We start from the raw sequence: 141,083 nt of genomic DNA on the forward strand, positions 1-141,083 counted from the left end.
AGGAAATGATCCTGGGACCTTCCAGAGTGGGAGAGCTGCTCTGTCTCTTGTGCCACCTCAGCTCCCTTGTCTGTTGCATCTCTTTCTGTTGTGTTATCTGGCCGACTTTAGAGTGCTGTAGTCCTCCAGACCCATTCATATCGAGACGCCTGATTTACAACAGGTGTCAGAGCAGGGGGGTGAGGATGGGGGGCGACTGGACACCCATAAGGGAAAAAAAGAAATTGGACTCCTCCCTCACACTATCTGCAGAAATCAATTCCAGGTAGGTTAAAGATCTATTTGTGAAAGAAATGTTTTATAACAGAATATTGGAGAAAATTAACCATAAGAGAAAAATTGATACATTTGATTACATTAAAATTAAGAACTTCTGTTTCTCAAAAACACCATAAGAAGAGTGAAAAGACATGCCACAGACTGGAAGAAGGGGTGTACAACACATACAACGACAAAAAACTATTTTCTGTATTATATAAGAACTCCTTAAAATCAATAAGAGGCAGACGATCTAATTTGTCTAATAAAATTGAAGATACACATACCAAGTGTATTAGTCAGCCAAAAGGGGGCTGATGCAAAGTACCGACATCTGTAGGCTGTTATAAAGGGCATTTACATAGGGTAAAAGCTTGCAGATACAAGGCCCTAGAGAGCCCCCCTCGAGGCTGCTTTCTCACCAGTCTGCTGCCACGTGTTGAAGCGAGATGGCGGAGAGCTCTGCCGGGCCTCTCCCTCCTTCTTCCTCTCGAGGCTCCGGGGCCCAGCTTCTTACGGTCGCAGCTGTAGGTGGCTCAGGGCCACCTCTCAGGGCCTCCTAAGTCAGTCTGGCATGGGGCTTGTTTCTTTCCAGGCCTTCTCAGCTGCAAACCATCAAGCAAATGGCTCAGCTCTCCCTGGGGCTCCAGGATCAAAACCGTGAAGCTCTCTCTTCTGTGTCCTTTTATATCAGCCCTCCCAGGGGGCGGGGACTCAGCCCTGAGCCACGCCCACCAAAGTGGGCGAATCGAAACCCTAAATTGATTTCATTAAGTAAACATAAAACCTTTGAATTTAATACAATCAAAGGGTATCACGCCCAGAGGAACTGACCAGTTTGTAAATATAATCTCTCTTTTTAGGAGTTCAGAAATGATATTAAACTGCTACACCAAGTGACCAGGAAATTCCAATCCAAGATACAAACATTCGAGGTGCATGTTCTGTGTCCACCAGGATACAGGTGTTGCAATGTTCTCAGCAGCAAGATGCCCATCACAAGTAAAATTAATGAATAAACAGTGATAATATCTGTATCAAACTGCAATGAAACAAGGGAACTACAGATGTATGCTTGATATGGATGGCTTTTATGAATAATGTTGAGTTTAAAAAGCAAATCAGCTTTTATATACAACATAATTCCATGTATATGAAGTTAAGATAAAAAACCAGCAAAACTAAATACAGGTGGTAAAACTCTAAAGAAAAGCAAGGAAACGGTTCCTCCAAGTCTGGGGGCAGATGGGCCTTGTGTCTGGAAGGGGGTAAATGGGGCTTCTGGGTGACGGCGACGCTCACTAACTAGCGGCCGTGGAAGGCGCGCCCTCTTCTCAGCCACTGGGCACCTCTGTACGTGGCACGTGGCAACAGAACTGCAGAGCAGGGCTGACTCGCCCCTCAGCTGCCTTCGCTACGTCTGCGAGCTTCAGAGAGGTGTTCAGCCTCTGAGCCTTGTCCTCATTCACAAGCTGGGGTGACGCCGACCTCGTGGGGTGGTTGTCAGAAAAGATTAACAGAGCGTTTAGCATTGCCTGGCGAGTAGAGCCGACAAGTGCAAGAACCAGGGTGTCTAAAGCGTCTCTTCCACCTGCTTAGTCACTCGTCCGCCCGCTCACCTCACATCTGCTGACCGTAGGTGCCGGGGCTGAGCCGAGCGGCTGAGGTTGCAGGAGCTAGACCAGCTCACGTCCTCTCAGCGTGCCCGAGACGGAAGGCCCTCTGCTGGAGCCATGGAGAATTCCCTTCCCAGGCTCAATTAAAGATGCTGAATAAAAACCAACTTCAAAATAATTCTTAGTACAAAAGAATGAGACAAATGGAAATCTGGGCATCTGAGTATGAGGATATCAAGGAATTACCGCTAGCTTCTGTGCAGGTGAGGTAATGGCAGGGTGTATGGTTGTGTTTTACTTTGTGTTTAAAGAATCCTTATTGTTCAGATACTTGCTGAACTATTTCCAGATGAAAGGATATGTCCAGTGTATCAGTGTGGGCTCAGCCACAGAAGCAGCAGAAGGCAGACAGTACGACATTTATCGCAAGGAATTGGCCTACCCGATTGTGTAGTGCCGGCGGCAGGAAGGGCAGATTGGAGCTCGCTGGCAGGAGCTGATGCTGCAGTTTGCGGTGGAATTTCTTCTTCAGCAAAGCCTCAGCTCTGCCTAAAGGCCTGCGACTGATTGAGTCAGGCCCGCCCAGGCCACCCAGATAATCTCCCTTAATGAAAATCAGCTCGAGGCGTGGGTGTGGCTCAAGTGTTCAGCAACTCCTTCCCACAGGGGAGGTTCTGGCTTCATATCCTGGCGCCTCCGAAAACAAAATGAACAATAAGCAAAACAAATGAAGAAACAACTCAGGGGAGCTGATGTGGCTCAGTGGTTGAGCGCCAGCTTCCCACATACGAGTCCCGGGTTCAGTCCCCAGACCCTGGTAACTCATAAAATAAGGCAACTAATTTTGGGCTTTAATCACATCTACAAGATACTTCCACAGCAACACCTGAACTAGTGTTGGATTGAGTAACTGGGACTGATTCAAAGCGATATGGAAGAAGGGATGGGGATGGAAGTTGGCTGTGAGTTTGATGGTCCCTGAGGCTGGGGTGATGGGTAATTAGGGGTTCATTATACTACCCCATCTGCTCTGTATATGTTCACAATTTTCTGCAATAAAAAGTTTTAGCTTTGGACTTCCGAGAGGAGGAAGGATTATAGCGGTCATTGAGGACGCAGAAGAGTGTGAAGTTATTTCCGACCTGGGAAAATGGAGGGGGCTGCCAGAGAAAGCTGGAGAAAGGTCCCTGAGAAAGCTTGAATTACGAGGGAAGCGGATGTGGCTGAAGGCATAGGGCTTCCGCCTACTATATGAGAGGACCTGGGTTCAATCCCTGGGGCCTCCTGGTGAAAAAGAAGAAAGTGTGCCTGCACAGTGAGCTAGTGCCTGTGTGGTGAGCTGAGAGCCCACGCGGTGAGCCAGTGCCTGCGCAAGTGAGCCACGCAGCAAGATGATGACCCAACAAAAGAGAGATGAAGGGGAGAGTCAACATGAAGTGCAGGAGAGACCAGGAACTGAGGTGGTGCAATTGACAGGGAGCCTCTCCACATCAGAGGTCCCCAGGATCCAATCCCAGTGAATCCTAGAGAAGAAAGATGAGAAAAGAAGACAAAAAGAGAAACAGATACAGAAGATCACACAGCAAATGGACACAGACAGCAAAAACAGCAGGGAGGGAGAGGGGGAGGGGGAGGGTAAGGGAAGGGAAGGGGAAGGGGAGAATAAATAAATAAATCTTTTTTTAAAAAAGTCTGAATTACGAGGCTCTTGGCCTCCAGGCAGGAACCTCTATCACACTGATGTGGTCCCTGTTGCAGCACACACACACCAACCAGGCACTGACCTGAGAGGGCTGCCAAAGAGCACCATCTGCTGGTGGACCAAGGAAGTGGATCTGAGGAAATTAAAAGTAAATGAGTGACAATGGTACTGCAGGGACAGATGCTGGACATTGTGTCCTGCCACGGCCCACTGGGTGGACTGGGGGAGAGTGTAAACTACAGTGTAGACCACTGTCCATGTGGTGCAGCAGTGCTCCAAGATGTATTCACCAGGTGCAGTGAATGTGCCACGAGGATGGAAGAGGTGGTTGATGTGGGAGGAGTGGGGTGAGGGGGTGGGGGGTATATGGGGACCTCTAATTTTTTTAAATGTTACAATAAATAAATAATAAAAGAGAGAGGGGAAAAAAAAAAAGAAAATGAGTGAGAGAGGCATTTCCGGCCTTTCCAGCCGCCCTCCCCAAGGCCCTGGGAGGAGGGTCTGCAGCCCACTCCTGGGCCCATGGACCAGAGTTAGGCCGGGGCAATCCAAAGACCTAGAGCAGGCTGAACCCAGGATCAAAGAATGGCAGTAACACACAGCATCCTGCACCAAATCCCTACAAAAGAGAGAGAAATCAAGCCTCTGAGTAAACCCACCATCCTAATCAGATGCCTAGACATCAGCAAAAAATTACATGGCATACTAAGAAAATAGAAGATAATGGCCAAGCAAAGGAATATATCAAAGCCTCAGATGAGGCACAGGATTTGAGAGAACTAAATCAAATCAATGAATTGAAAGACAATAAGGCTAAAGAGAAAGAGGACATTGAGAGGACACTAGGCAAGCACAAAGAATTTGAAAATGTGAATAGAAAAATAACAAATCTTATGGGAATGAAAGACACAACAGGTGAGATTTAAAAAAAAAAACACGCATTAGAAGGGGAGCAGATGTGGCTCAAGCAGTTGAGCACCTGCCTCCCACATGGGAGGTCCCGGGTTCCGTTCCTGGTGCCTCCTAAAGGAAAAATAAAAACTTCAGCAAGCAAATGAAAAAAAAAAAGAACAATGAGCAGACAATGAGCAAAAACAACAAGCAAAAACAATGAAAAGACAATGAATGCAAACAATGAGTAAAAACAATGAGCAAACAGACGAGGGAGCCATCTCTTGGGGGTGGAACACATTAGAGGCATACTAAACTCGAAATGAGAGCAGAATAAGTGATACAGAAGATGGAATAGCTGAAGCTGAAGAGAGAAAAGAATGGAAACATTGACAGAGCTGAATGATAACATGAAGCACAAAAATATGTGTGTCATGGGAGTTACAGAAGGAGAAGAGAAGGGAAAGGGAGGGCAAAAAGAGTATTTGAGGAAATAATGGCTGAAAATTTTCCAAATCTCATGAAAGAAATGAATTTACATGTCCAAGAATCATAGTGTACCCCAATCAGAATAATCCAAATAGACCTACTCCAAGAGACATACTACTCAGAATGATAAACACCAAAGATAAGGAGAAAATTCTGAGAGCAGCAACAGAGAAGGACACCATCACATACAAGGCATGCCCAGTAAGACTCAGTGCAGATTTCTCAGTAGAATCCATGGCGGCAAGAAGACAGTGGCATGGTATAAGAAGGAACTGAAAGATAAAAAATGCAGCCGAGAATTCTTTACCCAGAAAAAGTGTCCTTCAAATATGAAGGTGAGCTTAAAATACACACACACACACACACACACATACACACATACAAAACCAGAAACTAAGAGAATTCATAACATAAAATCCAAGGAAGCAGATGTGGCTCAGGCAGTTGGGTTCCCGCCTCCTACATGGGAGGTCCCAGGTTCAGTCAGCACCTCCTAAAGAAGTCAAACAAACAACGGGCAGACATCGAGGAGAAACAATGAGGGAGTCATCTTGGGGGGGGGGCAGAGGAAGGAAACTTTTTTTTAAAAAAAAGAATGTGGATTTGCAGGAAGCATCAAAGGGAGCCTTACAGCCTAAAGGAAAAGGAGAGACAGCTTGGAGGAGAGTGTAGACAGAGGGACTATCAGAAAGGATACCAAAAGAGTAAAAAGACAGATGACATTTGAAAGCTAAAGAACAAAATGGTGGGAGTAAATAATGCATTTACAGGAATATCATTGACTATGAATGGGTTAAACTCCCCAAGCAAAGATACAGACTGACAGAATGGATAAAAAACCGTGATTCATCCATATGCTGCCTGCAAGAGACTCACCTTCCACCCAGGGATACAAATGGGCTGAAAGTGAAAAGTTGGAAAAAGATATTCCATGCAAACAGTAACCAAAATAAAGCAGAAGTAGAAAAAGATGAATGAAGGGAAAAAAGAAAGAGGGAAGCAGATGTGGCTCAACTGATAGGGCTTCTGTCTACCATATGGGAGGACCTGGGTTCAATCCCTGGGGCCTCCTGGTAAAAAAGAAAAAGAGAAAGTGTGCCTGCATGGTGAGCTGAATGCCTGCGTGGCAAGCCGAGTGCCCTCAAGAGTGCCCACGTGGTGAGCCAAGTGCCTGTGCGGTGAGCCAAGTGCCCACGCAGCAAGCTGAGTGCCCACACAAGTGAGTCACACAGCAAGATGATGACACAACAAGAGAGAGACAAAGGGGAGAGTCAAGGTGAAGCACAGCAGAGACCAGGAACTGAGGTGGTGCAGGTAACAGGGAACCTCTCTCCACATCAGAGGTTCCCAGGATCAAATCCTGGTGAATCCTAGAGGAGAAAGACAAGAAGAGAAGACAAAAAGAGAATTAGGTACAGAAGATCACACAGTGAACGGACACAGAGAGCAAACACAGCAGGGTTGGGGGGAGATGGAGGGGGTGGGGGGAAAGAAAGAAAAACAAAATAGAGCAGAGCTTACTAACATTGGACAAAGCAGACTTCAAATGCAAAAAAAAATTGGTAAGAGATGCGAAAGGCCATTTATATTAATAAAAGGGCCAATTCACCAAGAAGAAGTAACAGTCATAAATATCTATGCACCTAACCAGGGAACCCCAAAATAAACAAGGCAAACTCTGGTAAGACTGAAGGGAAAAATAGACATCTCTGCAATAATTGTTGGACTTCAACACACCACTCACATCATTCAATAGAACAACTAGACAATCGATCAACAAGGAAACAGAGAACTTGAAGAATATGATAAATGAACTAAATATAACAGACATATACAGAACATTACATTTCAAATCAGCAGACTACACATTCTTCTCAAGTACTCATGGGTATTTCTCCAGAATAGACCACACAATGCATCACAAAGCATGTCTCCATAAATATAAAAAGATTAAAATTATATAAAACACCTTCTCAGATCATAACAGAATAAAGCTGGAAATCAATAATAGACAGGAAAGAGGGAAATCCACAAATGAGTGGAGGCTGAACAACACACTCCTTAACAATCAGTGGGTCAAAGAAGAAATTGTAAGAGAAATTAGTAAATATTTTGAGATGAATGAAAATGAGAATATAACTTATCAAAACTTATAGAATACAGCAAAGGCAGTGCCGAGAGGGAAATTTATAGCTCTAAACACCTATATAAAAAAAAAGAAGAGCAAAAATTAAAGACCTAACTGAACACCTGGAGGAACTAGAAAAAGAACAGCAAGCCAAGCCCAAAGCAAGCAAAAGGAAAGAAATGACAAAGATTATAGAAGAAATAAATGAAATTCAGTTAAAAAAGAGAGAGAGGGAGACAGAAAGAGAAAATCAAGCAAAGCAAAAGCTGGTTCTTCGAGATCAATAAAATTGACAAACTTCTAGATAGATAAAGAAAGAAAAGATGCAAATAAAATCAGAAATGAAAGGGGAGGTGTGTTATGACTGAACTCACATAAATAAAAAGGATCATAAGAGGATATTATGAAAAATTGTATGCCCACAAATTAGACAACGTAGATGAAATGGACAAATTCCTAGAAAGCACAAACAACCTACATTGATGCTACAAGAAATACAATAACTAAACAAACCAACCACATTTAAAGAGATTGAATCTGTCATCAAAAATCACCCAAGAAAGAAAAGTCTAGGACCAGATGGCTTTACAGGTGAATTCTACCGAGACTTTTGGGAAGAATTAACACCAAAACTGTTTAAACTCTTTAAAAAAAAATTGAAGAGGAGGAAAAATTACCTATTATCAGTCAGCCAAACAGGTGCTGATGCAAAATACCAGAAATTGCTTGGTTTTTATAAAGGATATTTATTTGGGGTAAGAGCTTACAGAAACCAGGCCATAAGGCACAAGTTACCTCCCCACCAAAGTCTATTTTCACATGTTGGTGCAAGATGGCAGCCAACACTTGTGAGGGTTCAGGCTTCCTGGGTTCCTCTGGGCTCAGCTCCTCTGTTTTCTCCACAAAGTCAGCTGTAGACTATGAGGCAAACAGCTCTGTCTCTCTCTTTGGGGCTCCAGCTTAAGACTTCAGCATCAAACTCTAACATCAAAACTCCAACATTAAAAGCTCTCACCTCTGTGCTTTGCCATGCCTTTTATCATCCTAATGAAGAGGCCCAATCAAAGCCCTAATCGTAACTTTTTAAAAAAGATTTATTTATTTATCTCCCCTTCCCCTCCATTGTCTGCTCTCTGTGTCCATTTGCTGTGTGTTCTTTTATGGCCGCATGCATTCTTATCATGCAGCACCAGGAAACTTTGTCGCTTCTTTTGTTTTGTCATCTTGCTGCATCACTCTCCATATGTGTGGCACCACTCCCGGGTAGGCTGCACTTTTTTCACGCAGGGTGGCTCTCCTTGTGGGGTACACTCCTTGCACATGGGGCACCCCTACAAGGGGGACATCCCTGCCTGGCACGGAACTCCTTGTGCACAGCAGCACTGCCCTTGGGTCAGCTCACCACATGGGTCAGAAGGCCCTGGGTACCGAACCCTGGACCTGCCATGTGGTAGGTGGATGCTCTATCAGATGAGTCACAACCACTTCCCCCTAACCATAACTTAATTGTGCTCAGGTACAGACCAGATTACAAACAATCTAATATCTATTTTTGGAATTCATAACCATATCAAACTGCTACACTCCACCCTCTGAATTCCAAAAAGACATTACAATATTCAAAAAAACCTTAAATCAAGAACAACTTAAAGAGATACAGTTTGTCTTGGAGCAAAGTCCTGTCTGCTATAGACCTTTGAAATTTACAGAACAATTTATCTGTTTCCAGTACACCAATGGAAAGACAAAGGATAAACATTTTCATTACAATAAGGAGAAATTTGGAGGGGAACATGAGTCCCAGGTCCTCTACAGTTCAGTAAACCTGCAGGGCATCCTCCATTGATTTCAGTCTGAGAGTCATTGTTAAGAGGATGGTTTCTTCTTCTTGGTGCCTCATGGGAACCCACCCTTTCCACAGGCTTACCCAAAGGCCATTTTCTTGGTTCCAGCCTCATCAAGCATCTGGGTGTTGACCAAGCTCCAGACCTCTCCCTCCAAGAGTGTTGGGGTGATTGTCACACCTTATCCAATCTTTGGGCTAGAGTCTTAACCCCCCTCGTACAGTGACGTGAAGACAACATTCCCCCTAACCTTTGGCCTACAGGCTCAACCTCTCAGAGCAACGAATTGACCACCTGGCCTTCCCTAATCTTTGAGGGACAAGTCCACCCCTCTCAGACATATGGGGTGCTGACCTTAACCGCCCTAATCCTTGGGGAATGTGCTCCACCCTCTCTGTACCCTGGGGCAGCAAAACTCTCCTGGAACATCAGGCAGGAACATCCACCCTCTTCAACTGCTGGGGCAAACGCACCCTCTGTGTACACATGGGTGGGGTTCCTCTCTTGGCCCAAGGTGATGTCCTAATTCCAGATCTCAGTTTCCGTGGTTTTCCTCTTACAGCTGTTTCTCCTTCAATCTCTCCTTTCCATGTCCTTTTCAGTCCAGGCTGACAGTGGTTTTGTTCATATAGCTCTCTCAAAAACCTTGTTGGTGCAGCATGCAAGAAAAGGGGTCCAAGTGTCCAAGTCATCAGACAGTAAGACTTCCCCAAAGTCTTTCCAAAATAACTGCATCTTTGATCCTGATTTATAAGTTCCAAGTTTAGTTAAGTCCTCCAGGGGGGCACTTTCATCTGGGAGCTTGATTTCCAGAGGCTTGGAATTTCCAGAATCAGTTTCTGTTTTCTTTGTGCCCAACAGTTCAGTCCTCGGAATATCTCTCTCATCTAGTATTTTGCTATAAGCTGAAAGCAGAAGCCAAGCCACATTCTCCAGGTTTACTTTGGAAATTTCTTCTGCTAAATGCCCAGACTCACCATTTTCAAATTCTGCCTTCCATCAAACACCTGGAATTAATCTTGCTAAGTTTTCTGCAACTTGAAAACATGGATAGCCTTTCCTCCAGTTTCCAATAATAGTTTCATCATTTACTTCTAAGGCATCATAAAAAGTCTCTTTAGCATCCATATTGCTATCAAGAGTCTCTTCAAAGCAATCTAGGCCTTTTCCATCAAACATCTCAGAATTCCTCCAGAAAATACCCCTTACCCTTTTATAAAACTGTTCTAGCATTTTGGTAATTGCAAAAGCACTTCCCCACTCCTCAATACCAAATTCTATATTAGTCAGCCAAAGGGGTTCTGATACAAAATACTAGAACTTGGTTGGTTTTTATAAAGGGTATTTATTTGGGGTTGGAGCTTACAGAAACCAGGCCATAAGGCATAAGTTACTTCCCTCACCAAAGTCTATTTTCATGTGTTGGAGCAAGATGGCTGCCGAAGTCTGTGAGGGGTCAGGCTTCCGGGGTTCCTCTGGGCTCAGCTCCTCTGTTTCCTCCACAACGTCAGCTGTAGACTATCAGGCGAACAACTCTGTCTCTCTCCCCGGGATCCAGCTTAAGGCTTCAGCATCAAACTCCAACATCAAAATTCCAACATTAAAAGCCCTCAACTCTGTCCTTTGCTGTGCCTTTTATCTGTGAGTTCCCACCAAGGGGTGGGGACTCAACACCCTAATGATGTGGCCCAGTCAAAGCCCTAATCATAACTCAATCATGCCCAGGTACAAACCAGATTACAAACATAATCTAATATCTATTTTTGGAATTCATAACCATATCAAACTGCTACATTACCCAATACATTTTATGAAGTCAACATTACCCTAATACCAAAGCCAGATAAAGATACTATAAGAAAATTATAGACCAATTTCTCTAATAAACATAGAGGCAAAATTTCTCAACAAAATACTTGCAAATAGAATCCAACAGCATAATAAAAGAGTTATACACCACGACCAAGTGGGATTTATTCCTGATATGCAAGGGTAGGTCAATGCAAGAAAGTCAATTAACATAATATACCACATTAACAAACTGAAGGTTAAAACGACATGACCATCTCAATCGATGCAGGAAAGGCATCTGACAAAATCCAGCAACACTTCAAAAGACAGAAATGGAAGAAAAGTTCCTCCATATGATAAAGGGCCTGTATGGAAATCCCACACTAACATCATGCTCAAAGGGGGAATCGCTGAGAGCTTCCCTCTAAGATCAGGAACAGGACAAGGATGCCCACGGCCACCACTCTTATTCAACATTGTGCTAGAATAAAGAAGGCATCCAGATAGGGAAAGAGGAAGTAAAACTCTCACTATTTGCAGACAACATGATTCAATATTTAGAAAATTCTGAAATGTCTAGACAAATCTACCTGAGCTAAGAAGCTCAGCAAAGTGGCAGGATACAAGATCAACATGAAGAAATCAGGAATGTTTCTGTACACTAGTACTGAACAATCTGAGGGAAAAATCCATTTACGATAGCAACAAAAAACCTCAAATACCTAGGACTCAATTTAACCAAAGATGTACAGGCTCTATATTAAAAAAACTACAAAACACTGCTAAAAGAAATCAAAGAAGGCCAAATGGAAAGACATTCTGTATTCATGGATTGGAAGACTAAATATTGTGACGATGTTAATCCTACCCAAACTGATTTATAGATTCAATGCAATATTCCAACAGCTTACTTTACTGAAATAGAGAAGCCAATTACCAAATTTATTTGGAAGGCAGCATGCCCAAATAGCCAAAAGCATTCTAAAAAAGAAGAGCAATGTGGGAGGACTTTCACTGCCTGAACTTGAAACATGTTACAAACCTACAGTGGTCAAAACAGCATGGTATTGGGAGTGAGTGTAGCTCAGTGGTTGAGTGCCTGCTTCCCATGTATGAGGTCCCAGGTTCAATCCCCTCTACCTCCTAAAAAAACAAAAACCAAACCAAACAACAACAACAACAAAAACCAGCATAGTATTGGCATAAAGATAAACACATTAGTCAGTGGAATAAAATTGAGAGTCCAGAAATAAACCCTCATCTCTCCAGCCATCTGGTTTTTGACAGATGTACTGGGACAAAACAGTCTCTTCAACAAATGGTGCTGGGAGAACTGGATATCAATAACCAAAAGAATGAAAGAGGACCCTATCTCACACCTTAGACAAAAATCAACTGAAAATGGATCAAAGACCTAAATATAAAAGCCAGGACCACAAAACTCCTATAATAGAATGTAGTGAAACATCTTCAAGATCTTTTGATAGGTGTAGCAGTTTGATATTGTTCATGAATTCCAAAAATAGATATTGAACTGTTTGTAAACTGGTCTGTTCCTCTGGGCATATTAGGTTATACTGGATTCAGAGGTTTCACTTTTAGTTAAGTAATGATTAAGGCTTTGCTCTACCACGTCAGTAGGATGTTGAGTTCCTGCCCCCTGGGTGGGCGGGGGCTCAAGGAGAAAAGGCACAGCAGAGAAGGGAGTTTAGAGTTTTGATGCTGAAACCATGGGAAGTAAACACACAGAAGAAGAACACAGAGGAATAGACACAGCAGAGGCCCCAGGAAGAGAGACAGCCTGAGAGTCTACAGCTGACCTTGTGGAGAGAACAGAGCAGCTGAGCCCAGAGAGAAACAAGTCCTTGAAGAGATGTGACTTATGCCAGCTTACAGCTGATATTGGAAGAAACTGGGACCATGGGGCCTTAAGAGGAAGAGGGAGGCAGCCATCTTGCCCTAACACATGACAACAGACTTTAGTGAGGGAAGTAACTTACACTTTTTGACTTTGTGACTGTAAGTTTCTACCTCAAACACTCTCTATAAAAGCCAACAGATTTCTGGTTCTTTGCATCAGCAGCCCTTTGGCTAATACAGTAGGTGGTGGTTTGTTGGACCTCACACCCAAAGCACAAGCAACCGAAGAAAAAATGGATAAATGGGACCTCCTCAAAATTAAACATTTTTGCACCTCAAAAGGACTTTGTCAAAATGGTGAAAAGGGAGCCAACTCAATGGAAGAAAATATTTGGAAATCACATGTCCAATAAGGGTTTAATATCCAAGATATATAGAGATGCCACAACTCAACAATAAGAAGGCAAATGACTTGAGTTAAAAGTGGGCAAAATACTTGCATTAAACATTTGTCCAATGAAGAAATAAAAATGGCGCAAAAACACATGAAGGGAAGCGGATGTGGCTCAAGCAATTGGGCTCCCATCTACCATATGGGAGGTCCAGGGTTCGATGCCCAGGGCCTCCTGGTGAAGGCACGCTGGCCTGTGTGGTGAGCTGACCCATGCAGAGTGCTGGCCTGCGCAGAGTACCGCCTCGCACAGGAGTGCTGCTCCGCACAGGAGTGCTGGCCCGTGCAGAGAGCTGGTGCAGCAAGACGATGAAACAAAAAAAGACACAGAGGAGAGAGAATAAGAGACACAGCACGTCAAGGAGCTGAGGTGGCACAAGAGAATGATTGCCTCTCTCCCACTCCGGAATGTCCCAGGATCAGTTCCCGGAGCCGCCTAATGAGAATATAAGCAGACACAGAAGAACACACAGTGAATGGACGCAGAGAGGAGACAATGGAGGGAGGGGGAATCATCAATCAATCAATCAATCTTAAAAAAAACATTAAAAAATGTTCAGCATCACTAGTGATTAGTGAAATGAAAAGCGAAGCTACAGTGAGATATAATTTCACACCCCATTAGAATGGCCACTATTAAAAAGTCAGAAAACTGCAAGTGTTGGAGAGGAGGTGGAGAGAGAGGGATGTAGAATGGTACAGCAACTGTGGAGGACTGTTCGGCAGTTCCTAAGGAAGTTGAACATAGATTTGCCTATTTCCTGCTATCTGCCGCTACACGCCCTGGCCCCCATCTCCTATCTGCCCCTCAGTCACTCCATTCCAGGCTCACTGCTCTCGTTGGTTTTCCCCACGCATGCTGACCCCTCTGTCTGGGACACACCCACATGGCTTGTTCCCTCACCTCCTGAAGGTATCAGAGAAGCTTTCCCTCGCCCTCCCGTTCAAAACAGCAACCCCTCCACCCTACAGCATCCCCACCCCCACCGCCCAGCTTTCCCCACCCTCCCATCTGCTTTGTCTTGCTCACACTTACATATTTGTTTATTGTCTGTATCCACCCAGTAGAATGAAAGCTCCATGAGGGCAGAAACTTTTGCCTGTTTGGTCTGTTGTGTCCTCAGTGCCTGGAGTAGTTTCTGGAACATAGGCGGCTCTCAAAGTTGCTGAACAAACTAATACATGAGTACTGCCAGGAGACCAGTCAGAGGGGAGTCTGCAGATGACAGCATTTTGTTTAGTACACCAAAGTTCCGCTGAAGCAAGGAAGCCGGATCACTTGCGAAAACAGAAGCAGCTTCGGGGTTCTAGGAATGGCGCATGATTTTTACAGACATGAAAAGGAAGTCAGCTTGACTCCTGCTGAGTGGACGAAGGCTTGTCCATCTTACAGGGGCGGGCGTAGGGCAGCTTTACTTTGTGTTGGGCCAAACATAATGAACTAAGAGCTTGGTTGGCTATCTGGATCGGCTGCCTTGATGAGAATTTCAAATTTCCAAAGGTATCAGGAGAAAACTCAGAAGGGAGTTTTCGTTTTTGTTTAGCTCTGACAGGGCCCAGGGCTTTCTCTCTATAATTTTAACAGCAGCACATCAGCACCTCTTCCCACCTGCAGGCCCTTCCGTCACTCATCCCCCATGCTTGTTTACCAGTAGGATTGCTGGGCTGCATCACCCAGCTCTGTCCTCATTGTAGTGCCGTTCTTCTGGGGAAGAGGTGTTTCCATGGTGACACAGGAGCTTTAACCCACTTAGCGGGCCCTCAGAAAGCTCTCTGCAGCAAGAGTCTATTTCCGGTGCCGCTAAGCTGCCAACACGTTGGGAACTTTCCATTCCTATCCTGAGTATTGTGTCAGTGTAGCTAGTTAGGTAGCCAAGTCCACTTGCCTGGTTCTTTTCAGCAGCTGTATAAGCTAGTTTATTAAAATAGTTCCCTTCTGATGGACATTTAGTCTGTTCTAAGTCCTTGGCCATTCATTCATCCATAAATACTTATTGGTAGCACAAGCTGCGCATATGATTAATGCCATGGTTTGGTGCTTGGGAATAGCTGAGATGGGAAATTTTATGGTATGTTACTGCAATCCTAAAAGAGAGGGAGAGACTACAGAGATGATGACGATTAAATGCAATGCATGACCCTGGCCTGGAATGACAGTGGAGGACAAAAGGCCTAAAAGGACATTATTTGGAACAACTGAAAAACTGGACTATGGACTGTTTTACACCAATGAAAACGTAGCTATACTTAAGGGGGTTACTTGAGTGTCCTTGTTCTCAGGAAATTTACCTGGAAATGCTGTTATAGGTACATTATGTATGCAACCTGCTCGCGATGCTTAGAAAACAGGTGAGGAGGGGGAGCAAATTGCTAATAGTTGGTAAATCTGGTATGTAGGCAAGGGTATGTTGGAGTTGTATGGACTGTTTTTGCATTACTTTGGAAAGTTTCTGTGAGTTTGAAATTATTTTAACATAAAATGTTAACAGAGTTACTGAGGCCTGTTCTATTCCAGGCCGTTTCGGCACCGGGCACAGAGCAGTAGTGCCACCCTGGCTCCAGATCCCCAGCCTGCGGTGGACGCTGGGAGGGGCATCACACCGCATGGCTGTGCTGACCTCTGGCTCCCAGCCTCACAGTCCAGTGATGCGAAACAGGTAGAGCTGTCCTGAGGGTTAAAAATGACAGCTTCCCGCCAAGCTGAGGTGGACACGTCAGACCAAAGACAGGCTTGGATGAGTCCAGCTTGGCCAGTAACAGGCCCAGGCGGGGCCCTCGTCCTCTGTGGCCAGAGGAGAGACAGTGTTTTCTGAGCTCACTGTCCCCACTTACCACCAGAGGAGGGGGGCCTTTTATGGGGTGAGTCCACAATCAGTGAGGGGGACACGCCTTCTAAGGAGTGCAGTGCGTCGCCAAAGGTGCGTGACCTGACAAGAAGTATCAAGGCACTCGGGGATTCTCATGTCTTTTACAGGAAACAGATCCCAAAGGAACAGACGTTTTAATGCATTAGTGAAAAGGCTTACTGATGTAGGTGAACAGGCAGTTTGGGGAAAACAGACACCATGGCAGGTTTCCGGAAAAACAAGTTTAGCACTCTAGTGCAAGATCTGCTGGTGAGTCGGGCTTGCAGTTTTAACTCTCAGCATGGCTGCTAGGGTTTGGAGTGAGGGGAAGAGCTGGGTCGGGGAGAAAATGCAAAGTCATATACCACAACAGCAAAAAACACGTTTTCTGTTTACTGGAAAAAAAAGCCAAGTGCTCAGGATCCCGGTTCAGTGACCGCCCTTGGCCTTGCAGGCCGTCCTCGGAAAGAGCCAGTCTGGCTGGTGTCCAGGGGACATGGCAGCCCTACCCAGCTGGGTTCTGCTCTGCAGTTATAGTGACACCTCCCACCAGAGGTGCACCTAGGCCCCCCGCACACACTCGCAAAGCCACGCCTACTCGCCACCCACCACCTCGGTCCTATCCCCCCAGACTCATGTCACAGACTGAACCCTCCTCTGCACTGCGCAGACACCCTGCCCCCTCCTCCACACACCCCCACCACACACACAGGCACTGCTACCCCTCAGCACCAGTGCTGCTCACACACGGACACAGCTTTCCAAACATTTACACCGCACCCCAAGGTGCAGCGGACACTCTTGCACTCTGCCTCAGTGACAGCAAGGACACCGCTGGGCAGTCCAGGAGAGCCATCCTATCAGTACAGCCTGTGCCTCAGGCTGGCGGAGATGGTGAGGGCCTCCAGACTCGAGGCCCAGTGAGAAGCTGTGGAAATCCACACAGCTCTGTGTTCAAGCCTCATGAGGGTTTTGGTGTGGTCTGTAGACCTTCTCTTGACCCAGATCCTGGACCGTGCTGGTTGAAGAGAAAATGCTGGGGAAGTGTACTGGAGTGAGTATGAACAGAGAGAAGAGCAGTCCTGGCACGGGGACGCCGTGTGCACTCAGGAAACAGGAGCGAGCTGGGCCTGTTCAGGAAGACCAGTGTGGCAGGAGGAAGGGGCAAAAGGGATGACGGCCGAAGGTGCGTGTGAAAATTGGAGTAAGAAGTCTAGATTTTATTCTAAATAGTGTGGAAAGCCACTGAAGGGAACGTCAACAGGGAAGTGATGTAATCTGGTTTACTTTTTTAGAAAGGTCTCTTTGGCTATCCGGCAGAGAATGGATTTAAAAAGGCAATGGATTCTTTGTAATCTATTAACTTTAATTTAAAAAATTAAAAAATAAAGTTTAAAAAAAAAAAAGGAAATGGAGGAAGCTGGGAAGACACTTATAATTTTAAGAACAGTCCAAGCAAGATATGCTCGCACAGACCAGGTAAGGCTTGAAATACATTTGGGAACTGTCAGCACCTTAATCAAATGAAAGAAAGGTAACATTATCATACTGACAAAGATACTGTATGATTTCTGACTTGATGTAGCAAGGACACAGAATTTCCACCAAAAAAAACCAACAACCCACAAAACCCAAAAAACGGCATAATTTGAATCTAACATGAGGAAAACCACAAATCCAAAATGAGGGGCATTCTACAAAACAACTGTTGTCTTTAAAAATGTATTATGAAAAACAACAAAGACTTAAAACTGTTAACAGACATTGAAGGACTACAAACGTGCTAACTAAATGCAACATGTACTAGATGATGGAACAGGAAAAAAGTTATTTCATTTGCTCTAATATTAATTAGCGAGACAACTAACATTAGATAAGATCTGCAGATTAAATAGTACTGCATCAGTATTTCTGGTTTTGATAAATGTACCATAATTATGATGTAAGAGGGCGTCCTTATTTTTAGGAAATACACCTTAAAGTGTGTAGAGGAAAAAGAACTTCACGTCAGCAAGTTATTCTCAAATGATCCAGAAGAATGATGGCATCATAAGGCAAACTTAGGGAAATCTAGAAGAATTTATAGAACTATGTGCACTTGTTTCGCAACTTTTCCGAAAGCCTGAATTGCTTTAAAATAAGGCATTACACAAAAGGGCTGAGGTCACTTAGGGAGAGAATGTGAGAAGAGGAAAAAACTAGTACGAGCCGTGAGGAAAAACAGTATTTAGACAAAAATCGCGGGACACAAAAAAGGAAAGAATGTTAAAGTGGAATGGGATGCGGGCGGAGTACACCACGGAAACCATTAGCTTCGCGCTCTTCATCTTAAAATCCTAAGGAAAGACCCTGAGAGAGCCGCCCCGGCGACCGCGGAACCCAACCTCCCTGCACCCGCCGGGGCAGACGCAGCCACGCCCCAGCAGCGCCGCCGTGTTTCCCCAGTGAGCATGCGCGCCTGGACGTGCTCGCGCCCCGGCCAATGGCTGCAGACGTCGGCGTCTCCGCCGAGGGGGCGGGGCCTGGCTTCTACACATGCGCAGCGCCGGGCGGGCCTCTTTCCTTCTCGCCGGACGCCGCCGCCATGGTGAGTCCTGCTGCTGCTCACTCCGCGCGGGACGCTCGCTCTCCCCACCCGCCTGGGGACTGAGGCGCGGGGCGGGTCCAGAGAGTCGGGCAGCGCGTGATGAGGTCTCCGCGCGGCGCTGCGCGCGGTCCGGGCCCGGCGCGCCGTGGGCGGTGCGCGCGCGTGGCCGGCCAGGGCCTGGTCGCGGCCTTTGGGTCAGTCCCGCCGTCTCGCCCCGTGTAGGTGTTCAGGCGCTTCGTGGAGGTGGGCCGGGTGGCCTACGTCTCCTTCGGGCCGCATGCCGGGAAGCTGGTCGCGATCGTGGATGTGATTGACCAGAACAGGGTAAGTCCGGGAGAAGCTCGACGCCCGCCAGTTGCTTGGCGGGGAGCCGCGATCCTCCCCAGCAGCCTCCTGGTCCACCCGCGAGCAGGCGGGCGGCGTGGGATCGGGGTTTCCAAACACAAGACCGCGGTCTGCCAGAAACTGCGTTTGAGGATCACCTCTGCCGCTTAAACTGGCCGGAGCTAAAACATTGGTGAGGTTGAGATGAGTTCTTGTTTGTAAAGCACGTTTGGAACACTTGTGCGTGTCAGAATTTGAGGGAGGTAACGGGGGGTTATGGTTAAAAAACCTTCGTGACGAATACAAAGGTTTTTTTTGTTGGCGATAAAAGGATTAAAGACTTAAAATTGCCAAGAAAATTATGTATCGTAATGGAGTATTATTAATTGTAACTTTAAAAGTTTTTTAAAAGGTGGTGTAATCCAGATTGAATTTAAAGACTGCTGTAAAATAGGACGGTCTTCATTTATCTGGACATTTACTTGTATAGTAGTTGTAGGGATTTGATGACCTGAAAAGACATTCAAATGTAGGATCGATGTGACCCTCCTGGTATGTTCTGTGGTGAGTTCCTTGGTCTGCTGTACTCTAGGCTCTGGTTGACGGGCCCTGCACTCAAGTAAGGAGACAGGCCATGCCTTTCAAATGCATGCAGCTCACCGACTTCATCCTCAAGTTCCCGCACAGGTAACTACCAACCCTCCCCAGCTTTGTTTTTACTTGTAAAACTTCGTTTAAATTCAGAAAATTTGTTCTGTTTGTTTTCTTTGAGAATATAGTAAATTCTGAAGATTGGATGATTCAGATTGGGCATTACATTGTACGAGTAGATCAGGCAGCATTTACTTTTAAAATGCCTTATCATCATTTCTTTTAAAGGGAACCAAAAATTGTATGGGTTACTGTAGCGATTCTGTTTTTGGTTTAAATGCAGGGAACTAAGGTGACATGTACAACATGTCTTTGGAGCAGGAGCTTATGGTATGGTGCTGTGCAGTTATTTTAGCCCTTTTGTGATAATCGTTTTCAAAGGAACATGTACTGAGCCATAGCCATCACAATGGATCTAAATTATTGGATTTTGAACAACTACATAGTGTTCCAGAAAATATTGGTACCATATAATTCCTTAATTGGGTTTTCCTCCCAACTAAAGCAATGGGACAAAACTGCTACAGGCTTAGCACTTGAGATTATGCCTGGCATGGGTATAATAGACATTGAACTACTGGTTTCTATGCTGCTACTTTTATTTCTTTGGATGAGAATGGGATTACCATTCTGAATAAAAAGAAAATGCTTTCTGCACATGGCACCATTCTGAGTAGTAGTTTTATATACATCGTCAAGTTAGTTTTGCAGCTTTGATTGAAATTTTGTGTTTAACTTTTGGGGAGTATAGATTGTACTTCTCTGAGCATGTAAAAGGTGTCCATTGTTCTGTGTGGCTTCAGAGCTGATTCCCTGACCCATGGTCTTGGTTCTCTCTAGTGCCCGCCAGAAGTATGTCCGACAGGCCTGGGAGAAAGCAGACATCAATACGAAATGGGCAGCCACAAGATGGGCCAAGAAGATTGAGGCCAGAGAGAGGGTAATGACTTGGGGCATTTGAGTAGTTCTGACCTTTTCTGTTTTGGAGGATAGGAAGTAATTAATTACTTTGTTTTTTTAACAGAAAGCCAAGATGACAGATTTTGACCGTTTTAAGGTCATGAAGGCAAAGAAAATGGTAATGTTTTTAAGTTCTTGATGAAAATAATACATTATAAATTAAGATTTGCATCTTCTCTTGTCTAACTTTGCTTCGGGATAACAGATCTCAGTAAGTCATTTTCTCCCATTTCAAGCTTCTGGCCTCTTAGCTGCTTTGTGTGGAAACGGAGAGTTTATCCATTTGTTATATTTCTGAACGTCCTTAAGAAATTGTATTACCTTTATTCAGGTTTGGATTTCTTTTTTTAAAATTTAGGTATAATTTTCTGGGAGTAGATTATTTAATCTTTTTCTAAAGTCTAACCTAAGCTTTACCAAATAAAAGCAATTCCATAATCTACGTCTTCAGTTCAGAGACAGGGAATTTTTAAAATATTATGGGATTGTTTGTATTCCACACTTAATCTTGGATGTCTGGTAACTGCTTGTCTGAGCTTCCTGGACCAAGGTTGGCCGCATAGGGGTCTTGGAAATAGGGCTGTCTTCTATATTGTGTACTTACGGTGGACAAAGTAAGAGTACTTGGTTCACATACACAATTAATGCTTTCTTTCCTGTTTTGAAATTTTTCAGAGGAACAGAATAATTAAGCATGAAGTTAAGAAGCTTCAAAAGGCAGCTCTCCTGAAAGCTTCTCCTAAAAAAGCAGCTGCTGCTAAGGGAACTGCCACTGCAGCTGCTGCTAAGGTTCCTGCAAAAAAGACGACCACTGTGGCCAAGAAGGCTTCAGCCCAGAAAGTTCCCGCCCAGAAAGCTGCAGGCCAGAAGGCAGGAGCTCCAAAAGCTCAGAAGGGCCAGAAAGCTCCAGCTCAGAAAGCTCCTGCTCCAAAGACATCTGGCAAGAAAGCATGAGAGGCTGTTATAAAAGTAATAAAGGTTCTTTTTGACCTTCTGGCAGTGCTTACATCTGTGGATTGAAGCCTCTTGCAGGAGGCAGTGTGATAGAATTGTTAACTCCATCCTTAAAAACAAAAACAGCACAGAATTCCTTGGTCCTTACTCTGCCTGGGCACAAATTCGAGGCCCTTACTGACATTTGTGAGTCTAGTAAATTTCCCTATAAAGATACACTAGGAAAACATAAGTATGCAAAGTACATGGTTGGTTGCTTGCAGTTTCCAGTTCCCTTTCTGCCAAGATAAGATTCTGAACATGTTCAAGTTGAATTTAAATGAGAAAATAGCCTTATCAAAATTTAAGGTCTACAAAGTTGGAATTTAGAGATGTGCTTAAAGTGAAAGTATAGTTTTCTGACCAAAAGTTGACTTCCGACCTAAACTGGGATAAAAGAAAATCATTGCTTTACTTGGTGTTAATAGAGAATTAATATATTAAGTGGTAAGACACAGCTTTGAGGTGCCTGCCTATTGCCTAAAGGAGGCTTAGGAAGAAAATGAAGCCATTTGCAAGTGCAGAGGATCGGCTAGCGACCAGGAAACGGAGGCAGTTAGGGGTCAGATCTGAGGGCAGTAGGAAGCCACTGAAGGTTTTCAATGGACTGAGTCTTCGGGGAGCGGTACTGGGAAGGGTGGTCTTTAGCTTGGTCATCACAGAGTCTGAACTAGGCCAGTGACAATGGTGATGCCATCTACTAGGTTTGGAATTGGGCAGCCTGTGCAATTGAGGCTTGTTCCTGATTAAAAGCCTGTTTCGCCTCAGGCTTCCGGGTGGTGTTTGTAGGCCCGTGACTGGCTCATTGGGGGACACAGGGCGGGATTGTCCAGGAGGCCATTGGACTGCCCAGGAGGTGGGGAGCAGAGGTTGGGAAGGAGTGGGCGGGTTCCATCTCCAGAACCTCCTGAAAAAAAGGCTGGATAAAAACTTTTGAGCTTGGGAGTGATTTACAGGAAGATCAGTCTGGCAGCACAGAGCCATGCACTTAACCAGTTACCCTCAATGGCAGAGGGGAAAAAGACGGATTTTAGAGCCAGGTCTGGGCTAACAGACTCAGCTTGAGCTCATTGTACTTCATCTGAGCTTCATGTAAAGTAATAAACTGATACCTACGTGCCTTGTACAAAATTGTAAGGTTCAAATACGTATATGAAAGTGAGGACAACGTCTGTGTCCTTAACACATGTTAACTTTTTTCACACATAGGCCCTCTTGAGTTTTAGCTGAAGAGTGCTTGCTAAACTGGCCTAACAGGCAAAAGTAGGAATTTGGACAGTGTTTTTCTGGAGGCCTCTCCCTTGGGCAGCCTCTGACCTCTAGGTAGTTGGCACTTCAGCTGTGGCACCCACTAAGGCTTGCCCTGTAGTCCACTCCATCCCCTCACCTTCAGTGAAATCCTGGTTACTTCCAGGAACCCTTGCTTGACCTTCCATGCTGAGTTTTCGGTTAGCTTTGTACATCTCCATTACAGATAGCCCTGGCCCACGGCTAGCTGGCTTTTATTTTTATCCAGAGAAAGTCATGAATACATTTCATCAGAAGAAATCGAAGACAGTTGAAACTAAAGGGCCTTCTGAATAGCAATCTGCACGCCCAATTCCAGTACACTCCAAAGAAAACCACTGAGTATATCCTTAAAATTTCCTATATATTTACAATATATGTACATAAAGGTGTATCATTCGCTTGTTTTAAACAAGTGTTTTACATATTCTGCAACTTGCTCTTTTCTCTTAATATCTTCTGGAGCACTTAACCTACTTAACACTAATTTACTTAGTTCTTTTTATGTCCTGCATAATAAATTGTAATATGGATGTTAGTTGAACATTTCTGTATTGATAGACATTAAGGATGGTACCAATTTATTTTTATTTTTTTGCTATTATAACAGTGCTTTAATGAGTATCCTTATATATGCCTCCTTTGCTACATGTCAGAGTTTGAGGCAAATTATTACCGATCAAATTGTTTGAAGGATGTCTGCATTTTTATCACCCCTGTATAGGCTCCACCAACCATCGGCCAGTGAACAAGGACATTGCTTGCCCTGCAATCTTGGACTGCTGATATTTGTCACACTTTTGCAAATTCAACCTCTGAAAAGTAGCATCTTACTTCAATTTGCATTTCCTGGCCCAATGCCTCACTGTTAATTACCCTCCTTTTTCCATTTAAATAACCAATAAGGCACATCCTCTCAGAGTTGTTTAAAACATTTTTTTCTTGAATACCAGTGAGGATTTGAAATCCTTGCTGTCTTCTTTAGGAGGCCCTGGGATACAAATCAGTGACCTCCCGTGTGGTAGGCGAGAGCCCAGTTGCCTGAGCTGCTGATCTAGATCTTGATCATTTCTTTTTAGGCTTCTTCCTGGTGATGTTGAGTACGATCAGCTAGTTGGGCATTAATGATACTAGAAAGCTGTGGATTTTTGTATGTTTGCCTTGCGTGTGTCCACATTGCTGAACTCTTAGTTCTAATGATCTTTGTTGATTGTTTTGGATCTTCTATGAAGATGATTATGAATATAGCTTCTCCATAATAAAATAATACTACACGTCAGTAGGTAAAGAAAATTAGTCTCAATAAAATGATAGATTATTAGTTTTACTGGAAAAACCACAACCTTTTTTTTTTTTTTAAGGTTTATTATTTTTTTGCTGTCTATGTTGTCTTCTCATTTTCTCTCTAGGATTCACCGGGATTTGATCCTGGAGACCTCTGGTGGGGAGTTTCCCTGTCAATTGCTCCACCTCATCTCCTGGCCTCTGCTGCACTTCACCTTGACTCTCCCCTTGTCTCTCTTTTGATGTGTCGTCATCTTTCTGCATGACTCACTTGCACAGGCACTGGCTTGCCACACAAGCACACTTTCTCTTTTTTTTTTCACCAGGAATCAAACCTGGGTCCTCCCATATGGTCGGCAGAAGCTCTATCACTTGAGCCACATCCGCTTCCCACAATTACTTTTTGTTGCTGGATTTTCTCTAGGTCCTTGCTAAGCTATAAGAAATGAATTTATTTCTCTTTTTTAAAAAGATTTATTTATTTCTCTCCCTGCCCCCCTTCCTCCCCCCTCCCCCCGTGTGGCATGGCACTCCTTGTGTGCAGCAGCATTGAGCTTGGGGCAGCTTACACACAGGTCAGGAGGCCCTGGGGATAGAACCTTGGACCTCCTCCATATGGTAGCGGACGCTTCCCGAGAAACGAATTTCAAAAGCAAGCCAGGTTTGGCCAGTACGTTATTAAGGAATGGAGGGAAGATTGTGGGTCCCAGGTAGAGATAAAAGGGGCTGATTTAGACTGCAATTCTCCATAACAGATTACAAATGCCCAGGTTTACTTGCGTCTTGTTCCATGCAGGGGAAGACATGACCAAGGGCCGGTTTGATTTCCTGCTTACTTTTTACACTTGATTTTAGCCAAAAGGCTGGGAAGCGATCCCCACTTGCTTTTCAAGCCATTAATTATTCTGCCCCTTTGCTAATAACAGGGGAGGAGTCCCAGCTGTTTGCTCTTTTGATCGCCCCACCCATCACTCCCCGGGAAGGCCTATGATAAGGCCCCTGGAGAGTATCGGGCTTCTCCCTGGCTTCCAGAGGAAATCTCATTCCCAATGGCAGATCTCATGAGGGTCTCCAGCAGCCGTCTTGGGGGTGTGCATGTCCACGTGGACTTCTTGCCACGTTCCAGATCCACCTGCCGATTCCCTATTTTCCTAGCCTGCCTCACTTTCAAATACATATCAACAAGTCTTTCAAATACCTGTTTTGGTGATTTCCCTCCCCAGTGAGTACCATTAGGTCTTACACCCCGTACCTGAGTGTCATGAGGACCTCGAGATCATCCTAGGGAAAGGCCCTCATTTTATACTTCTGTATAAAATAGATCCTGTAACTGTAGAGTGTGGAGGCCACCGAGCTACTGGCTGGTGCGAATTCCTCCTCCTCCCCTACTGCAGTGGACTTTTTATGACAAAGTTTTATAATTCTAACTCTGTGGTCTTTTCCATAATAATACCCATATGATCTACAAATAATGGTAATTCTGTTACCTATATTTGTAAATTTGTTTTTTTTTTTTTGAACCTGGGACCTTGTGTGTAGGAAGCTGGCACTCACCACTGAGCCACATCAGCTTCCCTGAGTTGTTTTTTGTTGTTGTTATTTTGCTTATTTTTTTTTTTCCAGGAGGCCCCAGGAAACAAACCTGGAACCTCCCATATGGGAGGCAGATGCTCAACTGCTTGAGCCACATGGGCTCCCTGTAGCATTTTAATTTTATTGTTTTGGCCAGCACCTCCAGGATGTATGAACTGTAATGGGGAGTGTGAGCATTCTTGAGGGCTGTGGTGACTTCCAGCTAACGATTCCCCATGAGGCTGAAGGTTTTCAGTGCTTCCCTTCTATTAAATTAAGAAAGTTTCTTTCTAGTCCTAATTTGCTAAGAGTTTTTACAGGAAAGGGAGAATTTTGTCAAGTACTTTTAAAAAATACATGTTGAGAAGATCATGTATTTTTTTCTTCTTTATGATGTCATAAATCAGTAAAAGATTTTCCAATATTGAACCATTCTTACATTCCTGGAATATATGCTATTGTTAGATTTAAGATTTTTGCATTAGTGTTCAAAGTGAAACTGACCTATATTTTTCCTTTCTTAGGCTGTCCTTATCCATTTTTGCTCTCCTTGCTCAGCCCTCATAAAATGATTTGTAAAAATATATTATGTTTTACATGCTTTTGGAAAGTATAGCATAGAACCTAAATTCTCTAAAAATATGGAGGACTAGCCTGTTAAAAATTGTCTGGACAATCTTTTCCTTCTCTTGCCTGGTCAGGTTTTTAATTCCTTTAGCCAATACTTTCTTACTTTTTTGAAAAATAATTTGGGTCTAAATTTTCAAATTTATCCCTATAAAATTAGATTACTTTTTACATCTCTACCTTTTCTTGTACCAGTTATTGTTTATGTGTGCCTTTTCTGTCTTCTTGAACCTTAAAAGATTAAACTTTTTTATTGGGCTTTCCTAAGAACCAGCCGTCTTAGTTTGCCCGCCTACTCTGTCAGGTTCTGTTCTGTCCCAGCAACTGTGCTCACACATCGTCTATTTTCCGCAGCATTCCTATTTTCAGGTGAGGAGGCAGGCTAATGGAGGTTAAATTAGTTAATTTGCTTTTTCCCTAAAGGCACTAAGTCTCCTAGGAGGAGTGAAAAGGCCATGCCAGGGAAGCACTGAACCTCTACCACATCGGGTCCTGGATTTGGTTCCTGATACCTCCTGGAGAAGACGAGCAGACAGCGAGCTGGTGCGCTGAGCTGATGCAACAAGATGGCACAACAAAGGAGACACAAAAGAGGAAAGACAATAAGACACAACAAAAAAGCAGGGAGCTGAGGTGGTACAAGCGACTGAGTGCCTCTCTCCCACATGGTAGGTCCCAGGTTCGACTCTTGGTGCCTCCTAGAGAGAAGACGAGCATATGCAGAAGACAGCAAGTGGACAGAGCGCAGACAGAGAGCACAATGGTGTGTGTGTGTGTAGAAATAAATCTAAAAAATGAAAAGCCATATCGCAGTGCAGTGACCCCAACACAGGTGCAAGCACAGGGAGTAGGGAAGACAATCAGAGGCATCAAAAAAGGCTTCTCTGCGGACTTTGGCCCAGTGGTTAGGGCGTCCGTCTACCACATGGGAGGTCCGCGGTTCAAACCCCGGGCCTCCTTGACCGTGTGGAGCTGGCCATGCGCAGCGCTGATGCGTGCAAGGAGTGCCGTGCCACGCAAGGGTGTCCCCAGCGTAGGGGAGCCCCACGGAGTGTGCCTGTAAGGAGAGCCGCCCAGCGTGAAAAGAAAGTGCAGCTTGCCCAGGAATGGCGCCGCCCACACTTCCCATGCCGCTGACGACAACAGAAGCGGACAAAGAAACAAGACGCAGCAAATAGACACCAAGAACAGACAACCGGGGGAGGGGGGGGAATTAAATAAATAAATAAATCTTTAAAAAAAAAAAAAAAAAAAGAAAAGGCTTCTCTGAGTGACAGCTGTTCCAGAATCTGAAGGATTTAGGGACTTCATCTGCAAAGACCAGGTACTTGCCTCGACCAGACTCCCATCTTAGCCGGCCTGGCTGCTGCGGGGGAAGGAATGACTGGAGCGGACGCGGGCAGAGCCCAGGACGTCGGGAGCCGCAGCAGCTCCTGCCCTGGGGGATGCGCAGGGACGAGCCAGCGAAGGCCCCGAGGCTTGTGGCAGGGAGAGCGGTGAGATCACCGAGGCGGGGGAGCCCTGGAGAGGACGGGAGGTGAGAGGACGACGAGGCTAGCTGGGGACCGTTAGCGCTTCAGGCGCTCGTAGGGCAGCGAGTAGAAACGCCCAGGCGCCCGGTCTGGAGCCCGAGGTCCCTGCGGCCGTTTAGCCCACGCGGCGGGACCCAGGGAAGAGGGGGTGCGCAGGGAGCGGGGCGACCCCAAGGAGCGGGGCGACGAGCTTGGTGGTGTCGGCAACAGCCGAGCCGGCACCGAGCACGCAGCCAAGGCGCTAGCAGTGCTGGGGGATCCACTCGAGTTATGAGGCGATGCCAGACTCCCCGCAGCGGGAAACCGAGGCACCGAGGGGTTAAGTGGTCACTAAACGGCGGGGCCAGAGGCTGCGGCTCCTGATCCCGCGTCCCGGTCCACGCAGACCCTCAACGGGAGGAGGGGCCGCCGTGGTTCCTGGGATTCATCCCAGCGGGTGAGCGGCAGCGCCGGAATTCAAAAAGAGCTTTTCACCACACCACGGAGGAAGCGGGAGGCCTCCATCCCTGAGCAACGTGGGGCTAGCTGCGGCCACTAGGAGGCGCGCGACAAGCCGCCTGGCGCAGGGCCGCCTCCGGCTTCCTAGAGAGGCGCGGAGTCGGGAACCATGGAGCAGGGCCGCCTCCGGCTTCCTAGAGAGGCGCAGAGTCGGGAACCATGGAGCAGGGCCGCCTCCGGCTTCCTAGAGAGGCGCGGAGTCGGGAACCATGGAGCAGGGCCGTCTCCCGCTTCCTAGAGAGGCGCGGAGTCGGGAACCATGGAGCAGGGCCGCCTCCTGCTTCCTAGAGAGGCGCGGAGTCGGGAATCATGGAGCAGGGCCGCCTCCCGCTTCCTAGAGAGGCGCGGAGTCGGGAATCATGGAGCAGGGCCGTCTCCCGCTTCCTAGAGAGGCGCGGAGTCGGGAACCATGGAGCAGGGCCGCCTCCTGCTTCCTAGAGAGGTGTGTGTGTGGGGGGGAGGCGGAGAGTTCCATGGAGCAGGCCGCCTCCGGCTTCCTAGAGAGGCGCGGGGGGAGGGGGTGGGGGGGCATACCATGGATCAGGGCCGCCTCTGGCTTCCTAGAGAGGCGCGCGTGGAGGGTTACCATGGAGCAAGGCCGCCTCTGGTTTCCTAGAGAGGTGCGGGGGGGGGGAGGGAGGGGCTTCCATGGAGCAGGGCCGCCTCCGGCTTCCTAGAGAGGCGCGCGGGAGGGAACCATGGATCAGGACCCCCTCTGGCTTCCTAGAGAGGCGCGCGTGGAGGGTTACCATGGAGCAAGGCCGCCTCTGGCTTCCTAGAGAGGCGCGGGAAGGGTTGCGCGCTCCACCGCGCTTCCGGCCCTGCTGTCCGCCCCGGGGTTGAGGGGAGTTGGCGGGTGAATTATCCTGTTACCCGCTCCCCGTGGGACGCAGCCCTTCCTCCCCCAGAACTGGGGTCCGGGCCTCGCGCACCCCGCCCGGCTGCCTGGAGCGCGGCCCAGCCCCTCGCGGGAAGGCGCTCCTTCCTGCCCAAGGAGCCGGTCTGATGCCGCCCCGGCTCGGTTCTCAAGGCGGGGGCTGGGAACGCCTGGGGTCGCCTGCCAGCCGCGTGGCTTTTTCAGATCCCGGTCGGGTCTCCGGGCAGCGTCTTGCCCTTCTCCCGGTGCTCAGCCTCCCTCTGCATTTTGACCTGCAGTCCGTGGTTGCTCCAGGGCCTCTTGCGCTTCTCCAGAGGCGTGCCGCGGGTCTTGCTGTGACGACTAGAAGCGTTTAGTTACACACCAGTGGGCAGGGCGCTTTCTTACAAGCCACAAATTACTGCAGTTCACAGACGTCCTAGGAATTTTCTGCTGAACCAGGCAAATAGAAGAATGTACCAAAGGAGCAGTCGCAGCACCCTGTGAAACAGGCGAGGGTGCGCTGAAACAACCAGAGTGTCTTCATGTCTATTTCCAGTGACAGCGGTAAGGAAACAGAAAGGAAAAGGCGGCAAGAGTGGGAAACGAGGCAGCTCCGCCTCATTTGTGGTTCTCCTTTTAGCTCTGCACGTTTTTGCTTTTCCAAACTTAGAGGGCAGTGCGTGAAGCGCGGGGTTGTCAGCCACGCTCAGGCAGTGTGGTCCCGGCTTCCCACGTTCAGAACAGGTGAGTGGTCAGCACAGGACCAGAGCCTGGCCTGGCCGGTCTCGTGCTTGATTTTGCACCCATCAGTAGTGTTGTAGAAATGAGTGTGTTACGGGAGTTGATGAGGGCAGTAGGTTAACTTGGGAGATTTAAGTGGGCTGGGGGAGGCGGACTTGGCCCAGTGGTTAGGGCGTCCGCCTACCACATGGGAGGTCCGCGGTTCAAACCCCGGGCCTCCTTGACCCGTGTGGAGCTGGTCCACGTGTTGTGCTGATGTGCGCAAGGAGTGCCCTGCCACGCAGGGGTATCCCCTGCGTAGGGGAGCCCCACATGCAAGGAGTGCGCCCCGTAAGAAGAGCTGCCCAGCGCAAAAGGAAGTGCAGCCTGCCCAGGAATGGCGCCGCCCACACGGAGAGCTGACACAACAAGATGACGCAAGAAAAAGAAACACAGATTCCTGTGCCGCTGACAACAACAGAAGCAGACAAAGAAGAACATGCAGCAAAATGGACGCAGAGAACAGACAACTGGGGGGAAGGGGAGAGAAAAAAAATCTTTAAAAAAATGTGGGTTGGGAAAGAGGGAAGGCAGACAAGAAGTTCTAGAAAATGAGAACCTACCACCGTGCAACCTTAAGTGCGGTCCACAGACAGGTGGCTTTGGCATCACCAGGCAACTTGTTGGAAAGGTAGACTCATTCCCCACCCCAGATAGCCTGAATCGGAATCTGCATTCTTTGAAGATCTGGGGACTTTGTGGGCACATTAAAGGTTGAGGAATGCTTGTCAGCTTGGAGCTGGTCTCAGTCCTGTAACTTGTCCTTCCACTTCAGATCCTTGAGAGGGAACCTGTACGGCTAATCCAATCACCATAGTCCTGATTCCAGTAGAAGTTTCCCACCAGGTTACTTTTGATTTTTGGAAAAACCTATGCTTTGCTTTTTTACCCTTCTCCTCTGTTATGCGCCCCTTCTCCCTGTCTGGACTAGTGTGCAAGTAGACCTGGGGACTTGTGGTCTGCAGTGGGGTTTGTATTCTGTAAATCAGCCCTTTTAGCCCTTTTTAGCCCTTTTTAACCCTTTTCCTCACTCTGCCTGGATTAACCCACAAGTGTACTAGGGACCCATAATCTGTTATTTTCTCCCATTGCTCTTCTCTCAGTTCCTTAATAAACTGGCCTAACTGAAAAAAACAACGAAAAAAAACAAAAAACCCTATGCTTTGTGGTCAGATACAGTGGAGCCTGAAGGGACTCAAGTACAGACATCACCTCCATCGCTATATATCAGTTACAGCTAACAGGAGATCTGGTTCAATCTGCTTAAACCAAAAGATAATTTATTGCCTTTCATAGCTGGAAAGTTCAAAGGAGGGTGAATTTCAAGTCTTATCCAGCATTCAACTTTGTCAGCAAGGACCCTGTTTCTTTACATCTGTGTGCACTACTACGGTAGTGCTGGCTTCCCTCTGAAATTGACTCCTTTGGTGGTGAGATAGCTCCCAGCGTTAAATAGGGCTGCAGGCTTCCCCTCGAGGCTATTAGGAAAGGGAAAGGGGCACTCCCCCAGCAGTCCAGGGAGGCCTGAGGTTTCACCTATCGGTCTATGCAGGTAACACGCACACCCCTGAAGCAGGAGCTGGGCAAAGCTGGGTGGGCTGATTGGCCATGCACCCGCCCTGGGGAGCAGTCTAGACGCAGGAGGGCAGGTCTGGGTCCTGTCAGAAAGTGGAGAGCGGGTGGTGGATGCAGGGCAGGCAGCCCGCAGGGGTCCCCTGGTCCTTGTGATGAGCACGCCCAGCAGCGGGGCCATCACGGCATTTGTTCCAAACACAGACCCTGAGCCCCATCCTGGCCCTGCTCAGTCAGAACCTGCATTTTAACCAGATCCCTGGGTGATCCCTCTGTCCACTGAAGTTTGGAAAGCACTGCATTTGGTCACCTGGGGCTTAAGGAACTAGTGCAGTGCTACTCAGAGTGTGAGCCACAGTCCTGCGCCAGCTGGCAATAAGACAGGTAAAGAAGTTGAGAGTGAGCGTTCAGCAGCTTTTTTCTTTTTTAAAGCAATTTGAGATTGCGATGCTATTCAAGCACATGAACATTTTTCTTGCAAACTCATGCTTATTATATTTTATGAAATTACCAGTATGCAACAACTTGGTGAAATAACTGGTCTTTATTTTTTTTAACTTACTGTGGTACCACATGTGCACCATGCCATTTCCCATTGACTTTCAAGTAGAGTTCAGGGGAGTCAGTTACATCCCCTGCAGATACTGGTCTTTTACTGCAGGGAGGTCTGTCCCAGGATGGCCTGGGGCTGGGGTTCCTGGGCAGACTTGTCAGTGCCACAACCGGGGCAGTCCTGAACGCCCCGGGACGGTGGCTGCCCTGGTCCTACTGTCGCTTCTCCAGCAGCAGTACCAGTAGGGACTCTTAGGTGTGGAGGGTAAAGCAGGCGCCTTGGGCTCGGCCTGCCTGGGACGGTACTGCTGGCCTCAACTTCATTTTCAATACATGTCTGTGCGAAGATCTTTGTCACAGCGCAAGCTAAATCAGATCAGAGAGGCTTGTCCTTTTTTGAAACCCAGCAGAAGTCAGCTGAAGGTTGCTCCAGTTCAGGGTGCTAGACACACATCCCCAAAACGGCTTTCCTTTTTGTTATCACCGACTTGTGCTAACGAAGTTTGTGGTAAGTGTGACGATCACCAGTCAAGGCCAGGGCTCGGTAAAGCAGGCAGTGTCGTGGCGTGCAAACCTGGAGGCCTTCACCCTTAGGCTCCTGTTGATTTTTCACTCTAAACTGTGTGCCGTTAGCACCTCACTTGCTTCACCCCAGCCTTAGCCCTTGTGAGCTCATCATTATAGTCTCGATCAGAAAATACCTCAAACCATTTCAGGTATTAAACCTGATAATAAAAGTTGGTTGTGGATGCATTCTCATTTCTCATTGATAAATTGAAAAAGATTTTATTTGTAAGTTTTATTAAAACTCTATATTTTCCCTGATCCTTTGTATTTAATTTTACATAATCACACAAAGAAAATGGCACGATTGTTTTTTTTGACCCCCTCTTTTAGACACCTCATTCACCCCCACTTTCTGCCCTGCCATCCACAGTGCTCACTTAAAACAGTGTTAACTGGTGTGAAAAAGGCGGGGAAGCGTTGTGCGGCCAGTGCCCGTGGGTGATTGCAGTGTGCGGTGCTTACGTAGCCCAGGCTATTGCACAAATGGCCCTCCCTGCGGTTCTAGTGTCGTAGGTGTGGCCACAGCCCCCACAGCCCCCCACAGGAGGGGCCTCAGGAAGCCCCACGGGAGGGGGCTTAGTAGTCGCCCACCACCGCAGCCTGCGGTAACAGAGCAAGAGGGTCTCATTGGGAAGTCCCGGCAGGACCAGGGCCGCCGGCAGGCCACGGGGCTCAGTCGCCTGGTGAAGCGCTGCACCCTGGCTCTTTGGGGAAGGCCTGGAGGCAGCCCGGGCACGGGCAGGCAGAGAGTGAGGCTGGGCCAGTCAAGCAGAAGCTGGGGAGATGTGCGTCCCCTCCTGAGCCCCACCTCAGGGGACGTCAGAGCCAAGTGGGCACATCGTGGGCAGGAAGTGGGAAGCCGGTCCTGTGAGCCCGCGGCAAGTCAAGCTGGAGTGTGCCGAGGACAGCAGCAGGGCAGCTCGTGCTCCTGGAGCACCACTTCTGCCCCTCAGCCACAGGGCTTGGCCTCCAGCCTGCCCTGCTCCAGAAAGGAAGGTCCTGTGTCTTTCCACTGGGCATGGGAGCACGCTTCCCGTGAGGGGTGAGAGCAGCATTCTGCTCACCTGTGCTCCGTGGCCCGTACAGTCTCAACTGCTGCCCTCTTCAGTGTTGGGAAGTCCGCTCTGACCCTTTGTTCATGCATATTCTCTTCTCCCCATGGGAGGAGTGATTGGTGGCCAAGACGGCTCTGAGCACACACTGGTCAGCCCCTCTGCTCTCACTTTTGCTGACCACAGGACATTTGACTCTGCAGCAGTGAGCTAGGTGAGCTCACGGCGGGGCAGGGCTTCCCCGCTGCTCTGGGAGAGGCAGTCTAGAGTGGGTAGAGGGCCACACTGCGGCCTCTGGCCCAGGTTTAGCAGCACCCATCCCCACCTCCGTCCCTGCACCAGGAGATAAAAAGGAAGACAGGCCACAGAGCAAGGCACAAAGAGCCCGCGGGAAAAGGGCCGCCCTGCAAGGGGAAGCTCTTTTCTCCTCACGCAGCTCGAGGCCCCTGCTTTTCCAAATGAGAAGGCAGTGCGGGAGGCCAGGGGACTGCAGCCATGCCCCAGCGCGACCCCAGGGGAGCCAGTCTTGCCAAGAGCCTTCCCCCTACCAGCTCAGTCAAGCCAGCGCACGCTGCAGACCCTCACCCGGCTGCCCTTTCCAGGGCACTAAGGCAGCTGAGCGTGGGTTTGCTTGGGTGAGTGTCTCTGGTTAGAGAGAGCACATGATTTTGAGAAGATCCATTTTAATTGAGTGAGGTGGTTGCATCTGCTGGTAAAGTTTTCTGGAACTAGAAATTCCTGTCACTTTCTACAAATGATGTCTACCAAATGAGGCAGGAAAAATCTTTTCAGGGGAATGATTTTGCTTATAAACTGTATGCAAAATAGCATGGGACTGAGGGCCTCTCTTCAGTAAATGTCTGCTGAGCGCCTTCCGTATGCCACGCCATGCGTAGGCCTTGGGGGCTGATGGTTTGAAGCAGGAGGGACCTTGGAAAATCATGCTTTTAAACCTACTCCATTCCTGGGGTGTGAGCTGTGGTAAGGACCTGTTAATTAGGTTCCTCGCAAGAGCGGGTGGAACGCGGCATTTGTTTAGGTGTTGGGGTTGCTGTACGTGGTTTCACAATGACAGGGGTAGGCCATGATGCCTGTTAAAACCTGTAAAGGTGTGTGGTGCAGCGTGAAAGCCGTAACGTACACGACAGACCACGGGTGGCAGCAGTGCTTCCATATGTTTATCATTGTAACAAGTGTACCTAATATAAGATGTTATTAAAAGGGAAAATGTGAGGGGGAGAGGTGGGATATACGGGAACCCCCTGTATTTATTTATTTTTTTTTAGTATTTTTTTAAACAAATCAATTTTATTGATACGTATTAATAAAGCACAGTTTATCCAATATTAAAGCATTTTCATTATTTCAATAATAATAAAAAAACAAGGCTTCTCATCTCTCAATCTGTTTCCCCTGCTCCCCAGTATTTTTTTATGTCCTTCCCCCCCACCCCCCTGACTTGCTTGCTGTCTGCTTTCTGTGTCCATTTGCTGTGCATTATTTTTTATTTTTAAGATTTATTTTATTTATTTCTCTCCCCCCAGCTCCCTCCAGTTGTCTGCTCTCTCTGTCCATTCACTGTGTGTTCTTCTGTGTCCACTTGTATTCTTGTCAGCAGCACTGGGAATCTGTGTCTCTTTTTGTTTCTTCTTGCTGCATCAGCTCTCCATGTGTGAGGCACCACTCCTGGGCAGGCTGCACTTTTTTCACATGGGGTGGCTCTCCTTATGGGGTGCAATCTTTGCGCGTGGGGCTCCCCTACACGGTGGACATCCCTGCGTGGCACGGCACTTCTTGTGCACATCAGCACTGCGCATGGGCCAGCTCCACATAGGTCAGGAGGCCCGGGGTTTGAACCCTGGACCTCCCATGTGGTAGGCGGATGCTCAATCAGGTGAGCCAAATCTGCTTCCCTCGCTGTGCATTCTTCCGTGTGTCTGTATTTATTTTTATTTATCCCCCCACCCCTTGCAGCTTGCTTGTTGTTTTGCTGTGTCCATTCGCTGTGCACTCCTCTGTGTTTTTGCTTTTCTCCCTTTTTGTTGCATCACCTTGCTGAGTTGGCTCTCTGCGGCGCTTGTGGGCTGGGTGGTGCTCCGCAGCGTGCGGGTGAGCCTGCCTTCGCAAGGAGGCCCCGGGACGCGAACCCAGGGCTCCCATATGGTAGACGGGAGCCCACCTGCTTGAGCCACAGCTGCTTCCCTCCCCAGTATTTTTGATGTAACTTTTTTGTAATCTAAAACTTGTTTAAAAATAAAGTTAAAAAAAATACTAAAGCAAAGAAATAAAAGAAAAAAAATAGGTTCCTTCCGTTAAGGGCCTTTTGATTAGATTACTTAGTAGGGTGTGATCCAGAGTGCATTTTAAGGCTCTTAGTGGAGTGCTTTATAAATGGGATGGACACAGGAGGACAGAAGCTGAAAGCGACGAAGCCCAGAAGAGAAGGGAGAGGCCCGCAGACGCTGCCATGCGCCTTGTCACGTGAGAGCGGCGTCCAGGGTCGCCAGCAGCTGGTCTCCAGGAAGAAGCATCACCTGATGATGCCTTGATGTGGGCGTTTTTCTCAGCTTCCAAACCATGTGCCCCATTGCTGTACTGCATTCTGGCAGCCTAGCAAATTAAAGTGGGGTATGGTAAGGAAGAATAATAATGGTTACATAACTTACTTAACTCTTTCTTTGCTAGATTCATTCATTTAACCAATATGGAGATTCAGCTTTGTACCAGTGGTGACCCAGACAGTGCCTCCATGGAGCTGTAGATTCCAGTGGGGGACCAGGACAGAATGGCAGGGAATGCAAAATACACTATCCAGCAGCAAGGCATGCTTGCAGAAAGTGCAAAGATGGTGCATGAGTCAGCCAGAGAGGGGCTGATGCAAAGTACCAGAAAATCGGTTGGCTTTTATAAAGGGTATTTTTGAGGGGTAAAAGCTTAAAGTCCCACGGCCTCAGAGTCCAACTCCAGGCTGCTTCTCACCAAAGTCAGCGGCCATGTGTTGAAGCAAGATGGCGGGCGCGCTCTGCTGGACTTTCCTTCCTCCTTCCTCCGGAGGCTCCAGCTGAGGGCCAGCAAAGGCTCGTCTCTCAGGGCTTCCTCTGTCAGTCTGGCATAGAGCTCGTCTCTCAGGGCTTCCTCTGTCAGTCTGGCGTAGGGCTCGTCTCTCAGGGCTTCCTCTGTCAGTCTGGCGTAGGGCTTGTTTTGTTCCAGGCCTTCTCAGCCGCAGACTTTCAGGCGAATGGCTCAGCTCTCTCCGGGGCCCAGGATCAAACATGCCAGAGCCTTCTCCTCTTCCATGTGTCTTCTTGAATGAGTGCCCATTTTTATCAGCCCACCAAGGGGGCGGGGACTCAATCTGAGAGGCTACTGACAAGGTCGAACCGAAAGCTCTAAATTGGTTTTATCAAGTAAACTTAATACCTTTGAATTTAATATAATCAAAGGGTATCACACCCAGAGGATCAGGCCAGTATAGGAACATAACCTTTCTTTTTTTGGGATTCACAAATAATATCAAACTGCCACAGATGGTAAGGGGATGGAAAGTAACTATAATAGTCTGTTGCATGGAGGGAAATACATTGGTAAGTCAGAGAGGGCTTCTCGGAGGAGGTGACTGAGCTGAGACTTGAGTGCTATGAGAAGCAAACCAGGCAGAAGGAGCAGCAAGGTCTAAGGTGTGAACTGTATGAAAGTGTTTTGAGCTTTTAAGCAAGAGAAAGAAGGCAAGTATTTCAGAAGTGCAATGAGCTAGATGAATAAATAGAAATGAGGTCGGAGAGAGAGGGGCAGGGGCCAGCTCGTGTGGCATCGATATTGCAGAACTTGCAAGACTTTCTTCACTCCAACAGGGTTCTAAGGGAAGGGCTCACTGAACAGGTGACATCTGTCTGAGATCTGAGAATGGGAAGAACCAGGGGGCAGAATTTCAGGCTGATGGAAGAGCAAACGCAAAGGCCTTGAGGTAGGAAAGGATTTGACTTGAGGAAGAGACAGAAGGCCTGAGTGGTTGAACCCCCACAGAACCCAGGGAGAGGGTCACCCTGACTGAAGTGGTAGAAAGAAGCTGAGACCAGGCCATGTAGGATCTCTGAGGTCATGGGAAAGAGACTGGATTTCATCCCAAGGGCAATGGTTGGACATTAAAGAGTTTGAGTGTTTCATGACCTTTTTGTCAGGTAATTCAGGCTGCTGTGTGGAAAAGTTATTGTCAGGGGGGTAAGAGTGAAAACTGGATGAGGCCAGCTGGAGGCTACCGCAGGAGTCCATCAGGAAATTATTACTCTAGTATTTTATATGTATTGAGCTGTTAGAGCAAATTCCTTTTCATCTTTTTTCAAAATATTTTTAGCTAGTCTTTTACATCTATCCTTCCATATAAACTTCAAAATCCAGATTCTTCAGAACTTTAGAATAAAAATGATTTCCATTGGGATTGCCTTGATTTTGTAGATTAATCTGAGAATGCTCTTAAAAGAATTCTTCTCGTTTGGGAACACATCTTCTCTCTTGTCATTTATTCCAGTCCCTTTATGTCCTTTAGCATAGGTGTGTGTGTGTACACCATAGGTTTTGTGCATTTTCTAATTTGGAGGAGTATCCTGTTAATTTTTATATGCTGATCTTCATCTGGCCTTCAAGCTTTATGTATTTTTTGCATCTCATTTTCCCCTCATCAGGGCTCGAGTAGGAAACCTGTTTCGGGTCCCAGTGACCTTGGAGGATTTGGCCATGCACTCCCCTGGCGATGGGCCAGTCTGGTGGCTGCTCACGAGACCCTGGAGAGGTGCGAAGCAGGGACTGATGAACTGTAGCTCCTCCGGTGAGGCCTGTCTCTTCTCAGCCTCTGCGCTTTGGAGCTTCCTGGCTCCTCTGCTCTTACAGGCTGAGGTATCTCTGGTAAGTTGTTTTCACAGCTCTGCTAGCTGAGCTCCCCTCACCAGCCTCAGCCGCTGGCTGGGGTGAGCTTAAGTCCTCTGGTATTCAAACAAAGGTCCCTAATTCCCTAGGATGGAAACATTTTCTGTTGCTCCACTTAAGCCTTTTGTTCCTACGTCATACCTGTTTTCTGGAGCTCTTGGCCCCTGCTGCGTGGGTGGGAGGCTCCCATTACCTCAGCGCATGCTCAGACAGGGCCCCTGTGTTAAGCTTCTTCCTGAGTGAGATAGCCGGCTCCTTCTTTCCAGGGCTCCACCTTCCCTGAGACCCACTACTTGTTCTCCCACGCATTCCACTTGCTAAAGCAGAGGATAGGCTCAAGAGGGTTCCAGAATCAGTTCTGGCCGGTTCCCTCACTCTGCTGTTCCCTCTCCTTCTCCTCCAGCAGCTTCTCCATTCCCTACACCTGTTCTGATCTCCCCGTTGGCACGAGGGGCAGCAGCTGGGGTCCGGATGCCTGGGCACTAGGTGGCCGAGTCCCTGAGAGGTGTCATACAGGCCAGTCAGAGAACCTGAGCTTCCTTTCCGGCTTTGCCTGCTCCGCTTCAAAACTGTGTCATGCAAAAGGGTTTTCCTCTCTCATGTGGCTGCTGTGGGGGGTGAGAAGGCCACTCATTCAGAGACGTGTCACAGAGCACCTGCTGGCTGCGCAACGGCGCGCCGACCATGACCTGGGAAGGACCAGCCTCCACCCTCCAGCTTTTTTCACTTATTGAAAGAACTTAATTTTCTACTATCCTCAATACAAAGATATATTTCAACTACAATTAGAGACATAATAGGCTTCTCTAGGCCAGCCTGGGAACACATATATCATTAGCTTGTTCATTCTTTCTTGTTTCTAAACACTGACCTAAAAATGAATTTTTTGACTCATGTTTGTAACTGATGGGGACTGGCTTTCTTATTTGGAAAGAAATTCATTGAGCAAGATTTTTAAAATCCAGAAGAATATATTCTGGAATTAGATTCCCTGGTAGCTGCAAAGGCCAAACTTCGCCTCTCCTCTGTTCACCTGCCCTCTCGCTGCCTCTGGGCCAGGGCCACCTGTACTCTGAGCCCTGAACCTGGGGAGGCCGTTCTCAGCCCTCCGGAGCATGCTCCCAGATTTCTCCTCTGACTGCCCGTGATTCCAGCCCTCACCCTCCCAGCTTAGCTTTTCAGCTGGGCCTGCCAAAGCTCGCGCTTTATCCTGCCCTATAATACCAAATAGAAGAGTTGCATGGTCTGTTTTGTTTCCCTTCAGTTAACCCTAATTGTAATAATGCTTGACACTTTAGATAGCGTTTTAGAATGGGGCCATATGCACATATGTTCCTCTTGCTCCTGGAAATCTAGTTCATCTTTTTAAAACAATTTTTTTTGTGCATAAACTTTACAGTTAAAACACTAAAGACTTCATAAAATGTACTGTTTCTGTGTCAGCTAAAAGTCCTGTGGCAGCCCGTCTCAACAATGACGCCTGTTGATCCTCACATCCCAGCATTCGTGCCCTTGTGTATCTCCGTCCACACTAAATCAAGACGAACCTGTGATGACGGTACCTTAAGGAAGTGATGGCGCGTGGCTTCTGGCAGCTTCAGCCTTGACCTCTGAGATCGTTCACCTTGGCAAAGTAGTTCTAGTGACCTTTTTTGTAGGTGCCTTTGGATTTCTACATAGGCATGCCATCCATGAATAAAGATGGTCTTATTTCTTCATCGCAGTCTGGACACCTTTTATTTTTTTCTTGCACTGGCTGGAGCCTTCATTTCAATATATTAGAAATGTTAAGAAGTGATATCCTTGTCTCAGTCTTCATCTTAGGATTAAAGCATTCAGTCTTTCTCCATTCAGTGTGATGTTCACTGTAGGTTTTTTTTGTAAATGCTCTTTATCAAGTTGAGGAATTTCTTTCACCTCGTTGCCAAGAGTTTGTTTTTTTATTTAAGCTGAATAAAATCATTGTGTCTTGTTATCTTTATTCCTATCGAATTAATGTTTTTTATTTTAGCATACTTGTTTCCGTACTTTTAAAAAATTAAAATAATTGTATTTTAATGCATTCAGCATAAGACTTACCTCTTTAAATAATTTTCAAGTACACAATTTAGTGACATTTAGTGCATTTACAATGTTATGCAGCCATCACCACTATTTAGTTACAGAGCATTTTATCACTTCAAAAGGAAACCTTGTGTTCGTTAAGCAGTCACTTGCCTTTTCTCCTCCCTTCCTCCCCAGCCCCTAGCAACTACTAATAGGGTTTCTGTCTGTACAGGTTTTTCTATTTTTGGATATCTCATAAAAATGGAATTATACAATATGTGCCCTTTTATATCTGGCTTCTTGCACTTATAATTATTCAAGACTCATCCCTCATGTGTATGTATGAGAACGACAGTGCTTTTTATGGCTAAATAATATTCCATTGTATGGATATCCCACATTTTGTTTATCCATTCATCAGTCGATGGATACTTGGCTTGTACCTGCCTTTTTGCTATTGTGAATAGTGCTGCTAAGAACATTTGCATACAGGTTTCGGTTGCTTACCCGTTTTCAGTTCTTTTGGTTACATACTCGGAGTGGAATTGCTGGGTCATATGGTAACTCTATGTTTAACTTTCTAAAGGGCCACCAAACTGATATCCACAGTGGCAGCATGATTTTACATTCTTACCAGCAAACTATGAGGGTTCCAATTTCTCCGTATCCTTGCCAAAGCTTGTTATTTTCCATTTAAAAAAATAGTAATAACCACCCTAGGTTATTGTAGTTTTGATTTGTATTTCTGTGATGGCTGATGATGTTCAACATCTTTTCATGTGCTTATTAGCCATTGGTATATCTTTTTTGGAGAAATGCCTATTCAAGCCCTATTCATTTTTTAAATTGGGTGTTTATTTTTGTTCTAAGTTTTAAAAAATATATTCAGGTTACCTTATCAGATAAATGATTTCATAATTCTAGTCCATTGCTTTATACATCTATTCTTATGTCAGTATCACACTATTTTGATAACAGTAGCTTTGTAATCCCATAGTTTCATTATGTTGTGTTTTTGTTTTCACTCATCTCAAAGTATTTCCAAATTTCTCTGTGATTTCTTCTTTGCCTGGTTGGTTGTTTAAAAATAGAATGTTAAACTTCCACGTATTTGTGAATTTTCCAATTTTTGTACTGTTACTGATTTCCATTTCATTGCACTGGTGTCTAAGAAGATACTTTGTGTGAATTCAGTCTTTTTATATGTATTGAGTCTTGTTGTGTCTGAACATATGGCCTATTCTGATGAATGTTCCATGTGCCCTTGAGAATATGTAGAGGCATTACAAACTAAGAACAGAATAATACTGGATTTTTATTTACCTATGTATTTACCTTTACAGATATTACTTAATTCTTTGTGTGACTTTGAATTACTGTTCAGTGTTCATTTTAGCCTCAAGGACTCCCTATAGTGTTTCTTGTAGGGCAGGCCTGCTAGCAATAAGTTCCCTTAGCATTTGTTTATATGGGAATGCATTCATTTCTCTTTCATTTTTTGAAGGATAGCTTTGCTGGATGTAAAATTATTGGTAGACAGTTATCTTTCTGCCAGCAGTTTAAGTATGTTATCTGACTGCATTCTGGTCTCCATGGCTTCTGATGGTAAATCAGTGGTTAATCTTATTAAGGATCCCTTATATATAACAAGTCACTTCTCTCTTGCTTCTTTCCAGATTCTGTTTGACTTTTGACAGTTTGGTTTAATATATCTTGGTGTGGATCTCTTTGTGTTTATCTTACTTGAAGTTTCTTCAGCTTCTTGGATGTGTAGATTAATGTTTTTAATCAAATTTGAAAAACATAAGTTCAAATATTTTTTCTTCCCTTTTCTCCTTTCGCTTCTCCTTCTTGGGACTTCCATTATGCATATACAGATTTGCTTGATGGTATTCTACAGATCCCTTAGGCTCTGTTCTTTTTCTTCATTCTTTTTTCTTTCCATTCCTGAGACTGGATGATTTCAATTCGTCAATCTCCAATTTCGCTCTTGGTTTCCTGTACCTCCTAAATCTGCTGTTGAACCCATCTAGTGAATTTTTCACTTCAGTTATTGTACTTTTCAGGTCCAGGATTTCTATGTGGTTCTTATAATATTTATAATTTCTATCTCTTTATTGGTATTTTCTTTTGGTTGAGCCATCTTTCTCATGCTTTCCTTTGATTCTTTGTCCATGGTTTCCTTTAGCTTTCTGAGCATATTTAAGACAGTTGATTTATAGTCTTTGTCTAGTAAGTCCAATGTTTGGACTTCTTCAGGGACAGTTTCTTAATTTCTTTTTTTTTTTCCTATATACTTCTTATTTCTTTGCATACCTTGTCATTTTTTGTTGTTAAAAACTGAATATTTTGAGTATAACAATGTGGTAGCTTTGGAGATCAGAGTCCCCTTTATCTCCAGGGTTTGCTGTTGTGCTTGTAGTGGGTTGTATTTGCTTGTTTAATGAGTTTTTTATATTATTTTTGTAATCCCTCAGGGAGCTACTGGGCAGATGAAAATGTACAACCACAATTCTTGGAGAACAAGGTCTGTCTTGTCCCTCTCTCACACCAACAAGCTGACCTGGAACATGAGCTGCTCTTCCTACAGCCACCTCCACAGTGGGTAGCTGGGGAAGGCAGATGGTTAAATAAAACCCTCACAACAATCTCCTACCAGAATTAACTGGCTTCTTCATTCAGCACTGCCCAGGTTGTTTAATGTTTGATTAGATTCCAGAGTTCTGGAAAAGTTTTTGCCAGGTTAATTGCTTCTTTAGTGAAGGGGTCAATTTTTGGAGTTCCCTGCTCTGCCATTTTTTATGACATCACTTTACCTTTATTTTTGAAAGATGTTTTTGGTAGGTATAAAATTCTAGATTGACAGTTATATTTTCTTTAAGTGTTTTAAAAATGTTGCTCCACTGTCTTCTCATTTATATTTCTGACCAGAAATCTGAAGTCATCCTTATCTTTGTTCTTCTTTAGACAATGTCTTTTTTCCCTCTGGCTTTTTTTTTTTTTTTTTTTTTTGAGATACTAGGGCTGGAGATTTGACTCAGGACCTTGTATGTGGGAAGCTGGCGCTCAACCATTGAGCCACTATTGGCTCTCCTGAGTTAGTTTTTCATTCATTTGCTTGTTTTGTTTGTTTGTTTGTTTGTTTGTTTGTTTTTGTTTGTTTAGGCACTGGAAACTAAACCCAGGACCTCTTGTGGGAGGTGGGCACTCAACTTCTTATTAAAAGATATGTTTTATCCCTGGTTCAGATCAATTTATTTACTGTATACCTTAGTATAGTTTTTTCATGTTTCTTGTGCTTGTATTCAATTTGATTTGTGGTTTTATTTTTCATCAAGTTTGGAACATTTTCAGCCATTATTTCCTAAAATATATTTCTCTCTCTCCTTCTCTGTCTTTTTCAAGGACTCCAATTACCTCTACATTGGACCTCTTGAAGCTGTCCCACGTCTCACTGATGATCTGTTCCTGCTGCCTTCAGTCTCTTTTCTTCCTGTGCTTTTGGGTAGTTTCTATTGCTATTCCTTTTTGTTCTCTAGTCTTCTACAAAGATTAATTTGCCATGAAGTATAATACATTTTTCATTTCAGAGATTGTCATTTTCATATCTAAAAGTTTTATTTGGGTCTATAAAAATATTCCATGTCTCTGTTTAACTCTTTGGACATATGGAATGCAGTTGTCCTAACTGTGTTCATATCTTTCTATGCTAATTCTAACATGTGTCAGTTCTGGGTTGTTTTTTATTGACTGATTTTTATCCTTGTTGTGAGTCATATTTTCCTACTTCTTTGAATGCTTAGCAATCTTTGATTGGATGCCGTATATTGTAAGATATATCTTGTCAGTGGCTATATTTATTTATTTATTTATTTATTTTTTAAAGATTTATTTATTTTTTTTATTTCTCTCCCCTTCCCCCCCCTCCCCCCACCCCAGTTTTCTGTTCTGTCTATTTGCTGCATCTTCTTTGTCCACTTCTGTTGTTGTCAGCCGCACGGGAGTCTGTGTTTCTTCTTGTTGCATCATCTTGTTGTGTCAGCTTTCCATGTGGGTGGTGCCATGCCTGGGCAGGCTGCACTTTCTTTCGCACTGGTTGGCTCTCCTTACGGGACTCACTCCTTGCCCATGGGGCTCCCCTATGCGGAGGACACCCCTGTGTGGCAGGGCACTCCTTGCGTGCATCAGCACTGCACGTGGGCCAGCTGCACACGGGTCAAGGAGGCCCGGGGTTTGAACCACAGACCTCCCATGTGGTAGATGGATGCCCTAACCACTGGGCCAAGTCTGCCGCCATATATATATTTATATTATTATAAATATGCTTAAGCTTTTATGGAATGCAGTTCAGTTACTTGGAAAGAATTTCTTCCTTTCTGATCTTGCCTTTATAGCTTGTTAGTAGAATCTGGAGCAGTGCTCAGTTTAGGGATAATTATTCTCTGGCTCTGAGGTAAGATTTTCCTGAGTACTCTGTCCCATGCCCCATACATTTTGAGTTTTTCCAGTCCAGCTGGTGAGAAGAAGCTGTTTACATCCCTGTGTGAACCCTGGGTGTTGCTCCCTCCAGTTCTTTCAAATGAATCTTTTTCTGAACTTGGCTAGTTTTCTCACACTCATACACTGATCAATACTCGTTGACTACTTGAAGGGGACCTTCTGCTGATCACTGGTTTTTTTCTCTGTGTAGCTCTTTCCTCTCTGGTACTCTGGTCTATAAATTGTAGCTCTCTCTGTCTCTGGACTGTACCAGGGAAACTTCTGGGCTCTGCCTCATTTCCCTCTCCTTGTGCTGCAGCCCAGGAACTCCTTCACAGTAGTCAGCTGGGAGAACTGTGGGCCCTCCTCGTTTCCCATCTCTCAGGGACCATTGTCCTTTTTTGCCTGATGTCCAGGATCTTGAAAATCATTGTTCATGTAGCTTGTCTCTTTTTCTGTTGTTCAGGTGGGAGGCTAAATCCAATTCCTGTGACTCCATCTTGATGAGAAGTGGAAGTTTTCTTTAGCATTTTGAAAAGCATTTTTCCTTTAACTTGTGCTGTTAATCTGTCACTATCCTGACTCCCCATTTCCTTATGTGAGCTATTTTTCTTCTTAGGAATCCTTTAGGGTCATATTTGTGCTCTCAGTCTTCTGAGATTTCTCAGTGATATGTCTTTATTTTTTTTATTAAAAACATTTTTTATCCCCCCCACCTTTGTTGTTGTTTGCACTCACTGTCTGCTCTCCGTGTAGTCTTTCTGTGTCTGCTTGTCTTTTCTCTTTGTCTTTCTCTTTAGGAGGCACTGGGAATCAATCCCAGGACCTCTGGGGTGGGAGAGAGGCACTCAATTGCTCGAGCCACTCTAGCTCCCTGGCCGGCTGGGTCTCTCTGTCTCTCCTCTGCATCTCCCTCTGTTGCATCATCTTGCTGCGCCAGCGCTGTGCCAGTTCTCCGCGGTGTGGGCCATCAGCTCGCCTTCACCAGGAGGCCCCAGGAATCAAACCCAGGGCCTCCCGTATGGTAGATGGGAGCCCAATCACTTGAGCCACATCTGCTTTATGATATGTCTTTAGGAATTTTTCATTCATTGTCCTAAGTTCTCTCTAGGTCGTCCCTCTACTGTGGTGCTTTTAAACATGTAGAACAATTTACCAAGTTTTAAAAAGTAAAGTGTACTCAACACGTCCTTGACTTCGGGTCTGTGGTGTGACGTGGCCTCCTCTGTGCTCACCCCTGCCCCGGCAGTTAGGTTCAGGTGTCTTTGCTTCTACTTTTATTACCATCCGTCCTTTTTCTGCTCAACACTCTGGTCTACTTTGACTCTTTTCCCCTTGTCCTATTGTATTGCTGTCCCCTTAGTGGGTATTTGAGAGGAAGTAGAGATGTGTGTGTGAAAATGCTGTGGCTGTTTATGCAGCTGTCCCTGCTCATTATGGGGGCGAGGCCATCAGGTGAAGGGCAGAGGGCCGCAGAGGGTCTTGTGGCCCCTCGTTGAGGGCCGTTCTGGCTGTCCCCTGGTGGGGGCTGGAGGACCGTCCTTGGTCCACAGGACACAGCAGGCCTCGGCCCCACCACCTAGGCTGCCCTCTGCCCTCGTGCGGTGCTTGAGCTGGAACCTGTTGTTTCAGGAGCCAGTGGCCTCTGAGGACGTGGCCGTGTACTTCACGCAGCACCAGTGGCCTGGCCTGGACCCCACGCAGAAGGCCCTGTACCAGGAGGTGATGCTGGAGAACTACGCAAACGCGCTTCCCGGGTGAGACACCTGCTCTGCCAGCTGTGTCTCCTCTGCGCTCGGAGAGCCCTGGCCTCTTGCTTCCTTGCCTTTGTGGAGTCTCTAATAACCCTCAGCGGCGGTTGCTCCGGAGACCGAGTGCCCTGAAGGTCACTGGTGAGGGGAGCCCTGGGTCCCCCGGGCTTGGAACGGCTGTCCCCACCCCAGGGTGGGCTTTGCCTCACGCGTGGAGGGAAACGAGGAACGACTGGGAGCTCGCCAGAGCCCTTGGCGCCGTCCTCCCAGTCCTCTGCAGGATCCATGTGAGTGCGGGTGCCTGGGGACGCTGCCCCCCTCTGGGGCCCTCCTGTGCTCCCGCGTGGCACGGCAGTCGCGGTTCCCCTGACTTCACTGCCTCCCCCACCTGGCTCAGCCGGCGAGCTCCAGAGCGTGAGAGGAGCCCTGCCATGATTCCCTTTACCCTTTTGCTCCTGTTTCTCTCTCTAGGAACAGATGTTCCGTCCAGCAGCCCCGTCTCCCAGCCGAGCGGGGGGACCTCCACGGGCCTCGAACCCTGGGAGCCTGTGGGCAGGAGGTGCTCCACGGCGACGTCCAGGTGAGCGAGAGGACTTGCCAGCGTCCTGTTTTGCCAGGCCTGCTTGCTTGTTTCACAGTGATAACAATCATGCGGGAGAAAGCAGTTTTATTTCCTGTGGAATTATCACACCTGGTGCTCGGGGGTCACGGTGGTGCCCACCCATTTCAGGTGGGGAAGGGCCGGTTTCTCCTCAGAAAGGCACGGCTGCGAGGTGTCTCCCCGTGCGCGCCTGTGGCGCTCCCTCACCGCCGCCGAGGGAGACGCTCTGACAAGAAGCTCTTCAGCCAGCCCTTCTCTTCCCTTCCCACGGAAACCTGTACTTTCCACCTGTTTGTTTTTGCAAAGATGAGGATGTCAACCACATTATGAGGAGAAGATGGGGCCTGTCTGGCCAGCCTCGGGTCATAGCGTGCATTGCTTCTTTGGGCAATTAAATTATGAGCACCCAGGCACTGAATTTAAAAATTTCATATTTATAGTGGAAAATTTCAAACATGGGCAGATACCAGCACAGTGCACCTGTGTATCCCCCACTCCGCTTCAGCCTTTATCAATCTCCTGCCACTCTTGTTTCATCTCCACCCGTCCCCACACACATCCTTTCCAAAACAATTTTTAACTTGTGAACTTTTGAAGGAAAACTTGTTGGTAAATTAGACATAAGTGGCTGCCTCATTCTGAAAGGTATAAATATGAGAATTAAAGAAATGATAAATAACAGTATATTTTCTTTCCCCTCTTACTCTGATGTATCTCTTTTCTGTCCATATTTCTAACACTCTTCACAGTCTTTGTGGAGAATGTTCATTTTTTATGCACCGCCACCTTGTGTTAAGGCTGCCCCATTACTGAAGATTGTATTAGTCTCCTGAAGGCCTCAATAGTGGAGGGAAAATAGCCTTTGGTTTTACCTTTTTTAGTATGTTAATTTAGAATTCCATATTCCATACTGTGGCATTAAACTATATGCACGTCCTGTACGGCCTTTTAGCAAAAATTCCTGTTGCCTGGTTGTCTCTGAGACGACCCACTCTTGGACGGCCTTTGCATTTCCGGCACCCTTTCGTGTCCGAGGCAGGCCTCCCGGGGCTCTCCCCGCCCGGGTGTGTCGGTGTGGTCATGTGGGCCCCTTAGCTGCAGCACGGTAGCCTGCTGCTTTCCAAACCAGCTCTACGAGAGCCAGCCTGATGGCAGAGATGGGTTCTCTTTTCAGAGTACGTCATGGATTAGGTTCTGAAACAAGAAGTGCTTAAGGACTTTGACGTGGCTTTGCCCCTTAGTGGCGGGTGGAGAGCCCCGTCTCGCAGGCTCTTCTCCAGCCTGTGGAGCCCTCAGCTGCGCTCGAGCTGCTCAGCCTGGCCCTTCTTTCCAGTCTTGGTGCCTTCCTGCTGACTCTCCGTGTGTCCCCCTTTATCCACCCAGCCTCCTTCCTCCAGGTCGTCCTGCCTCGATTATCAGTGTTTGCTCTTTCCTAGTGTTCACATCTTTATGAAAATGCCTCTGGCCCTGCCTCCCTCCCTCAGAGGCTTCATTTCACTTGTAGGGCTCTGCTGCTGGCGACTTTTAGTAGCATCTAGTGGGCACACTGTCAAATGTCCACGCACTTGGGGCAAATTAGAAGCACTTAATCTACTTTCTCCTTCAGCACAGGTGTTTTCTCTTTGTACCATTGGGGGGCAGACACTTTTATTTTCTTTTTATGATACCAGGGGTAAGACCAGAACTGAGAAGGAAAAACCAACTCTAAAGCAACACATTTCCAAAGAAACAGAGTCCTGCAGACTGACCTCGGGAGGGCTGTTAGGGAATGTTCCTCAGTGCCCTGCCCTGAGGGCAGCTGAGAGCCCCAGCACAGTGAAGACAAAGTCAAAGAGCAGAGATTTCAGAGACGGTCAAACGAGCAGCACGGACTCTGTGCTGCTGAGAGCAAGAAAGTGCAAGGAATTAGGGAGGAACGTTTGTGTCCACACACAACTCCTTACAAATCAGACAGTCCCTGCTGGTCAGGCATCTTATGAATGCAGAAAATGTGACAGGTATTTCAGTAGAGCAGTGGACTTTCATCTACATCAGAGGCATCACACTGGTGAGAAGTCTCACGAATGCAAAGAATGTGGACAGGACTTCAGATATCACTCATTATTAGCTGGCATCAGGTAATTCATACTGGAAAGAAACCATTTAAATGGAAAGAATGTGGGAAAGGTTTAAGTTCGGACACAGTCTTGATTCAGCACCAGAGATTCCACCCTGGAGAGAAACTCTATGAATGTCAAGAATGTTGGAGAACTTTTAGTTGTAGCTCAAGCTTTATTGTTCATCAGTGATTGCACATGGGGGAGAAACCCTTTGAATGCAAGGAATGTGGGAAGGCATTCAATCAGAAAATAACCCTCGTTCAGCACAGGTGAGTTCACACTGGTGAGAAACCTTTGAGTGTAAGGTGTGTGGGAAAGCCTTCAGCTGGTGTGGAAGATTCATTCTGCACCAAAAACTATACACTGAGAAGACACTTGTGCAAGAGTAGGACTATCCTTATTAGGCCCACTGTGCCTCTCCTTGTTGCTCCCCATTTTCATGCTCTTCAGTTGGGTCAGTGTCATCGCTCTCCTTCCTGGACTGTGCTAAGTCTTACCATCATGTCTCTGTTCCTGTGGCTCTGCACATCTAGAATGCCCATTTCTCTACCTATCCCAGCTTCCATTGTAAGCACTTTCTCACACCCTCTCTGAGCCATTATCCCCTGGACATGAACATCTTTGCAGTTATAAAAGGCAAACAAAACAAAACAAACCTAAAACTTAAAAACATAAAAGGAAATGTAAGTTTTCCCGTTGAAAGGCTACATTGAGCGCCCAGCAGGATAGGTGAGGCGAAGCACACATCACAGCTCACCATGGGGAAGCGGCCGTGGCTCACTCAGCTGGGCTCCCTCTACCATCAGGAGGCCCTGGGTTCGCGTCCGGGGCCTCCTTGTGAAGGCGGGCTTGCCCGCACGCTGCGGAGAGCTGCCGGCCCGGGCGCCGAGAGCCGCCTCAGCAAGGTGACGCAACAACAACAACAAAAAACAAGCAAAAAGCACAGAAGAGCACACAGTGAATGAACACAGAGAAGACAGCTTGCAAAAAAAGAGAAAAACCACAGAGGGGGACGAAAAAAAACATCACCGTGAATTCTCAAAATACACACATACACACACACACACAAAGGATCTAAAGAGGAGAAAGTAAAGTTTTTAGAAAAAGTAAACCAAAGATCAAGAATAAGAATGGCATCTGATTTCTCAATAGCAATTGTATTAGTCAGCCAAAGGGGTGCTGATGCAAAATACCAGAAATAGGTTGGTTTTCATAAAGGGTATTTATTTGTGGTAGGAGCTCACAGATTCCAGGCCACAAAGCATAAGTTACTTCCCTCACCAAAGTCTATTTGGAGCAAGACGGCTGCTGACGTCTGCGAGGGTTCAGGCTTCCTGGGTTCCTACGTTCCTGGGGCTTGCTTTTCTCTGGGTTCAAGGTTCCTTTCTTCCTGGGGCTGGCTTCTCTTTCTTCTGCATGCTGACTTTCCAGGGCTCCAGCTTAAGTCTTCAGCATCAAACTCCAAAATCAACTCCAACATCAGAAACCTCAACTCTGTTCTTTGCCATGCCTTTTATCTGTGAGTCCCCACCCACCAAAGGCGGGGGGCGGGACTCAGTGCCCTAATCGTAACTCAGTCATGCCCAGGTACAGATCAGATTACAAACCTAATCCAATATTTCTTTTTGGAATTCATCAATAATATCAAACTGCTACAGCAACCTTGGTGTATACCACCAAAATTCTGAGGGAAAATGACTTTTCATCTAGAATTTTATATTCTCAATTATGAGGATAGAAAAAAGGCATTTTCAGACCCTTTAGATCTCAAAACTTTTACCTCCCATGCATCTTTTCTCAGATGTATACCACCAAAGAAGGGATAAGCCAGGAAGGAAAAAGAACCATCTCTGGGCACTGTCCCATATCAGAGGAAGTCTCCTAAACTCAAAAACTGAGGGCCCGTGCCTGTTTGAAACCATCTGCATCTTGTACAGCATTGGTAATAGCATACAAATTTAGAGACCTAGCTTAGGTGCAGTGCCCGCCCGCCCTGCTTACTTGACTCTTCTCCACCGCTCACTAGCTGTGCCTTTGCAAAGGTCGGGGTGTGTACTAGGAGGGCGTGTAACTTTTATTCATATGCAAGGGCGCCAAGTCCTGGAGAGTGTGGTACGAGCGTTGTCATCCTTGCTTCCCGCCTGTCACCACTCCCTGCAGTCTTCCCTCCTGCATGGCTCTCTTGCCACCTGTGCCTTAGGTTCAGGCCCAGTTGTCACACATGGACCTGTCTCATTGCTGTCCCAGGTGACTGCAAAGCCAGGAGTATCGCCTTGCAGTTTCATCTAGTTATGGTTTTTTATGATAATGGAAGAACCTGCCATTATTACATAGTACACAGAGCCAGGCAGACGCTGGCCCCAGGTGTACGACCTTAGTTAGGTTAGAGACACTCTGGGTGCTTGTTACCTCATCTGTAAAATGGGGATAATGAAAACAAGTAACCTACCTCGTAGATTTGTGTTGTGTATTAAATGCATTAATACATGTAGAAGTGCTTAGAAGAGTGACAGGTGCATACAAACTATAAAGAATGTTACCCATTATATTGCCATTGGTAAGTTTTGTCATATATACACCCATGAAACAATCATCAAGCAATGCTCTGTATTTGTCTGTTAGGCCTAGTTCATTTATATTATTCAAATTCTCTGTTTCCTTATTGATCTTCTTTCTAGATGTTCTATCTATTGATGAGAGTGGTATATTGAAGTCTCCAATTAATATTGTAGAGACATCTAATTCTACCTTCAATTTTGCCAGTGTTTGCCTCATGTATTTTGTGGCACTGTGGTTAAGGGCATAAATATTTATGATTGTTATTTCTTCTTGGTGGATTGTCCCTTTTATTAATATACAGTGTCCTGCTTTGCCTCTTATAAGAGCTCTTGACTTCAAGTCTATTTTGTCTGATATTAGCATAGATAACCCTGCTCTTTTTTGATTACTATTTGCATGGAATTTCCCCCCGTATCTTTTTGTTTGCAACCTATTTGTATCTTTGGGTCTAAGGTGAGTGTATTGTTCAGGGTTCTCTAGGGAAACAGAATCAACAAGGGATATCTGTCCATAGTAAGAGATTTATCAGAGTCTGTCACACAGCCGTGGGGATGCACAAGTCCAGGTTCTGCAGGCAGGCTGCAAACAGGAGCTCCAATGAAAGTCCAGTGAAGATTCTTGATGAGTTCTGGGAGATGTTGACTGTCCAAAAACAAGCTGGGAAATTCTCTCTCAATGCTGAAATCACTTCCCCTTTTAAGAAATTCAACTGATTGGGTTAAGCATCACTCACTGCTGATGACAATCTCCCTGACTGATGTAATTATAACCAGCTATCTATGATTTACCACTGCAGTAAAGTCAATGGTGACTAAAGTCTATAAATGCCCTTGTATTACAGTTAGCCCAGTGCTTGCCTGACCAAACAACTGGGCACAATTACCTGCCTGAGTTGACACAATAGCCTAACCATCACAGTAAGTTTCTTGTAAATAACATATAGTTGGATCATGCTTTTTAATCCTTTCTGTTAACCTCTGTTTTTAATCCATTTATACTCAAGTGTTATTACTGTAAAGGTGTTACTCAAACCATTTCGTTCTTTGGCTTTTCTTCCTTCATAGTTGATCTTTTGTGATGTATCAGACCACTCCCTTTCTAATTTGTTTTTATATTTAAAAAAATACTTTCTTTGTGGTTACCTTGGGGTTTATATTATACAATCTACATCTATTACCTACTGATTTGAAAAGATTCCAACTTAGCTTCAATAGCATACATGTTTTCTCCTTCCATACCCATTTCCCCTCTTTGTTATTTTTGTCCCATTTTATCACTTTATATTTTGCACATCCATTATCAAGAAGTATGCCTTTTTCTTGTTCAATTGTCTTCTGATTCTTATGTGAATGAAAGTGCTGAGTTTTATACTGAGGATACAGTATCATTGGGTTGTTCACTTAATCTTTTGGTCACTCTTACTGAAGATTTCATTTCTTCACACTACTTCACGCAACTCTGTCCTGTCTTTTCCTTTCAACCTGTGGAACTCTCTTTAGTAATTCTTGTAGGTTTCTCATTGGTGAACTCCCTCAGTTTCTGTTTATCTGTGAGCATTTTAAATTCTCCCCCATTTGCAAGGACAGTTTTGCCAGATAAAGGATTTTTGGTTGGCAGTTTTTCCTTTTCAATACCTTAAAAATATCATACCATTGCCTTCTTGTCTCCATGGTTTTTGATGAGAAATCACCATTTAGTCTTATTGAGGATACCTTGTATGTGATGAATCACTTTTCTCTTACAGCTTTCAGAATTCTCTGTCTTTGCCATTTGACATTCTGATTAGTGTATGTCTGATTATTATAGGTCCATTAGGATTAATTCTGCTTAGAGTATGCTGCACTTCTTGGACAGGTGTATTTATGTTTTTCATAAGAGTTGGGAAATTTTTGACCATTATTTCCTCAAATATTCTTTCTGTTCGTTTTCCCTTCTCTTAAACTTCTGGGACACTCATGCCACATATGTTTATGTGCTTCATGCTGCCACTCAAATACCTGAGAAACTGCTCATTTTTTTCTATTCTTTTCTCTGTATGTTCATCTGACTGTATGATTTCAATTGTCCTGTCTTCTAGTTCACTGATTCTTTTCTCTGCCTGTTCATATCTGCTCTTGTATGCCTCTAGTATATTTTTCATCTCCCGTATTGTCCCTTTCATCCCAATAATTTGTTGTTTCTTCTTATACTTATAAATTCTTCATGTTCACAATTGTTTTAATATCCTTTAGCTCTTCATCCATTTTTTCCTTCATATTATTGAATTTAGATTTGTTTGCACAACTTTGATTAGTTGTTCTAACTTCTGAGTTTCCTCTGAAGTATTAATTTGTTTCCTTGACTGAATCATATCTTCCTATTTCTTATTATGGCTTGTAATTTTTTGCTGATGTCTAGGCATCTGTCTTGATGAGTTAACACTGAAGGTCCATTTTTCTCTTTTATCTAAGGTTTTATGGTTGATTGTCTTTGTGTCAAAGCTTTTCTTTGATTTTGGTCCAACTTATTCTGGACCTGTGGAATAGCCTGTGTTCAACTATTCAGATTGTCTCAGCTCTTCTTCATCTGATTCTTGCCCTGGATATACATTGTAATTTTTATGATTGCACTTTTTGTGTAATTATTTCCCCTCCAAGAGAAAGCTTCCTTTCCTCTCTTCCATTTGTTTTTACACAGGATTTTCTCCCCAGCTTCTATGGTTTGTTTAAATTCTCTCCCTCAGTCAGGACTGTTTTCCTTCCACTCTTAAGTTCTGGGACCCATCCTTCCTTACAGCAGTTCAGTTGAACTCCTCTCCTCCTCTTCTTTTCCTGTGAGCCTTTTCACCTCTGGTTTCCTCCCCATTATGGTATCCCACCCTGGAGAGCCAGATTTGGTCAATCTAGAAAGGTGGGTCACCTCAGGAAAGTCTGTTTTGTGATTAGGTGGTACAGTCAACTGAAAATGGGTTGAGTGAAGGCACAACAGTTCTTGCCAAGAGTTCTACCAGAGCCTCTCTTTGGTTTCTCCCGGGGGCCCTTTTGGGTACAGCAGTCCTCAGGGGCTTGTGTTCCACCCTGATTCTCTGTGGGTATGTGTGGAGCTCTGTCTTGCTGCTGTGAGTCAGTCTATAGTCTCTGTCCACAGTGGGAGGAACTGGAGTCATGCCACCTCTGTTCACACCCACAGGACCAAGCAAGGGGGAGGGAACGGGAACCTACCAGCATTATGGGATGTAATTTTCCTACCGGATATTTTTCTTGTTCTTTGATTCACCTTTGTGGAGTCCTTCTCCAGTCTCTACTTTCCTCCAGAGTTCTAAGCAAGTGGGACTTGTCCTTTTATTCACTAAATCTCTGGGGTTTTTTCAGGGGATGTCTTAGGTTGCCATGTTGATGATGTCATTCCTGATTGTTAAACCAACCTCACCTTCCTGATTGGTTTAACTTGTTGGTATTACCCTTTTTATATATTGTTGAATATGTTTTAACTTCATGAGGTATACTATAGGATAGCAGCTACTGGCAAACTTTTTCTGTAAATATGGTGAGTATTTTTTGGCTCTGCAGGCCATACAGTCTCGGTCACAAGCATCAAACTGTACAGTTCTACTGCAGAAGCAGTCATAGACAATACATTTGTGAATAGGCCCAGCTGTGTTCCAACAAAACTAGTTATAAAATAGGCAGCAGTGTGGATTTGGCGCACAAGCCATAGTTTGCTGAACTTGGCCAATAGTATTTAAAGAACTAAATGCCAATAAAATCACAAAAATTCCTTGATCATTCAGTTAAAACAGTATAAATGCTGAGGAAATTGTTTCATGACAATTTCTTCAGTGTCAATAGAAAAGACATCAGATGCTGTTTGAGTAACAGTATGCAGAATATGGTGAGGACAGATGACACTTTCCATAGAATCATTCATGGTTTGCTTCAAATTTGAATAATAACTGTCTGCACACATCCATACACCCACTATTTGTGTTATCTCCACAAAAGCAGTACAGTTTTTCTTATTAACTCCTAACCCAGTAAGAGTCTCCAGAAAAATTTGCTATGGTTTCTGATGTCTAAATTTTACTTGCAGTAACCTTATAAACAAGCCTTTTTTCATAAGAAAAATACTACACAAGCATTGAGAAAAATTTTTCTGCATTGTGATTAGTTGCATTCATGACTGTTGTAAAAAGGTAAGGTATTTAGATCTTTGATAATCTCTACAACAAAACATGGAACCATTCACTTCTTTATCACTGCATGAGATTTCATCCTGGCCCTTGAACACTTACTTGAAATTTTTGAGGCAGAAAACATTTATGGTAGTAGTAAGTTCAAACTTTAATTTGAACTGAAAGGTGAAAGACAACATGGAAGGCTATCACAACTTACGCTGATTATTCTTCATTTGAATTTCTCTTGATAAAATTTGTGAAAAATAACTTTCTTTGGTACTAATTGGAGAAATCACACATCTCATGTTTAGCTATTAGTATATGCTGGTTTATAACTGACTTTTCATTTTTCAATATTAAATATTGTGCATGCTGCACAAAGACCTTCAAAAGGACATTTTCCTCTTTAATAAATGTCTACTTCAGAAAGTTCATCACGAAATTTACACTCGTGTTTTGGCATTTTGGGGTTTAAATATGTACAAAAAGTGGATAATTGCAATCCCCATAAGAACCGAAAAGATTGAATCTGATAACCTTCCCACTGAGTCAGTACGTCTGTCACTCACAAATCTGAACTCGTAAATAGTAACAGGAATTTATCTGTTGGAAAGGTTGCAAATTTGTAAGCTAATAATAAATTAAACTTGATAGCTGGTCCAAAAAAGGTGAGATTCCTGTTTGCCAGCAAGGGAGAGCTGTACTTTTTAAGACATAGTCTTCCTACGCAAAGTTGGATAATTTAACCCAAAGTTCTGGGAATTTTGGCATTCAGGAATTGGTGCACTTTTCCGGGAGCGAGGATGGATTGGCAGACTTTTAGCTGTGTTGGTGTCTTCATTGGCATATGGCGGCCGTTGACCATAGCTGACTCTCAAGCATGGTCCTGCCATCAGGTACTTGCTGACCGGCTTTTGTCCAGAAACGTGGGGCTGTTTCTGATCGGCTGAAGCACAGGGCTGCCACTGACTTGCTAACTTTCACAAGCTTAGTTACTGGTATCCAGTGAAATTCATTTCATTCTCAGCCCTTTTTTGCTTTCCCTCAGCTAAATCTCATGAGACCATAAGGGATTCTGCAGATTTTTATGCTTGATATTTCAGCTAGTGTTGCCATTTTAATTATTCAAGTTACTGTGGTGTGGAAAATTTGCTTTGACTGTCAGTTTTTTGTCGTTTATTGAAGAAAGCTGAATACAGGACATTTGGGGTGTCCCGACAAAGTCAATACAGGATCGGGGGCAAAATTACTGGATGGAGGACATGCTCTGAATACACAGGATGGCTTTCATTTTGGCTGCTTCATGAATGCGCCCTGAGCGGCCCAGCTCTCCTTCCTGGGAAGGGACTGGGCTGAAAGGACATCCCGGATTTCCCAAGGGCAGCCCAGCCTAGGACCCGAGGAAGACCCTTGACCCGGGCTTGCAGGAAGTGACGCGCGGCGCCATTTTCAAACCACAGCCGCAAGCCCAGGCGTCAGGGGGCCCGCGTAGCGGCGCCGGCGGCAGCAGCGGCTCTTGGTCCTGGCGGCTATACGGTCAACTGGAGTCTCCCCTTCGTGCCCTTCGGCCAAAGCCTGCAAGAAACGAGGTCCCCAGCCCCGCACGACCCGCACACGCGCGACGGGAGGAACCACCGGCAGCAGGCGCTGCGGCCGCGCGGGACCCGGCGGCTCCGCCTCTTCCGTACGGGTGAGTCACGTGCGTGCCCGGCCGCCCAGGGCTCCGCCCCTTCCGCGGGACGGGGCGAGTCACGTGGGGGCCCGGCCGCCCGAGGCTCCGCCTCTTCCGCAGCACGGGGCGAGTCACGTGCGGGCCCGGCCGCGGGGCGACCGAGACGTGCGGCCTCCCGGCTGTCTAGAGCGGCGCTGGCGCGGGTGCTGACTTCCGGGTGGGCGTCTAGTTACCGGCTTCCAGGTGTTCCGAAAGGAAGGACGTGGGCGTCCGCGACCTCTCCACGCCGCGGCGCTGGTGCCGGCCCCCACGCGGTCCCTGGCGGCTTGGCCGCCCCGGTCCGCCAGAACTCCGTCCCAGTGGCGTCCCGCCCCCGCCGACCCGAGCTCGGCTGTCTGGGCCTCCTCGCCCACCGGCCTCTTAAAGACCTCTGTCTGACGACCTCCCGTTTCCGACGTCCGGGTCGCCTGCGTTCTGGCTGGCGTTGGAATCCCGTTGGGTCTTCGGTCAGCATCAGTCACCGGCACCCTGAGTGTCTTGCCCTTAACCCGCCCTGTGCAGCCACCCCTGCCCTTCTCTCCTGAGCACTTTACTTTTTTGGTCATTCCATGGTCCCTGTAAGCATTCTGTAGAAACTTTCCGTTTTACAGAGCCAACACTCTAGGGACACGGTCCTTCCTGGACGCCTTAGGCGTTCGGGAAAGCTCTTGGGACTGAGCAGGCAGGTGGAGCATCTTCCTGAGGGACCAGGCATTGCAATTTAGGAGGCGGATGGGGGCGATCGGCGTGAGAGCCCCTGGAGGGGTGTGACAGACTTCTTCCAGTGCTGGAAATGAGGAGCCTGAGAGGGCAAGAGGCAGGGGCGGGTGATGCCTCAGAACAGGGCCCATCGCACTCACGGCTCTTCTTCTCTTAGCTTCTAAGGTTCTTGCTTTTCCAAACCCAGAAGACAGTGCATGAAGCCAGGGGACATCAGCCATGCCTCAGGTGAGCTGAGCTTCCTTCCAGTCTTTTACTCACCTTACCTCTCACTTAAGCCCTAACTTGGCCGGGCTGTGGTTTTCCCTTTGAGGCTGTCACCTGGGCTCTGGCAGGTGGAGGTATGAGACTTCCGAGTGGGGAGAGTGATGATCTTGGAAGTGCAGGTGTCAGTACAAAAAAATGGGGCCCAAGCCAAGAAATCTCCTTGAAAGTGGAAATCCAAATCATGTTCTACAAATGAAAAGGCCTTCCTGAGATCAGAGAGCTTTTTACCTGTGGATGTATCCCAGAGAGACAAGCGTTCATCTGTCTATGTGCAACAATAGTTCTTAGCACTTTTTGAATTCTAGGTGCATAGTATTGAGTAAGGCAGACTATGGAGGATACTGTAAATGGTACAGTCTCTAAACAAGTAAATAAATCAGTACCGTAATTACGCGTTGCTGTAAGTGAGGTCACAGGCCAGCAGCATCAGCATGCATGGGAACTTGTTGAAATTCAGATTCTTGGGTCCCACCCCAGACCCAGGATCAAACTTCAGGAGTGAATGGGGCCGGGAGTCTGTTGTAACAGACTCTCCAGGTGATTTCTGTGCACCTTCAGGGAAGCCCTGAAGAAACCCTTATCAGGATGGCAACACGGGTTAAGACCTCAAGGATGAGAGGGAGTAAGTCCTGGGAATAGCTGGTGAGAAAGCTAAGAGAGCTTTCCAGAGAGGATGGCAGCGTGAAGGCCTGGGATGGGGGAGAAGGCTCGTTGGACTCTGAGCAGGAAGGAGTCAGAGAGGGTGGTCCACGGTGAGGTTAGAGTCGGCCAGGGCCTTGCTGGTCTCCGTGACACTTGAGTTTCCACCCAGTGAAGGGGACGGCCTAGTTGGATTGTTATGTTAAAAAGGCTCTTTCAGCCCTTGAGGGGCAAGTTGGTTGTGGAAGGTGGGTGGATATTGCAGGCTGGGTTGTAGATCAGATGTGCCTTTAAGGGGTGGTGCCATTCCCGTTCGTGCTTCTTTGAATATTTTTTCAGGTGACTTTAAATAATTCCCTCACCTCTGCACACATCTTGTGGACTTTTTGAGAGGTGGTGGATTTTAGTAAATTCAGAGGTAAATTTGGAGGTAATTGAATTCTATACGAATTTGATTCTTTCCATTCAGGAACACTTATGTTCCAGTTTATTCAATTTTTCTTTTGTGTATGTTAATAAACATTCAGTATTTTTCATCATGGTCTTGCATATTGCCTGTTAGTCTACTCTTAGTAACTTTTATATGAATTGCATCTTAATTTCTCCCATTATATTCACATTGTTAATTGATGGTATTTAAAGAGGCTATTTTGGTTTACTTATTCTATATCTTGCCAACTTGATGACTTATTTTGTCAGTTTTAATAGTTTTTACCTTATTCTCTTGGATATTTTTGGGTAGGTAATTATTTCACCTGCAAGCAAAGGTATTGTGTTCATTCCTTTCCTGTATTTATGCTCCTTTTTCCATCTTTTGTAGAAAATAGAGCACAGTAAGCGTTCAGGTAGTGTTTGGTATTGGTTTCTGACCCTCTTAATAGGTTTAAAAATTTTATTTACTGTCAAACCATTATTGAAATCGGTTCTTTCAACAAATGTATACTAAGCATCTAGCACATGGTAGCACTGTGTGCTAATTAACCAGTAATGAGCAGAACAGAATCCTTGCCTCCTGAACTTACATTCTGGTAGGGGGAGACAGATGCTGAACAGCATTGGTACATCAAATGGTGACAGTACCGTGGTGGAAAAAACAAGGTGGGGCACATAGGGTCTCTCACAGGGAGAAAGAATTTATATCCATAGCAGATCTGCCCTAACTCAGCGAGGTTCTCCCCTAATGATAAGCATTTTTGGGGAACTCCTGAAGCCTGTGCATGTCTGACTGGTGGGCAGGCAGGTTGGGGGGGGCGGGATGGTGCCGCTGGGAGGAGAACGCTGAGAGGAGCTGCGGGTGCTGGGGCGGGTGCTGGGGTGGAGGCTTGCGGGCCTGTAGGAGAGCAGACGCTGGCTGTGCCTGTGCCAAGGCCCACAGCCGCCCGTCCTGGGCAGCGTGGCAGGCAGGGAGACTGCTTGGTGTTGGAATTTTGGGCTCAGGCTGTTTTGGGGGTTCTTTGGACCACTTCGCTGCCCGGTTTAAAGGCCAGCTCTCCCTTTGAGGAGTGTCCAAATGCACTCTCTTTTTCAGTGTCTTTTTTAGAATTGAGTTCCCTCACACCTTGTTTTAAAAGGAGCCCCTGTAGGGACATGCGTGTAGCGCCAGTAGAGCTGCTGAGAGTGGGCTGCGTCTCCAGAACGCACCCTCGGTGTGCCCCTCTTCCCTGCCTGCTCAGGAGCAGTTAGAGCAGCCTTCCGTTCTCCCCCCGCCCAGTGATCCCAGCGCCGGCTGCCTGCCGTTGGAATGTCGCGCGCAAAAGTTAGATGCTAGGGAAGCGGACTTGGCCCAGTGGTCAGGGCGTCCGTCTACCACGTGGGAGGTCCACGGTTCAAACCCCGGGCCTCCTTGACCCGTGTGGAGCTGGCCCATGCACAGTGCTGATGCGCGCAAGGAGTGTCCTGCCACACAGGGGTGTCCCCCACGTAGGGGAGCCCCACGCGCAAGGAGTGTGCCCGTAAGGAGAGCAACCCAGCATAAAAGAAAGTGCAGCCTGCCCAGGAATGGTGCTGCACACATGGAGAGCTGACACAACAAGATGACGCAACAAAAAGACACAGATTCCCGTGCCACTGACAACATAAGCGGACAAAGAAGAACATGCAGCAAATAAACACAAATAGACACAGAGAACAGACAGCTGGGGCAGGGGGGTGAAGGGGAGAGAAATAAATAAATAAATCTTAAAAAAAAAAAGTAAACCTATGAATCCAATATAATCTGATATGTAAAAAAAAAAGTTAGATGCTTAGTGGAAGCACCTGTTGGTAGACATTTTCTTTTTCTTTTTTTTTTTTTTAAGAATTATTTATTTCTCTCCCCTTCACCCCTGTTGTCTGCTTTCTGTGTCTTCTTCTGCGTCTGCTCGCATCATCTGGCAGCACTGGAAACTGCATCTCTTTTTTGTTGTTGTTGCGTCATTTTGCTGTGTCACCTCTCCATGTGTGTGGCACCACTCCTGGGCAGGCTGCGGCTTTTTCATATGGGGCGGCTCTCCTTATGGGGACGCACTCCTTGCGTGTGGGCACTCCCTATGCAGGGGACACCTCTGCATGGTACGGCACTACTTGTGCGCATCAGCACTGTGTGTGGGCCAGCTCATCACACGGGTCAGGAGGCCCGGGTTCGAACCCTGCACCCTTCATAGGGTAGGTGGACACTCTGTCAGTTGAGCCACGTCTGCTTCCTGGTAGACATTTTCATTTTCAGTGGCTGAAAAGGACAAGGCTGGCTGCATAGAATAGTGAGAATCTACTAGGAGGTGGAATCCCCTGTGGGGAAGTCAAGGCAAGAAGGCACGGACGCCTTGAAACCCCTCTGAGGGGAGGGCCAAGCCTCTGGCCTGAGCTTTTCCTGGAGCTCATGGCAGCCTTGGCCGCCCCAGCAGAGGAGGTGGCCGAGGGGCGCTGCCCGGGACTGTTCTTGGCCCTCTCGGAGGCTCGGGCTCCTAGGGTGGTGTGTGTGGGTTTGAAATCGCTCCCCCAAGTCAGGTTTGAGGGGGCTCTGGCCTGGAGAGGGTTTGGTAAAGACGGGTTGACCAGGGGTTTGGGAGAGTTGGAGGCGCTGTGCTCCAGGTGTGGGCCAGCGGCGGTCTTGGGGTTCAGGGCTTGGCCATGGTTTTGGAGGAGTTTGAGAGCCCAGCGTGGGAGGCAGGGGGCAGGAGGGAGGTGTTTGTCGTTGGACAGCTCTGGGTCGAAATCCCAGCTCTCCCACTTTTTGGCTGTGTGATCTGGGGCAAAAATAATTAACCTTTCTGAAAATTAGTTTTGTCATTTGAAAAATGAAAATAATTCCTACTTCATATAGATGTTGTAAAGATTGGCTGAAATTCCAGATTTGAAAGTACCCACCTTAAAGCCTGGTGCGTAGGGGCTGATCACAGGATTAGGTCTCCGTGCTCCTGAGACGGCTCCGGGGGCCCAGCCGGTGAGGAGGGAGCCTTGGCCGGTGGGGGAGCTCAGGAGACTGGGGGTCGGTCTGCACAGGGACGGGCACTGCCAGCCTGTCTGTGAGCATGGGGTTGAGGAGAGGCCGGAGCAGGAGTCTGCAGGGCTCCTGGAGCGCCTGCTGTCGTGTGCAGGGGTGGCGCTTCTGCCGGCGTGGAAGCTGCTGGGGGAGACAGAGGCAAGCCAGGGCAGGGGGCCATGCGTGTGCCTGGGAAGCCTGGAGACGGCGGGCAGCTGTCTGCAGTGGTGGTCTTCTAGAAAACAAGGTGACAGAAGTACACAGGTAGGTGCCCGAGGGACAGCTCCGCAGAGTCAGAAATACAGGGGTTGCTATGGTTACCGGGCAGCGCCCCAGCTGCAAAAGGCTGGGTGCTTGCTACGCCTGGCTGGGCCCCAGAGGTGTGCAGACGACAGTGCCAGGCGCCCTGTCGGGGCCCCCAGCTGGGGTGCCGGCTGCTCTTGCGAGGGCAGACCTCTCAGGTGGCTCTGAGCGGGGGCACTGGCGGGGCCGTCCCTTCCCTGCAGCTCCGGCTGCTCCATTCCGTTCCCGCTCAAGGCCTGAGCAGGACCTGTTGTTTCAGGAGCCAGTGGCCTTTGAGGACGTGGCCGTGTACTTCACGCAGCACCAGTGGGCCGGCCTGGACCCCACGCAGAAGGCCCTGTACCGGGAGGTGATGCTGGAGAACTACGCAAACGCGGCGTCCCTGGGTGAGGCCTCCCGTGCAGGGGCCCTGGCCACCTCGCCCTTCTGTGCCTGGGGATTCCAAGGACTCTTAGGTTTGGCGACTCCAGAGGCCGAGCTCTGCAGCCACCAGCCCAGGGTGCTGGCTGGGGACACCCCATTGCTGTTTGGCTTTAGGACTGCACTTCCCTCGCCCAGGGAAGGGTGTTTGGGGCCCTGAGGGAGAGCACTGTTCCCGGAGCCTCGGGGAGCCCCGCCTCCTCTGTCCTCCTTTTTTAGAGGAGCTTCCCAGGCCAGCACTGGGACATCCTCCCAAGGGTGTCAGGGCCACATGGCAGCATTTCTTCGTGAGCAGAATCGCAGGCCGCAGGTCGGGCTGCAGTTTGGACACTTTGCGCAGAACCCCACAGTAGCTCACTTGGTGTCCTGGGCACTCCAGTTCTCTCCCCACCTGGCCTGTGGGAGGGTGGACAGGAAGAGCTCTCAGCAGCACCTCTGGATCTCTCCCTTTAACTTGTCTTTTTCTCTTCCTGAAGTAGCATATCCATTCCTCAAACCTCTTCTGATCTCCCGGCTGGAGAGAGGGGAAGCGCCTTGGGGCCCGGATCCCTGGGAAGCAGAGGCTTTGAGAGGCATCGGTCCAGGTGAGTAGGAGAACCTTCCAGTCTGTTTCTTGTTGCCTTCCTGGTTTATGATGTAAGAAGCCTTCCTTCTGCAGCCTTTTATTCTACAGAGCTCTGTGCTCTCCCTGGCCCTCTCACTCAGACCCAGCCCTGAGCCTGGAAAGACAGTTCTTCGAGGCACGGCCACACGCCATCTGCACACTGCCTGGCCATTGTGAACATCTGTGACCCAGCAGCTTCTAAACCACTCTTTGTTTACCCACCGGGGGAAATGCTTAACTTTATACCATTCTTCCTTGCAAAGAAGTCAGGCTTCACCCGTACTTTGAGGAAAATATACTTCTGTGGGCCAAACTGATTTATTTGTGCCACAAGTATGAGTTGTATTTTTAGGCCTTTAACAATGAAAAGAATGACTTCAATTTGCCTTTTTAGTATCTAAATCATCTAAGAGTTCCATTTACCTTACCCTTTGGGTGTGCATTGTATTTGTCACATGTGGGACCATAGAGAACAGGCAAGGAGTACGCCCACCAGTTCCCCCAACACACACACACACACGTGCGCACGTGCACACGCATGCACAGAGAACAGGCAAGGAGTACGCCCACCAGTGCCCCCAACACACACGCGCGCGCGCACGTGCACACACGCATACACAGAGAACAGGCAAGGAGTACGCCCACCAGTGCCCCCAACACAGACACACACACACACGTGCGCGCGCGCACATGCATGCACAGAGAATAGGCAAGGAGTACGCGCCCACCAGTGCCCCCAACACACACACACGCGCGCGCGCACACACGCATGCACAGAGAACAGGCAAGGAGTACGTGCCCACCAGTGCCCCCAACACACACACACGTGCGCACGCACACGCATGCACAGAGAACAGGCAAGGAGTACGCCCACCAGTGCCCCCAACACACACACGTGCGCACACGTGCACGCATACACAGAGAACAGGAAGGAGTACGCCCACCAGTGCCCCCAACACACACACGTGCGCGCACGTGCACGCATACACAGAGAACAGGCAAGGAGTACGCCCACCAGTGCCCCCAACACACACACGTGCGCGCACGTGCACGCATACACAGAGAACAGGAAGGAGTACGCCCACCAGTGCCCCCAACACACACACACACGTGCACGCGCGCATGCACAGAGAACAGGCAAGGAGTACGCGCCCACCAGTGCCCCCAACACACACACACGCGCGCACGTGCACGCATACACAGAGAACAGGAAGGAGTATGCCCACCAGTGCCCCAGCACACACACACACACACGCACGCACACACACACGCGCGCATGCACAGAGAACAGGCAAGGAGTACGCGCCCACCAGTGCCCCCAACACACACGTGCACACGTGCACACACGCATACACAGAGAACAGGAAGGAGTACGCCCACCAGTGCCCCCAGCACACACACACACACGTGCATGCACACACATGCGTGCATGCACAGAGAACAGGCAAGGAGTACGCGCCCACCAGTGCCCCCAACACACGCACACGTGCACGCACATGCACACACACACACGCATGCACAGAGAATAGGCAAGGAGTATGCACCCACCAGTGCCCCCAACACACACACACATGCATGCACGCACACACACACACACCCCTGAACTGTCCCTGACTGCTTTCCAGTCTAGGAGGTTTGGGTTACTTGGCTTTTCTTTTGTTTTGGAAACAAGTTTCCAAGCTTTGCTTCTCTCATACAATGTGGTTTTTAAATAGCAGTTCCTTTAGCAGTAGCACCCACTAGCCTACAATCCAGCTTCTCTTCCAGTTGACTTTCTGAAAGGAACCTTCTTTTATCTCACAATGTATTGTAGGGTGTTTGAAAATGGAATTGTTAGGCTATTCAGAATTTTGGTGGCGACTGGGTCACAGGTGGGGCCTGAGGATCCATTGTTTTTTTCTGGCTTGTGTTTCCCGGCCTGCTGGACCACTTGTGCTATAGAGCCGCTTACCCACTCTTCCCTACTCTCACTGACCTCTTTGATTTTCTTTTGCCTTTCCTTTCCAGATCTTTCTCTCTCTTTAAGCTCTTCCATTTCTAGCTGATCCCACCCATATATTCCATCTTTTCTCTCTCTCCCTTTTTCCCCCCTCTCTCCTTCCCATTGTTAGGTCCTTGTTCTTCCTACTTGAGCTGTCTTGGTTTACTCCCCAGCCTTCCTTCTGGGAGGCACTTCTTGTCCCTCTTTCCTGATCTGTTGCCCGTGTTTTCACTTCTCCACTTGTATGCCATTATTTTCTCTTTGTCTCCCTCATCCTCCTCTGTGGATGCTTATGGCTCTTCTTGGGTATATTTTAAAAATCATTTCCTACCAGAGAAAATAGGACCAACGGCTGGATCCTGTTTCATCAGTTCAGTAACTAGGAACACTTGTGGTTTCTTTGACCAGGTGGTGAATCCTGGATCAAGAATGAAGAGCCAACTATAAAGCAGGAACCTGCTGAAGACGCAAAATCGCTCGGGATACCAGTGGGAGGACTCCTCCGGAACGCGTCTCAGCGCTCTGATGTAAAGAGCAAGGCAGCAAAGCCAACTTGCCCAAACCCGAATCTGATACTTCGAGGCGGGATGAAGTTCTATGAATGCAAAGAATGTGGGAAGATCTTCAGATATAACTCCAGACTTATTCGCCATCAGATGAGTCACACTGGAGAAAAGCCCTTCAAGTGTAAGGAATGTGGCAAAGCTTTCAAGTCCAGCTATGACTGTATTGTACACGAGAAAAATCACATTGGAAAAGGGCCCTATGAATGTAAGGAGTGTGGCAAAGGTTTAAGCTCCAACACAGCCCTGACTCAGCACCAGAGGATCCACACCGGGGAGAAGCCCTACGCGTGCAAGGAGTGTGGAAAGGCTTTCCGCAGGAGCGCAGCCTATCTTCAGCACCAGAGGCTGCACACTGGGGAGAAGCTCTACAAGTGTAAGGAGTGCTGGAAGGCCTTTGGTTGCAGGTCGCTTTTCATTGTTCATCAGAGAATTCATACGGGAGAGAAACCCTACCAGTGTGAGGAGTGCGGCAAGGCATTCACGCAGAAAATCGCCTCCATTCAGCATCAGAGAGTTCACACGGAGGAGAGGCCTTATGAATGTAAGGTGTGTGAGAAAGCCTTCAAATGGTATGGAAGCTTCGTCCAGCATCAGAAGTTGCACCCCGTGGAGAAGAAGCCCGACAAGGGCCTTGGGCCATCCCTGGTCAACCCCCAGCGACCCCCTCCGGCCCTTCCTCCTGTCCCTCCGCGGGCGCCACGCCCTTCCCCAGCCTTGGCCGTGCCCTCACCCACCTTGCCACGCGCCGTGCTCATTCCCGCCTCGGGGCCTCTGTTCATGCTGCTGCCCTCTTCGGGAGTACCGTCTTCACCTGTCCAGATAGTGTGCGTCTTTCAGGGTATTACCCCCCCTGGGAAGCCCCCCCCAGTTATTCTGACCCCTGTTGCTCACCCCTCATGAGCCTTGTCTTGGTGCTTCTCTGGCTTTTATGCTCAGCAGATCTTCTACCCAGTGTAAATTTCATTTGTATTTTCTCCCGCCTTGTGTGTTACCACTCTTATCCACCTAAATCCCATTGCAATCTGCATATATTTAAAAATGTGTTCATGTACGCTCATTTTTTTTACGTTAGAAAAATGGAAATACTTGATCCTTGCATTAGTCCCTTTTAGACTTGAACAGCAGTGGCTGTGCCTGCACTGTGGGGATCCTGGTGTTAGACCTGCTGGGAGTGCTCTTTGGAGTGTTAGGGAAGTTTGGGAAAGAGGAAATCCCTGTATTAGGCCATTGCAATTAAAGAGAAGCAGCCTGGGAGAAGTGAGGAGCCACGCAGGATCTGTGGGAGGAGAGATATGGAATAAGCTTTCAATGACGGGCTTTAGAAATTAATGCGATTGTCCAGTGGACCTCCGGCTAGGTGGTGTATTAATGCAGTTGAAGTGGTGTTGCCGTTGGCATGGATCGTTGAGGATCCTGCAATTCTATGCAAAAGATCATGTGAGATAACCAGTAAAAAATAATAGCTATCCATCGATAGCAGTGGTGACGTGATTGACAGTGGTCATGTAAAGTCACATCTTTAAACATGAAGGAGTTTGTGTTTTTTTCCCCTTTCGTTTTGCTCTTGATGTCTAGTTTGTCTTTTTTGGGGTTGGGGTAAGCAGCAGACTTTATTTTTATTTTACTTTTTGAACGAATTTTTTATTTTAGAATAGATTTAGATTTACAGAAAAGTTGTGAAGGTACTGCAGAGAGTTTCCATATGCCCTGCGCCTACTCTCCCCTTTTATTAACATCTACGATGGTATAATATATTTGTCACAACTAATGAACCAGTATTGATCCATTACTGTTAATTAAAGCCCATGCTTGACTCAGATTTCCTTCATTTTTACCTAATGTCCTTTGTGTTCCAGGATCCCATCCAGGCTCCCACGTTCCATTTGGTAGTCTGGTCTCCTTCGGCTGCTCTTAGCCATAACAGTTTCCCAGTCTTTCCTTATTTTTGATGACCAGATATATTGTAAAATGTACCTCAGCTGGAGTTTGCCTGATTTTTTTTCCCTTCACAATTTGGGTTTTGGGGAAGAAGACCACAATGAAAAAGGGCCATTTTTATCACATCATAATTATATCATATCACATACCTATTGTTAACATGAATAATCACTCTTGAAATTGACTTAATCACCTGACTGTGGTGGTGGTTGTCAGATCTCTCCGCTGTAGACTTTTGCGTACTGCGCTCTAGGTGGCTGTGCGCCACCCGTGCTTACAGAGTGGAGAGTTAGGCTCCGCCTCGTTCAGGGCAGCGTATCGACATAGATCATTTGAGATTCTTGTGCACAGGAGATTTGTCTATTCTGGGGAAGCAGACTTTTATAAAACTTTCTTGAAAAAATTTCATACTTATAGGACAGTTGCAAAAATAACACAGACCCCATATGGAGAACTTTAACATGCTCCTACACCCACCCCTAGATACCCAGATCCGGCAATTTTAACATTTGACACCTTTGTTGCATCATTCTACTTATTCATCTGTCATCCACCACTCTTTCTATTGTCTATTTTCTGTACATTGTCTGTCTTCCATTCATTTGTGAGTAGGGGTGCACATTGTACTCCTTGAACACAGTATTTCCATGTACATTTTCTACGAGCAATGTTATATAATCACCTTAAGTGCAATTATCAAGTTCAAGAAAGCGAAGTTGATATAAAGCTTATGTTGTGGTACGGTTTTATATGTCACAATAATGTCCCTCTGAACCTTTTCTCCTCTATTCTTAGATCCTATTCAGTACAGACATATCTCTGGGATATTGTGGGTTGAGCTCTAAACCACTGCAATAAAATGAATATCACAATAAAGTGAGTCACGAATTTTTTGGTTTCCCAGTGCATGTAAAAGTTAGGTTCTGCACTCTATCAAGGGTGCAGTAGCATGTGTTAAAAAACTGCATACTTAATTAAAAATACTTGATTGCTAAAAAATGCTCACCATCATCTGAGCCTTCAGGGAGGCGTACTCTGCGGGCGGCGGGTCTTGCCGCGACGCTGCTGGCGGCTGACTAGTAAGGGTGGAGCTTGCTGAAGGTTGGGGTGACTGTGACGGTTTCTTAAGACAGTGAAGTTTGCTGCATTGATTAACTCTTCCTTTCATGAAAGAGTTCTCTGTAGCATGTGATGCTGTTTGATAGCATTTTACCCTCAGTAGAACTTTCAAAATTGGAGTCCTCTCAAACTCTACCTCTGCTTTATCAGTAAGTTTATGGAATATTCTAAACCCCTTGTCATTTCAGCAGCATTACAGTAGATGTTCAGGAAGAGATTCCATCTCAAGAAATCACTTTTTAAAAAAAATTCATTGTATTCCCCCCCCCCCCCCGCCCCGGTGTCCATTTGCTGCATGTTCTTTCTGTGTCTGCTTATATTCTCATTAGGTGGTTCTGGGAACCGATCCTGGGGCCTCCCAGAGTGGGAAAGAGGCAGTCTTTCTCTTGCGCCACCTCAGCTCCCTGTTCTATGTCTCTTCGTTGTCTTTCCTGTGTCATCTTGCTGTGCCAGCTCTCTGCTTTGGCCAGCACTCTTGCGTGGGGTGGCATTCCTGCGCAGGGCGGCACTCCCATGTGGGTGAGAACTCCGCATGGGTGAGAAGTCTGAGTGGAGTGGCTCCCCGTGCAGGCCAGCTTGCCTTCACCAGGAGGCCCTGGGCATAGAACCCTGGACCCTCCATATGGTAGATGGGAGCCCAAGTGCTTGAGCCACATCCTTTCCCAAGAAACCACTTTGTCATAAGCAGCAACGCCTCTGCTAAAGTTGTATCATGAGATTACAGTGATTCAGTCACATCTTAAGTCTCCACTTCTAATTCTACTTTTGTTGCTACTTCTATTTGAACCCCTCAGAGTCATCCCTGAGGGCTGGAATCCACTTCTTTAAGACTCCTGTTAGTGTTAATATTTTGACCTCCTCCTATGAATCATGAATGTTCTTAATCGCATGTGGAATGGTGACTCCTTTCCAGAAGGTTTTCAGTTTACTTTGCCCAAATCCATCAGAGTGATAGCTCTATCTATGGCAGCTATAGCCTTACAAAATGTATTTCTTAAATACTAAGACTTGAAAGTCAAAATTACTCCTTGATCCATGGGCTGCAGAATGGGTGTTGTGTTAGCAGGCCTGAAAACAACATTCATCTTGTACATCTCCATCAGAGCTCCTGTGTGACCAGGTGCATTGTCAATGAGCAGTAATTTTTTGAAAGGCATCTTTTTTTCTGAGCAATAGGTTTCAGCAGTGGTTTAAAATATTCAGTAAACCATGTTGTAAACAGGTATGCTGTTATCTGGGCTTTGTTGTTCCATTTCTAGAGCACAGGCAGAGTAGATCTAGCATCATTTTTAAGGGTCCTTAGATTTTTTGGAATGATAAATGAACAGTGGGCTCAACTTTAAAGTCACCAGCTGCATTAGCCCCTAACGAGAGAATCATTCTGTTCTTGAAGACTGAAGCCAGGCATTGCCTTCTAGCTATGAAAGTCCTAGATGGCATCTTCCTCCAATAAAAGGCTGTTTTGTCTATGTTGAAAATCTGTTTAGTGCAGCCACCTTCACCAGTGATCTTAGCTAGGTCTCCTGGATGACTTGCTGCAGCTTCTACATCACCACTTAACGTTTCACCTTGTACTTCAATGTTATGGAGGTAGCTTCTTTCCTTAAACCTCATGAACCAATGTCTGCTAGCTTCAAACTTCTGCAGCTTCTTACCTCTCTCAACTGCCACAGAACTGAAGAGAGTTAGGTCTTTGTTCTAGATTAGGCTTTTGCTTAGGTTTTGGCTTAAGGGAATGTTGTGGCTGGTTTTATCTATCCAGAGCACTTAAACTTCCTCCATATCAGCAATAAGGCTTTTTTGCTTTCTTATCAGTGTGTTCACTGGAGTAGCACTTTAAATTTCCTTCAAGAACTTTTGCTTCACATTCACAGCTTTACTGTTTAGTGCAAGTGGCCCAGCTTTCAGCCTATTTTGGCTTGCTTTTAAAAAAAGATTTGTATTTTAAAAATTTACTTCTCTCTCCTCCCCCCCTTGTCTGCTCTCCGTGTCCATTCACTGTGTGTTCTGCATCCACTTGCATTATCCAGCAGCACTGGGAAACTGTATCTCCTGGGTGGGCTGTGCTTTTTTCACACAGGGCGACTCTCCTTTTGGGGCACACTCCTTGTGTGTAGGGTACCCCAATGCGGGGGTACCCGTGTGTCGTGGCACTCCTTGCACGCAGCAGCACTGCATGTGGACTAGCTCGCCACACAGGTCAGGAGGCCCTGGGTTTGAACCTTGGACCTCCCATGTGGTAGGTGGATGCTCTATCAGTTGAGCCACATCCGCTTCCCCCATCTCGGCTTTTGAGATGTCTTCCTCACTAGGCTTAATAATTCTTGTTTTTGATTTACAGTGAGACATGTGCAGCTCTTCCTTTCATTTGAACACTTTTGAGTCCATAGCAGGGTGGTTAGATTGGCCTGAGTCCAATAGTGTTGTGTCTTAGGGTATAGGGAGGCCCAAGGAGAGGGGAGAGAGTTGTGGAGTGGTGAGAACACAATTATCCATTAAGTTCACTGTCATATTTGGGTGCAGTTCTTGGTGCCCCCAAACAGTTACATCAAAGCTCACTGGTCACAGGTCACCACCAAAATGTGGCCTAGAGACAAAGAGAGCACGTGCCGTTGAAAACTGGACTTGATGCAGGGTTGCCATAAACCTTCTATTTGTAAAAAATGCAATATCTGTGAAGCTCAAGAAAGTGAGGTACGCCTGAACTTAAATTCACTTCATGCCCAATAATTTCATCAAGGTACTGCCCTTGTTAATTTTTATAACAAATCAATTTTATTGGTACATATGAATAAAACATACAGTTCATCCAAAATGTACAATCAGTGGTTGTGCGTCCACACGGCCCGGTGAGGCTGGTCTGAGGACCACACTTGGAGTGATGAGGTCAGTTCACGGTCCTTTTCTTCACGCGACAATGTATTGTGGACTTCGAAGACAGAAAGTATAGATGTGCCTCCTTATTAACATAAGCACAGTGTTTAATAAATACACCAAAATTTATTCAATGAATTTCTCAGTTAAAAAAGAAGGACTTCCAGGTTTTCTACAATGGATGGCCTTGAAAATCTTCAGGTGGACCGGCTGGTCGGATTTCAAGCTGGTTTACTTGGCAGATACTCGGCGACCCCTCGCACGCGTCGGTGAAGAAGCGTTCGCCCCGGGCCCCGGGCCCCGGCTCTCGAGCCGGCAGACTTCTGCAGAACGGCCGGGCGCGTGCCCTGGGGAGCTGCTGCCTCGTGCAGGAGAGACGCTCCCTCGGGCGCCGGCAGTGCCTTGGGGTCTGACCACCCCGCGGAGACCCCCGTGTGCTGCCGAGGCTCGCGGGCGCTCGAGCTCTCCTCAAGGAAGGGGGGCTTCCCCCAGACGGTGGTCTAGTGGCAAGCAGCTCTCCCCGCTTGGAAGGCCTCAGCACCACGCTTTCCAAAGGAGGCTCGTAAATCGGGCTTCTCTGCTGAGGGCGTTGAAGGTCACAGAGCTGGACGGTGGTCGTCCTGGCTGGGTGCTGCTGGGGCCTGTGAAGGTGAGTGTCGGATGATGAGGAAGTGCCAGGGCCCGTGGGTGGCACGATGCCATGTCAGCAGGCGCCGCTTCCACTTTCTCTTGACAGGAGCAAACTAGTTCACGGTTTCCAGGCCCGAGGCAGCCGCACGGCCTCCTTGGCGTTGGCTCTGTTTGGGAAGCGCCCCTCCGCTCAGCGGCTGGTGACCACCCCTGCGGCCACACCCCTGCAGCTCAGGGGCTGCTGACCACCCTGCCGCCCGCACCCCTGCCGCCTGCACCCCTGCCGCCCACACCCCTGCAGCTCAGGGCTGCTGACCACCCTGCCACCCGCACCCCTGCAGCTCAGGGCTGGTGGCCACCCTGCCGCCCACACCCCTGCAGCTCAGGCTGCTGACCACCCCTGCTGCCCGCACCCCTGCAGCTCAGGGGCTGCTGACCACCCCTGCGGCCACACCCCTGCAGCTCAGGGGCTGCTGACCACCCTGCCGCCCACACCCCTGCAGCTCAGGGCTGGTTGCCACCCTGCCACCCGCACCCCTGCAGCTCAGGGCTGGTGGCCACCCTGCCGCCCGCACCCCTGCAGCCTGTGGCCGGGGCCCGGCCGGCCACTCTGCTCCGCGGCAGCTCTGCGGTTGGCTTGTCCACGTGCGCCTCGTGCCCGTCCTGGGACAGCAGGCTGACCTTGACAGACCCTTCTCGTGGCAGCGGCAGGAGGACAGGGGACGAGCCCAAACAGGCCGGACCTCCCGAGGTCCAGTCTGAACCACGTCGTCTCTTCTGCCTCATTCTATTGGCCTGAAGTTCCGTGGCCGATTCCTTCAAGGGACAGGGAAATGTCCACTGCCCCTTTAGTGGTGGGAGCTGCGGGTCCTGGGGCAGATGTGTGGCCGGTGCGGGGCGCTGCCCGCGTGTCTTCGAGCGCCTCGGTCGTCATTGTTTGCTCACGTGTCTGGTGATCTGGCGGTGGAAGAAGCAAACGAAAGCGAAGCTGTAACCACTTAAAACGAAGCTTGTTTTTTCTGAGAAAGATTTACACCCAGTGACGTCAGGGGCTCAGCTAGTTGGCTTCTCATTGTGCAGAGCCAGCACCCACAGGGCAAGCAGGCTGCGGGGAGGCTGGGGTGTGTGTCTCCCCTCAGGCGTGGAAACGCAGGCCCGCAAGTTTCGCTTCTTTACTTGGAGGTCATTCAGCCGCAGCCTGCAGGACCTCGCTGGGATTCCCTGCTGCACTCCTGACGTCACTGGGTGTAAATCTTTCTCAGGAAAAAAAAACACCTTGGTTTTAATGGTTACAACTTACTACTTAAAAATGATACCGATTTTTAACAGCATTATTGAGGTATATTTTACATATATAAAATTGCCCTGTTTCAACTGTAAAGTTTAATGATTCTTAGCAACTTGACAGAGGGGCGCAGCCATCCCCATGAATCAGTTTTAGAACCTTTTCATCTCCCCAGTAAGGTCGCTCAGGCCCAGCCAATCACCAGTCTCCCTTCCGTCTCTACAGCTGTGCCTTTTCTGCACAGTTCCTGTAAATGAAATCACACGGTGTGGGGCTTTTCTGCACGGCTGCTTTTTGGTGGGCAGTGTTTTTATTTGCACATGACCTCATTCAGTTTTCCCAAGGACCGTGAGGCTGGAGAGATTTGTTGTTGCTCCAGTTTGTAGAAGAGTGAACCAGTGCAGGGCGGATGTGCTCTGACGTGGCAAACACATGGCACAGGAGGGCTGGGCCAGGCGCCTGCCCCGTGGGCTTTCAGTTAATCACAGCTGCGGGTTCTAACACCGGCTCCAGCTGCTCCCTAAATGGGCTTCCCGAGCCTTCCCGGTCTTTCTGGTGATGAGCTTTTGAGCACTTTGCTCTTCTTCTTAGGAGGAACCAGGGATTGAACCCAGTACCTTGTGTGTGGGAAGCAGGTGCTCAACCACTTGAGCTACACCCACTCCCCAATGAAAGTTGGTTTTCTCATTTGTTTGTTTTTAGGAGGTACTGGGGATTGAACCTGGGACCTCATACATGGGAAGCCGGTGTTCAGTCACTTGAGCTACACCCACTCCCCCACTTTTCTGTTCTTTAGGATCTCCAAGCGACAATGACACATAAATATCTGGCTACTTTTACTTAGCATAAAGTTTCTGAGGTTCATCTATGATGTGTATGAGTGAGCAAGTAATTTCTTTTTATTGTTGAATAGTATTCCATTGAATGGATGTACCGCATTTTGTCTATCCATTCACCAGATGGCAGACATTTGAGTTGTTTCCGGCTTTTGGCTATTATGAATAATTCTACTATGAACACACCTAATGGCGTCTTTTTAAGCTTTTGAATTTTGACGAGGTACAATGTATCAATTTTTTCTTTTATGCACCTTTTGGTTTCACATCTAGGAAGTCTTTTCCTAACCCAAGCCCTTGAAGATTTACTCCTATGTTTTCTTCTTAAAATTTTATTTTATTTTATTTTTTTTAAAGATTTACTTTTTTATTTATTTTATTCCCCTCCCCTCCCCCGGTTGTCTGTTTTCTGTGTCTTTTTGCTGCGTCTTGTTTCTTTGTCCGCTTCTGTTGTTGACAGCGGCACGGGAAGTGTGGGTGGCACCATTCCTCAGCAGGCTGCTCCCTCCTTCGCGCTGGGCGGCTCTCCTTATGGGCGCACTCCTTGCGCGTGGGGCTCCCCTACGCGGGGGACACCCCTGTGTGGCACGGCACTCCTTGCGCGCATCAGCACTGCGCATGGGCCAGCTCCACACGGGTCAAGGAGGCCCGGGGTTTGAACCGCGGGCCTCCCATGTGGTAGACGGAAGCCCTAACCACTGGGCCAAAGTCCGTTTCCCAAAATTTTATTATTTTAGCTCTTACATTTTAGTCAATGATCCATTTTGAGTTACATTTTAGGTAAGATTTGAGATGTGAGTCTAAGTTCATTTTTATGCAAAGGAGTATCCAAATTTCCTAGCATCAATTGTTGAAAAGACTGTCCATTTCCCAGTGAATTACCTTGACTATAAATATATTGAATATATATATATATATATATATATATATATATAGTTAATTGACAAAGAATATAAAAATATATTCCTGTACTCTCAATTCTGTTTCATGGACATGTCTACCCTTATGCCACTATATCACTAATGGATAACTTAGGTTTATAGTAAGTTTTACAATTGGGAAGTGAAAGCCCTCCAGCTTTGTCCATCTTTTTCAAAATTGTTTTAGCTATTCTAGCTGTATTACACTTCCATAGAAATTTTAGGATCTGCTTGGCAGTTTCTGCAAAAGCTGCAATTTTGACAGTGATTATCTTAAATTTATAGATCATTTTGGAGAGACATGCCATTTAACAATATTGAGTTTTCCAATTCTTATACAAGAACTGTCTCTCCATATTTAGATATTCTCTAATCTCCCTCAGTGAAATTTTCAGCATACAAGTCTTTGCTTTTTTCTTAAAATTTTCCTATTTTATTTCTTTTGAGGCTGCAATGTCATCTACCAGAGTGTCTGGTAGATGTGAATGAAATTATATTCGTAATTTCATTTCAGATTGTTTTTTGGTAGTATATAAAATACAAATCATATTTTTATATTGCTATTGTATTCTGTGACTTAGAATATTTCTTTACTGGTTCTAATCTATTTTTGTTGATTTCCTTGCATTTTCTATATGCAGGATCATGTCATCTATAAATAAAGACAGTTTTACATTTTCCCTTCTAATATAGATGCTTTATTTTCTTTTCTTGCCTGATAGCACTGGCTAGTACCTTCATTACAATGTGAATAGAAGAGACAAGAGTGGGCATTCTTGTCTTGTCCTAACTCAGGGGAAAGCAGTCAGCAGTATGATGTTCCCTGGAGGGTTTTTGTAGATGCCCTTATTAGGTTGAGGAAGTAGCCTTCTGTTCAAGTTTGTTAAAGAGTTCTGTTTTTTTAAATTTTAAATCAAGAATGGGTGTTGGATTTTGTCAAATGCTTTTTTGCATCTATTGAGATGATCATATGTTTTTTGTTCTATTAAAATAGTGAATAATATTAATTGATTTTTAGATATTATATATCATTTTTGGGATAAATCCCACTTGGTTGTGGTATGAAATCTTTTAAAAAATTTAATAGATTTTATTTTTTTAGAGCAGTTTTATGTACACAGAAAAATTGCACAGAAAGTGCAAAGAGTTTTCATAGGCTCCTCTCTTATACTTCCCTGCCACAGGTTCTATTATTTACATCTTTCATTAATGCTGTATATTTGTTACAATTAATGAGTCAATATTGATATATTATTATTACATTATTATTAGCTAAAGTCCATAATTCACATTAGGGTTCACTTTTAGAGTTGTACAGTTCTATGGATTTTGACAAATGTATAAAGTCATGTGTCCACTATTATAATATCATGCAGAATAATTTTATTGCCCTAAATATCTCTGTGCTCCAGCGATTCATCTTTCCTTCTCCCTCTGAATCCCTGACAACCATTGATCTTTTCACTGTGTATAGTTTTCCCTTCCCAGAATGTTGTATCATTGGAATTATATATTACGTAGCTTCTTATACTTAGCAATGTGCATTTCTTCCATGTCTTCTTGTAGCTTGATAGTGCATTTCTTTTTATTGCCGAATACTACTCTTTGGATGTACCACAGTTTCTTTATCCATTAACCTATTGAAGAATGTCTTGGTTGCTTCTGATTTTTGGCAATTATGAATAAAGCTGCTATAAACATGTGCAGGTTTTGATATGTATAACTTTTTTAAAAAAAGATCTATTTTTATTTATTTCTCTCCCCTTCCCCCCATTGTCTGCTCTCTGTGTCCATTTGGTGTATGTTCCTCTTGTGTTATCACAAGATATTGTATTATCAGGTGGCACTGGGAAACTGCGTTTCTTTTTTGTTGCATCATCTTGCCGCGTCAGCTCTCCAGTGTAGGGCACCACACCCGGGCAGGCTGTGCTTTCTTCACACGGGGCAGCTCTCCCTGCAGGGTGCACTCCTTGCACGTGGGGCTCCCCTCACAGGGGTGCCCCAAATGGCATGGCACTCCTTGCGTGTGGCAGCACTGAGCCTGGGCCATCTCACCACACGGGTCAGGAGATCCTGGGTTTGAGCCCTGGACCTCCCATATGGTAGACGGATGCTCTGTCAGTTGAGCCACGTCTGCTTCCCTGTATAATCTTTTTTATATGTGGTTGGATTTGATTTGCTGTATTTTGTTGAGGATTTCTGTATCTGTATTCCTTTTTAAAAATTTTTTGTTGTCTTTTTTTTAAAAAAGATAAATAGATCACACAAAATGCTACATTATAAAACATAAGAGGTTCCCATATACTGCACTCCCCACCCCCCACTCCTCCCACATCAACATCCCCTTTCATCAGTGAGGCACATTCATTGCATTTGGGGAATACACCCTGGAGCACTGCCACGCCGCATGGACCATAGCTTACGTTGTAGTTCACACTCTCCCCCAGTCCCTCCAGGAATGTCCTGCCTCTGTCCCTGCAGTATCATTCAGGACAACTCCAAGTCCCCAAAATGCCCCATATCACACCTCTTCCTCCCTCTCCCTGCCCTCAGCAGCAACTGTTACCACCGTCTCCACATCAGTGTGTATCTGTATTCTTGAGGGATATTGGTCTATGTTTTTTTTTTTTTGTTAATGTCTTTGTCTGTTTTTGGTATCAGGATGCTAGAATGAGTTTGGAAGTATTCCTTTCTCTTCTGTTTTCTGAAAGAACTTAAGGAGTGTTGGTTTTATTTCTTTTCTTTTACATATTTGATAAAATTCACCAGTGAAACCATCTGGGCTTTCTTTTGTGGAAAGATTTTGAATTACTAATTCAATTTCTTTACTTTTTATAGGTCCATTCAGATTTTCTATTAATTCTCAAGTCAGATTTTGTAATTTGTAACTTTTTAGGAATTTGTCTGTTTTCATCCCAGTTGTCATGGCTTGTATCTTATCTTTTCAATATTAGTTAGCGTAGCTAAGGATTTGTGAATTTTATTGGTCTTTTCAAAGAATCAAAGTTTATACCATTTTAATAAATTTTATCTATTATTTTTCTGTTTGTATTTCATTAATTTCTGCCCTAATATTTACTACTTTCTTTCTTATGCTTGCCCTCTGTTTGGTTTGCTCTTCCTTTTCTAGATTTTCAAGGTGAAATCTTAGATTATTGACTTGAGATCTTTCTTCTTTTCTAATACAGGCATTTAAAGCACCACTTTAATGACGTCCCATGAATTTTGATATGTTGTGTTTTAATTTTCATTCAGATCAAAATTCTTCTTAATTTCACTTGTAATTTTTTTGACCTATGAGTTATTTAGAAATGTATTGTTTAAGTTCAAAATATTTGTGGATTTCCCAAATTCCTTTCTGTTGTTAATTTACTTCCATTGAGGCAGGAGAATATACTTTGTACTATTTCACCATTTTAAATATTATTAAGACTTGTTTCATGGTCTAGAATATGATCTAACCAGGAGAATATTCCATGTGTGCTTTAAGAGAAAATGTCTTCTGCTGTTTTTGAGTAGATTGTCCTGTAGATGCCTGTTAGGTAGAGTTGGTAATAATGTTGTTCAAGTCTTCTGTATTCCTGCTGATCTTCAGTCTAGTTGTTCTATCAATTATTTAGAGTGGAGTGTTGAAGTCTCTAACTATTATCATTGAGGTGTCTCTTTCTCAGCTCAATTCTGTCATTTTTAGTTTCATGTATTTTGGGGTTCTCTTGCTAGCTGTATATATAGTTGATAATGGTTATTTCTTGCTGAATTGACCTTTTTTGGTTCTAAAATGGCTCTTTTTCTCAAGTAATTTTTTTTGTCTTTTTTTTAAAGTTAACCTGATTTTTTAAAATTAATTAATTAATTTCTCTCCCCTTCCCCCCCGCCACCCCAGTTGTCTGTTTTCTGTGTCTATTTGCTGCATTTTGTCTGCTTCTGTTGTTGTCAGTGGCATGGGAATCTGTGTCTCTTTTTGTTGCGTCATCTTGTTGTGTCAGCTCTCCATGTGTGCAGCCCCATTCCTGGGCAGGCTGCTCTTTCTTTCGCGCTGGGTGGCTCTCCTTATGGGGTGCATTCCTTGTGCGTGGGGCTCCCCTGCGTGGGGGACACCCCCGTGTGGCAGGGCACTCCTTGAGTGCATCAGCACTGTGCATGGGCCAGCTCCACACAGGTCAAGGAGGCCTGGGGTTTGAACCGTGGACCTCCCATATGGTAGACAGACGCCCTAACCACTGGGCCAAGTCCGCCGCCCTTTTTTTTTTTTTTTTTGTCTTGAAGTGTATCTTGTCTGTTAGTAATATAGCCACCTCACCTTTCTTATGGTACTGTTTGTATGGTATGTCTCTTTCCATTCTTATGTTCAACATTTTTGTGTCTTTGATTCTAAGTTGTGTCTCGTGTAGAGAGCATACAGCTTGATTACTTTTAAAATCCATTTTGCTAATCTCTGACTTTTGATTAGACCATTTAATCGATTTACATGGGATTTACCTCTGCCATTTGCTATTTGTTTTATGTCTTTCTTTTTTGTTCCTCTGTTCCTCTATTACTGCCTTATTTTGGGTCAAGGGTATATTTTTTAGATTATCATTTTAATTTTGTTGTTGTTTCTTTTACTATTTTTCAGAATTATTTTCTTAGTGGTTTCTTTGGGTTTTACAATTAACATCTTAAAACAATCTAGTTCAAATAAATCTAACTTAAATTTCAATAGTAAAACAAAACTTGGCTCCAAAATGGATCCATTCCCTCTTCTCTTCTTTTGCTAATATTGTCATGCAAATTACATCTTTATTCATTATAAGTCCATTAATTATTGCTTTATGAAGTTGCCTTTTAAATCAGATGGGAGAAGAAAAGTTACAAACTCTACACTTGCACTGTCTTTTATGCAGTTACCTTTAATAGAGCTCTTAATTTCTTCAGTGGCTTCAACTTATTTTTTAGAGTCCCTTCTTTTCAGTCTGAAGGACTCCCTTCAGTATTTCTTGCAGGACACTTCTCCTAGCAACACATTCTCTCTGTTTTTGCTTATCAGTGAATGTCTTCATTATTCCTTCATTTTTAAAAAAGATTTATTTTTATTTATTTCTCTGCCCCCCACCCATTCCCCCCATTGTCTACTCTGTTTCCATTCACTATGTGTTCTTCTGTGTTTGCTTGTATTCTCATTAGGTGGCTCTGGGAACTGATCCTGGGGCCTTCTGGAGTGGGAGAGAAGCAATTACTCTTTTGCATCACCTCAACTCCCTGTTTTGCTACGTCTTCTTATTTTCTCTCCTCTGGGTCTCTTGTGTCATCTTGCTGTACCAACTGTCTGTGTCGGCCAGCACTCCTGCACGGGGTGCATTCCCACGTGGGCTGGTACTCCACGTGGGCCAGCTTGCCCTTACCAGGAGGCCATGGGCACTGAACCCTGGACCTCCTGTATGGTAGACAGGAGCCCAATTGGTTGAGCCACATTCATTTCCCTATTCCTTCATTTTTGAAGGATGGTTTGCTGGATATAGAATTTAGTTGACAATATTTTTCTTTCCACACTTTAATATGCCATCCTGCCTTCTGGCCTCTGTGGTTTCTGATGAGAAGTCAGCGTTAATCTTATTGAGAATCCCTTGTGCATGATAGTTGTTTTCCCTCTTTGTCTTTAGTTTGACTTTGACGTTTCTAGGTGTGGCTATCTTTTGAACTTATCCTATGTGGAGTTCATTGAGCTTCTTGGAGGTGTAAGTGAATATTTTTCATCAAATTTGGGAAGTTATTTCTTCAAATCTTTTTTTCTGGTAGTCTCTAATCTACTTTCTGTCTCTACAAATTTGCTATTTCTAAATATTTCCTATAAGTGAAACTGCTGTATTTTTTGTATGTATGTGCCTTGATTATTCCACTCAGTATAATATTTCCATGTTTAGCCTGCCTCAGAACTTCATTCCTTCTTATAGTTGAATAATGTTCTATTGTGTGTATATACCACATTTTGTTCATTCATTCACCTGTTGATGGACACTTGGTTATTTCTCCTTTTTTGGCTATTGTGAATATTCTGCTATGAACATTGGTGTACAAGTATCTGTTTGAATAGCTATTTTCAGTTTCTTTGGGTATATACCTAGGGGTGGAATTGCTGGGTCATACGATAATTTTGTATTTAACTTTTGAGAAATTCCTTTCCACAGTGGCTGCACCATTTTACTTTCCCACCAACAGTGCATGAGGGTTCCAATTTCTCTACATCCTCCCCAATACTTGCTGTTTTCCATATTAAAAAAAAGCTCCCCTCATGGGTGTGAAGTGGCATTTCATCTGTGGTTTGGACTTGCATTTCCCTAATGGCTCATGATGTTGAGCACCCTTTCATGCGCTTATTGGCCGTCCAAATACTGTTTCCTGCCCCTTTCTCCCTCCTTTCCTCTGGGATTACCACGAGGTATACCTTAGTATCCTGATGGTTCTCACGGACCTCTGAGGCTCTGTTCATTTTTCTTCATTCTTTTTCTTTCTGTTCCCCAGACTGAATTATCTCTATCAAGTTCACTGATTCTTTCTGCCAGCTCAGTTATGCTGTGGAGTCCCTACTGAATTTTATAACCCAGTTATTATAGTTTTCAAGTCCAGATTTTTTATTTGGTTATTTTAAATCTATTTCTCTCTTCATTGAGATTCTGTATTTGGTGAGACTTTGTTTCCTTAGTTCTTTGAACACATTAATGATACCTGATTTAGGTTCTTTGTCTAATAAATACGACATCTGAGACTCCTCAGGGATAGTTTGTATTGACTGCTGATTTTTTTTCTTGTTTTCCCCTATTTATTCACACGTTCTATAAATTTCTGTGGAAAACTGCATGTTTCAGATAATGCAATGTATCAACTCTGGAAATCAGATTCCCCTTTATCCAGGGTTCATTGTTGTTGTTTGTTTAGTGATTTTACTAGCTAAATTCTGTATTCCCTGTACTGTGCAGCTACTGAAGTGTCTGCTTAGTTAGTTAGTGGTTAGCTTAAAGACTGGTTGAAAATTTCCTTACACTCCTTGGGCCAGTGAGCCTTCCTTCCTTTGTCAAGGGGGCTCTGCGTATATGTTGGGTCATGCCTTTCTGTAGAGGTCTGTCGATTTATAAATACACCTTAGCCTTCAGGTCCTCCTTACACAGGGATCAAAAGCTGCATGAGTTGAGTGGTTGAAGTCCTCTGAGATCTTTTCTGGGCACAAACACAGACCTGCACATATGCACAATCTCATAAGCTCCCAGAAGCAGATCAGAGCTTCTTAGTGCCCCTATGGGCCTCTCGATCCCCAGGACTTCCTCTTAAGTTTTAGGCCAGGCTCTTGTTTGCCTCAACTGGCATTGCAGCCTCAGGCAACTGCAGTGTTAAAATTTGCCTCTGGTTATTTTTGTCAAGTGCCCTCCACATGGGACTTTTCCTGGGAGTGAGTCCCAGGCAGGTCAAATAATGACAATGCCCTGTGAATGGGCCTTTTGAGGATCCGGGGAGACAGGTAAAATAGGAATGCGTTGTGGGGCTGGGGCTTCTTGAAGAGCCCTGTACCCAGCCTGCCCCTTCCGCTGGCCGTGAGGCTGCTGGCTATTAAGGCACTGGGGAGGGGTGGTGGGAGCTGGCCAAGTTACAGGTTAAAACACTGCAAATCCCACTACAACTCTACAATTCTTACTGAGGTTTTGTCATTTTACTTCAACAGATGCTCTTCAGGTTGCTGTAAACCAGAGTTGTGAAAAAGTTGATTTTGATCATTTTGTCAGTATTTTCATTGCTTTATAGAGGAGTGGGTTTAAAGAGGTCCTCACCCCACCACCTTTGGAAGTCCTGCTGATAATGACTTTTTGGAGAATTTTCTCATAACATAGCCCTCATTCTTGATTTGTGTCCTTCTTTCTCTTGGTGTTGTTTAACTTTTTCCTCTCTTCTCTGTATTTTTTATAAACTGGAAGATGGGTCAAGACTTTGATTTTGGGCAAAAATATTTCTTAGTTGACGTTGTATTCTTTGTATTGCCATTGTTCTAGGAGACACTTAATGCCAAGATGTCCTACTGTTAAGAATGCTGAATTTGATCCCTTGGTTAAGTGGTGACCATTAGAGCTTTCCGTTATAAAGGTATGTTTTTCTCTTTGAAATTACCAAGTAATTTATGGGGTGATATTTTTAGCACCATGTTAGTTTCTTATTTTCCAACAGCTTTTTTTCCAATGGTGTTAGCAGCCTTTTATGATCCTTCTCTGTATCAATTCCTGGGGGTTGAAAAAGAGCAATGTTCTAATTCTCTTTTTTTCTACGTTTATTAGTCTGCATTCCCTTTAAAGAAGGTCTTTTTATCCCTTCCACTTTAAGTATCACTGTGGACTCATGTTTTTTAATCATTCAATGTGTTATAGTCAATTTCAGTCACTATTCTTTTATCCTTAAATTATCCCAAATTTGGCCCTGAGTCTTGTCAGTCTGGCTCCTCTGATGCTTTTGTCCATGTTCACATTAGTCTTTGAGTGTTGTCTTGCTTTCTGCCGTGGCAAGGTATCCCCTGCTTAGCCAGAACAGCCCTGGGTCAGCCTTGGAATTGACCATTTCTCCAAGGAGTGTTAGTTTCTTTAAGTGGGGAATAGTATTTAGAAGCCAAGAGCTTAAAACTATGAGTCTTGTGTTATCTTGAACATGAATTGCTCTAGGCTGGGATTTGATACATAATTCAATTCATGGTTGTGGGACTGTTGAACTTTTATCTGTCTTTCCAACTCTACATTCATGTGGAAACCCAAACAGGGTGCTGAAGGAGATTAATCAAAGAGAATCAACCTTTGGTTCTCATTTGAGCCTGTAGCCATCTAGGTGTTTTCTTCAGGATAAGAAACATGTAAAGAAGCTGTGGTTGGCCAATGCATCTAATTCATCTAGCTATCTGATTCCCGATAACCAATAGGATGCTTGGCATGTTGAAAGCTTTTAATAAGTGTCTTTTGAATAAATGAATTACGAAAACATCTTTATATAATTATTGCCTTCATCATAATTCAAGCTGTAGTTCAATGTCACCGGAAGAGTAAGCTTTAAATATATGGAGATTAATGAACTATAAATTATAAAAAAGGCCCCATTACAGAGGAAAGATTCAAACAGATAATAGCTACAGATTCTAGGTTGTTTATAGACTGAAGGAACTACTCCCATAATTATATGATTGCTTTAAGAACATGCAGTAAAAATTATCTTAAAATGTTAAGAAAGTGTGTATTGGCAGGTAAATGTTTGTCATTAGCTAAAGGGAAGTGATCAAGATGAGCAGCAGCAAGTGTAGTCTTTCCATATTGGTGGGTGTTAAAGGTTCCCCCTCACTAGGCTTGCAGTAATTCACAAGCTGTGACTCAGTTCCCCCGACATGCACTGAGGAATGACAAGCCCCCCCATAGCCCATGTGCCTGAAAGCGTGGCCCTTCCCCAAAGCTTGAATAAAGAAACTACGTGGAGCCGGGAGCAAAGGGAGGTGGAGACCTTCACTCCCTGCAGATCAAAGCACCACCTGCTCCTCCAGCGTTCCAAGAAAGCACAACTCCCTACCCCGCTACCCTCTAGCCAGTACGAGGGGAAATTTTCACCTCTAGGGCTTCCTCTTGGCCCCTGCACCTCACTGAGACCCCTGACCCCTTCCCACCAACTATCATTTCCCCACCTAGAAGGCATGGTAGAAATTCATATTCCCCCTTCCAGCGGCGGGCTGACGTCTATTCCTCAGACCCCCTCTGTTGGGAGAGCTTCCCAATACGCTCTCTGCCTGCAGTCAGTCTCCATGTCCCAGTGAGCGCCCCTTTTCTCCAACAGCGGGGAAGGGTGCAAAATTAGGCACGGTTTCCAATTTCATTATTTTACCTATGCCCAGATTTTGAGCAAATTCCATTTCTAAGAAGCAATGGTCAGGAACTGGAGTATCTTCCCTTCCTAATAGGCTTCATGTGAGGGAGCCAGTGTTAGTCAGGGGATAAAGGAAAGACGAAGATGCTTTAAACCACTCACTCCAACCAGCTGGACGCACGTAGACATGAAGGCCAGTTCCGTTTGTCCCTGCTGGAATCACTGAGCGGTCTTCTCACTTTCCTAGTGTTCTACTCATCCAGAGAGGGATTGAGCCCTGTTCAGATCTTCACTCTCATTTTCACCCCATTAAAAAAAGCATTTCATTTGCACAGAGTCACACAGCTCACCACTTATTAGCAATTTTCATAATTGGTTTATCATTCTCTCCCCCCCTCTATCCCCACAGAACCCCTTTTTCCCTTTTTTTGGTGAAGCATTTCAGAGTTGGCTGTCATTATTGGGCCCTTTCACAGCTGAGTACTTGGAGGGGCATATCCAAAGAGCAAGAGCATTCTCTTACGTAACCTCAGCATAGTTATCGTATTTTGAGGAAATTTAACACCGATGTGATACTATTTTCCAATTATACTCTATATGCTAATTTTACCAATAGTCCCAATAATATTCTTTTTACAGCTATTTTTATTTCCAACCCAGGATCACACATTGCATTTAGTTTTCATTGTCTTTAGTCTCCTTTAGTTCAGAACAGTTCCTCAGCTTTTCTTTGTCTTTCCTGATGCTGGCCTTTTTAAACTTGGGTTTGTCTGATGTTTTCTCATTATTAGATTGAGGTTGTGCATGTTTAGCAGGAATGCGCTAGAAGTAGTGTTTTGCTCCTCTCAGTGCATCGTATAAGTGTCTTTTGACACTTGTGGGTTTGTTCCATTATTGATGATCTAAACTTTGATCAAATGGTTATTATGTCCATCAGGTTTCTCCATTGTGACTATTCTTCCTTTTGTAAGTAATATATTTGTGAGAGATATTTTTGATTTCTGTAAATATCCTGTTCATCATCAAACTTTCACCTATTCCTGCCTGAATCACTACTCCAATAATTACATATAGATAATAACTATCTGTGTAATCTCTGGAACATGAGACAGAACCTGAATCAAGCTTTGTAATTCAAATAAAGTATCCTTGGCAGATGAAATGGCTGCAGAATGCCAGCAGACTTCAGACTGTTTATTCAGTAGACTGACAGACAGACCAGTCCGGTGAGAGCCGCAGACCCTTGTGAACGGAGCTGTGAGAAGCCCGGGAAGAGAAAGCGCGTTCCGCGGGCTGGGCGGGCGTCTCACGTGGCCTGCGGCCTGGGCAGGGCGCCTTGCCCGGCCTGAGCCAGGAGCCCCGCATGCCTCTCTGGGCCGGAAGCCCTTCCTCACTCTGTGGGCGACTGCACAGGCATTGTCAAACGGCCTTCGTGTAGAAGACTGAGGTTCCTTCGTGCGGAGAAGCCTCCTGCATAGAACCCTGCGATGTATAATGGGGCACACGCCCTCCTCCTCCTGGCTCCCCTCCGAGGCCCCGCGGGGACGCCTGGCTTGGGCTCTCCCTGGCTCGCTGCACACAGAGCTTTGTTCACCCGGAAGAGGCAGTTTGTTTGGTGGTGGTGGGCGAGCCTGTGTGGAGGGGCTCCTTCACACATCACTGAAAAAGTAGCCGCTCAAAAGAAGATCCCAGCTCAGACGGTTTGCCAGTGACCACGTCCCGCGGGGCTTCCCTGCGTATCTGTGACTCCAGGACCGAGCTGTCGCACAGCCAAGGGACACTTCAGTTACTTTCTTTCATTTGTATACTGGCAGGAAGAATGAGTGGCTACCGGCTTGCACACAGCTTCATTACAAGGAGAAGCTCCTAGCTTTAGTCGTAAAGAAAACTGATAAACAGGAAGAATGTTCCTCAAGCTGAAAAAGACCTAATATGATGATGAGGGACTAAACCTAGTTTTCATTGAAACATAGTTAATAGATACACACATAGCTTAACCATTTGATGAGTTTTGACAATTGAGTACACCCATTTGCCATTAACAAAACAAGGTATAGAATATTTTTGTCGGTCCAAAAAATTCCTTTCTGTCCCTTTCCAGTCGATACTCACCACCCAGAGGGAGGTAGCTTGTGTTCTGATTTCTATCATCATCTTTCCCTGCAAAATAGCCACTATCCAGCTTGTATCAAAATAGGTTGGTTTGGGAAGCGGATGTGGCTCAAGCAGCTGGGCTCCCGTCTACCATATGGGAGGTCCAGGGCTCAATGCCCAGGGCCTCCTGGTGAGGGCGAGCTGGCCTGAGCAGTGAGCTGGCCCACGCAGAGTGCTGGCCCACGTGGGAGTGCCGCCCTGTGCAGGAGTGCCGGCTGATGTGGAGAGCTGGCATAGCAAGATGACGCAACAAGAGACAGAGGAGAGACAATAAGAAATGTAGCAAAAAAGGGAGCTGAGGTGGCACAAGAGAATGGTCACCTCTCTCTCGCTCTGGAAGTTCCCAGGATCAGTTCCCAGAGCCGGCTAATGAGAAGACAAGCAGACACAGAACACACAGCGAATGGACACAGAGAGCAGACAATGGGGGTGCGGTAGGGGCGAGAAATAAATAAAATCTTTAAAAAAAAAAAGGTTGGTTTTGCCTGTCCCAGGACTTTATATGAAGGGAATCACACGGTTTGTACTCTTTTGGGGTCTAGTTATTTACTCAACCTTATGGCTGTGAGATTCAAGTAGCTGTAATTTATTCTTTTTTTAATTTCTAGGTAATAGTCATCCAGATTATTTTGAAGAAAATTCCAGACATCGTATAATTTCATTCATAAATGTTTCTGCAGGTAATTCTGAAAGATAAGGGGTCTTTAAAAATCTCGCCTGTTTTGAGCAGGGCATAGGTGCAGCGGGAGTGCTTCATGCCCGGCTTTCCTTTACTCATCATCATGTCTGTAAACGCCGGCACGTGTCTGTGCTTCCTTCCCTCCTGTGGTCGAGTAGAACACCCAGGCAGTCACCCGGGCTGGCCCCTTTGCCTCTTGATGGCACTTGAGTGGTTCCGGTTTGCGGCTATTTTGAACAAGTTGTTCTGCACGTGCAGGTGGGCGTTCAGGTGTGGCGTTCAGGTGTGGTGTTCAGGTGTGGCATTCAGGTGTGGCATTCAGGTGGGCATTCAGGTGTGGCATTCAGGTGTGGTGTTCAGGTGTGGCATTCAGGTGTGGCATTCAGATGGGTGTTCCAGGTGTGGTGTTCTGGTGTGGCGTTCAGGTGTGGCATTCAGGTGGGCGTTCAGGTGGACGTTCAGGTGTGGCGTTCAGGTGGGCGTTCAGGTGGGCGTGCAGGTGTGGCGTTCAGGTGGGCGTTCAGGTGTGGTGTTCAGGTGGGCGTTCAGGCCCTGGATGGGCTCCGCCATCCCTGGAGCGAGGATGAGCCTCACTTCCAGCGAATAGAACATGGCGAAGGCGTCATCGCCACGCCCGTGTCGCATCAGGTCGCGTCAGAGCACCACTTCCGCCTTTCCTGCAGGCCCTCTCTGGTGTCCTCTTCCCAGCAGCCCTGATGGTCACCTGTCTTGTGGAGAGGCCCACCTGGCCGGGGGCTCCAGGCGGCCTCTGCCCAGCAGCTCCTGCCCGTCTCCAGGTGGGCCTGGAGGGGCCCCTCCCTCGCTGGCCCTCGGGAGACCCCCGCCCTAGCTGACGCGTGGACGGCAGTCTTGCCAGAGACGCCGAAGCCGACGACGACCCAGACCCTGGACGTCAGGGGCAGTGAGGCCACCGGGCGCGTTGTCCCAGTGGCTGGGCGTGCAGTGGCACTGTCATGCGCAGCAGCGGCTGTGAGGGGACATGCTCCCATTTCTCTCGGGGAAATGTTGAGAGGCGGAGTGCCCAGAGCACCTGGCGGGTGAACGTTTAACTTCTGAAGAAACTGCCAAACTGCTTTCCAAGAGGCCATGCGCATTACGCCCCGCCCCGGCAGCCGCAAGCTGCCCCCGCGCCGCAGCCCCGACGCCCTTGGCGTTGGTGGTCTCTTTGATTTTCCATTTTGAAGGGCATGACGTGGCATCTCACTGCCGCTCTGCGTTGATTCAACGACTAATGATGAATAAGCCTGTTTTCGGCCAGCCTGCTTTTGTTTTCCTTCCCAGAGAGATGTCTTGTTTGCTGTCTTACTTTTTGGGTGGTGGTATTTGAGTTGCACAATGAAAGGGCAGGGTTCCAGTCTACAGGAAGCTCACAATGCAAGGAAAATATCAAGGTGCTAACAGATGTCAAGGGTACAGTGGGGCAGGAAGGACACGCGGCCTACGGCCTACGCACCGCTGCAGAAAAAGGAGTAAGCCAGGCTCGTTGCCGGGGGCCAACAGGCAAACTGCGTGTCGCGGTGAGGAACCCGAGGCCCACAGCCTGTCACCAGCTGCGGGGCTGCGGTGGCGCCCGCGTGGCCACCCACGGCCTGGCCCCGCCTGCTGTGCCCTGTGCGCCCCCCTTTTGGGTCCAGGATTCTGGCTGACAAGATGCCACCCTGGGGGGCCGCCGCTCGCCGTGGCCGAGGAGCTGGAAAGCCCAAAGGCCCCAGGCTGGTGAAGCTGCTGCCCAAGAGCGGCAGCCGCTCCTGGCCCTCTTGCTGGTCAGGCAGTGACCCCGATGGCACAGAGAAAGGGCGTCCTCCATCGGGATCCCGTGATTCACCCCAACGGGCAGAGCCAGGAGAAGCCTGGCCCTGAGGGTCAAAGCTCAGCGCCCTTCCCGCGCTGTACCAAATGAGCCTTGAAGCAATATTCTTTAGTTTACCTACTTTTTAAATAGGTTTTTGTTCTATTTCTAAGGATGAAATATTCCCTTATTTGTTTTTCATTAGGACGAGCCGGCTACCTCATGTAAAAGGACTCCTCTTATCTAGCCTGCCTGCATACTCTATTTATAGACAGATGCCTGTTTCAGTTTCCTCCTTTCCATCTTGGAAAGCTCTGTCGGTAATGAATTTTCATTAAAGTCGTTCAAGATTGGAAAATAAAATAAGCTTTGACACATTTTCCACCATAATCAACACAAACCGAATGTGAGAACCAAACAATTATTACCTTCAGAATGGGCCCCAGATTATTAAAATGCAATTATCCTCAGAAAAGTAACCCAGCAGGGGGCCATGTTTATTTTTTCTCGATCATTTTCACAGTGGATTTTTTCAGTGCTTCTGGGACATCCCTGCTTGCCTCCTAATTCACCCGGGGCCTCAAGTGTAAAAGAATTTGTTTTGGGGAGTGGGTGTAGCTCAGTGGCTTCAGCGCCTGCTTCCTATGTACAAGGTCCCAGTACCTCCCAAAAAAATTTGTTTTTTCTTTTATTGATTTTTAAGGTATACTGGATCAGAGATGTCAGATGTGGCCTGTAGATATGTTTTATGCAACTCCCATAGTGTTAAAATTTTTAAAAAGTTAGCTGCCAATAATAATCTTGCATGCAAGTTCCAAGGTACAGCTTCTCTGGGAAAACCAGAGGAGCTGGCAACTCAGGGCCCCTTCCTGCGTGGCTGCCTCTGTGGGGCGGCCTGTGCTCTCCATTGCCCAGCAGGGCCCCTTCCCTCGGGCGATTGACCTCAGGCAGGAGCTCAGGCTTCCCAGGTCGCCTTCCCGCAGCCTGCCCTGAGGGTTAGGGTTAGGGCCAGGGCTAGAGCTAGGGTTAGGGTTAGGGTTAGGGTTAGGGTTGGAGTTAGGGTTAGGGTTAGGGTTAGGGTTAGGGTTAGGGTTAGGGTTAGGGTTAGGGTTAGGGTTAGGGTTAGGTTAGAGTTAGGGTGAGGGTGAGGGTGAGGGTTAGGGTTAGGGTTAGGGTTAGGGTTAGGGTTAGGGTTAGGGTTAGGTTAGAGTTAGGGTGAGGGTGAGGGTGAGGGTTAGGGTTAGGGTTAGGGTTAGGTTAGGGTTAGGGTTAGGTTAGAGTTAGGGTGAGGGTGAGGGTGAGGGTTAGGGTTAGGGTTAGGGTTAGGTTAGGGTTAGGGTTAGGGTTGGAGTTAGGGTCGATAGCCTCTGTGCTCAACTCCCTGGTGGGAGTTTCTGGGGCTGCCTCCAGCTAGTACTGGCACGGTGATATCCAGTGGCTCTGGGAACAGGTCAGGGTCCCTTGCTGCCCTGTCCCTCACCATCCCATGTCTCTGGTCCAGTAACCCATGCCGTGGCTGCCTCTCCAAGCTGGCTGCCCCTCCCCTTCCTCGACGATGTTCTCCTGGTGGACAGGTCTGGGTCCTGGGGCTTGGCTCACTGCCCGGCCTCCTCCCTGACATCTTCCAGCAGGCCTTGCATGGCTTAAGGTCATTATTGTCGTCAATTTTGCTACTCGTTTGTTTGGACGAAAGCTGTGATATAGTCCAGCTCTCAGGAAGCTGTTGAGACAGAACTGGCCCCACATATACGGCCAGTGGATTGTGACAAAGGTGACCCTGCAGTGTGGTGGGGAGGGGTGGGCTGCTAGCGGAAGTGTGGGGTCAGTTGTGTATGTATATGGAAAAATTTCCACTTTTCCTTGACCTCACACCTACACAAAGGTCAAATTCAGGTGAACTGCAGATGGAATACAGGAATGCCGGGAGAGCATCCCCATGACCCGGAGTAGCATTTGTTTAGTTCCCGGATTTGGCCACTCAACACAGAAAACAGGCCTGAGCTCCTACTGTATACCCTGCGGGGCAGCAGGAGTACACGAGTGAAGGAGGCATAGTCCCTGCTTGAAAGGTGACTCGGCTCAGCTGGGGGAGAGACTAGGAAACACAATGACGGCCCCTGCAGGGAGCACAGCAGCAGTGACGGGAGCCCGCCGGGGCGGGTGAGGGAGGACTTCCTGGAGCAGGAGGCAGGTTTGTCTGGCAAGGAGGGAGCTAGGAGGGGGCGGGCACAGCAGGGCAGAGCTGGGCGGAAGGATCTACCCATTTCTCAGAACAGCTCCAAGTCCTCAAGGTCACTCGCTGACTTTGTGCTGAGATACGGCGTGTTTGTTTAGCACCTTCACCACGGCACGATGCTGAGTCCAGAACAGGCATCAGCTCAGCTCCCCGGGGCCGAGGGCACTGGATGACTTACCCAGACCGCCTCCTAGCCGGCGGGGAGGGTGGCACTGGGAGCCGGTGTCGGATGCCGGCCTTGTCTTTACTGTGGACAGGGTTGCCAGGTGGGCCCTGCGCAGCCTGCGGAGGGCGGGGGAAGGAGGCCGCAGCTGTGTGAAGGTTTGCAGAGCCCCCTTAGGGCCCTCGTGGCTAGAGCTAAGGGCCGGCAGAGGGCAGGCCATGTGGACAGGGCCACCGAGCGCCAGGGCCACAGGTGCGCCACGTCCTGTGTGCAGGTGTGTGCAGGTGTGTGCAGGTGCCCGCTGCTCTCTCCACGGCCCTAGGGGACCCAGGAAGAAAACGCACACTGGGCCGCCGTGCCCAGCGCCTGCCGCTAGGTGGAGCTCAGGTGCAGCCAGAGGCCTGCGGCCTGTGTATTTGCGGGGCGGCCGCCCAGGCAGGGGTCTCGGCCCCAAGATGACAGTCTCCACTGCCACCCGCCAAGGCCCCTTTGCAGCCCCCAGGCTGAACGCCCCCACCGGCCTCTGGCGTCTGCGGGCCCCTGAAACGGGGGGAAGGGGAAGCGGTGGCGGCTCCTCGGCTGCGCTGACCGGCCGGAGCCCGAGCTGCTGGGCTGGACTGGGGGCAGGTGTTGGTGTCCCCCCCCCCCCCGTGTAATTAAACATGCGCCGTCCCAGGATCCCAAACCTGCGATGCCAACGCCGAGGGGTGCCTGGCTGGATCTTCCGATTGTGAAATTCCAGATGGGCCCATCTGCCCTCGGCCCTTTCTCCTCTCCTGGCGCCCTGTTTGCCACCTGTTATTATTATCTTTCTCTTTGTCATTTTTCTTCTTGTTTTGCCACCTAACGGGAAATCCACATGGATGCTGAGCAAGCCTCTCGGCGCTTCGGAGTCAGTTTCCTCACCTGCCGTGCAGGGCAATTATAGCCTGTGCCTGCCAGGGCCTCCAGGAGCACCAGCGCAGGCCCACGAGAGCAGGGCCACGAGAGCAGGGCCACGAGAGGAGAGCCCACGAGAGGAGAGCCCACGAGAGAAGGGTCCATGAGAGAAGGGTCCACGAGAGGAGAGCCCACGAGAGGAGAGCCCACGAGAGGAGAGGCCCACGAGAGAAGAGGAGAGGCCCACGAGAGGAGAGGCCCACGAGAGGAGGGCCCACGAGAGGAGGAAGAGGGGGCCCTGGAAGGCAGGTGGGAGCCGCGCCGCTGGACCTGGGGGCTGGAGGATGCCTTGGCAGGAACGCGGAGGCCGGGCCCCACTGCCCGTCCGGCGTCTGTGGGACGGCGGCGCCCAGGGCGTCTGCTCCTGTGCGTCACGCGCCGCCACCTGGCCTGTGGAGCTAGAAAGGACAAGACCCCCCGCAGGGCGGAGGCCCCTCGCCTGCCCCAGGCCCTCCTCCTGGGCCTCTCCCGGGGGTCCTGGTGGCCCCAGGTCACAGGGCTTCATCCACGACGTGGGGCCTGCGCCAGGCGGCTGTCGCCTGCTGCCCTTCCAGGTCCCCCGACGCCACGGAGCCGATGCCTGGCTTCATGGGGCTCTCCTGGTTAGGGGCTGGACTTTAAATGGAATAGAAAGGTGGGGGTGGGGAAGTGGGTGTAGCTCCGTGGTTGGGCGCCTGCTTCCCACGTGCGAGGTCCCGGGTTCAGTCCCCAGGACCTCCTAAAAATAATGTGACCACTCTTAAAAAAACCAAAAAGGCGGGAGCGGCGGGTGATGGATGTGGCAATAAAGCATCAAGATGCAGCTCTGGCTGACCTAAGGGAAGGAGGCTGCACCCAAGGGCGCTGCTGGCAGGGCCGCGTCGGGCCCCGCGATGCTGGCATTCAGCGCCTGATCGTCCTCGTTAGTTTTCATTAAAGTGAAGGGCTGCTCGCTCGTGCTGCCCTCCTTACCCGTCACAAAGGAACGATAAATGAGCTCCCCAGGCAGCGGTCTCGGTGCACGCCAAGTGGCTGACCCGCTCAGAAGCCGTCCCTCGGCTGGCGGCACCCGCGATGGTCTCGCCAAGCCCGCCAGGTGGACAGCTGGCCTCGGCTGACGGCAGGAGCCGCGCAAGCCAGAGAGGCCTGCAGCAGGGGACGGGCACGCAGGAGCCCACGGGAGCTTTGCTTTGCTGGGGAGGGAGCTGGAGAGGGACGCAGTCAGGGTGAGCGGCTGCCTCACCCTCGGGCAAGGGGGGCCGGCCAGGCCCGCCCAGAGCTCTGAGCCCCCGGGAACCAGTGCTGACCCGAGCCCAGCCCCGCAGCCCGGCAGGCTCCTCACGCGGCCGCAGGAGCCCCCGCCTCTCCAGAGGGCACCCGTACCTGCCCCCTGCTGCCCTGCGGCCCAGGGGCAGGTGACCCAGAGGGCACCCGTCCTGGGGTCCAGCCTGTGGCCTGTGCTCAGTCGTGTCTGTCCCTGTGCAAGGTCACAGCCCGGGCAGGGCAGTGCGGGGCCGTGGGGGGCTGCGGAGGGTGGCAGGACCCTCCTAGCTCTGCGAGGCCTCCTCAGCCCAGGGCTGCACCCTCCTGAGGGCGGGGTGGGGACCCGGTGGCCGCCGGCAGGCTCCGGGCTGGTCTGCGAGTCTGGGTGCCAGTCACGCCCCTCCTGGAGAAGGTCACCCCGCAGCCAGGGCGGGGAGCGGCGCTGGGCTCGGAGGCCGGTGCTCGGTGGACCGGGCGTCCGTTGGCGCAGCCCTCGCCGTCGCAGGACTGCGGGCTCTGTGACTTGTGTCACGTTTCTGCCTTGTGTGTGGGGGTGCTGAGTCAGCACCGCGCGTGGGGGGAGGCGGCCCTGCCCCCCGGCCCAGCTTGGCTGCTGCGGCCCCAGCATCGGCGTGGCGCTACCTGCACCTGGGCCGCAGGGTAGCAGGGCAGAGGGGGGGACCAGGGGAGCAGGGCAGGGGCAAGCAGGGGAGCAGGGCAGGGGGAGCAGAGCAGCAGGGGACCCACCGTGAGGGCAAGTCGGGGCGCAGCTGGGGTGAGTTGGCGCCAATGCCCACGGGCCCCACGTGCAGCAGCGAGAGGACAGCCCCTTGGCGGCAGCAGGGCTGGGACCGCCGCCCCTTCTGTCCTGGGACCTTCCTGCGCAGCGGGAGCCTGACCAGGCCGAGGCTTCTGGAAAGCGCGGCTCCTCAGGAGGTGTCTGCAGCAGACAGCGCCCCCGGCCCCCCCAGCGCCCCTTGTGCCCACAGGAAGGCTGCCGGGGTTCGGGGCCTGGAGCCCTGGTGCCCAGGTCTTGTTGGTGAAGGCCTAGCAGTGTCTCGGGGGTGCTCGCTCGGCTTCTTCCTGGGGGTGACGGCACCTCCCTCGGCCCCCTCTGCGGGGCCCTGGCCCTCCCCGCCTTCTCCTTCCTGAGCTGCAGATTCTCTCTTTGAAACTCGAGGGTCGAGGGTGGGAGCTTTTAAGGCTGGAGGCGCCTGGGAATCCTGGGGGCTGCAAGGGGGCTCCCGCTCTAAGGAGGCTGAGGGGCTCCCGAGCCCAGGAGGCTGTGGGCGGGACGGGGAGGGGAGGCCACGAGAGATGCAGGGCCCCAGGGAGGACGCTGGCAGATGGCCCAGGTGGCACTGGAGGTCGCAGGCCCCGACAACGGCCAGGCCCCTCCCCTGCCCGCGCAGCGCCCTCCTTCCCCCAGGCTGGGGGTGACAGGTCACCCGCAGCGCAGCTTGGAGTTTGCCGCCTTCAGTGCAGGTGGTGCCTCAAAGCAGCCGGTGGTTCTGAGCCTGTGGCCGCGCTGAGCCACACCTGTGCAGGTGAGCCTCCCAGGCTGCACTGGGGCTGATCCCGGGCTCCTCCCCGCCCCGGCTCACTCCTGGGGAGCAGGCCCGGCCCTCGCCGTGCCTCGTGGGGGTGGTCCACACCGGCAGTGCCCGCGGCTTGTCCTCCGCCCCTGGGACCCGCAAGCCCCTCCCCTGGCTCAGCCCCGCACAGCGGCTGGAGCAGGGCCCACAGCTCCTGGCCTGGCACCGGCCCCGGGGCTCCTTGCGCAGGCCAGCTCCGTGCCCGGGGGCTCAGGGGGTCCCGGCGCCCTGCCGGCTCGTCAGCCCCCGCTGCCCACAGCGCCCTGTGTGGAAGTGGGGCTGTAGGGATTGTCAGGGCTGCTTCTGCACCAAAACAGCAAATAGTTATTATCTGGCCCTTTGTAGAAAAACATTTGCCAGCCTCTGCTTTATGGCGTCAACTTGTTTTTCCTGGAGAGGCGCAGAGTTGTCCGCAGAGCCGTGGTGGTTTTGATTTGTGGAATGAGGTCCTGGTGCCCCCACAGAGGATCTGACCCCGAACCAGGGAGCAGATCAGGAGCTCCAGTTCTGGTCTCAGAGACTTCCTATTGTGCCAACTTCACAGATGGGGAAACTGAGGCAGTGGGTATTCCCCTGAGCAGACCCTGATGCACTGAGGAGGTGCCCTGGGAAATGGGGAAGGGGAGGGTGGGGAGGGAAGGCAAACTCACAGGTAGTTTCCACTGGACCGTGCAGGGGAGCTTCGGAGCGTGTTACATATACCTGCAGGGTCAGGCACACCTGCAGAGTCAGGTTGACCTGCAGAGTCAGGCAGACTTGCAGAGTCAGGTACCTGCAGAGTTAGACTTGCAGAGTCAGGCACACCTGCAGAGTTAGGTACCTGCAGAGTCAGGCACACCTGCAGAGTCAGACAGACCTGCCGAGTCAGGCACGCTTGCAGAGTTTGATACACCTGCACCTGTCAGGCACTTGCTGAGGGCAGCCTCAGGGGACGTCAACTCCCAGGTGTGTCCCGCTCTCTGCACGTGTGGGCAGGCAGTGTGGCCACCTGAAGGCTCTCCTCCAGAGCGAGTCGCAGGGGCCCGTGCCAGTGAGGTCGTGCAGAAGCCAGGGCAGGGCTGAGCAGGTGCGAGGAGGGCGTCTGGCCAGCCTTGGCTGTGCTGCCACGTCCTGTAGGGAAAGTCTGACCGATGCACTGCACGGCGGATTGCGTCTGGTACAACCCGGGCTGGTCCGTCCCTCTTCTCGGCTTGGATCCTCTGAGCAGGGGGCTGGGCCTTTTGCATCCCCAGCCCCAGACTCGGCACAGAGAGTGGAGTGGGCGCCCACTTGGGCCTGAGGAGGGCCTGGGGCTGGGTGGCGGGCGAGGGGCTGGAGGCGGCGGGGAGCGGCCAGGAAGGCATGGGGTTTGGCCATTTGCCCGCAACTAAGTGTTGTTCTGAGCCGGGCTCAGCAGTTCCATTATCTTCCCCAGGGGCTGCAGCCAGGCGCGGGTGGTGTGGGGAGAGGGACCCACGACGCTGGGGGTACGGCGCGTGGGAGCGGGTTACTCACAGGGGGCTCGCGCGGGGTTTTGCTTCTTTCTTGATTTTACACGTCTCAGAACAAACAGCGGCAGATTTCTTGTGTTGTTGTCAGTTTTGTCACATCGCCTCAACTTCTTTTGTCCCCTTTGGGAGAATTGAACTGAAAAACTATTAGAAATAATGAGTTTGGTAAGGCAGCCAGTTACAAAATAAATGCATAAAAATCAATAGCTTTCCTATTTCCAACAGTCACCACTTAGAGAAAATAATGGAAAAGAAAGGTCTCGTTCACAGTAGAAGCAAAAGATATTCACTGCTGCCCCTTCCTCGTGCGTCTGTGAGGGGAGAGAAGGTGGTGGCTGCCGCTGGGGCTCCCGCCCTGCCCCCCGGCTCTGTGCCTCGGGGGACAGCACCCCTGGCTCACCGGGGAGGGTTTGCCTGCTCAGGGGCATCTCGAAGGTCCGCCCTGCCCGCTGACCTGGGCAGGGCCACGGGGCCGCGGGCTGCTGGGTTCCCATCGCGGCTACTGCGGGAGGCCACCGGCCCAGGGCGGGCTGGCTGCAGGGCGTTCGGTGGACCGAGAGGCCCCAGGAGGTTTGCTCATTTCCGGGAGTGCTGGGGCACCCTGGAGGGCCCGGGGCGGCCACTTCTGCCTCCCTGGGGATGTCCTGTTGATGTGCAGGGTGGCTATGCCAGAGGGTACAGGGGGCTCAAAAGGCATCGTGTCGGTCGGGGCTTCTCCTATAACCAGGATGGTGCCATGTTTGGGATGGGGTTAGGTCCAGGTAGGAATTCAGAGCTGTTTTATCCAAGAAACATTTTCCTGGGCTGACCCCTGGATGGGTGGACACAGCACGTACATTGGGATGTTTTCCTTTGCAAATGGCAGAAAACCCAGGTTGACCTGCTTCCCCTGGAAAGTTGGGCGAGAGTGCCCACGCCCCCTCAGCCCACACCGCAGACGCCCGCCCTGGAGCCTGCCTGGGTTTTTGCAGAAGGGCCAGCCTGCCGCGGCCCTCGATGGCCTCCCCGTGCCCCCGCAGGCCTGAGCCTGGCCCGTTGGCAGAGGCCTGTCCCACACTTCACCTCTTGTCCCACTTTGAGTGTGTAATAGAAAATGACTGTCCCAGCTGAAGTTGTGCATTCCACTGCTTTCCAGCATGAGTAACTGAAGAAACGCATCTTCAGTGAGGAAACAGGGATGGGAAGGAGCTGAGTGTCTAGAGAGTGACGACTGTGTGGCAGTCATTTTCCAGGCACCGCATGGCTGTGATTTCGTTCACCACTGACCCTACGATGTTTGTCTTGTAGATGGGCACACCGGAGCTGGGGGAGATTACGTCAGGTTTAGAACCACAGAACGGGGGCTCCATGCTGGACTGTTGGACCCCTCGACCATGGTGTTTCCTCTCCTCCAGATGCCTGCTTTGGAGAATAGCGTTAGGAGAGGGAACTCCTTCCTGCTGGTTCTGTGGCCGGGATAAACTCTCTTCCCAGCAGTCTAAGCACTATGACACTGGAAAGCAGAAACTTCAGTCACGTGGGTTAAATGGTTGTACATGGTGGAAGAATTGGGAGCAATCCCTCAGTGCCTGTGAAATCAAAACGAGCTGAGTAAGATAAGGGTTTCATAGTTTGCTCAGGTGCAGGCTGCAGAGCCCACAAAGCTGGCAAGAGGAGCAAGGGACGGCTCAGCTCCACGAGGGCCGGGTCCCTGCCCCAGCTGTGACGGTGTCCTCAGCTCAGCACACAGTAGGTGCTCGGTGCACTGGGGAGGGAATGAGCACAGAGATGCACACTGGTGTTTCTTTAAACAATATGCCTTTATGCAAATGTCCTTCCATGACAACAAATAAATCATTTTTGTTGGTTACATAATAGTTTCTTAATTCAATTTATTAGAGTTTGATATGTTTATACCCCTGTTTTTGAACATTTGAGTAGTTTACATTTTGGGGGAAGATATGAAACAATGCTATGAATGCACATCCTTGTCCGTAAATCTTTAAAATTTTCAAATGACTTCCCTAGGATGTATGCACAGAAAAGAATTGCTTGGTTAAATGTAATGGCATTTTATGGCCCTGTGGTGTGGAGCTGTGCACCCCAGAAAAACATGCTCTTCCCCCTAACCCCCCCTGGGGGTGTGAACCCATTTCAGGTAGGGCCTTTGACGAGGCTCCTTAGGTAAGGCGGGCCCCCACCTCAATCTGGAGGGGCTGACCCTATGCCTGGAGTCCTTCGAGTGAAGTGAAATTCAGACAGGTAAGAGAAAAAGCCGTGGCAAGTCAGAGGCTGCCGTGGGCATCGCCGCGTGGTAGAGGAGCCAGGGACCAGGGCTGGCCGGAATCACCCCCAGGATGCCAGGTGCTTAGGGAGAAAGCCTCGCCTTGGTGATGCCTTGATTTTGACTTTTTCCTGGCCTCAAAACCGTGAGACTTTAAATTCCCATTGTTTAAGCCACCCCTTTGCATGGAATTTGCTTGAGCAGCCAAAGACAGCTAAAACAGGGGCAAACAAACAGCCAAATATATATCCAAATATAATAAGGAAAATGTAATTTATTTTGAAAATTAAACAGGGTTTGCTCAGCACAGTCTTGGGTTAGACCTATCAATCTTGCTACCTACGTGCACTCTAGAGCTAATTAATTTTTGTGGATTTTTGCTTTAGATAAGTTGGTGCTGGATAAGATTTGAAAATCCTCTGCCTGCCTCTTCATTGCCACTGCACTGTTGCAGAATTTTCTGTAAGTCTCGGAGAGGATGAATAACCTGTCTTTGGCCTGCGGTGCCATGTCCCGTGGAGCGTCTGTCAGGCCTGACCCCTCTCCACCCACATCTGCATTAGTGTCTCTCCCACAGAGAATCCAGATTCCAAAAATACTCTTGGAAGCGAGTGTTGGCCAGAGCGTAGGAAACCCAGAATCGCGCTCGCTGCTGGTGGGAGTATTAATTGGGACAGCCACTTTGAAGGCAATTGGGCAGCAAGATTAAATTATAAAATGCACACACCTATGATTCAGCAATTACACTTCTCCATGCCTTCTTGAGCTAAGTTTGCACATGAGCAGGACATTCGCTGGAACACTGATTGTAGCAGGGGAAAGCTGGAAATAATCCAAGTGTCTATCAGTAGGGGAATGGCTGAAAAAACTGAAAAGCTTCTCTATGTGCAGCAGTTAAGTGGAATGAAGTAAACTGTGGCAGTTTGATATTGTTTATGAATTCCAAAAATAGGTATTGGATTATGTTTGTAAACTGGTCTGTCCCTCTGGGCATATTAGATTATATTGGATTCAGAGGTTTCACTTTAACTTGATTAAATAATGATTAAGGGGAAGCAGATATGGCTCAAGTGACTGGGCTCCCATCTACCATGTGGGGGGTCCCGGGTTCAATTCCCAGGGCCTCCTGGTGAAGGCGAGCTGACGTGCACCGTGGAGACCTGGCCCGTGCCATAGAGAGCTGGCCCACGCTGTGGTGAACTGGCCCGCACTGCGGGCTGAAGCAACAAGACTACACAACAACAACCAAAAAAAAGACTCAGAGGAAAGACAATGACGGATGTGGCAAACCAGGGAGCTGAGGTGGCTCAAGTGACTGAGTGCCTCTCTCCCATGTTGGGGTCCTGGGATTGGTTTTAGGTGCCTCCTAAAGAGAGAGATGAGAAGACAAGCAGACACAGGAGAAGACACAGCAAATGGACACAGAGAAAGCAAGTGCAGGTGACAAGGGGGTGCAGAATAAATAAAATAAAGTAAATCTTAAAAAAAAGTAATGATTAAGTCTTTGATTGGGCCACATCAGTAGGGCATTGAGTTCCTGCCCCCTTGGTGGGTGGCAACTCACAGAGAAACTGTACCGCAGAGAAGGGAGATTGAAGTTTTTGAGCTGGAGCCTGGGAAGTAAACACACAGAGGAGCAGAGCAGCTGAGCCCGGAGAGAATCGAGTCCCGGGGAGAGAGACATGCCTCGAGAGGCTGATACCTCCAGCTGATGTTGGAAGAGGCTGGGACCATGGAGCCTGGAGAGGCAGAGGAAGGCTGGACGCCAGCAAGGACGTCGGTGAGGGGGCCTGGTAACTGTCAGCTTCTACCCAAAATGAATATCCTCTATAACAGTCAACAGAGTTCTGGTCTTTTGCATCAGCACCCTTTGGCTGACTAAAGGCTCAGAGCTTTGACTGACATAGACTAAAGGCTAAATACTGGAGACTGTGGACCAGACATGTTCTATTCAGTTTGCTTAAGTAGTTTTCTCCTGTGTAATCTATAACTATTTCAGTATATCTCTCTAAAAGATAAAAACTCTTTTAAAAACATAACTCATTATTATTATTACACCTAGATTCCTTAATATTATTGAATATCCAAAGTTCACATTTTTCCAATTGTCTTATATACTTCCTTCTCTCTCCTTTCCTTCCTCCCTCTCTTCCCCTCCCTCCCTCCCTTTCTCTCGCTCTCTCTGTTTGAATTAGCTTCCAAATAAAGTTCTTACATCATGGTTGGCTTAATTTGTAGGTTATCTTCCCTCTTTCATTTTTCCTTTTGCAATTTATTTGTTGAAGAAACTAGGTCAGTTGTCCTATAACATTTCTCACTGTCTAAATTTTGCTGATTGCCTCTGTGTGGTGTCCTTTCATGTATTTTTCTGTCTCCTGCATTTCCTGTAAATTGATAGTTAGATGTGGAGTCTCAATCAGGTTCAGATTAAATTTTTTTCAGAACTGCTTGATGGGTGTGTGGTGGTTTGAAGCTGTCTGCACCCCAGAAAATCATGTTCTTAAATCAAATCCATTCCTGTGGGTGAAAAGCCATTGTAGGTAGCACCTTCTGATGAGGCTCCTTCAGTCGAGGTGTGACTGCCTCATGCGGGCGGGGTCTGAGCCTCTCACTGGAAGCAAGACGGGAAAAGAAAGCCATGGAAGCAAGAAGCCGAAAGCAGTGAAACCCGAGAGAAGGGAGAGACCCACAGATGCGCCGTGTGCCCTGCCGTGTGGCAGAGGAGCCCAGCGTCGCCAGCAGCCTGGGTTCGGGAAGGCAACATTGCCCGATGATGCCTGGATCAGACATTCTCCGGCTGTAGGCGAGTAGATTCCCGTTGTGAAAGCCAGCCCTCTCATGGCGTCTGCTTCGAGCAGCCTCGGAAACTAAAGCAGGGTGTATCACACGCTTCCATCAAGAGGCGCTTGATGTCTGCCTGGGTTTTTTGTTTTTAAATGATATTAGCAGACATTGATTATTGTTTCCTACATCTCCTTTGATAAGGGGCACAAAATGGTGAGATGGTAATTTTATTCTCTATTTTTTAGTTTCAATACTTCTGTAAATAGGGATTCCCCTCATCACCTATTTGATCACCTTGACAGACAGTTTGTTTAGGAAAGGAAGGATAAATGTTTGGTTCTTTCTCTTTATTTACCAGTTTTCCAAATAATTAATTATTCTCTAATAGTCCCCAACCATGATCAACTATGTTATAAAAAATTCATTATGAATTCATGGATTTAAGCATATTAAGTATGCTTTAATCCAGTGCAATAATTGCAATTACTGTTCCCTCTTTGGCCAAGGGAAACGTTTCCAGGTTGGCAGAGCCCTGCCGTCTGTGATAGTCCCTGCTTCCTGATACAGAGTGGCGGGTCAGCTCCTCTGAGATAGTTCCTGTTCCAGACCTGGAATTAGCTATTTTTCTTAGCAGCTTTGGTTCCTTTTAGTGAGAAGTGACTTACAGAGGCTACGCTGCGGCTGCTAAAGCTGCTCGTTGCTATCGCTCATCCCTGGGCACTTATTTATTCTTGGAAATTACCCTGGGCTCTGGGATGAGTTTGTTTCAGGCCAAACCCAGTCAGGGTGATGGTGCAGACATAAGAACTTTCTGGACCATTTGCCGCATTTAACCTCACCAGTATTTCTTTTCAAGTCTTTGGGGCTCAGAAGAGGAAGGCTCTGTGTGTCCCAGAAATGCTGAGTTTTGCACAAACAGCACCATCGACAGAGGACGTGTGAGAACCATCTTGTGGCCAGACTTGGAAAAGGACAGGAAGTGAGCGTGTGACAGCCTGGCAGTGTCTTAGGCACTGAGCTGTGTCTTCCTAGCACCGAGGCTGGCGTTCTCTTCTTCCTACACATTATTTTGCAAATATTCCGAGGAGCGTCTGTTCTAAATGTCCTGGGATTTGCAGGTCACCTTCCCATCACCCGAGCGGGTGGCAGGAGAACTGAAGGGACCCTGCCGCGGGCCGATTTCTTAAACGCTCCTGAATTCTCACGCTGCGCAAACAGCAGGCAGCAGCAGGCAGGCCCTGCAGGTGCCCCGGGGGCCTCTTCAGTCGGTGCCTCCGCAGCAAACAGGAGCGCCGTCTGGAAGTAAACCATCGCTCGGACTCCCCCAACTTGGGCCCGGACCCCCGTTTCCAATGTTAAAGGGCCACCTGGAGGGGCAGGTGGGGGGGGGGGCGGAAGGAGGAGGAGGAGGACACGTGGCGATGGCCGTGTCCCCAGCGCCGGCGCTCCCGGCCGGGGTGCAGGGGAGGGCACACGTGGACTCCGTGGGGGGCAGCGGCCACGGCCCGGGCCCTGGAGCCGCCCGAGGCCTCGCCCGCGCGTGGCCCTGCCCCGGCGTGCCCTCCGTGTCTGCGCAGGGAGAGGAGCCGCCGGCTGGGCCTGGCTGGCGGAGCCCACGTGTGGCGGGTGCGGCGCGGCGGGGCCTGTGGCGCCGGTCACGGTCACTGTGTCGCGTGCTTGGCTCGGGCGGGGAGCGCGCTGGCGAGTCCAGCTCTGCGGGCGGCGGGAAGGAGGCGGAGGGCAGGGCCCGGGCAGAGCAGGCCGCCCGGCCGGAGCTCTTGCCCCTGGTCCGTGGCTCTGTCCAACTAAAGGGGCCCGATTCCTGGGGGAACCGGACCCGCGCGGGGACAGGCCGGGCTCCCTCTCGGGCCCTCAGCGGCTGTCCCCAGAGAGGAGGCTGGGCGCGGGGCAGCCTGACCGGACCCTGCGCTTATGCGGGCGGCGTCCTGCGTCCCGTCAGGACACGGCGCTGCCCCGTCGATGGCGCCTCTCCGTTTTCATGGCGGCTTGGCCCTCTTGGGTCACGTCACCCTTGGAATATTCAGAGTCGTGTGTGTGAGCGCGTGTGGGATCTAATTCAGATTCCTAGGAGGCCAGGCTCTACGGACAAAAGGCGGAAAACCCCATTCAGAAAATAATCGCAGACACAATGGCTTCACGCCACCTTCTCTCCGTCGTTCTGGTAAACTCGGTGCGAGCCCCGTGAGGCACCGAGGTAAAAGCTTGGCCTTTCTGTGACACCCATGGAGGTGGCTTCAGGGTGCTCTTGTCTCATGAAATGGAGTTATTTTGAAGAACCGCGCTGTGGGAAATACCCGTGTGGAGGGCGGCAAGGCAGGGGATCGGGGCGGGCGGCCGCGTGTGCGCCCTGGGCCCGGAGCCCCGGCGGGGTGAGCCGCTCTGAGCCTGGTTTTCTCCTGTGGCTGATCTTGCTTTGCTCACTTTCTGTTGGAGCCTCACCTTTTTCCTTCAGTATTTGTGTTCTGGTTGTAACTGGAATTGTGTACTGAGCAATGACAGTGAAACGTGAGGATCAGCTTGGAGTGTTGTGGGCGTGTCAGTGTGTCCAGGAAGGGGATAAACATCTGCTGAGGTTCAACTTTGCCGAAGAACAAGAGGAACTGAGACAAGGAAAGACACGTGGACAAGGAAAGGCACGAGGATGTCCTCGATTTCTGATATTAAGAATCAGAGCTCTGAAGGAATTAAGATCCCATGCCATGTGGAAATACCGATCAGACCCAAATCCTGCTCTAGATGGGTGCCCTCCTCAAAAAGAGAAGCCCTGGGTTCGCCGAGGCACAGGTGCACGGGTCGGAGGAGGCCTGAGGCTGGAAAAGTCCTTTCCTGGGTGCAGGGCCGGTGGGGGCGTGGTGGGGCCTCACGTCCGCTGCTGGCCTGAGGTCCCCAGGCCTAGGCTTCTGCTTTGGGAGCCTGGAGGAGGGGCTAACTGATGGGAGTGGGGCGGTGCTGGACTTGGGCTGAGTCTATGGTCAAACGCCCTGGCAGCCCAGAACCGGGAACTCTGCGTTTGGCAAAAATCAGTGCTCTCAAAGAAGCGTCCGCGTCCGCATCGGTCTTGGTGTGTGTGATGGAGCTCGACCCGAGGAGGAGGCGCGCAGAAGCTCCTGGATGCCAGGGGCTTGTCCAAAGCCGTCCTCAAGGCGCGTCTCTGCACTGTTGGCACTGGGTCTCCTGACCCCAGAGGGGGGTGCCCTGGTACCCCTGCCTGTAATGCCCTGTGGCAGGGGTCCCTGTGGGACATCTGTCAAAAGGGCACAGAGTAAGGATAATAGAAGTGCTTTGTAAACAATCCCTTTCCCCACTTTAAGGTAGTAGAACCATTATTAACATCACGCTGCTCTTCGGTGGAGTGTTTTTATTCATCACAAACAGGATGTAGACATGCCTTCCCTTGATAGTTCCCTGTGCAGAGGAGAAAGTCGTCCCAGGAATGTTCCTTCACGGAGAAACATTTCCCTGATGATGATATTTTTCCTTAAGTGTTTACTGGTGAGTTCCCTGGAGCAACACTACCTTAAGTCCGGCTAACTTCCAACCCATTCCCTCTCAGTGGCAAACAATCTTGGTAGAAGCGTGCAGCGTGGCGTGTGTGTCCATGTATCATCTTTACTAAACATCATGGAGAGTTTAGGAAAAGGGGAAGCTTCTGTTGTTGGCATCAGGAGAGAAATGAAATTCCCATTACCAAATAACTTAAAATGTTCAATAAAATATATTTTATTTTGACCTTGTGAGAGAATGAAGGAAGTCCTCAGAGACGAGGGAGGCAGTGGGAGTGGGAACAAGTCCAGGGACGCGTGTGAATTCTGAAGCTCCTGGCTGTCACCAGCAGCTGCCACCAGAGACACGAAGGGAGATAAGGCCCCCGGCCTGGGAGCATGAGAGCGAGTCCCCTGTCCACTGCACATGGAGACAGGGCCCACAAAGGGCTACATTGTGGCAAAATGTAAACAGAGGCAACATGTCGGGAAACTGCCTAAGTCGGCCTTGGTTCTGGATAAAGAGAAACACATCCTCTGAGAATCTGTGGATATAGGAGACTTCGGGTGGGTTTTGTGCCTGGTTGTCCATTACTTACAAGGTTTAAAAATAAACAAATTGAGAATTTTGATTTAACAGTGGCCCAGAGTGGTAGAGCCCTGACCATTGGAAGAAGCAAATGGAGATCTTCTCTGGCCTCCAAGAATTCCCCTGTTGGAATTCCAGGGATTGGGGCTCAAAAACGTACATAATTTACAAGGAAACAAGGCACCTTGAGCAACGTAGAGACAACATACCTTCAAAACACTTTAAGTTTTCAGGATGGTCTGATATAGAATATAAAATAAATATTTCTATCATGTTAAAAAAAAAAAAGAAATAATTGAAACCATGAAAAATGGTCAGACAGAATTAAAAAAGAACCAAATAGCAGTTCTGGAAATGAAAAGTAAAATCATGGTGTACCGGTCAGCCAAAGGGGTGCTGATGCCAAGTACCAGAAATCCTTTGGCTTTATAAAGGGTATTTATTTGGGGTGGAAGCTACAGTCACAAGGCCCTAAAGAGTTCAGTTCAAGGGGCCGTAAGAGGCACTTTCCACCAAGTCCGCTGCCACGTGTTGAAGCGAGATGGAGGGTCATCTCTAGGAGCTCAGCCTTCCCTCTCCTCTTAAGGCTCTGTGGACCGAGGTTCTTCAGATCTCAGCTATCGGCTGAGGGCTCGTTCCTTTCTGGGCTCAGCTGCTCTGTTCTCTTCACAAGGTCAGCTGTAGACTTTCAGGTGAATGGCTCAACTCTTTTCCTGGAGCCACAGGATCAAAGCTGGCAAGTTCTCTCCTCTTCCGTGCCTGTGGAGCTCTCTTTATTCCTCTGTGTTCTTCTGTGTGTGCGTCCACTTACAGAGTCCACCAAGGGAGCGGGGACTCAACCCCGTACCCCCAATGGTGCAGTCGAATAAAAGCCCTAATCTTGATTTAATCAAGTAAACGTAAAGCCTTTGAATTTAAATCAGTCAAAGGGTGTCATACACATGAGAACAGACCAGTTTACAAACATAATCTTATCTCTTTATATATATACTTCCTTCATTCTCTCACAAGGTCAAAATAAAATATATTTTATTGAACATTTTAAGTTATTTGGTAATGGGAATTTCAATTCTCTCCTGATGCCAACAACAGAAGCTTCCCCTTTTCCTAAACTCTCCATGATGTTTAGTAAAGATGATACATGGACACACATGCCACGCTGCACGCTTCTACCAAGATTGTTTGCCACTGAGAGGGAATGGGTTGGATGTAGCCGGACTTAAGGTAGTGTTGCTCCAGGGAACTCACCAGTAAACACTTAAGGAAAAATGTCCTTATATATATAAATAATATCCAACTGTCAAACACGGTCCTTAAAAGCTAATGGAAATTAATAATGGAAATGTAAAACTCAGTGGATATGTTAAGTAGCAGATTCAGTACAGTTGAAGAGATATTAGTGAACTTGAAGAAACATGAAGAAATTACAAAGAATGCAGTACAGAGAGAACAACAGGTGGTCAAAAATTTTGAAGGTACCCATGAGAAGTGAGAAGGTATATATACATCTAATTTGAATTCTAATTTGATAGACTGGGGAAAAGCCACAGTAAAATAATTGTTGAAAAATTTCCTGAATAGATGGAAGACACAAAATTTCAGATTCAGGAATCCCTCCAAATTCCAAGTAAATTCCAGGTAAGTAAAAAGAAACCCCCACATAGACACGTTGCAGTGAAACTGCAGAAGAGCAGAAACCAAGACTGGCCAGCCAGAAAACGATCTACAAAGGAATGACCAAAAGGCTGATTGCTGACTTCCAACAAAACTAAGAAATCAGAAGAGAGTTGAATAGTATATTCAAAATATATTTATAGGGAAACGGACTTGGCCCAGTGGTTAGGGCGTCCGTCTACCACATGGGAGGTCTGCAGTTCAAACCCCAGGCCTCCTTGACCCGTGTGGAGCTGGCCCATGCGCAGTGCTGATGCGTGCAAGGAGTGCCCTGCCATGCAGGGGTGTCCCCCGCGTAGGGAAGCCCCACGCGCAAGGAGTGCGCCTGTAAGGAGAGCCGCCCAGCACGAAAGAAAGTGCAGCCTGCCGAGGAATGGCGCCGCCCACACTTCCTGTGCCGCTGATACCAACAGAAGTGGACAAAGAAACAAGACGCAGCAAATAGACACAGAGAACAGACAACCGGGGGGAGGGGGGGGGGAATTAAATAAATAAATAAATCTTTTAAAAAAAACCAAAAAATATATTTATAGCTAACATTCTGGCAACGAGTAGCTTGTAAGCCGAGAGAAAAGTGCTTTGAGTTACAGTATTCATACTTGCATATCTTGGAAGAAAGGTGAAGATGGTGATTAATTTTAGATTAAAAAAATGTACATGCTAAAACTTAAGGTTATCCTTAAGAGAGTAGAAATGATGTATACAGATCCCAAACTAATAGAGGGATAAAATGGGATGATGATTTAAAAAAAACAGGAAAATCTCCAATTAAAAAATACCTAAGAAGATAAATCGCACACACACACATTATCATACACAAAGGAAAAATGAAACAAACCGTGAGCAAAAAATAAAAAAGTAGAAATAAATCCAAATATGTTAGTAATCATAGTAAATCTAAATGGACTATACTCTAGTTAAAAGACATAGATGATAAGACTAGAGAAAAATAAAATAAAACTATATGCTGCTTACAAAAGAAAAACAGGAAACATGTAAAAGTTTGGAAATAATAGAAAAATCTGTAACAGGACAATAGTAACCAAAGTAAAGCTGATTAAACAATATTAATATCAACAAAACACAGTTTAATGAAAAATAATTTCTAAAGATTGAGAGTTCTTATATAAGAATAAAAGTTTAACTTTACTAACCCATTATATATTCAGTAACATATCTTCAAAATATATAAAGCAAAAATTAACAGAACAACAGATACTGTATAGCTGTGGGATATTTAAACGTTTATCTTAGTGATCAATAGATAAGATAGGAAAATCCGTAAGAAAATGGAAAAATTGACCAGCAATTTCATTCATTTAATGTTATTTATTGAATACCTATGTGTGGCAGGCACTATTCAAGACACTGGAGAAACAGTAGTGAAAAATGGATAGAAATCACTATGAATTTACATTTTAGTGTAATGGGACAAATAATAAAAGTGTAAGATGTAGTTTGCCAATTGGTGAAAAGTTCTATGGAGAAACAAAAAGGAGAGAAAATGATCGAGACAATTAACAAGCTTGATGTGGTAGCCGTATATAGGACCCTGCACACTCAATTCTTTTCAATTCCACATGGAATATTTTAAAAAGTCTTACCATGTACTAGACATAAACCAAATTTCAACAAATTTCAATAATTGCTATCATATAGAAATATTTTCTTTGATCCAATTTAGAGTCCAGAAACACAGACTGAAAATTGACAAACATGAGGCAGTATTTATAAAAACAAGAAAGAAAGAGAGAGAAGGATCAGATTAACAATACCTGGAATGAAAAGGAAGATATAGCTAGAGAAAAAGAGAAACTAAGAAAGATAAAATAATATGAATGTTTGTTTATAAATGAGTTCCTAGAAAAATATAATTTAAAAATAGACTCAAGATGTTCTCCAGTAAAAGTTAAATATCATTAAATGTATAAAAAGTTATGATAAATCTATGGTTTTGGACATATAATATGTAGATATAATTTGTAACAAGTATAATAAAAAAAGTGGTGGGATGGGGGTCTAGGAAGAAGGTTTATATATGCTATTGAAGTTAAATTGATATAAATCAAACATGATTATTATAGATTTACAATGTTGCATTTAAGCCCCATGGTAACCACAAAGAGAATATATGAAAAATACACAGAGAGTAAATGAGAAGGGACTGAATATGGTGCAAGACAAAAAAATCAAATAAGTATGAAAGTAGGCATTTAAGGATGAATTGAGAGACAACAAAGGTGTAAGATTTACAATGACCAAATAGCAAAATGGCAGAAGAAAGTCCCACATTTTCAGTAGTTACTTTAAATGTAAATGGATTAAACTTGCCAGTCAAAGGCATGGATAAAAAGCATGACCCAACTATATGCTGTTAATAAGAGACTTACTTTAAATTCAGACACAAGTAGGTTGAAAGTGAAAGAATGGAAAACCATGTCCATGTAAAAAGTAACCAGAAGTGAGTGACAGTGCTTTCCTAATATTAGATTAAATAGACTTTAAGTAAAAAACAATAGGGAAGCGGATTTGGTTCAACTGATAGAGTATCTGCCTACCATATGGGAGGTCCAGGGTTCAAACCCAGGACCTCCTGACCTGTGTGGTGAGCTGGCCCACGCACAGTACTGATGCGTGCAAGGAGTGCTGTGCCACAACGCAACAGTACTGTGCCACATAGGGGTGTCCCCCGCATAGGGGAACCCCATGCGCAAGAAGCATGCCCCATAAGGAGCTGCCCTGTGCGAAAACAGTGCAGTCTGCCCAAGAGTGGTGTCGCACACTTGGAGAGCTGATGCAGCAAGATGACGCAACAAAAGGAGACACAGATTCTCAGTGCTGCTGACAAGAATACAGGAGAACACAGAAGAACACACAGTGAATGGACACAGAGAGCAGACAATGGGGGAGGGGAAGGGGAGAGAAATAAATAAAAAATTTAAAAAAATTTAAAAAACAATTTATAATAAAAGAAGACATAGGAAGCATCTTTAGGACTTTGTGTTAGGTATTGGTTTCTTGGACTTTACACAGAAAGCACCAGCAACAAAAGAAAAACTAGATAAATGACACTACATCAAAATAAAAGGTTTTGTGCATCAAAGGGCTTGAAAGTAAAAAGACAACCACTACAATGAGAGATAATATTTGGAAACTACATAGTTAAGGGCTTAAAATCCAGAATATATAATGAACTCCTACAACTCAACAACAAAAAGACAAACAACCCAAAAGTGAACAAAAGACTTGAATAAAGGTTTTGCAAAGAAGATATACCAATGGCCAATAAGCACATGAAAAGATGATCGACATCATTATCCATTAGGGAAATACAAATCAAAACCACAGTGAGATACCACTTCATACCCACTAAAATGGTTACCACTAAAAAAACAAAAGGAAGTCTTGGAAAAGATGTAGAAAAACTTGAACACTCGGCAGTGGACTTGGCCCAGTGGTTAGGGCGTCCGTCTACCATATGGGAGGTCTGCGGTTCAAACCCCGGGCCTCCTTGATCCGTGTGGAGCTGGCCCATGTGCAGTGCTGATGCGCGCAAGGAGTGCCCTGCCACGCAGGGGTGTCCCCCGCGTAGGGTAGTCCCACGTGCAAGGAGTGCGCCTTGTAAGGAGAGCCGCCCAGCCCAAAAGAAAGTGCAGCTTGCCCAGGAATGGCGCTGCACACACGGAGAGCTGACACAACAAGATGATGCAACACAAAGAAATACAGATTCCTGGGCCACGGACAACAACAGAAGTGGACAAAGAAGACGCAGCAAATAGACACAGAACAGACAACCGGGGTGGGGAGGGGGAGGGGAGATAAATAAATAAATAAATAAATCTTAAAAAAAATTTGAACACTCACTCATGGTCAGTGGGAATGTAAAATGGTGCAGCGCTGTAGAAAACAGTTTGGCAGTTCTCTGAAAGCTAAGTATAGAATTATATGATCTGGCAGTCTCACTTCTAGGTATATACCGCAAAATATTGAAGGCCGGGACACAAGCAGGTATTTCCTCATCGATGTTCATAGCGCCATTATTTACAATTGCCAAAAGACAGAAGCAGCCTAAATATCTATCAACTGATGCTAGGTAAAGGATATGTTTGTTTATACAATGGAAATTTATTCAGTAAAGAGGAATGAAGTTTTTATGTATGCTGCAACATGTATGAACCTGGAAGACATCATATCGAGTGAAATAAGCCAGACCCAGGACAAGTACGGCACGATCTCACTGATAGGAAATAGTTAAGACTAGTCAGAAACTAGAACCAGGTTACCAGGGCCGGGGCGGGGTAGGGAATGGGAGTTAATGACTGACGGGTGCAGTGGTTCTGTTTGGGCGATCAAGAGTTTTGGTGCTGGATGGTGGTGCTGGTGTCACAAGATTGTGCATGTGATGACAGGACTGCGCTGTGTATTTGAAAGTGGTTAAACGGATACTTTTGGTTGTGTGTGTGTTACTAGAATAAAAAGAAAACCCATACAACTGTACACACAAATAATGAATCCTACTTTAAACTATGGACTATTTGTAATGGTACAGTGACAATTGTTTCATCAGTTGTAACACAGGCACCACACTGATGCCAAGGGTTTATAACAGGGAAAACTGTGTCTGTCGGGGGAGTTTATGGGAACCTGTGCTTTCTGCGTGATTTTTTCCTGTAAAGTTACAGCTTCTCTAATTAACAACAAAAAAAGAATAACGCACTTTTCCAAAACGTACTGACAAGGAATTCTACCGAGACTGAATGTGCCTGCAGTATCATTCAGGACAACTCCAAGTCCCCAAAATGCCCCATATCTGCACGTGGATTGGTGGGGGCTGAGGGCCTGAGGGGCTGGAGGTGGGGTGAGGGCCAGGGGCGCAGGAATTCTTTTTTGAGGTGAGAAAGATATTGTAAGCTTGACTTTGATGAGGTGGCCGTATCTGTGAATGTACTACAACCACTGAATTGTACACTTTAAATGAATAAATTGTATCATATGTGAATTATATGTTGATAACATTGTTATGAAAAGAAGAAATAGAAAAACCTTAGCAATACTATATTCATGAAAGAAATTGGAAGCGATGTTAAATTTTTTCCACAAAGGCATCATTAGGTCTAATCACCCAAGGAACAGCTAGGTATGGCTAAACTTCTAAAACTTTTCCAGAGAATTGAAAAATAGGTTACAGTCTTTAATTTAGATATCTAGTTAATTTTGACACCAAATCAAATAAGGAAATTTTGAGAAAAGAAAATTATGGGTCAGCTTCTCTCTCAGACATACATGCAAAATATCTATACATAATTTGGCAAACTGATGCTAACAATTCATAAATTAGATAATACAATCTGACCAAATTTGGCATGATTTAATATTAGAAAATCTATGAAGATAATTGAAAACAATTACATATTAGGAGAAAAACCTTAATAGGGCAGAGAAAAATTTGATGAAATTGGTGATTAAAAATTCTTAGAAACGTAAGAATAAAGGGAAATTCCTCAATCTGATAAAACTACCCTAAACAGCACACAGTGGTGAAATGTTAACTTCAGGAACGGGCCCCCTAATGCTCACCCCATTCTACTCAACACAGCATCAGGGTCTTAACCAGTGCCCAAATTAGATGACAAGAAATGAAAGTCCTAATGACTGGAATGGGAGACACGAAGCTATTATTATTTACAAGTGGTATGATTCCTTACATGCAGAATCTGAAGTATATATAGGCAAGTTATTAGAATATTAGATTAATTAGAGTACTGTTTCTCAACCTTTTGTTTTACTATTGCCTCTCAGCAGCCTTTTCAGACTTTTTTCCCTGATCGGCCCTCTCCCAACAAAATGTTAATACCACAGATATTTTGTTTGTGTGGTCCAGCAGGGCTAATTTTCAGTATGTAAGATTTTTTTTCAGTCCCTTGCAGGCAGTATCGCACTCACTGAGAATGCATGAATTTGATGTTTGGGAAAGTGTCTGGATATGAGATTACATTTCTACATACCAGCAACAATAAATTAGAAATGGTAATAAAAAAGATATCATTTCAACTAGCAACAAAAAGATGATGAAATTTGCCCTGCAGATAGCAAGTTATTACAGAGTAGAGGAATAAAGACAGTGTGGTACTGAAGAGATGTAGAGTGACAGGTCAGTGAGCAGAAGAGCACTGAAAAGAGTCCCCACCATTGAGACACTCGAGGCTTGAATTAGTTGGTGCTAGAGAACAATATGGCAAGAGGACCTTCAATAAATGGTGCTGGAGCAATGGGTTATACTAATGTGAAAAAATAAAACTGGATCCCCACTCACAAGATACAGGAAAGAAAACACCAGATGGGTAAAAAATGAATGTGAAACACCAACCTTTAAAGCTAGTAAAAGGAAATGTATCAGACTGTCTGACCTTGGAGTAGGGAATGGTTTCTTAGACACAAAACCACAAACCATAAAGGAAAAGATTGACAAATACGACTACATTAAAAACAAGAAAGGTACTAAAAATACATTGAAAACTTACAAGCCACAGACTGGGAAACAATGTCTGCCACATATAAGACTGACAAAGGATTAAAAGCCAGTAAAAAAAAGCACTCCTATGGGTCACTGCAGCCCTCAGGAGAACCAGCACCTGGGTTTCCATCTACCTTGGCTGTCTCTGGTACCCTGCTGAGGCATGCATAGGCATTATTCCCTGATGACCTCCTGACTCTTTTTTGGAGACTCTTAGCCATATAAACTCACTGGTCCTTTCCATTTCCCCCTTTTTACCCAAAGTCAAAAAGCAGTTTTTAACACCTGATATTACATGTAGGCTGAGATATTCTGCCGGTCTGCGTTGACCTCTTTGTTTATGGTCTTTTTGTAATTACATCATCTGCTGGTGCTTGGTAGTAATTCCTTGGTACCAGGGAGGCACATCCCCAGGAGTCATGTCCCATTCTGGGGGGAAGGCAATGCATCTACATGCTGAGTTTGGCTTAGAGAGTGGCCACATTTGAGCAATATGGAGGCCATCTGCCCAGGGCCATCCTGGAAAATCAGATGCATGTCCAGGGATTCAGGAGGAAACAAGGAAGCTTACCATCGCCGCCTTTAAGTAACAACTTAAAAAAAAAGATTAACTGGAGTAGGGAGGAAATGGAATTAGAGCTGGGCTAAACATTACTTACAGATGATTGTATCTAACCAAAAACCCAGGAATTCAATGGAAAAACTATGTACAATTATCTACAATAATACAAGATTTCAATATGAGGGTTAGATAAAAAATCAAAATCAATGATTTTTTTATATTAGCAATAATCACTTAGAAATCTTACTTTAAAAATCCCTTTCAAAATAGGAATGCAAATTTAATAGTCTTAAGGATAAACTCAACAAGAAATATCCAAAAATAATGTATAGGTAGACAATAAAAGCTTTACTGAGAGAAATAAAAGAAAGCATGAATAATTTAAGAGACATAGAAAGACCCAAGGCTTATGGGTATCCATAACTCCCAAACTAATTGTTGAGTTGTAATTCTCTTAACTACATGTCAATATGTTTTGCTTTTTAAAACTGAGTTAGTACATGTTTACAGGATGACAGTAGTTTCCAACTTAATAGTTCAACACAATTCCTTTAGCTACATATCGATGTGGGGCTTTACACTGAGGTAATAATCTATGTTCTTGGTTAAAGAACTCAAATCGTACAAAAAGGCTCATAAAGCAAAGCAACAGTTTCTTGTTTCAGCCTTCCCTCCCGAAGCCCCCTTATTTACGCTTTTAGCAGTTTCTTCTGAAAATTACCCCCCATGTCATTAAGTATGTTTTGCTACAATTTACAGATTGATCACTTTTGGACATGACCTACTGACCTTGCAGTGACAGGTGGCCTTGCCCCCCTCTACCACCTTTCCCCCTCTCGCTGCCAACTTAATGTAATAATATAATATTATATTATCATGTAATTATGATCATGGAACAGTATCTCTGTTTTTCTCTTTTCTGTGGGTTCCGTTAGTTCGTTTCAGTAACTGACTTTTGCGTTATTTCTTGTTGGACTGAGACAGTGTACCTGGCTCGCTCTCTGCATTTTGTCAGAAGGCCGTATCGTCTCCCACCCCCTGCCCTTAAGCGTCCCCGCTGTCGAGGTGTAGCATAGTGATGCTGTGTTCTTTCACCCTAAGTTTTTCTTTTTTGTCTGTTGATTGACTTTGAAGTTGACAGTCAGCAGCGATCCGTTATTACCACTAAGGAAACTTGACTCACTGCATAGCTGTGTAGTGTGCCGCGATGACAACTCTTTTTTTAAAGATACTTATTACATAAATGTTACATAAAAAATGTAGGGTATTCCCATATATCCCACTCCCTCCCCCTCCCACATTTTCCCACATCAACAACATCCCTCATTAGTGTGATACATTTGTTACAATTGATGAACACATTGGAACATTGCCACTACATGTGGATTATAGTTTACATTATAGTTAAAACTATCTGCTGCACAATTTTGGAAGTTATGACAAGATATATAATGGCCTGTATCTGTCATTGCAACGTCCTTCAGGACATTTCCAGTGTCCTGAAAATGTACCCATATTATACCTGTTTATCCCTCTCCCTCCCCTCAGAATCCTCCAGTGGCCACTGCCTCCACATCAATGATTAAAGTTCTCCCATTGCTAGAATCACAAGAAGTCTATAGTAGAATAACTGTAAGTCTACTCTAGACTATCATTTACACCCCAGTCCTGAGGATTCTGGGATGGTGATGCCCACTCCACCTCTAATTGAGAGGGGGCTTAGATCACATGGGACAGAGGGGTGGGACTCTCTTGCTTGCAGTTGTAGACTCTCTGTTCTTTGGGATGGTTGTTGTCCATCATCATTTCCTTGTTAGATGTCCTGGGTGAGTCCAATAAATTAGAGAGTAGATGTTGCAACTCTCTTGAGGTTCAGGGTGCAGGGGGCACATGGACAACCCAAAGATTTAAGTCTCTTGGACATACACCTACCAACTCTAATACCACCTATAGGTTCAGACAGAAGGGGCAGAAGAGCCACGTGTAGGGAAACCACAAATGAGTCCAACTCTATCGCACTGGGGAGTGTAAATTCCAAAGTAGGGCCCACTGGCAGGGTGCCAAACTCCTGACGGCAGCTCCTTTCTTGAACTGCCATCTGTTTTTAATTTTCCTTGAGTGAAAAAAAAATCTCTTCTTTTCTTTTCCATTGTTTGCCTTCATTGTTGTCCTAATTCCACATTCTCATGGAAGGTATAAAATCTCTGAAATCCACCCCCCACCCCCACCCTTCCATTCTTTGGTCCCGCTGGGGCCTGTTGCTTGTCTCTCTCATTTCCCTTCACGGTCTCTGCGGGTTCAAGTGTTTCCTGGAGCCCAGGTCTACTCCCTGTTTTGTTCGGGCCTCTCCAGTGGCTCTGCACACATTGGACCCACTGCGGTTCTGGCGTCTTCAGAGCTCGTGCTCCAGATGTGTTAGAATAATTACCGTGCCCGGAGAAGCCGCGCCTGCCCCAGGAAAGGGGGCTTCCTCCTCATGCTCCCCCCAGCCCTGTCCTCCTGGAGGGGGGGGGGGGGCAGGCATAAGGGAAACAGGCGCCCACGACTCCCAGTGCTAGCTGGCCGATCTGCTGTGCTGCAGTGGGCACCCCTGGGTCTGGATTCATTAAAACTTTGCGTTAAGAAGAGAAAAGGAAGACATTTAAGGTATTTGTAATCCTCTTTTCTCTTGAGCCTTGTTTGCAATTTCTGGTTCAAAGGAACTCCAGCAGAGACAATCTGCTTTGTTTTATTTGTCCCAGAGGGGAAAAAATACAACCAGCAGCGCCAAGCGGCCCCTTTCCTGGTGTGGGCACGTGCACACGCTCCTCCTCCGTGGCTCCAGGAGTCCTTCCTCTCTCCACGCAGGTGTGGGCTCTGTGCTTCCGTCTCAGGCCCGCGCCAGGCAGGGGTGATTGGAGTTGGGGCGCAAAGGGTGCGACCCCACCCAGGGTGGAGGCCTTTCCACACACTTCCCCCACACTCTGCAGGCAAGTCACTGCTGCTCCCAGGGTGTCCTTCTCAGGACAAGGGGAAGGGGCCACGCAGGGTCCTGCTTGCGAGCCGTGGGCACAGCGTGGGCGCAGAGCAGGGATGAGGAAGCATTCCCTCCCCCTCCCCACAGAGGCGACCTCCAAAGTCTCCTGGGCTCTGCAGCTCTGCGCCCCCGCCTGTAAAATGCACTGATAAGGGGGATCACGGGACGGGCGACGTGTGGGAGGAAAGAGGACAGCTCGGCTCCCGGGCAGAGTCAGTGGTGTCATCCGTAAGTGGAAGAGCTCTGGAGAAGACCCTGCCCAGAACCTCACCCCCTCTGCTCAGGCCGGAGGGGGCGCTTCCTTCTTCTCTTGGGGAACGAGGCCCCCAGAGAGGCAGGGCTGGGCATGGGGCCCGGGATGGCACGAGGGGCTGGAGTGCTCCCGGAGGCCCCTTGGCCCTGCAGCGGCTTCCCCGCCAGCGACTCAGCCTTCCCCTGACTCTACTTACTTGATAATTATTTTTTCTTTCAAAATGGAACCATCTTTATGCATTTTTTTCTTGTTAATACTTGAATGTTGTAAAAATTTCAAACACTACAGAGACAGTTCAAGTCCTCCCCACACCCCCACCTGGTGGTAGAAGCACTGTCAGCAGCTGGGTATAGAGTCTTTGAGACTGAAAAAATGAATATATAGAAATATGAATAACTTAAATTTAATTCATGACCGCAGTCTCGGATTGTGAACCATACACGCTCATACAGAATCCTGGACCGTCGGCATTTTTCAGGCTGCACCTGTGCGCAGACTTCTATGGCCTCATTGCAGATACGCTCTCTCCTTGCTCGTCTAGGGACTGGACACCCACACTGGGGGCTCGCTTGTGCCCTGGGGGCTGGCTGCCCACCCCGACGGGCGCTGCGAGGAAGGAGGGCTGGGAAAGGGTGTACACATGTCTTAGCAAACGTTTCCCCCTCTGCCTGCAAACCACGGGGAGATGTGGAAGAGGGAGGGCGCCACGCGGAAGGAGGAGGGCGCCCTGGGCCCGAGCCCCGCTTTGCGTTGGGAACCTACTGCTCACCAGGTGCTCTGCGCAGCTCTGACCGCGTCTCTGCCCCGCTGCTCGGGCCCGAGCTCCTTTTCTTTCTTTCCATTAATTCGACCACAGCTGAGACACGATAGCCACCGGCTTCACGGCCTTGCGCGGTCAGGTACATGTGACACAAGCACCGTGAAACCACGTCCCAGAGCGGGCGTCCCGGGCACGGGCCTCCTGGTCCCGCCCCTCTCCGCCAGCCCCGCCTCCCTGCCCACAGGCCCCGCCTCCCTGCCCACAGGCCCCGCCTCCCCAACACTGATCCCGCCTCCCCGACCACCGGCACCCCCCAAGCCCTCACCTCCCTGCACACTGGCCCCTCCCCTCCCCACAGGCCCTGCCTCCCCACCCCAGCCCCGCCCCACCCCGGCCCCACCCCTACCCACAGGCCCTGCCCCCACACTGGCCCCTCCCCTCCCACACTGGCCACGCCCCGTCACAGCCCCGCCCTACCACAGGCCCCGCCTCCCTGTCCGCCGGGGGGGGGCCCCCCCCGCACTGGCCCCTCCCCTCCCACACTGGCCCCGCCCCATCACAGCCCCGCCCTGCCCACAGGCCCCGCCTCCCCAACACTGATCCCGCCTCCCCGACCACCGGCACCCCCCAAGCCCCCACCTCCCTGCACACTGGCCCCTCCCCTCCCACACTGGCCCCGCCCCATCACAGCCCCGCCCTACCACAGGCCCCGCCTCCCTGTCCGCCGGGCCCCCCCCCCCCCCCCCGCACTGGCCCCTCCCCTCCCACACTGGCCCCGCCCCATCACAGCCCCGCCCTGCCCACAGGCCCCTCCCCTCCCCATCGGCCCTGCCCCAGGCCCCGCCCCATCACAGCCCCGCCCTGCCCACAGGCCCCGCCCCTCCCCACCGGCCCCGCCCCCAGGCCCCGCCCCGCACACCTGCCCTCTGCGCGCGTGGGCCGGGCCCGGGACGTCGCTGGACGGCTGCGTCGCCCGCCCCCACGGCCTTTCCTCCCCCCTTCTCCCGCGTCGCCGAGAGTCAAGTCAGGAGCCTGGTAAGGGGCGACCTGGCCGGGGGTCCTGGCCCGGGGCGGGCTGCGGGCGGGGCGAGGCGGGAGCCCCGCGGGGCGGCCACGCGGCGGGTCAGGGCCGGGGCGGGCGCCGTTCCCCCCGGGACGGCCGGGGCGGGGGTCCAGGGCGCGTGGGGCCGCGGCGCTCGTGCGGGTCCACGCGGGCGCCCCTCCTCGGCCGGCCCTGGCCCGCGCTCCGTCCCGCGGCGCCGCCCGCACCGCAGTGGGACCTCAGCCCCGCGTCCTCGGTGCCCTCGCCCTCCTGCCCGGCGCGGCCCGGAGAGGGGGTCGCGGGCTGCCCTCGCCCGCGGCGCCACCGAGCCCCGCGTTCGCACCTCTCTCCTGCGGGTGGCCTCGCGCTTGCCCGCACGGCCTCCCGCGCCCGCGGCGCAGTGTGCGGCGCCGTCCACTTTATTTTTTTATACGTTTTTAAAAAGTTAAAGTTAATAGATAACACAGAATGTTACATTAAAAAACATAAGAAGTTCCCATATGACCCACCCCCCATCCCCACCCCCACCCCCACCCCCACCCCATCGTTTTTGTAAATTGTATTTTTTTGGAGATATATACATCACAAAAAAATGTTATATTAAAAAAACCTAAGTGGTTCCCTTATACCCTCCACCCCCCCAGCCCACTCCCCCCACACCAACAACCTCCCCCATCGCTGTGGCACACTCATCACACTCGGCGAACACATTTTGGGGCACTGCAGTACCACGTGGATAATAGTTTACCCTGCAGTTCACACTCTCCCCCAGTACATTCAGTGGGTTATGGCAGGATATATAATGTCTAGCATATGTCCCTGCAATATCATTTAGGAAAACTCCAGGTCCCGAAAATGCCCCTACATCTCATCTCTTCTTCCCTCTCCCTGCCCTCAGCAGCTACCGTGGCCACTTTCTCCATCTCAATGCTACAGTTTCTTCCATCACTAATCACAATAGTTCCATAGTAGAATATCAGTAAATCCACTCTAATCTGGATTTTATTCCTCCATCCTGTGGACCCAGGTATGGTGATGTCCACTCCACCTCTATGTCAAGAGGGGGCTTAGATTCCACATGGCGCCGTCCACTTTTCAGCTTGTTTCCCCTTACTCAGCCCGCACGTGCCCCCACCTTAGCCGTCCTGCGGGAGCCCACCGTCGCCCGCCCCCAGCCTGCACACCTGAGCTCATCACGCGTCACTCCAGGCGGATCCCGCCTTCCAAAACCACGCCCAGGCCCTTGGGTGCCTGGCGGCAGCCACCTGAGAACGGGGCCATCCCCCTCCCCCTGCCGCCAGCCCTGCACACGCCCCCCCCCACACACCTGCTAAGCCAGGAGGCAGTGGGCAGGAGCAGGATGACCGAACTCGCAGGAAAGCTCTCCTGTTCAAATCAGGAAACGGCCACACAAGGAGGCGATCTTTGGGTGCCGAGGCGGCGGTTGGCATAGCGACGTGTGCTGAGGCTCCGAGAGCGTGTCGTCCTGGCAGCTGATGTGACGAGGCGGCTCGTTGGCAGGTGGCGGCAGGTGGCGGCAGGCTGGCTCTGCTCACCCTTTCCTGGAGTCAGCAGGGTTGCCCGCTCCCAGCATCCTCTTGGATCAGGTCACCCCGGCTCCTCCCCCAGATGCGGCAGGCCTGGGCAGGGCCCTGGTGATGCCCACGGGGTGCTCCACAGCCGGGCGCCTGCCCCCGTTTGGAAACACTTAACCGCACCCGCTGCCCTCTGTCCACCCAGGCAGGGTGAAAACTGCCCACGGGCCTTGAAACCGTCAGCCCTGGCCGCCCCTCTGCACCCATTTCTCTTGTTCCCTCATCCCCAGAAAACCACCTGTCAGGACCAAATACCGCCTTCTGCATCGCGGGCACCGTTTCATGGGGCTCCTTTCCTTCCCAGCGGTCACGGCCACTGTGAACCCCAAGATCATTAGAAGTCCATCCATTACCTCAAGTTTGGGTGCCGGGAATTCTGTCACGGTACGACCAGTTATCAGTAAACTTTAAGTCATTGGTGAGCTGTTTTCTGTTGCTTTCTTTGTCCATTTTGACATGTTTTTTAATAGGACGCTTGGGCTCATTTTAGATTTTATGCTGCCTGGGATTTTCATCCCCACTCCTTTCATTTTATTTTATTAATTATTATTATTATTTAAATCATGTTTTTTTCTTTTTCTTTTTTAAAGATACAGAGATCACACAAAATGTTACATTAAAAAGTACAAGAGGTTCCTGCAGATCCCCTTCTTACACCCCCATTTTCATTTTAAATTAAGCTGCTTTTGGTTTTGCTCCTTGTTTGGGGCAGGGGAGCCCCGTGCATGAAGGGAAGGGAGGAGCAAGCAGACCACCCCTCAGCGGAGTCGTGTCCCCAGTGGGCCGGTGGCTGTGGACCCAGAAGTGAGTGGACGAAAGGAAGTGGCCTGCAGGGGCATCAGAACACCAGGTGTCGCGGTGAGCGGAGACGCTGCCTCTGGCCGAGGCCCTGGCGAGCACAGGTCCCTGCCCGGCATGGCCCCGCCCTGCGGTCCCTCAGAGCCCTCTGCGAGCCTGGAGCCCCGGGAACGGCATTTTACGGTAAGTTTTCCCAAGTGCCACTCACGGATGTCACAATCACTGGGGACAGATTAGAAATGCAGATTCCAGGGCCCCTGACCAACTGAAGAGCCACTTTCAATAATTCCACAAGTCCCTCAGGTAAATACCATGCATGAGGATTTTTGTCTTGACCTTTTTCTGTTGGCTTCATTTAACAGTGTTGTGTGTGTGTGTTTTTAAATAAATATGTCTATAGAGATATAGTGAAACTGCTTCAAACAATGAAAAGGAGGAATGGTCCCCAGTTCCCCAGTCTTGCTCCGAGGGTCTACCACGTTTTTCAGTTTCTTGTGTATCTTTCCAAAGACAGTCTTTGCATACAAATGGATATAAGTCCTGCTAAAACCCGCACATGGCAGCACCCGAACCCGCCGCTCGGTGTCCTGGGTGCGGCTTTATGTCTGCGTTGCGATCTTGCTCCTCTTCGAGGCGGCCGCCCGGGGCACGCCGGGGGCTGTGAGCGTCACATAGAGCTGGCGTCGCTCGGAGCAGGGCCGCGTCCCGCCGGGCTTTCGGATCCTGGTCTCGTGAATCCGCGGTGGCCCCGGGAGGGGAGGCCTTTGGCGTTTCTCAGCCCTCCTCTGGACCAGGGCAGCCTGTCTTGGTTCGGTTCCCGGAGGCAGACCCCGGGGCCAGGCTGCCAGTGTGGGGCGCACACCTGGGAGGTGGTCCCTGTGACACCTGGGGGTGTGCGCTGGGGGCGCGGCGGGAGGATGGCAGCCGGTGAGGGCTGCGTTCTTGGCGGGTGACCGTGGACGGCTGGGGCTGCACCGGGGACCCCTGCGGCCAGGGCAGATGCCCTCAGAGCCATCCATCGGGGCCATGGGCTCCGGCGGCGGCGGCCACTCCTGGGGGTGCTGCAGAGGGTCCCTGCGGGTCTGACCGCCTCGCGGGGGGCGGAGCGGGCTCCAGGGCCAGAGTGAACCGCCAGGCCGAGCGGACGGCGGCTGGACGGGGAGGGCGAGCGGCGGGCGTGGCTTCCTGTCCCTTCCGGCTCTGCCCGGCCGGTCGGTGGCCTGGCGCTCGGGACCTTGCAGCCCTCGGAGGCCCCCTCCCGTCTGGAGAACGGGGTCACACTTCGCACGTCCCAGGCTTGCCGTGAGGATCACCCGGGCGCCCAGTCTGCAGGAAGGGCTGCCGAGCCCGCAGCGCAGGGGGTGCCCCCGGGTGGCTGGTCTGCGGCGAGGGCGGCGAGTGCACAGTTAGCCTCCTCCGAGCTCCCGGGCCCCGGCCCCGCAGCCACACGCACGGGTCTCTGACGGTGCCAGAAGCCAATCCAGACTCCGCGCTAAGTGGGGGACAGACACTCTGCACGAGGGTGCAGCGCGCTCCTCAGCCAGCAGGAGCAGGCCCGCTCGTTCGCTTCCCACAAGCAGCCCAGGTTTAGAGTTGGAAGGATTCTTTTTTTTTGAGATTTATTATTTTATTTATTTCTCTCCCCTTCCCCCCACCTTGTTGTCTGCTCTCTCTGTCCATTCGCTGTATGTTCTTTCTGTGACCACTTCTATCTTTATCAGCGGCACCGGGCATCTGTGTCTCTTTTTGTTGCTTCATCTTGTTGTGTCAGCTCTCCGTGTGTGTGGCGCCATTCTTGGGCAGGCTGCATTTTTTTTCATGCTGGGCGGCTCTCCTTACGGGGCGCACTCCTTGCGCGTGGGGCTCCCCTACGCGGGGGGACACCCCTGTGTGGCACAGCAGTCCTTGCACATCAGCACTGCGCATGGGCCAGCTCCACGCAGGTCACGGAGGCCCAGGGTTTGAACCATGGACTTCCCATGCTGTAGGCAGACGCTCTATCTGTTGAGCCAAATATGCCTCCCACTTCCAGAACAGTTCTTAAAGTTGTTCAGTTCACTGGAGTCAAGTATTTTTAGTTGCAGACCCTTTCTTTAAAGAGAGGGGCGCTCAGAAGCTTTGCAAAACAAACGAACACCCATCCCTAGACCTGGTGAGGCCCCAACCCCTCCCCTGGCGTCCTGCCAAGCCCCCTCCTGGCTCACCCCCAGGCTCCACCCTGTGCAGGGTGCGCTCAGCCCGGTGGGCCCGGCCGCTGGCCACTCCCTCAGGCTCTTCGAGAGGCCCAGGGGCCGCAGGCCAGGGCACGCGGGAGGGCGAGCAGCGCCAGCCGGAGCTTCGCGGTCCCAATCGTGGAAGGGCGGAAGCTGGCGGAGACCTCTGCCCCTCGCTCGGATCCTGGTCTTCAGGAACGAGGGCTGAGGCCCCTGCGCTCCCGCCTCTGGGCCCCAGGCCCGGCTCAGGCTCGGTGGCCGGCCGCTGGCCTCCAGCTCTGCAGCTCCTTCCACCACCCTCTGCTCTCGGCACATGGACCACCGGAGACCTGCTGCCCGCTGGCCCGATGGGCTCTGCCGCTGCACAGCCTTCCCTCGCCTTCTACTGGTGAGGAGTCTGCTAAGCCGCCGCTGGAGCCCCCGGTGCCAGCTGCGACTCCCAGGGACTTTCGTCCACTCTCCCCAGGACCCGCCGCGCTGCCGTCCCTCTTACGGCCTTGTCGAGGAGGCTGGGGCCACCACTCTGCTGATTCGCCAGGTGGCTCGGGGAAGCGTAGACTCTTGGCTCGTGACGGGCACAGGTGTTCTCCAGGGGTAGAAGGAATGGAAGCGGGGTTGGAGGTTGAGAGGATCGACAAGGACACGCTGTTCTTTATGCTGAGACCCTGCTGCATCCCGGCAGGTGGACCCGAGCCTCAGTTTCCCTGGCTGTAAGACTGGGGTTGGGGTGCTTTCCTCCTTGGGCTCCTGTGAGAGCTAAGTGGAATGACAGGGGCAAAAGGGCTTTGCAGCAGGAAAGGCCGCCCAAGGGAGGGGCTGTCTCATGCTGCACCTTATCGGGGTCGTGGAGGTCCACCTGCCCAAAGGCTGATGCCAGCCTCCCGGGCCTGGCTCGGGGCGGGGGGGCAGCTGTGCCGCTGCTCAGGGACCTCCCCCTGCTGTGGAGGTGGCGGGTCGGTGCCCTGGCCCTTCAGTCCCAGCAGGGCAGTCCCGAGGTTGTCCTCCTCAGCGTCCAGAGGGTGCCGGCACGAGCACGCCCCGCTGCCAGCCGCGCCTGCGTGGAGGCCGTGTCCTGCCGCTCTCCCTTCCCGGTCCACCAGCTGCTCCCTTCCCGCGCGTGCTCCCAGGACCTCCTCCCAAACAGCCAAGTCCTTGTTTCAGAGCCTGGTTTAGGGGGGACCCAAGCTTAGACTCACTTCACTTGGGCTGCAGTGGGGAGGGGGCTGAGGGAGGATGTGGGAGATCAGGGAAGGGCAAGGCGCCCCCAACAGAGCGCGACTGGGGGTGGGGACTGGGGCACCCTGCTGAGCGTCCAGAAGGTGGGTGGCCCTTGGAGGTGGGTGGCCCTTGGAGCAGGGCGTCCCCCACCAAAGTGACCCCGAGTGGCGCCTACGGTGTCCAGCTCTGTGCGAGCTAGTCCAAGACCACCCCGGCGCCCCACGCCCCGCTGAGTGGGTGCACAGCTCACAGGCGTCCCGGGCCACAGCGCAGCGCCCGTCTCTCTTCCACACACCTGCTGAGCACTTGGCCAGGAGGTGCCCTTGGGGCAGAGCTCCCACTGGGCTGGGGAATCTGCTGGACGGTGTCACAAGCGCACCCCAAAGCAGCGCGTGTGAGCAAACCAAGGGGAGGCGAGGAGGAGACGTCGAAGTCAGTTCCTGCGTGAACCTCGGCACGCCCGGCTTCTCCGGGTCCCAGTTTCCCATCAGGAAGATGAGAGGCGAGACGGGACCTCTGCGTGGGTGTCCTGGTTTGAAATTCCAGCGTGGCCTCTGTCCACGGATCTGTCCCAGGCACACCGGATGGGGTGACCAAGGCGGGCCTGAGGGGCAGCACCCCGCTGGGCTGCTCCAGCCCTGAGAGCACGGGCTCCCCTGTTCTCACCAGGCCGCGCCTCTGCCCCTGCCCAGCCCTGGGCCCCCCGGCCCTCCGCCAAGGCTGTCCCCTCAGAGGCTCTGTTGCCGCCTTCCCCGGCACAGTCGCGCTGGCCCTCCATGCTCCTTGCCGCGCCTTTCTCCCCACGCCGCCCTGGAGGACCCGGAGGCAGCGCGGCGCGGGGGCCTGGGGGGGGCCGCGTGAGACAGGGAGGGTGTGAGGAAGCTGCCCCCGCTCCCCCTTAACCAGTCCGGTTCCTGGCCCCATGTCAGCCCCGGGTTGGGGCAACAATTCAAAGTTTTGATATTAGCCTGGTCTGGAACTTCTCAATATTTAAAAATGGGCGGTTTTCAGTACCTGGGGGTGTCCCGTGAAGCCCACGACTCTACCTAAAATATTGCCGGGGAGGGCTGGTGCACGTTGGGGCGGTGGCCCTGGGGGGAACAGAAGGTGCTGCCCCTCACGTGGGCCCAGCTCCCTCAGGAGCCGCTTCCCAGCCTCAGGACCCCTCGAAGGCCACGGACCCTGCGGGCCAGCAAGGGCCGCTCCTGCCTCGCACGTGGCCTCGGAGGAGGCGCAGAACCTTGGCCCTGAGCCAGCAGGCGAGAGGCTGGTCCAGGTGGGGGGCAGCTGGCACCCTGGGGAACCCCACTCCTCCCAAACCCCAGTGTGGGTGGGCCCCCGGCGGGACAGCTGGGGCGGGAGGCGGACAGTGCGCCGGAGTCGGGGTGCGCCGGCTTCCAGGTGGTGAGCGGACCTCACCCCGAGGGGAGACGGTGGGGGCCTGGGCTGGGGACGCGTCCGGGGTGGCCCACACAATCCCGGGGCTGCTTGTCACGTCTGCTCCCGGCAGTGGCCACCTCGCTGCCCGCCTCTTCTCAGACCAGCCCCTTGGGCCAGCTCCTTTAGCTCATGTCCCGTTTTGCCAAAACCGGGGCCCACAGTTTCTTCTCCCAAGGAGTCCCTGAGCGGCAGGTGCTGTGGCTAGTAGAAAGGGGAGTCGGCAGACTTGAGTTCAAATCCTCTGACTCTGCAACCTCAGCCAACGTGTGACCGCTTGGAGTCTGAAAAAAATGTGTTGTGGGAGGCAGACTTGGCCCAGTGGTTAGGGCGTCCGTCTACCACATGGGAGGTCCGCGGTTCAAGCCCCGGGCTTCCTTGACCCGTGTGGAGCTGGCCCATGCGCAGTGCTGATGCACGCAAGGAGTGCCCTGCCACACAGGGGTGTTCCCTGCGTAGGGGAGCCCCACGCTCAAGGAGTACACCCCGTAAGGAGAGCCGCCCAGCGCAAAAGAAAGTTTAGCCTGCCCAGGAATGGTGCCGCACACACGGGGAAATGACAGAAGATGACGCAGCAAAAAGAGACACAGATTCCCGATGCCGCTGACAACAACAGAAGCGGACAAAGAAGAACACACAGCAAATAGACACAGAGAACAGACAACTGGGGTGGGGGGGAAAGGGGAGAGAAATAAATAAATCTTAAAAAAAAGGTGTTGCCATGATAAAGGAAAATAATTCTTAGGCCAAGAGTAAAGATTTGACTGATTTAATGAGCATTCAGTTCCACCGATGGTTTTGGAGCGCCCCGATGTGGGGCGGCGCCGGGATAGTTGACGTTCTCGCTTTCTGGAGCCGGGGCTGCGGGAACGGCTGGCTCACGGGGTGGCCGGCGGCTCCTGGGGACGCTCGTTGCTTCTCTCTTCCTTCCCTCTGCTCACTTCTCTCTCTGGTTCCCGCATGTGCTCAAAACGTGGACACGCTTGGCTGCTCCTGTCCGGGCTGGCAGGGATCGAGCTGGCCGGCAGGGGTGCCCGCCCGCCCAGGGGCGAACCTGGTGGTGTGTGGTGCGAGCAGTGTCCCCTCGCCATCCCCCCCGGCGCGGATGCCCCTCGGCCCCACAGCAGCCCCTCAAGCCCCCCACGCCTGCTGGGGCCGCCCTTGGCCAGTCCAGGCCCGGGCGCTGGCTTCGCCCTCGGGGTCGGGAGCGGCCAGCCTTCCCACTCAGTCTCTGTCTGGGCCCCGCTGGCTAACGGCTGTTTGGGGAGGAGGAAGCAGTCGCCCCTGCTTCTTAGGGCTTCTAAAGGGGCAAATTGAGCTGCTCCGTGTCAGTTTCCTTGGTCTTCCCTCTTATGCTTGGTTTAGTGGCCGCCACAGGCATGGTTTGGAACTCGGATCCCGAGCAGGTACCAGCACTCCTGGATGTCCCCAAGGCTCCTGCCCGGATGCAGCTTTCGGTCACTGCTGGCACGGAGGCTCATGTGCTGGGGAATGGGGACAATCAGAAGGCAGAGGTGTTTCAGGCACCAGGTGCGTCTTGCGCAGGCCGCTGACCTCAGTGCAGGGCAGTGAGGAGCAGAGTCACCGGGCCAGGGCCGTGCTTAGCCTGGGGGATGGGGGCAGAGACAGCCCTGCTTTAAAAGGGAGGGGCGGCAGCTCATGGCCCATAACTATCCTGAAACCCACAAGAAGAAGGTGGAGACAGGAAGAGGAGGGCCTTCCCCCAGGGGAGGGCAGTGACTGGGAAAGGGAGGTGACCACTGGGTCTGCTTAGTTGTGCAGGGCTAGCCCCCTCGTCGGCCTGGATGGTGTTCCCGGGGCTAGCCCCCTCGTCGGCATGGATGCTATGTAGGGCTAGCCCCTTCATCAGCTTAGGTACTGGGCTGGGGCTAGCCCCCTCATTGGCCTAGATGGTGTGCCAGGGTTAGCCCCTCGTCAGTGTAGATGGTGTGCTGAGACTAGCCCCCTAGTCAGTCTAGGTGGTGTGCCAGGGCTAGCCCCTTGTCATTGTAGATGGTGTGCCGGGGCTAGCCCCCTTGTCAGTAAGGTGATGTCAACAGTTTGGCGTCATAATTCTCTCTGGCAGTGCCTCAGCCTGGGAGGAGCGTGGTACCTGGCGAGGTGAGGCAGGTGGGGGCTCTGCCTCGAGCATGGGCCCCAGAATTACAGTTGATTTGACCCAGGCGCTGGGTGGGAAACCTGGGAAAATAAAGCCAACGTGGGTCTTTGCATCTTCCTGACTCCTCCCGGGTTCTGTGTGTTCATGGTTGTGTTGGAGAATATTTTATATTGTATTTACTTGGCATTGGCCAGTGTTTGTGGGTTGGTGAAATGCCAATAACCGGCAAAAAACCAAGTGCCTGAGCCCAGGCAGGCAGTGAAAAGGATAAACACGCCATGGGAAAGGGTGAAAGGCCCGGAAACCACGTGGGGGAGAGGCCGGTGGAGACGAAGGGACAGAGGATGGGGAATCGCCGATGCTAAGAGCTTCAGGGGTGTGTGCGCTGACATGGGTGCGTCTGGCAGGTGTGGGTGTGTCTGTCTGTTGGCTAAGCCTCAGTGCGTGTACACGTGTGTGTGTCGTCTGTGTGAATGTGTGCCTTTGTCTCTGCGTAAGAACATGTTTGTGCAAGTACAGATAGCCCAAAGGGAGATTCTGGAATTAAAGAGAACATTCCAGAGGAGGTAGCAAGGGACAGTTCTAGGTGAGCTAAAGCAGCAAAGCGAAGGGAAGGAAGCAAAGCAGGTCAGTGAGACTGAACAGCCTTTCCATAGTAAAAAAAAAAAGAGAGGGAGAGAGAAAAACAGTCAGGGGCAGCTTGAGTCCTGTTCAGCTTTACTGGGTGGAACCAGGGGCTTGGAGCTTATGTCGTCCTGCCGGCCAGGCTGGATGGGCAGAGAGGCTCAGAGGAGTGACTCCCGTCTTCATTCTTCCTACCTTGAATAGGAAAGTGCTGCCTGGAGCTGCAGCAACCAAACTGTGACCAAGAGGACAAAAAAACAAAAATAAAAATCAAGAGGTTAAGCGGGCAGAGTGGAAAGAAAGCAGAAAGATACACGTAACTCTGCAAGCTGGGGCGTCAGTGAGCCCTGCGCTACGACCTGAGGATTATTCCTTCTTCCCCTTCCCCCTTTCCTCCCCTCCTTTTGCCTTCCTGCTCTCCTCCTTCTTTGCATTAAAATCCTTTTTATTTTGCCAAAGATCAAACATAGATGTGGTAGAAGCATGTAGTAAGAGAACCTGCTCTTTCCAGTCACCCAGGGTGGCAAATTACCAGCTCATATCCAATCCTGTTTTAGCTACATCCCCACCCATTCTCTCTCCATGATTATTCTGATCAAATCTCAGATGTTATATTATTAATCCATAAATATCTCCATGTGCTTTCTAAAGGTAAGGATTATTTTAAAAACAAAACTCCAACACAATTATCACAACAAAAAGACATTCCTTAAATATTACCCAGTATCTAGTCTGTTGAGATCAGATCAGTGATAGGTTGGCTCGAAGGGAAGGCGACACGGAACTTAAAGAAAAAAGGGACAGAGGGAGAGACACAAGAGAGGAGATAAAGCTGGGACCAGGGGACTCTCAGCTTCTGGAACTGAGAGTCTCGACCCTAGTTTCCACCTCGTATTTATTTGAAACTCCCGAGCAGGTGTTTGCTTTTAGAACTGCAACATCATCTACAATAACAGGGAACAACTGCAACATCTACAATAAGGCAACATCTACAATAGAACAGGTGTAACATTTACAATAAGGCTAAACTTTTTCCCACACTAGTCCACGTTAAAATTCCCCCAATTGTCATATATACACACACAAACATACACATACATGTATGATATATATATATGTACAGTGTATATTCAGTGTGTTTAAAACACACAGTTGTTGGAATTAGGATTAAAATGAAACCAACGTATTTCAGTAGGTGTATAGGGCTCTTAAGTCTGTCTTTTACAGCATCTAATTATTTATCTAGCACCCTCTGATAAAGAAGAGCTTGCCAGCTGGGTGGGGGGTTCCCTCTGGGGAGGGGCTTCAGCTCCCGCCCTCGGGCCTCTGCCGTCAGCCGCCAGCCCCAGCGTTCCCAGTGCTGGAACTGGGGTGGTGAGGTGGCGAGGAGTGAGGAGAAGGTGCTGAGAAAGGAAGGCCCCCTCGTGTTCCAGAGCAACCGCCGCAGAGTGTCCCCGGCCCCGAGCTGCAGTCAGAGCCCCGGGGAGGAGGCCAGGAAGTGTCGCCTGGACCATGGCAGCGACGGCAGCGACCTGGGCCTCCAGGCGCCAGTGCGTCCCCAGGCGTTGGAACCGTTTCTGCAAGGATCGTGCCTGGCTTTCTCCGTGCTCTGGACGTAGGCCTGGGGAGAGGTCGTGGGCTGGAGCAGTGCCTACTGCGGGCTGGTGGGCCCCGGGGGCAGTGCCTCCTGGCTGCAGGGGCAGGACTCAAGCAGGGGTGAGGGGTCCTGGGGGCTGGCCGTGGCCTCCGTCGCTTTCCTGGGGAGGAGGGAAGGCAGCCTCTGCAGAGGGGACGCTAGGACCGCAGTCAGCGCCAGCCTGTGCAGCTGTGGACAGAGGGACCGAAGAGCCCTGGCATCAGGGAGAGGGGAAGCCGGCCTGGAGGCAATGAGGGGTGCAGGCCTGGGGTGGGAGCACAGGAGAGGGACAATGAGGGGTACAGGCCTGGGGTGGGAGCACAGGAGAGGGACAATGAGGGGTGCAGGCCTGGGGTGGGAGCACAGGAGAGGGACAATGAGGGGTGCAGGCCTGGGGTGGGAGCACAGGAGAGGGACAATGAGGGGTGCAGGCCTGGGGTGGGGGGCACAGGAGAGGGACAATGAGGGGTGCAGGCCTGGGGTGGGGGGCACAGGAGAGGGACAATGAGGGGTGCAGGCCTGGGGTGGGAACACAGGAGAGGGACAATGAGGGGTGCAGGCCTGGGGTGGGGGGCACAGGAGAGGGACAATGAGGGGTGCAGGCCTGGGGTGGGGGGCACAGGGGGAGGGACAATGAGGGGTGCAGGCCTGGAGCGGGGGGCACAGGGGGAGGGACAATGAGGGGTGCCCACAGTCCCATGGCCAAGGAGAACCAGGACACCCCGCAGGATTGCTCTGGACCACACGCCCTTTTTAAAATTTATTTTTTATTTTTTTAAAGATTTTTATTCCCCTGCCTCGCTGCCACCTGCGTTAGCCATCTGCTCTCTGTGTCCATTCGCTGTGTGTTCTTCTGTGTCTGCTTGTCTTCTCATCTTCTCTTGAGGGTGTGCTGGGAACTGATTCTGGGACCTTCCAACGTGGCGAGGGGCGCGCAATCTCTTGAGCCACCTCAGCTCCTGGTTTGTTGTGTCCCTCACTTCTCTCCCTGTGTCTCTTCTTGTCGTGTCACCTTGTTGCGTCAGCTCTCCACGTGGGCCAGCTCGCCCTCGCCAGGAGGCCCCAGGACCCCCTACATGGTAGACGGGAGCCCCATCGCTGGAGCCACAGCCGCTTCCCCACGTGTCCTGTTAAACTGTGCAGCGGAAATGTGGAAGGATGATGGTTACAAAATATAAGCAATGTTTGTGTTTTTGATTCCCTCATTTCCACTGTTTCAAGGAACCAGGACCCCATCCCGAGATGGCCATGTCAGGGACAAGGTGACCGGCCACAAGCGGCCCGCAGCGGCTCCTTCCTCCTGCCTCTGGCTCCACAAACTGGGGCCTCCTGGGATAGATCTGAGGATGGAGAAGAGACGTGGGGGGGCAGGGCTTGGAGGAGGGGCAGGGGCGGGTTTTGGGGAGGGGCGGGGGCTGCTCCGGAGCCATGTCCAGGCTGAGGGGCCGGCAGGCTCCCCGGCTCCCTCCTTGAGAGGGGCCCCCGGTCCTCAGCAGCAGCGGGGCGGGCAGGCGCCGGGGGGCTTGGCCTCGGCCTCCTGGGGGGCAGGAGCGGCTGCTCAGCGGTGTAGACGTTGTGGCTGCTGTGGCCCCGTGGACAGGCTCGGGGAGGCTGAGGAAGGAGGCTCAGCTTAGCACAAGGTGGCGCCGTGCCCAGGCTGATGGGCTGGGGTGCCAGGGACCACTGAGGCAGGAGACCGCTGGGGGCAGGAGACCGCTGGGGGCGGGTGACCCCTGAGGGGCAGGCAAGGCGGGCCAGCGCCCTCCTACATCCCTCCTCGCTGCGCCTCAGCCCATGGACGCTCCAGGGTTGAGGGGTCTGAGTTGGGGTTCCACGAAGCAGAGCTCGAGACCCAGGTTCACGCGCACAGCTTATTCGGGGGAGACGGCAGGAAGCGGGCCGCGGGCATCAGGGAGGGCGAAAGGCCAGACAACCGGCGTGACGAGTGCCCTGCGGCCCCCGGGGGCCAGCGTCCCCGGGGACTCGGAAGAGCAAGCCTCGTCTTCCCTGGGACAGGGCGGGCCCCTCGGCTGCCCTGGGCGCTGCGCCCACGGCCTCAGCCGGGGGGAGGCGGCCTGGGAAGGAGCTGATGGCCCGGGCTCGAGGGTAAGTCAAATGAGTCACAGAAGATTAAAGGAAGGCCGAGCGCACACCCAGCTGGCAGCCCCAGGTTTGCACCTGCTTCGTGCGAAAGGTCGACTAGTGTCAGCCAGTGTCACGGAGAGGAGACAAGCCAGGGACCAGCCCAGCACGCGTGGCCTTCCTGCGCCGGACCGGCTGGGCGCGGGGGCCTCAGCCTCCACCCCGTGGCCTTCGTCCTGCTATGCCAAGCCAGGGCCGAGGGACACTCACCCGAGAGCCCCAGAGGTTCTTGGCGGACGCCCCTACGCCAAACCCCTCTGCACGGTGTGGGCTGCTTTCTTATGACGGAGTCCCCTGGCAGGATATCTAATGTCCTGCTTCTGTCCCTGCAGTATCATTCAGGACTACTCCAAGTCCTGAAAATGCCCCCATATCACTCTTCTTCCTCCCTCAGCAACTCCTGTGGCCACTTTCTCCACATCAATGCTACAGTTTCTTCCGTTACTAGCCACAATAGTTTTATAATAGAACATCAGTACGTCCACTCTAATCCATACTCTATTCCTCCATCCCATGGACCCTGGGATGGTGATGTCCACTCCACCTCTGTATCAAGAGGGGGTTTAGATTCCACATGGATGATGGATGCAATTCTCCTGCTTGCAGTTGTAGGCACTCTTGGCTCCCTGGTGTGGTGGTTGACCATCCTCACCTCCCTGTTAGCTGACCTGGGTAAGTGCAATGAACCAGAGAGAAGGGGTTGCAACTCTTCTGAGGCTCAGGGCCCAGCTGGCACAGGGCCAGTCCAGAGATTCAAGTCTCCTGAACATACACAAACCCCAGCACCAACCACAGGTCCAGTAAAAGTGACAGAAGAGGCATGTGTAGAAAGGTCACATTTGAGTCCAACTCCATCACACTCAGGAACACAAATACCAAATTAGGGCCCACTGGCCAGGCACTGAACTCCAGAACCATCTTCCATGACGGTAGGACCTGTGGATCTCTGTAGCCTTCAGGAGAACCAGCACCTAGGGCTGTGTCTACTTTGACTCTCTCTGGGGTCCTGCTGAGGTGTGTGTAAGTGCAACCCTTCTGTGACCTCATGACTCTTTTTTAAAGACTCTTAGCCATATAAACTCATTTGTCTTTGCCATTTCCCCCTTTCATTCAAGGTCAAAAAGCAGTTTTTAACACATGATCCTACATATAGGCTGAGATATTCTGTTGGTCTGAGTTGACTTTATATATCCTGCCATGGCCCACTGAGTGAACTGGGAGAGAGTGTAAACTACAATGTAAACTATAATCCATGTGGTGCAGCAGTGCTCCAAGAGGCATTCACCAAATGCAATGGATGTGCCACGATGATGAAAGAGGTGGTTAATGTGGGAGGAGTGGGATGAGGGGGGTGGGGGGTATATGGGGACCTCTTAAATATATATATATATATATAAATATAACATTTTTTTGTGATCTGTGTATCTTCAATAAATTCAACTAAAAAAATTGATGGGGTGGGGGTGGGGAGTGGGGTATATGGGAAACTGTTTTTTAATGTAATGTTTTGTGTGATGTATTAACTTAAAAAAAAGATTAAAAAAAAAAAAGAATCCTGTGGCCAGGCAGGGCTGTCAGTGGAGGGTCCCCTGCGGGCAGCTGTAACGTGCTGGACGGGGTGGCTCTGCAGCGCACTGTCCCTGGGCAGCGGCGCCCCCTCCCTCCGAGCTGACGCACGGCCTGGCCTGCGGGCATGCGGCTTCTCCCTTGGTGTTTGCGTTTGGGCTGGACTCTGCAGTAGAGGGGCTTCCTTCCCCGCTCCTTCTCATCCCCTCTCCCTGTAACGCCTGAGTGTTCTGGAATCCACTGCTGCGTGGGGAGAGCTGCACCTCTGTCTGCAGACGCTGAATCACCTGCATCTGGATAAAGCCTAACGGGCTGTAAAAGCAGGGCGTCGGTCACGATGGAAGGCTGGCTCCTGGGGAACCCCTGCAGCAGGAGGCTGCCCTCTCAGGGGGGCTGGCGGGTGCCTCGAGGGCCCCGTGCTGGAAGGCTGGCTCCTGGGGAACCCCTGCAGCAGGAGGCTGCCCTCTCAGGGGGGCTGGCGGGCGCCTCGAGGGCCCCGTGCTGGAAGGCTGGCTCCTGGGGAACCCCTGCAGCAGGAGGCTGCCCTCTCAGGGGGGCTGGCGGGCGCCTCGAGGGCCCCGTGCTGGAAGGCTGGCTCCTGGGGAACCCCTGCAGCAGGAGGCTGCCCTCTCAGGGGGGCTGGCGGGCTCCTCGAGGGCCCCGTGCTGGAAGGCTGGCTCCTGGGGAACCCCTGCAGCAGGAGGCTGCCCTCTCAGGGGGGCTGGCGGGCGCCTCGAGGGCCCCGTGCTGGAAGGCTGGCTCCTGGGGAACCCCTGCAGCAGGAGGCTGCCCTCTCAGGGGGGCTGGCGGGCGCCTCGAGGGCCCAGTGCTGAGAGCAGCAGGTGGGTGGCGGCCAGGGCCTCGGGGTCCCCAGGGGCGGAGCAGCGGTCTCTGCTCCGGGACAGGCTCAGCTTGGGGGCAGCGAGTGGACAGTGCCTGAGTGCAGAGCGCTCTCTGCAGCCCCTCCTCGCGCACAGGCCACCTCGGGCACAGGCCACGACAAGCCCGGGGACTGGTTTCACACCCGACTCCTCCTCTGGCCCTCTCTACTCTGGTTTGCTGTCCTTGTTCTCCCTTCCAGCTGGAGCCTGCTCTCTGCTCGGTCCTCTGGCTGAGGATCTATTTGGCTTTTAGGCTTTCTTTTCACTCCTGGATGCTTTCTCTTGACTGGACCAGGCTTCTTGCTTTGAGTCAAAAGGTCATCCCACATCACCGTGTGTATCAGTCAGTTTTTACAGCAAAGATGCTGCGTAACAAACAATGCCTATTGACTGCTCTTGCTCCTTGGCCTGTGGGGCAGTGGTGAGTTGCTGTGCAGCTCTTTCTGCTGACACCAGAGATTCCTGGGAGCCTGCCCTTTCCATGGCAAAGGCTCAAGAGGCCAAGCCGAATGAAGCAAGTGCCGTCAGAGCCCCTGCTCATTGGCTTCCACTGACAGTCCGTTGGCAAAGCACGTTGCGCGGGCCACACCTGTGGTCGGCGGGGTGGAGAGGCTCACCCTGACCCTCTGGTGGGGAGCTCTGCAAAGCCCCCTGGCAGGGAGTCTGGATGCGAAAGGCTCTGGTGGGGAACAGGGGGCCGCAGCCAGATTTTCCACATTATTCCACGTCCTGAGCTCTGGGCAGCTCTTGTCTGGGAGAGGCAAACACTCCATGGGGAGCATCCCCTTGGGGGGTGAGCCGGTTCTCACCAAATTGCCAGAAGGTCTGGTCAGCACGGCCGGGCCGGGGTGCCTGGCTTATGGTCTGGACTCAGCGCCGTGGCCCCTGTGTGGAGACAACCTGCAGGTCTGGGAGCTGTGGCCTTGCGCACCGAGGCAGCGGCTCGGGGCCTGGGGGATTCTTTCTGTCAAAACCAAGGTCACGCTGCGCAGCTTGGAGCAGTCAGGGTGGTTTTCTGTGTTTGGATCCAAGTCAAAAGGCTTGATTCTCTGACTCCACCTGCAGAAAAGAAATGAGGACTTTTCCTTCCCAGAAGCAGCCTTGCCGCCTGGGCCAAAGCCAGTATCCAAGAAATGGGTGGCTAGGAAACCTTCGTAATTGCAGCGTGGCAACATGCCTTGAAGAAAGGCCCCCTGCTTTCCCCAGGAAGGACCACGCCGCCTGTGGTCACCTGTCCCCGCCGGGGGAGGTCAGGCCTCTCTGGACAGCGCAGTAGCCGATTCTGACCATTCAGGTACCGAAGTGGAACCTCACCTTGACCAGCTCCGCGGGGCAAACGAGGGGGGCGTGTCCTCCCCCGCGCCTTCCCATTTCCCTGGTGGCCAGACGTGCGCTTGCTGTTCCCTCCGTCATGACCAGAGAGTGACCGATGGCTCGTGGCTCCCACTGAAGTAAGGTGACGAGCAGGCAGAAGTAAAAGTGTAATTCCAGGAGTCAAGTGTGGAGTTAACGCAGGAAGCAACAACCCAGGCTGTCCCCCTCGCTGTTCTGGGGTGCATGATGTCTTCCCCCCTTGGCACCCCGCTTTGCCTCCTCTCTGCCCTGCTTGACTCGCCTCCGCAGCTTCACCTTCCAGGTCACTCCAGGGCGGAGGAAGCCGCCCTCGCCGTGAAATCCTGCCGTGCTGGCCGCAGCCGTTTCAGGTTTTCTGCTGTGTTCCGCGGAAGCACACACCCACTTTTTTTTTTTTAAAGATTTATTTATTTATTTATCTCCCCTGTTCCCCCCCCCAGTTGTCTTTTCTCTGTGTCTATTTGCTGTGTCTTCTTTGTCTGCTTCTGCTTTCAGCGGCACGGGAATCTGTGTTTCTTTTTGCTGCGTCATCTTGTTGTGTCAGCTCTCTGTGTGTGCGGCGCCATTCCTGGGCAGGCTGCACTTTCTTTCACGCCGGGTGGCTCTCCTTATGGGGTGCACTCCTTGCGTGTGGGGCTCCCCTACGTGGGGGACACCCCTGCGTGGCAGGGCACTCCTTGCGCGCATCAGCACTGCGCATGGGCCAGCTCCACACGAGTCAAGGAGGCCTGGGGCTTGAACCGCGGACCTCCCATGTGGTAGACGGATGCCCTAACCACTGGGCCAAGTCCACCACCCACATACCCACTTTTACGTAGTCAGAATTTCACTTTCCACTGAGCCTGGGTCCACCCAGAATCAGACCTGGAGACGAGGATTCCTGCGCAAGTGGCCTCTTTGGAAGACGTCGCCACGCAGGAGCAGCGGGAGAGCGGGGAGGAAGTCATGCAGGGGTCGTGGCGGCGTGGACCTCACCGGGACACGCGGTGGGCAGCGTGGGGCCGCCTCTGAGTTGCCCAGTGGTGCTCGCCTCCGGGCATCCGTGCGCGTGTGGTTCCCACGCGGGCTGAGTTACGGTGTGGCTGCGTGTCCAGGGGAACGTGGGCCCAGCCCCCACACCTGGCCCGTGCGATGCCCTGTTCCCAACGGTGGGCGGACCTCGCGACTCGCTTCTAAGCGGGGACACAGCTGGGACGGCGGCCTTCAGGTGGGGGTGCGGGCTCGGTGCTCCCCTCGCGCGGCCATCGGACGCCCTCGCCCGCACTGAGGACGCTGGCTGCCCAGGGAGAGGCCACCGGGCCGCGTGGAGGCCAGGCAGAGCTCTCAGCTGCCCGCAGCCCCAGCTGGCCCGTGACCGCGGTCTTGTGAGAGTTCGTGCCCGAGACCCCCAGCCCGCCGGGCCCGGGTTCCTGGGGAGTGGAAATGCTGGCTTTTATCAGCTGCTAAGTTTTGGGGTAATTTTTTAAAACACATTTTTAAAAATTAAAGTGAATAGATCACACAGAACGTTACATTAAGAAAACATAAGAGGTTCCCATATACCACACTCCCCACCCCATCGTTATTGTAAACTGTGTTTTTTTGAAGATATATACATTACACACAAAAATGTTATGTTAAAAACATGAGGTTCCCGTATACCTCCCAGCCCCCACCCCGCTCCTCCCACACCAACAACCTCCCCCGTCATCGTGGCGCACTCATCGCCCTCGGGGAACACATGCTGGAGCACTGCTGCACCACGTGGATGATAGTGTACCCCGTAGTCCACCCTCTCCCCCAGGACACTCAGTGGGGTGATTTGCTGAGCCGCAAGAGCTAACGCCGCTTGATGCTGGGTCCACTGGGCTGCCTCCGGGTCACCGGCCCCGGGGGACGCGGTGCATGCTGTGGGGACATTCCAGGCCGTGGCCCGTGCGGCCATGGACTC

At 49.3% G+C, this 141,083-nt stretch overlaps 4 protein-coding genes and 1 long non-coding RNA gene across 14 annotated transcripts; 4 read left to right on the plus strand and 1 right to left on the minus strand.

Annotated features, from left to right (window-relative positions):
- Positions 1–279: 279 nt before the first annotated feature.
- LOC131276060 (uncharacterized) lies at positions 280–14,935 on the minus strand. The gene is made up of 2 exons (XR_009183541.1): positions 14,067–14,935; positions 280–2,568 (listed from the first exon to the last, which is right to left on the minus strand). It is a non-coding gene; the product is annotated as an uncharacterized lncRNA (long non-coding RNA).
- A 3,457-nt stretch (positions 14,936–18,392) lies between these two features.
- Positions 18,393–21,392, plus strand: RPL14 (ribosomal protein L14). The gene is made up of 6 exons (XM_058288197.1): positions 18,393–18,463; positions 18,686–18,787; positions 19,380–19,474; positions 20,279–20,378; positions 20,463–20,516; positions 21,074–21,392. The coding sequence occupies exons 1-6, from the start codon at positions 18,461–18,463 to the stop codon at positions 21,350–21,352; spliced, it is 633 nt and encodes a 210-aa protein (XP_058144180.1). The 5' UTR covers positions 18,393–18,460; the 3' UTR covers positions 21,353–21,392.
- Positions 21,393–27,401: 6,009 nt separating this feature from the next.
- LOC101413406 (zinc finger protein 317-like) lies at positions 27,402–84,560 on the plus strand. 5 transcript variants are annotated; one of them, XM_058288196.2, is made up of 5 exons: positions 28,979–29,614; positions 38,253–38,472; positions 46,651–46,775; positions 47,241–47,349; positions 84,470–84,560. In XM_058288196.2, the coding sequence occupies exons 2-5, from the start codon at positions 38,305–38,307 to the stop codon at positions 84,500–84,502; spliced, it is 435 nt and encodes a 144-aa protein (XP_058144179.1). In that variant the 5' UTR covers positions 28,979–29,614; positions 38,253–38,304; the 3' UTR covers positions 84,503–84,560. The 5 variants fall into 5 exon arrangements, 4 of the variants coding, with proteins under 4 accessions (XP_058144177.1, XP_058144175.1, XP_058144176.1 ...); XM_058288194.2 differs by lacking the exons at positions 28,979–29,614; positions 84,470–84,560 and adding an exon at positions 27,402–27,485 and having other exon boundaries at positions 47,241–50,146; XM_058288192.2 differs by lacking the exons at positions 28,979–29,614; positions 84,470–84,560 and adding an exon at positions 27,437–27,698 and having other exon boundaries at positions 47,241–48,054.
- Positions 48,528–49,858, plus strand: ZNF620 (zinc finger protein 620). The gene is given in 4 exon segments (XM_071211976.1): positions 48,528–48,545; positions 49,012–49,477; positions 49,480–49,761; positions 49,764–49,858. Coding segments are annotated over 4 exon segments (861 nt in total).
- On the plus strand, positions 57,230–69,666 carry LOC101410799 (zinc finger protein 621). 6 transcript variants are annotated; one of them, XM_071211989.1, is made up of 5 exons: positions 57,230–57,871; positions 58,770–58,840; positions 63,541–63,667; positions 64,181–64,285; positions 66,695–69,666. In XM_071211989.1, the coding sequence occupies exons 2-5, from the start codon at positions 58,832–58,834 to the stop codon at positions 67,750–67,752; spliced, it is 1,299 nt and encodes a 432-aa protein (XP_071068090.1). In that variant the 5' UTR covers positions 57,230–57,871; positions 58,770–58,831; the 3' UTR covers positions 67,753–69,666. The 6 variants fall into 6 exon arrangements, with proteins under 6 accessions (XP_071068090.1, XP_071068091.1, XP_058144173.1 ...); XM_058288190.2 differs by lacking the exon at positions 57,230–57,871 and adding an exon at positions 57,953–58,359; XM_004449567.2 differs by lacking the exon at positions 57,230–57,871 and adding an exon at positions 57,982–58,070 and having other exon boundaries at positions 64,178–64,285.
- Positions 84,561–141,083: the final 56,523 nt, after the last annotated feature.

Source organism: Dasypus novemcinctus, chromosome 26, assembly GCF_030445035.2.
Source record: "Dasypus novemcinctus isolate mDasNov1 chromosome 26, mDasNov1.1.hap2, whole genome shotgun sequence".
NCBI classification, from domain to species: domain Eukaryota; kingdom Metazoa; phylum Chordata; class Mammalia; order Cingulata; family Dasypodidae; genus Dasypus; species Dasypus novemcinctus.

Coding starts and splice junctions, on each gene's coding strand:
- RPL14 (XM_058288197.1), top strand. Junction 20,379..20,462: donor AGATTGAGGCCAGAGAGAGG/GTAATGACTTGG, acceptor TTTTTTTAACAG/AAAGCCAAGATGACAGATTT. Junction 20,517..21,073: donor TCATGAAGGCAAAGAAAATG/GTAATGTTTTTA, acceptor GAAATTTTTCAG/AGGAACAGAATAATTAAGCA.
- LOC101413406 (XM_058288192.2), top strand. CDS start 27,607: ATGCGCAGGGACGAGCCAGCGAAGGCCCCGAGGCTTGTGGCAGGGAGA. Junction 27,699..38,252: donor AGCCCTGGAGAGGACGGGAG/GTGAGAGGACGA, acceptor TCCCCTCATCAG/GGCTCGAGTAGGAAACCTGT. Junction 46,776..47,240: donor TACGCAAACGCGCTTCCCGG/GTGAGACACCTG, acceptor TTCTCTCTCTAG/GAACAGATGTTCCGTCCAGC.
- LOC101410799 (XM_004449567.2), top strand. Junction 63,668..64,177: donor CGCAAACGCGGCGTCCCTGG/GTGAGGCCTCCC, acceptor CTCTTCCTGAAG/TAGCATATCCATTCCTCAAA. Junction 64,286..66,694: donor TTTGAGAGGCATCGGTCCAG/GTGAGTAGGAGA, acceptor TTCTTTGACCAG/GTGGTGAATCCTGGATCAAG.